The following is a 128,140-nucleotide window of genomic DNA, read 5'->3' as shown; positions in this document are numbered from 1 at the left end:
ATGAATGATTAGTCGATTTGCAGTTTTATATTTCATCAGAATGCTCTTAAGTTCCCTGTTTACATCAGAAACTGTTGCTTGTGGAAGGCAGCATGTAGTTGTATCCCTGCTGCTAATGTTTCTGATAATAGAGTCACCCACTATCAGAGTCCTGGGCTCGGCTGCTCTAAGAGCTGAGTGCCGCTGACTGTTCAACCTTGAGCAGCAGTTAGCATCGGTGTTAGCTGCTGGCTAATTTGATCTGTGTCCGATCATGCTTGGGGATTCCTCACCCACATTAGATTCCTCACCCACATTTATTAATACTTCAAATCTGTTCTCCAGATGTATTGGCGGTGGTAGGGAGCTAATGTGTGGGGTAGAGGATGCTACTGCATTAATATGTGATACTCGTGACAATCTGATGTCTCAAGTGCCTTTGGGTCTCGCTCCCTGTGTGTGCCATCGATTGATATGCTGATCAGTTCCGGCACTGAGTACGGTCTGTTTAGGGGCATTAGATTCATGGGACTCACCGACTGTGGGCTGAGGACGTCCATGATGAAGCTCTGTTGTGTGTTCCTTCTTTTTTGGTAGTCCCGCAAGTAACTTTGTTTCAAGAACTGCAATCCTTTGTAGAAGTCTGTGGCAGTTTGTGCAGCAGGTAGATTCTTCAATCAGAGGAGGCATATTATTTCTAATCCTTTTGGATGTAGGCAGCTGTGTTTTCCCTTCTCCGGAATGTAAGCTCATGGCTGCCGTCAGTGGGAGGCTGGTTGGATAAAAATTCCCCTTTTTTGTAGCAGTTCTTCCAGTTAAAAAGATTGTTGTTGCCAAGATTTTTCGTTTGAGCACTGTGTTGATTTGCTGAAGTTAAAATTAGGAGATAAAATATAAAGGCAATAGAGCAAAGCGCGGAGCTGTAAGCAAGAGCGTCCGAACAGTAGCGAAGCAGGAAACATGCAGAAAAGTTATGTAAAATCTTTCTCCATTTAACAAAATTAAAACTGTTAAATTACATAAATAATAAGGGTTGCATTTTGTGTTTTAGATTAGGGCTGACCGATAAATCGCATGCGATTGTCACGTGCATTTCGTTAGTAAAGCCGGTTCCCTGATTACCGCTAAATCGCCATCACCTGCTTTCAAATGGAGCAGCATTTAATAGACAGAACCGTAGTTCACTGACAAGCCATGCAATATTGCGTTCATATCGCAGATGAATCGCCTTCGATAAAGAAAGCAATATTAAAAAAAAATTTAAATGACATGATTTTTTAACTACAGTCACTAGATGGCTAAACAATTAATCAATGGTTCATGTTGTAAAATTATTATTATACAATATAAAATATGACTATAAAATTTTAGCATTTTTGCACTGAATTGGAAATAATATTTTTGAAAAATACAATTAATTACAAGGCCGTAGAGAACAGTGCACAATTTGCAGACTTATCTACTGAGGTTTTAATTATATTATTTTTATATAGTCAGTCAGGAATTAAAGTGGGCTGGTCTAAGGCATGAAACTCCAGGGCTGAAAATGAGTCCCACTCCAGCCATAGCTTATAACAAATCTGCCAATGTTTACTATGAATATTGTTGGTTCTGTGACAAATGCATATATAAATTGAAATGTAAATTGAAATTGAGGAAGAAATAAATTTAGCTGTGAGGATTTTAGTCTTTGGCTTTGACAAGTAAGTGCATATTATTACTGAAAGCCCCATTGAGCACACTGTAAAAAATGACCGTGATTTTAACAGTAAAAGACTGTAAAAATGCTGCGGTGAAAAACTGTTGATTGGTTTACAGAAAGTTTCCGTACTATATACGGTGAATAACTGTAATAGATCTAATGGTACATTTAATGTAATTTTACGGTAAAATACCGTTAAATTCACAGTTTTTGGAAGTGAAAAATAACAATTCATTGTAAAATTTACAGTAAAAAACCGTGTATTGACATTCCCACAATTCCCTGCGTGATACTTCACATTTGATATATTTTCGTTGAAATAACTCTGTTTCTTCTTAGTTTTTCTCATTTCATCAGTTATCATTAGGGTGTTATGTTACATCTAATGTTGTTAAATTAATGTTTATTGCATTTTTAAAATTTCATGCATGTTACCATGATGGTGTTTAGTGTGTGTGTGAATGACACTGTGTGCTCCTTCTATATATTAATATTGTCCTCCTCAGCTTGTGGAAAAGCTGCTTGTGATGAACTTTGATTCATCATGTGACTCTTATCACCACTGTGTTTGGTGACTGTCAGTATATTATAAACGTACAAAACAGATATTAGTACTTCATTAAGTTGGTAAATTAACATTATATCAGTTAATGAAATACGTTATTTTACCGTAAATTTAACAGATTTAAAATGTAAAATTCACATGTAACTCCGTAAGTTTGTTACGGTTTGATGTAATTTTGACAGTATTGTTCTGGTAACCACAGCTGCCAGTATTTTTCCGTAGAAACAACAGGATTTTTTTTACAGTGCAAGCCATGGCGAATGTTGCAATGTTGTATTTATAAAACCATATATTTGAAAGAAAGTGTCAGTTATCACAAAAATTCAATGACTAATGCAAACCATTATAAGTCTGTTATCATTTATTTCAGCACTGATTTTGTCACAGATGGACTATGACCTATTACTTTTATTGTGAAAGGGCTGCTGAAGTGCATGTACACATGAACAGTTTCCAAAATTATACACACACAATCTAGATGCCAGTGAAATAACATCAGTTAAAGATGTGTGATGGTTTATGTTGTGTAATATGCCATTTGTGACCTTATTTGCATTCGTTTGCATTGTTTTGTTTGTATGATTTTCTTTTGTTTTATATATATATATATATATATATATATATATATATATATATATATATTTGATTTATATAATTATTATACCCTTATACACACAAGCAGTTTTAGTTTATAAATGATTAAGCATTTAGTTTAAATGAATATTAATATATACAAATAATATGTAATAAGCTGTAGAAAAATAATGCCTTACATGTTCGAGTCTCTGTGTATATATTCAACTATATAAAGTGACTTCACAAGTTTCACTTTCACTGGTGGAACAAGATATTTTCCTTTATTTGTCCTCTTTCATGGAAAAGGTTTTTCTTCAGTGTAAATTTCCTAGCTTTTGAATCATATATTGTGTAAATGAATGTGGCTGACTCCCAGATCAGTGCCCTGACTACTGAACTAGTGTAGCTCATGTTTTGCCAGTTCGTGGTCCTCTGTGTTATCTAGTACTTTTCTTGTTGTGGTTACTGTATATATGTCTGTAGGTATTTATTGAAGTTACTGGTCTATCTATTTTGTTCATTCTAGTCTTGTCCAGCCTTTTGTCTTAGAGTATACTTGCTATTGTTTTGTGTTTTCAGGTTTTACTTTAGTTTTTAATTTACTTGAGTTGGTTTTCCTTTATCTTTAGTAATTAGTCTTTTTATTATTTTACTAGTTCTCTAATTTATTCCTGACTTTAGTTTTCTTTATTAAGCTTACTACTTAAGTATTATTTGTAGTCTTTGCTTTGCATTGGTTTCTGCTATCAGTTTTGTCGTGTTGTGTCTTGTCTGCTGTCATCTTGTCTAGTTCTGCAGGCTGAGGTTCACTGGCCACTCACTGTATCTACCTAGCAGCAAGACCGGTGCTGTGCCTGATTGTGCCCAGTGTGTCTAATATCCTCTTGAGTTGTGAGATTCTGCCCGGTCCATGCCGTTTCCCTCCGGTCTCACACAGCCTGCTCTCCAACGCTCTGTCATCCTGGGCTGGACTCAGTGGCCTCTCTGTCTGCCTGTCTTTGTGCCTCCAACCTCATATTGTTTGGACTGTTATCCCCACCTCTCCCTCAAGATCTTGTCTGAAGTCATTTGTCCTGTCAATAAACATGTTAACACTCATTCTGCGATTGAGTCTTCGTTTACAGATTTACGCCTTCATGTCACGTCTCCCTTAAATCTGTCAATAAGACATCAAATTCGCTTATTAGTTTATGAGAGAACCAGTTCTTGTAATTTGTGTTCTTGTAACTCCTCACTACCCCTAAACTCCACTTCAAAGTATTATTGTATCATATCTATAAATGTAAAGGGAGACAGAATTGTCACACTTTTTATTTTAATGAATATTTGTGAATGCAGACGGTTTGTAACAGATATATTTGTATTTATAAATAAATACTCCATGGGAAAAAATTATTGTTATAACAATTCTTTTTACTAATTTTGCTGAGGTATTTCATTTGGTTTTGCAATCCCATTGACTGTGTATTTCTATTAACATTAAAGGGGTAGTTCACCCAAAAATTACATTTCAGAAATAGTTTTACATTTACTCAACCTCATTTCATCTATGAAATAGGAAAGCAGACATCTTACATAAATCAAATACTCATATTGTAACTCAATTGTATTATACTCAAATGTTATTTTGTGAGCCCTGCAGACAGCATGAATGTGCAAAGTCATGTTAAATTTAGCCTTTACTTAAATTACTTTCAGTTTCTATTTCAAGGAAATGCAGCTGGTTTCTATAAACTTATGAACATTTTCTGTTTCTATTTCAAATGTATCTAATGTTTGAAAAATATGCATGTCAATGGGTGACTGATAGCTTGGACTTAAAGAGTGTGTGTGTGTGTGTGTGTGTGTGTGTGTGTGTGTGGTTCACATGAAAAACCTTTAACATATGGGACCATTCCATTGCACAAAAGGTTCTGAAACATATTATTTTTTTATTTTCTCAAAATTTTGCAATAATATGCCAATTAGTCAATAAGGGAAACCAGGGCAAAAACCAGCAAATCCAAGTGAGAGAGTCACACAACTATTTAATATATGTATACAGTATACGGACTGACATATTACACAATAAGACAGAACATACCAAGATAACAAATACAAGAAGAAGATCAGAGGGGGAGTTATATCTCAAACTTCATTTGATTAAGAGGTGTATAATATTTAAAGACATTAAAGACATTAATTGCTTTAGTATGTTTTTCCCCTTTTACTTCTCCTTCACCACCCCCCTCCTCAAATTCATCACGATCCTATACACCAGCAACTGCTCCCTGCTATTCCAGCATCCCAACCCACACCAACCTGTAGAGGTTGAGATTCGTTATAGTCATTATAGTCACCCTGCAAGCCACAGAGTGCACGCTCAGCTCCTCGCTTTTCCTGTTCTTATTATTCCTTCCTCCATTTTCCTGTCCTCTAATCATCCTTTCACATCCCACCGTCGACCAGTGGTGGCAATGACCAAAATGTTTTTTGTTTGTTTTTTGTCAGTCCCTCTGCTCCTCCTCAGTCCCTTTTCCAGTCCTCAGACACACCTGCTAATATCCCTCGCTGTCTCGCGTCAGTCCCTCATCAGCCTCCTCTCAGTGGCACGGCTACACCTGGGGCCCACTGTGAGCCAGCTTCTCCTGGGCTCCCGTAGCTCTGTCCCCAGCTTCAAATCCGGTTGGGCCACCTCGGCCCATCACCCTCCTCTGCCTTCGTTCCTTCTTCCCTCATCTCCAACAGTGACCATTGATCTTTCAGCTCCACTGGACTCCCTCTGACCATCGGCTCCATCTGGCTCAGACATCGCCATCACTTCATCATTCTGATATTATAGTGCATCCTGACTGACTCCTGACACCGGAGAATGAGCTCTTGAAGCTCCGCCGTCTTAGGCTGAGCGCAGCAGCTCATTTGCATTTAGAGGGCACACACTGAAACAGGCGTTTTTGCTCAACCCCAAAAAGCAGCAATTTTAACATGCTGTCAAAAATTATCTGTGGGGTATTTTGAGCTAAAATACCACACTTTTTCCTTCCAGTCAACTTTCCTTGAATATGCTTTGGCACAGCACTCTGAGAAAGGCCAGCTCTTTCAGCAATGACCCTCTGTGGCTTACCAAGATGTCAATCGATAAAGGGTGTCACGATGTTCAAATGATGTTGAAATAAGCAAACGATGACGTAAATCTGACTTTTGCAAAGAAGAAATTAAACGTTCAGACATCAGTTAAAGTGGGATTGTAGTAATCAGAAGAAAACCTTCAGGAGCCGTTACAAAAAAAGGAACATTAATATTCCCAGTTATATAATCCATATGAAACAGGCTAGGCGCGTCCACTGCTGCGGAGATGACGAATCAGCATCGTCTACAGAAAACATATTAAAATGTTTAGACAGTCTCCTTGCTGTTCTTTCACTACACACTCATAATCATTTCATTTGCCGGTGCGCTGTGGCAAACTTTATCCGATTAGGCTATGTAAGCCTATATATAGGCAATCAAAGGCTCATTATTTATTATGATTTTCAGTTTCTCATTTTTCCTATGTGGTGTGGTGGTAATTTACTTACTGTGGTGGTCCACCATTTGAAGAAATGTAGCGGAAACACTTCTTATTGGCTGTCTCAATGTGTACGGGTATGCCATTATACCTTTGTGTATAGATATTTTTTATATATAGAAAAAATGCATTTAGTGCTATACTAAATACTTTAATTGTTTTTTTTTTCTTTGCTTTGTCATTATGGTTTCTGATGTGAAAAGAACAAGGATGGGTGTGGGCAGATTTAATATGCATGAAAGCTAAAATGAAACTGAAACTGTAGCCCATATATAGCCTATACACGTTGTTCCGATTTCACTTTCTTAAACCGAGACACGTCAACTGTGTTCCAGGACGGAGCTGATATAAATATATCAAAGGGGGAAAAATAAACAAATAATGGGAACATCAAACTCACAACCAGAGCAACACCCAAATCCAGGTGAGAGGGTCTTTCTTCCATGATTTATATATAGAATGCATATGTACACGCCATAGATATATTCTCAGAGAGATACCAAATTATTGTTATTGCAACTTAATTGTTATGTTTTCTCTTAGAACTGGAAAAACCGTGGAGGAAATTTGACCGGGGGTAAGCTATACATGTACATAAGCTATTCTGTCTAAGTACTTTCTGTTTTTACGTGCAGACTGTGTCGTATCTGTGTGCATAGCAGTGCAAACACGGAACTAAGATAAAAGTGCAAATATTGTGTAAGATAAGAATTGCATTTCCCGGTAAAATATACTGGAATCTCTCCCCTATACAGTTTACAAACGAGAATTAGTGGTTGTTGTTGTTGTTGTTTTTGAAGGACCACAGTCTTGGCAATGACACCATATCTGAAGTAATTCTGCTCGTCTTCCGTTGTAGATTTTATAGGGGACTCGAGCACTCAGAAGTGCAAAATTATGCCATGATCATGTGTGGTGTAACTTTTTAACATGTGATATTATAAACGTTCATAATTTTATTATTTTAGCATGAAAATGTATCACAACATTTTACTGAAAATATTTTGAAAATTAACCATTTTATCCCTTAGAAGTTGATATCAATAATGACAATATTGGCATTGATGTGGTAACAATAATTGATATCAGTCCTTTTATTCAGTTGGCCATACCTTACGTTTTGAGTTCAACAGTTATTTTTTATGTTTTTTTTTTTTTTTTTTTTTTTTTTTTTTTTTAATAAATGAATGATTGCACTTCTGCCATCTACTGGTCATTGTTGTCATAGCATGATTTTGACCTGACGTGAAGTTATTTCTCTTTTTCACCAGATGGCAGCAGTTTGGCCCACAAACATGATAAATTCTCATATTTTCTTTGTTTTAACTTGTTTCACCAAGTGCAGATTTTTATTTTAAGGTCAAAATGACCTAAAATCCTAAAAGAATTACATAATTTGGTTCTAAAAGGAAATTAGCATTATATATTTTCATTTTAAAAAGTGTAGTGTGGTAATTCTACTCCAAATATAGCCAGTAGATTCTGTTTTGCCACATTTAACAAATCTGCTTTAAGTGAAGTTCTGTAGGGCACAAAATTGTATTTTGTTTTCACAGACAGAAAGAAGCTCTGAAACAGAAGCTGCAAAACTTCTCTCCGAGTGATCCAAATGTAAAGGACATCAAGATCCTGGTAGCTGGACAAGTTGGAGCAGGAAAGTCCAGCTTTATTAACTCCATCGAAAGTGTCTTTCAAGGACGGATCTGCTCTAGAGCGCTAGTTAATTCATCTGCTGTTGGTCATAGTTTCACACAAAAAGTAGGTATTCCTTAATTTTTTTTTTTTTTTTTTTTGAAATTATTCACACATATTTGTGCTTCTATATTTTGGTATTTGTTTGTAGCTCAAAGGATTCACCATCAGAAGTGGGGACAGAACTTTGCCCTTCGTCTTCAAGGATATAATGGGCTTAGAACCTGAAGCATTGGCTGGGTCACAACCAGAGGAAATCATCAATGCTGTGTTTGGACATGTGAAGGATGGCTATAAAGTAATAAACCACTACATTATTATTATATTTGAACAAAGTTTGAATGTGTGCAGTAGGTTTGATGTTTTACATATTTTGCTGAATTTCCAATCTTAGTTCAACCAGGGGCAGGCACTCGTTAATCAGGATCAACATTACATCAGTGACCCTACCCTCTCCGATCAGGCTTTCTGCCTGGTTTACGTCATAGATGGGAATACAGTCCAGTTCACAGATGATAAACTTATTGACAAGTTGAAGATCATCCGCCACAGAATCAGTGATCGGGGTAAAACTGACCGCTGAATATTTATGATTTTTATTCATGAGTTCACATGCATTATATTACATGGGAGAGAGAAGTGGGCATAAAGCGGGTTGGGTTTGTGTGTGTTTTTCAGTGTGTAGGTGCACAAAATCCAGATATACAGGCTGCAAGTGCATGGGCATTGTCAGGCTCAATAATTCTGCTTAATTATTTATATAACCAGACAATGTATGCGGGTCAGTTATGTAGATATGTAAATACCTTTAAGCAAACTGACACAAATGTGCTCAATTTTGTTGAAGAAAAAATAACTTATATAAAACCTTTACATTACCTTTGCATTTGCTGTAGGGATTCCTCAAGTGGTTATCATGACCAAAGTGGATGAAGCATGTCCGCTGGTCAAAAATGATCTAGGGAAGATCTACACTAGCAAGAGGATCAAAGAGAAGGTGTGTGATATCATCCAAAGACATACACGTGTTTCAGTTTTACATATTGCAAGGACATATTTCCAGTGTTGAACAGCCACATCTAGTTTTCTGATCTAACATTCTGCTCCTGTCCAGATGGAGATGTGCAGCACCACAACAGGTGTGCCAATGACAAACATCTTCCCGGTGAAGAACTACCATGAGGAGATTGACACAGAGGATAACATTGATGCTCTGATACTGAAGGCACTTGAACAGATTGTTCAGATTGCCAATGATAGATTGTTGGACTGTGAAAGCTACTGATAAAATCACATATATACAGTTATTAATGCATATAAATCACATCACAAAATCACATATAATGCATTTGGAGTAGGTCATTCTTTAAATTTCTTTCAGAGGAACATCATTTTAGGAAGATTGTGGATTAAAATGACTATAAAAAGGATTATGTTTTGTGTTTACTTTTATAAATATATGTATAGTAGGGTTCAAAGTCTGGGACTCAAAAACAAATGTAAACCTGGAAATTTGTTTAAGAACAGTTATGTAAAATCTTTCTCCATTTAACAACATTAAAACTATTAAATTACATAAATATGTAATATGGGAATAATGCAGTGATGCTACATTTTGTGTTGTAGATTCTTGAAAACATTTATGAACAAAATAAATTTGGCTTATTGAGATCTGCTGTATAAATCCTATATAATCTTGAATTGTTCATTTTTCTTGACAATACATGTATTCAGGCTGTACTAAAACAGTGAATTTGGGTATCTGGACCAATGGGTACATTCAGATTGAGAGAAAGCACAATTTTCTTGAAGTGAATGTTGAAATATATTGTCTTCTTGGCATTTTACCTCTGTTCTAGCTTGTTTCTCAATCTGCCAATGTTTACTACAAATATTGTTGGTGTAACAAATTGCTTATATGCTCCTCTGAGATAATGTGGAAAAAAGTGCATGCTAAATGCATTCGTTTTTTTTTACGATTACTTGCACACTAAAGTTAAAAACACAGTTACTGAAACTCTACACTCAAGGAGCAAAACCTTAGCCCAGATCTGCACAACTAGAAGCACATTCTCAGCCTCACACTTTTTGCAAAACACAACACACATTGTTTTGCACAACACTAAACACACGACACAGAAATCTAACATAATGTCACTTCTTTGCCATTTCAAGACACTGCTTTCCAAAATACCACCCCTATAAACCAATTGATCAAATACAGCCGTCAGGTGTGTAGACACTTAGGTGCTGAACTGTAAACTCAACAATCAGATGCAAGTTGTCAGGTGAGCCTAGAAGACCCAGAGGTGAAAAGAGTTTGCAAATAGTTTATTAGAGTTCCAGAAATAACAGAAACAGACTGCCAGATGTGAAGAAGCAGGCACGTTGCAGCTGGAGATCAAAAGAACAAACAGCGGCTTCCCGAGTCACAGCTCCTCAACTGTAGTCCCACTGGAGTGAAGTACAAACAGATGGAAATGGTCCGTGCTGGCAGATAGAAGCGACCACGCCAGACGACAGGCTCACAGTTCGACTGAACCGACAACAGGAAACAAGTTCGGGTCTCTGGACTGGGGCTGGAACTCAGACTCAGAAAACTGACTAATAAGACACACACGAATAAAGTTTAGCGAGACAACGAGGAGCACGTCACACTCACATCAATTCCTGGACACAGACAAGGATGAAGAACAGAGAAGGAGGTCTCTGCGGAACAAAAAGGGGCGGTTCCCAACTTTGGGGTGTTGTCACACGGGAATAGGTGTTTTTCAACCTCTTTACCTGATTTGCTCAAATCGAGTGGGAGATTTCCGAAAAAACAATAAGAGATATGCATTGTATATGAATGTAAGTGTATTGTTTAAGTTCTTTAACAGTTGTTTAATGTTTCTTTTGCGTGAATATGCTTGCTAGCCCGTTGTAAAAAGCGCCAAACAATCTTTCACTCACTTCTAGCAACAACTATTATTAGCTAACATTCGCTATTCTAATGATGTATTTGTTAGTCAATTGATTTGTTCTAGTTTTGCTATCAGGTTGTGGATACAGTGTCTGTGGTCAATCAAATGATTATAAAGTTTAAAGTGAGTCATCATTTCAGGTTAACACATTTTCTTTATTTTAAAGCTTACACAAGGTCATAGCTAGTCTTATTAATGCATATAAAGCTTGTACTAATACAATATACACTGAGACAGTCGTGTTTCTGTGTGGTTGATAGCCTATAAAAAACAATTACACTTAGCCTAAATTTAGTTAATTATAAATCGCAAGCCCATATGTATTAGTCTCTCTCGTCTGTTATAGTGCAGCAGTTATGGCACTTTAATAGCTTTTATGACGAAGGTTTACATTATGCACGTGAAATTTGGCATGTGAGAAATTTAAATAAAATAGGCTGTTGATCGCGTGCCTGTGTTCTTCTGCGTTATTCATATTGAAGAGCATCAATTAGCCTATTATACAAGACGTGTAGCACAAGAAGGAGAAATATCTAGCCTTAAGAAACTCTGAGGTGAAAAAAGGTTAAGAGGTGAAAAAATACCGTAGTAATTTATAGTAAATACTATAGTGTTTTTGAATCATACTTGAATTAATTTGGTAATTCTATAGGCTATTACTGTGGTAATATAACAACTATAGTAAACAAATTACATAATATGTAGCTACTAAGTTTTCTTTAAACTATATTATACTACAATACACGCAGTTTACTGTAGTAAAAACTAAAGTAGCTATACTACAGCCTATGCTGTAGCATTCATTAACAAAGTGTTGTATACAGTATACTACAATTTACTATAGTATGGTTCAAAAACACTATTTACTATAGATTTTTTTCACCATGTCCAACCACAAATGACGCCGATTGGATTCAGACAAATGACTTTGTCTATATAAAATATAGACTATAGCCGTATTGTGACAAAATTACATCCCGTGTCATTCGTAGTTTATGCAAAATAATAATAAATAAATAGCAATTAAAAAAACGTAGTAGGCTAAAACTTGCATAAATCATATATTTCGCCTTCTCGTGCTATAAGCTACAGGTCCTGTAAAATAGTTCATACTCTTCAAAATAAATTAATGTATTATAGTAAAATGTTTCCATATATCTAGGCAGGCACTCGGGAAAAACGCATAGTTTCCCTGTTAACGGAAGTCAAGCATGCAGCAAAATGTTATTTATTTATTTTTCATTATCTCGTTTCTCGTGATCTAAACATTAAAAAAGTAGTTGTGATCATAAGAAAAAAAGAAAAAAAAAATTATGAATGGCCTTTCAGGCTTCCGTACTTTAAAAAAACGCCTATCCCGGCTTCCATAGGCCTACTTTTTTGGTTGGATTGTTAAATACACCCCATAGAAAGAAGACACATATAAATATATAAATAGCCCTTAAATAGCCAAAACGTTCAGGTTTGTGACTACCCTACCTGAAAGAAATGCACGGGATGGATCCATCTAGTGCCTTTTTCTCTCTCGCTTCTCATCGCCAGACAGCAGTTGCATTTTCGCGGGAATAATTGTCACAAGTTTTCAGCCAGCAGCAAACTCGAGGTGAGGTGAGGTGAGATGAGGATCGTGCCATCAATGGGACTTCGCTGGGCAGGATCAGAGAAGAAAAATAGTGCATCCACCATTGCAACATAGTTCTGAAGTTACACCAAGAGAACAAAGATCAAAATCGATGGAGATAGATTGCTTCTAAGTTTACTCTTGTTTTAGAATTGCTCTTTCCACACACTTCTTCGACAACTGCACACTGTGCTGTGCATCTTGCCACCTAGTGGACTCTTCTGTACAGCTTGCGCATGCGCTGTTGCACATGCACCGTCCGCACAGTCTCGAAATTTGGCCTGCACACGGACGAGGTATGCAGACGTCCGTGAGCCCTCCAGATGACGAACATTACGTCATGCAGACGGTGCACGAATGCGGCTTTAGTTTCAGTGAGACTGTCCTTATTTCAGAAAAACATGCCATTAAAAAGTATTTAAAATATACTCTTTATGTTGTTTCTTTATGTTGTTTTTAATTTAGAGATTAACTGTGACATTATTACATAATAATATGTATTATTAAAAACTTGATTATAACATTACATTTAGATCTATTTCATTATATTTAGATAGTGGCATGAAAGGTTGCAACTTTGAATGAGCATTGTAGCTGATCACAGTCATGTTGAGTGTATGTAAGCAGTGATCTCATCATTGAAACTCGAATTCTGCTCACTAACAAATACGTTCATCGTAACTAACAGTGCAAACACAATGTAAATAAGAGGTTTTTGATTATAATGGAAGTTTTGGTGTGAGTTCAAAACTCAGTCAACATTTTGTCTGTCTCTTCCTTATCCCGAGGTTACCATAGTCAGATGGATCCCCTCCAAATCCAGATCAGATGCTGGACCTGCATCTTGGCATGACCACAACGCAAGCCTAAATGTCAAAGAAGACCATGTCAACTAGACGAGCCAGACAGATCCCCTGTGAGGACTTCGTTGACAGCCATCGGCAAAGATCCTCAGCAAAGACCGCAAGAACCAGACAAGTCCTCTGCACAGACCCCTACGGCCAGCTTCAACTCTATGCCGGCGTGTTGTATTTTGATCTTTTGATGGCCAGAGGATAATTGGTCCCTGACTGAGCCTGGTTTCTCCCAAGGGTTTTTTTTTTCTTCTCCATTTTTGTTACCTGATGGATTTTGGGTTCCTTATCCCTGTTGCCTTTGGCTTGCTAAGTTTGGGACACTTAATATTCAGCAATGATGTTGATTTGATTGCACTGACACTATCATATGAGAACTGAACTGAGCTGGACGATGACATCACTGTTTTCTGCAGAGCTGCTTTGTAACGAATTGAACTGATTTCATAATTGATTAACTATATACAGCTATTGAACAGAACTGAATTAAAACTATACTGACTTCAGCTGAACAATGACAGTATTTTTTAGAGCTGCTTTACAGCAGAATTGAACTGGAATAATTGAATCATTCTCCTGTTTATACCTGTAAAGCTGCTTTGAAACAGTCTATAAAGTGTTAAATTAAAGGTGACTTGACTTTTGAAATAGCCTGATCTGGTAAACAGTAATGCGTTGCCAAAATGTCACCATTCTAGGCAGCATGTGGACCACATGAGAATTTTTATTTTAATTCACTAGGATTAAAATAAAAATCTACTGTGGCCCACATTAGGGTCAGTTCTGCTTGATTGTGGCCCAGATCTTGAAAACAGGAGTGGACCGCTATGTTGGCCAGAGCAAGGTGTTGGATCTGGGCCAGAATTAAAATGAACTGTTGCCCAGATTAGGGCCAGTTATACTTTATTCGTATTGCTTATGGATGACATGCGGCATTGGTATGGATTGCTTGTGGCACTTGGGCGGTCAACTCCTGTTGGCCAGATTTGGGCCACAAGCAATCCATACCAATGACGCTTGTCAGCCATAAACAAATCGAATAAAGCAGAATTGGCCCACATCTGGGCAACAGCAAGGTGTTGGATCTGGGCCAGAATCAAAATGAACTGTTGCCCAGATGTGGGCCAGTTCTGCTTCATTCGTTTTGTTTATGGCTGACATGCGGCATTACTGTGGCTTGCTTGTGGCCCTAATCTGGAAAACGGGAGCAGACCGCCCAACTGCCATCATTCCTGCCAAAAGTGGGCCAAAGGAAAGTGTCAAATTTGCGCCAGATCTGGGCCATATCAATTTTGCTATCTGGTATCCCACCGTCGACCAGTGGTGGCAATGACCAAAATGTTTTTTGTTTGTTTTTTGCCAGTCCCTCTGCTCCTCCTCAGTCCCTTTTCCAGTCCTCAGACACACCTGCTAATATCCCTCGCTGTCTCGCGTCAGTCCCTCATCAGCCTCCTCTCAGTGGCACGGCTACACCTGGGGCCCACTGTGAGCCAGCTTCTCCTGGGCTCCCATAGCTCTGTCCCCAGCCTCAAATCCGGTTGGGCCACCTCGGCCCATCACCCTCCACTGCCTTCGCTCCTTCTTCCCTCATCTCCAACAGTGACCATTGATCTTTCAGCTCCACTGGACTCCCTCTGACCATCGGCTCCATCTGGCTCAGACATCGCCATCACTTCATCATTCTGACATTATAGTGCATCCTGACTGACTCCTGACACCGGAGAATGAGCTCTTGAAGCTCCGCCGTCTTAGGCTGAGCGCAGCAGCTCATTTGCATTTAGAGGGCACACACTGAAACAGGCGTTTTTACTCAACCCCAAAAAGCAGCAATTTTAACATGCTGTCAAAAATTATCTGTGGGGTATTTTGAGCTAAAATACCACACTTTTTCCTTCCAGTCAACTTTCCTTGAATATGCTTTGGCACAGCACTCTGAGAACAGCCAGCTCTTTCAGCAATGACCCTCTGTGGCTTACCAAGATGTCAATCGATAAAGGGTGTCACGATGTTCAAATGATGTTGAAATAAGCAAACGATGACGTAAATCTGACTTTTGCAAAGAAGAAATTAAACGTTCAGACATCAGTTAAAGTGGGATTGTAGTAATCAGAAGAAAACCTTCAGGAGCCGTTACAAAAAAAGGAACATTAATATTCCCAGTTATATAATCCATATGAAACAGGCTAGGCGCGTCCACTGCTGCGGAGATGACGAATCAGCATCGTCTACAGAAAACATATTAAAATGTTTAGACAGTCTCCTTGCTGTTCTTTCACTACACACTCATAATCATTTCATTTGCCGGTGCGCTGTGGCAAACTTTATCCGATTAGGCTATGTAAGCCTATATATAGGCAATCAAAGGCTCATTATTTATTATGATTTTCAGTTTCTCATTTTTCCTATGTGGTGTGGTGGTAATTTACTTACTGTGGTGGTCCACCACTTGAAGAAATGTAGCGGAAACACTTCTTATTGGCTGTCTCAATGTGTACGGGTATGCCATTATACCTTTGTGTATAGATATTTTTTATATATAGAAAAAATGCATTTAGTGCTATACTAAATACTTTAATTGTTTTTTTTTCTTTGCTTTGTCATTATGGTTTCTGATGTGAAAAGAACAAGGATGGGTGTGGGCAGATTTAATATGCATGAAAGCTAAAATGAAACTGAAACTGTAGCCCATATATAGCCTATACACGTTGTTCCGATTTCACTTTCTTAAACCGAGACACGTCAACTGTGTTCCAGGACGGAGCTGATATAAATATATCAAAGGGGGAAAAATAAACAAATAATGGGAACATCAAACTCACAACCAGAGCAACACCCAAATCCAGGTGAGAGGGTCTTTCTTCCATGATTTATATATAGAATGCATATGTACACGCCATAGATATATTCTCAGAGAGATACCAAATTATTGTTATTGCAACTTAATTGTTATGTTTTCTCTTAGAACTGGAAAAACCGTGGAGGAAATTTGACCGGGGGTAAGCTATACATGTACATAAGCTATTCTGTCTAAGTACTTTCTGTTTTTACGTGCAGACTGTGTCGTATCTGTGTGCATAGCAGTGCAAACACGGAACTAAGATAAAAGTGCAAATATTGTGTAAGATAAGAATTGCATTTCCCGGTAAAATATACTGGAATCTCTCCCCTATACAGTTTACAAACGAGAATTAGTGGTTGTTGTTGTTGTTGTTTTTGAAGGACCACAGTCTTGGCAATGACACCATATCTGAAGTAATTCTGCTCGTCTTCCGTTGTAGATTTTATAGGGGACTCGAGCACTCAGAAGTGCAAAATTATGCCATGATCATGTGTGGTGTAACTTTTTAACATGTGATATTATAAACGTTCATAATTTTATTATTTTAGCATGAAAATGTATCACAACATTTTACTGAAAATATTTTGAAAATTAACCATTTTATCCCTTAGAAGTTGATATCAATAATGACAATATTGGCATTGATGTGGTAACAATAATTGATATCAGTCCTTTTATTCAGTTGGCCATACCTTACGTTTTGAGTTCAACAGTTATTTTTTATTTTTTTTTTTTTTTTTTTTTTTTTTTAATAAATGAATGATTGCACTTCTGCCATCTACTGGTCATTGTTGTCATAGCATGATTTTGACCTGACGTGAAGTTATTTCTCTTTTTCACCAGATGGCAGCAGTTTGGCCCACAAACATGATAAATTCTCATATTTTCTTTGTTTTAACTTGTTTCACCAAGTGCAGATTTTTATTTTAAGGTCAAAATGACCTAAAATCCTAAAAGAATTACATAATTTGGTTCTAAAAGGAAATTAGCATTATATATTTTCATTTTAAAAAGTGTAGTGTGGTAATTCTACTCCAAATATAGCCAGTAGATTCTGTTTTGCCACATTTAACAAATCTGCTTTAAGTGAAGTTCTGTAGGGCACAAAATTGTATTTTGTTTTCACAGACAGAAAGAAGCTCTGAAACAGAAGCTGCAAAACTTCTCTCCGAGTGATCCAAATGTAAAGGACATCAAGATCCTGGTAGCTGGACAAGTTGGAGCAGGAAAGTCCAGCTTTATTAACTCCATCGAAAGTGTCTTTCAAGGACGGATCTGCTCTAGAGCGCTAGTTAATTCATCTGCTGTTGGTCATAGTTTCACACAAAAAGTAGGTATTCCTTAATTTTTTTTTTTTTTTTTTTTTGAAATTATTCACACATATTTGTGCTTCTATATTTTGGTATTTGTTTGTAGCTCAAAGGATTCACCATCAGAAGTGGGGACAGAACTTTGCCCTTCGTCTTCAAGGATATAATGGGCTTAGAACCTGAAGCATTGGCTGGGTCACAACCAGAGGAAATCATCAATGCTGTGTTTGGACATGTGAAGGATGGCTATAAAGTAATAAACCACTACATTATTATTATATTTGAACAAAGTTTGAATGTGTGCAGTAGGTTTGATGTTTTACATATTTTGCTGAATTTCCAATCTTAGTTCAACCAGGGGCAGGCACTCGTTAATCAGGATCAACATTACATCAGTGACCCTACCCTCTCCGATCAGGCTTTCTGCCTGGTTTACGTCATAGATGGGAATACAGTCCAGTTCACAGATGATAAACTTATTGACAAGTTGAAGATCATCCGCCACAGAATCAGTGATCGGGGTAAAACTGACCGCTGAATATTTATGATTTTTATTCATGAGTTCACATGCATTATATTACATGGGAGAGAGAAGTGGGCATAAAGCGGGTTGGGTTTGTGTGTGTTTTTCAGTGTGTAGGTGCACAAAATCCAGATATACAGGCTGCAAGTGCATGGGCATTGTCAGGCTCAATAATTCTGCTTAATTATTTATATAACCAGACAATGTATGCGGGTCAGTTATGTAGATATGTAAATACCTTTAAGCAAACTGACACAAATGTGCTCAATTTTGTTGAAGAAAAAATAACTTATATAAAACCTTTACATTACCTTTGCATTTGCTGTAGGGATTCCTCAAGTGGTTATCATGACCAAAGTGGATGAAGCATGTCCGCTGGTCAAAAATGATCTAGGGAAGATCTACACTAGCAAGAGGATCAAAGAGAAGGTGTGTGATATCATCCAAAGACATACACGTGTTTCAGTTTTACATATTGCAAGGACATATTTCCAGTGTTGAACAGCCACATCTAGTTTTCTGATCTAACATTCTGCTCCTGTCCAGATGGAGATGTGCAGCACCACAACAGGTGTGCCAATGACAAACATCTTCCCGGTGAAGAACTACCATGAGGAGATTGACACAGAGGATAACATTGATGCTCTGATACTGAAGGCACTTGAACAGATTGTTCAGATTGCCAATGATAGATTGTTGGACTGTGAAAGCTACTGATAAAATCACATATATACAGTTATTAATGCATATAAATCACATCACAAAATCACATATAATGCATTTGGAGTAGGTCATTCTTTACATTTCTTTCAGAGGAACATCATTTTAGAAAGATTGTGGATTAAAATGACTATAAAAAGGATTATGTTTTGTGTTTACTTTTATAAATATATGTATAGTAGGGTTCAAAGTCAATGCAAATCTGGGACTCAAAAACAAATGTAAACCTGGAAATTTGTTTAAGAACAGTTATGTAAAATCTTTCTCCATTTAACAACATTAAAACTATTAAATTACATAAATATGTAATAAGGGAATAATGCAGTGATGCTACATTTTGTGTTGTAGATTCTTGAAAACATTTATGAACAAAATAAATTTGGCTTATTGAGATCTGCTGTATAAATCCTATATAATCTTGAATTGTTCATTTTTCTTGACAATACATGTATTCAGGCTGTACTAAAACAGTGAATTTGGGTATCTGGACCAATGGGTACATTCAGATTGAGAGAAAGCACAATTTTCTTGAAGTGAATGTTGAAATATATTGTCTTCTTGGCATTTTACCTCTGTTCTAGCTTGTTTCTCAATCTGCCAATGTTTACTACAAATATTGTTGGTGTAACAAATTGCTTATATGCTCCTCTGAGATAATGTGGAAAAAAGTGCATGCTAAATGCATTCGTTTTTTTTTACGATTACTTGCACACTAAAGTTAAAAACACAGTTACTGAAACTCTACACTCAAGGAGCAAAACCTTAGCCCAGATCTGCACAACTAGAAGCACATTCTCAGCCTCACACTTTTTGCAAAACACAACACACATTGTTTTGCACAACACTAAACACACGACACAGAAATCTAACATAATGTCACTTCTTTGCCATTTCAAGACACTGCTTTCCAAAATACCACCCCTATAAACCAATTGATCAAATACAGCCGTCAGGTGTGTAGACACTTAGGTGCTGAACTGTAAACTCAACAATCAGATGCAAGTTGTCAGGTGAGCCTAGAAGACCCAGAGGTGAAAGGAGTTTGCAAATAGTTTATTAGAGTTCCAGAAATAACAGAAACAGACTGCCAGATGTGAAGAAGCAGGCACGTTGCAGCTGGAGATCAAAAGAACAAACAGCGGCTTCCCGAGTCACAGCTCCTCAACTGTAGTCCCACTGGAGTGAAGTACAAACAGATGGAAATGGTCCGTGCTGGCAGATAGAAGCGACCACGCCAGACGACAGGCTCACAGTTCGACTGAACCGACAACAGGAAACAAGTTCGGGTCTCTGGACTGGGGCTGGAACTCAGACTCAGAAAACTGACTACTAAGACACACACGAATAAAGTTTAGCGAGACAACGAGGAGCACGTCACACTCACATCAATTCCTGGACACAGACAAGGATGAAGAACAGAGAAGGAGGTCTCTGCGGAACAAAAAGGGGCGGTTCCCAACTTTGGGGTGTTGTCACACGGGAATAGGTGTTTTTCAACCTCTTTACCTGATTTGCTCAAATCGAGTGGGAGATTTCCGGTGTTACGGATCAACTGGGGATCATGTCAACTGGGGACATGCGTGTGCACGCAGATAGTTTTACCTGACTTTTCAGCAGATGTTGGACAAGGCTAGATTCGTCACAGGGACTTTTCTACGGATGAGATTTAAAGGCTTTCCACATTATTTGTGAATGTTTGTATAATTATTGGACTTTGATGTTCCCCCTGTCGCGCTTCGAATGTATCAGACGCCGTTTAAGGGAAGTTCTATGCGTTTTCATGTTTCTTCTCACAGACCACGCCCAGATTATTTTGTTCATTTGAGTTCATTTCTGACAACAGTTTTGTAGGTGCCTTACAGTTTTTTCCAATTGCTAACACACTAAAATGACATGCACAGCACAATTATTTAAACTGACACAGAGAGAGCAAAATTTCTTCACAAGTCTCCAAAAGTCTAAACACCTTTTCTGTTTTACACACATTTTGCATTTCAAAATAGCACTTTTTAAATTCACTAAATACAGTTCTCTGCATAAGACACAACAATCTGACATAAAGTCACATGTTTGCCATTTCAAAACACTGCCATTCAAAATGACACTACATGAGCTAATTGGCCAATTACATGTGCCACCTGGCCAAACACCTCAGTGGTTAATTGTTAACACTTCAATCAGGATGTAAGCACTATGAAAAGACCACAGGTGAGAACCTTTTTTTTTTTTTTTTTACAACAACAATGGAAGACATTGCAGAGAGAGGAAGAGGAAGAGGAAGAGGGAGGTTGAGAATAAGAGGGGGAGGAAGAGTGAGAGGTAGGGGTAGAGCAGGTAGAGGAGTTCATGGCCAAAGAAGACAAACACTTTCAAATGAAATCAGAGCAACCTTAGTAGATCATGTCATCAACCATGGGTTGACAATGCGTGAGGCTGGACAGAGAGTGCAGCCAAACTTGAGCCGTTTTACTGTCGCCTCTGTCATCCGGACCTTTAGACTGGAGAACAGGTATGTAACCAAAATTTCATGTAGTACACATGTAGTATACCCCATGTCATAGTGTATCAGTTGGGTGACACCTGTTTACTTAGTGTATGACATCAGCCATTCATGAACTGTACAAGTTTCCTGTACAATGTACTCTACTGTGGGGGAAAATATTTAGGCTGCATTGTCCAAGCCCTATATATATTTTTATTTTATTTTTTCTAAAGGACTGAGAGACGACACCATGGTGGAGGCAGGGGCCAAATGTTCACCGGGGTACAGGAAGCTGCCATTGTAAACTTGGTTTTGGAAAATAATGAAATCAGATTACGAGAAATTCAAAGCCACATCATCCAAGACAACACCTTATTCAACAACATTCAACGAGTTAGTCTGTCCACATTGGCTCGCATTCTCAAGCGAAACCAAATCAGAATGAAACAACTTTATAAGGTGCCGTTTGAGAGAAACTCTCAAAGAAACAAAGAGTTCAGACGAGCATATGTGGATGTAAGTACTATATTGACTGCAGTACACTACACACAACATTGTTTCCCAGTGTACTGGATAACACCATATTGAGTGATTTTTTTGTTCTTTGTTTTCAGGGAGTACTGGAAATGGATGCTCATGCAATCCCACATGAATTCATCTTTATAGATGAGGCTGGGTTCAACCTAGCAAAGACCAGAAGAAGAGGGAGAAACCTCATTGGCCACAGAGCCATTATAGATGTTCCTGGCCAACGTGGTGGGAACATCACAATGTGCGCTGCCATCTCCAATATGCATGGTGTCCTCCACCGTCATGCCAAACTTGGACCATACAACACAGCCCATATTCTCACATTTCTGGACAGACTTCACAACATTCTCATACCACCAGAGCGTATGAATGATGCAGACCATCAAAGAAACCGGTACGTTGTAGTATGGGACAACGTGAGCTTTCATCGTGCAGCCCCAGTCCAAAACTGGTTTGCTGACCACCCAACATTTCTCGTGCAATACCTCCCACCATACTCCCCATTTCTGAACCCCATAGAAGAACTCTTTTCGGCATGGCGGTGGAAGGTATACGACCGGCAGCCCTTTGTGCGCATGCCTCTTGTGCAGGCCATGGAAGAGGCATGTGATGAGATTGATGTGGGTGCAATTCAGGGATGGATAAGGCACTCAAGGCGCTTCTTCCCTCGATGTCTGGCAAGGGAAGATATTGCCTGTGATGTTGACGAGGCGTTGTGGCCAGACCCGGCTGTGCGGCAAGATGCTGCCTAATTATTTTTCTTGCCTTTTTTTTTTTTTTTTTTTTACTGTAATATATTTTTTTTTTCAGAAATTTTCTTTTTCAGTTTACTTTTTTTGTAAGAATATTTTTGTTCAGTCCCATGTAAATATATCTGCTGTGCTTATGTTGTACTGACTTGTTTACTGTAGTGAAGGAAAAAAAATAAAAATGTTGCAACAGCATGTGTGTGTATCTGCAAATATTTCTGTGCATGTGAACAATCTGATACATATTTTAGTATTATGGCAAAGCATACTAAAGATGGGGGTGCTTTTCATTATGCCCAACAGTGTGTAGGTGGTTAGGCAAAAATCTGGTAATATGAATGAAGTGTGTGCCATTTCATGCAAAAGTTTGATTTTGATAATGCTCTGTGTAGTTTCGGTTGCAGTGCTTCATTTTGCAGGATATATGAGGTATTTTGCAGTTTGGGTGTGTGGTTTTGTGAATTGTGTTAAGTGTTTTGATAAAACCAGACTAGTTTGAGAAATTGTGTGTTAGCAATTGGAAAAAACTGTAAACATGCCAGAGTTCAAAGAATAACAGGTTAACTGAATGTACAATACATACACACTTACTTTAAGCATTAAATTTGGTTATTTTAATTGATTAGGCTGTGATTCTAAGAAACTTCAGTGTTAAATACAGAATTGTTATAAACAGATTTCTGTTCTGCTATTTGAATCGTTTAGAAAAAAAAAAAAGAAAAAAAATTAAACAATGTGTTATAATTCCTAAGCCAAAGCAAATGTTGAGTTTAAATCAGTCATGAATCCAGAGTGAAACATTGTTGTTTTAGGATGCAGAGGTTGTACTTGAAACCTAAGCAAGAGATCTCAAAATATAAAATCAACAAAATCAATAAAATCACCTAGAACAAACACAAGTCAAAGTGTCTGTTTTTCCCCCTTAATATATGTAATCGCTCATAACATAAATAATTTGATTATGAACAATAGTAAGCAACATATCAATTAACAAGACTTGTTAATAAAAACATTAAGGACTTTGCAATTCATGTTTGCTTTAGGTAGCCTACTGCTAACTTTAACTTAATATGTCTTGTAATTTGTGTTTAGAAAACATGACACCACACTACTGACACAATATGATACACTAATGTTGAAAATAAATACTTATACTTTACTTAATTTCGTTGACAAGTTTGACATTCATTGAGACTAGTGTCCCATGTTAACGTGGGCGTGGTTTGTGAGCGTGACGTGAGAGCATGATAAACTTTCTTAAAACTGCTCCAAAAACGCAGGAACGAAAACCGTGAAATCGAGGCGCTTTATTACACATCGCAATGTATACAACTGGTGAAACATACGTTTTTAAATCTATAATCCGTGGAATATCGCATCTGTCGCCGTCTAACATCTGCTGGAAATCCAGGTAAAACCTATATGTATTAGTCTCTCTCGTCTGTTATAGTGCAGCAGTTATGGCACTTTAATAGCTTTTATGACGAAGGATTACATTATGCATGTGAAATTTGGCATGTGAGGAATTTAAATAAAATAGGCTGTTGATCGCGTGCCTGTGTTCTTCTGCGTTATTCATATTGAAGAGCATCAATTAGCCTATTATACAAGACGTGTAGCACAAGAAGGAGAAATATCTAGCCTTAAAAAACTCTGAGGTGAAAAAAGGTGAAGAGGTGAAAAAATACCGTAGTAATTTATAGTAAATACTATAGTATAGTAATTTGGTAATTCTATAGGCTATTGCTGTGGTAATATAACAACTATAGTAATATAAACAAATTACGCAATATGTAGCTACTAAGTTTTCTTTAAACTATATTATCCTACAATACACGCAGTTTACTGTAGTAAAAACTAAAGTAGCTATACTACAGCCTATGCTGTAGCATTCATTAACAAAGTGTTGTATACAGTATACTACAATTTACTATAGTATGGTTCAAAAACACTATTTACTATAGAATTTTTTCACCCCATGTCCAACCACAAATGACGCCGATTGGATTCAGACAAATTTGTCTATATAAAATATAGACTATAGCCATATTGTGACAAAATTACATCCCGTGTCATTCGTAGTTTATGCAAAATAATAATAATAATAATTAATAAATAAATAAATAAATAGCGATTAAAAAAACGTAGTAGGCTAAAACTTGCATAAATAATATATTTCGCCTTCTCGAGCTATAAGCTACAGGTCCTGTAAAATAGTTCTCTTCAAAATAAATGAATGTATTATAGTAAAATGTTTCCATATATCTAGGCAGGCACTCGGGAAAAACGCATAGTTTCCCTGTTAATGGAAGTCAAGCATGCAGCAAAATGTTATTTATTTATTTTTCATTATCTCGACATAATTGTTTCTCGTGATGTAACATTAAAGAAGTAGTTGAGATCATGAGAAAACAAGAAAAAAAAAAAAAAAATCATGAATGGCCTTTCAGGCTTCCGTACTTAAAAAAAAAAAACGCCTATCCCAGCTTCCATAGGCCTACTTTTTTGGTTGGATTGTTAAATACACTCCATAGAAAGAAGACACATATAAATATATAAATAACCCTTAAATAGCCAAAACGTTCAGGTTTGTGACTACCCTACCTGAAATAAATGCACGGGATGGATCCATCTAGTGCTTTTTTCTCTTCCGCTTCTCATCGCCAGACAGCAGTTGCATTTTCGCGGGAATAATTGTGACAAGTTTTCAGCCAGCAGCAAACTCGAGGTGAGGTGAGGTGACAAAAAAGGGACTTGAGCCCCTGCCCTTTTTCTTCCTCGAGAGAAAGTGCCCTTTTTTCTGGGGTGCTTTTTTAAAAATAAATTAATATATATTCCTGTTTTAGCACAGCTTCCCTGTCAAACAAATTGTTTTGTCGAGTTCAGATGCCCTCACTCCGCGACGCGCCATTTATGCCCGCCCGACCCCACCTGACCCCACCTCACCTCACCTCGAGTTTGCTGCTGGCTGAAAACTTGTCACAATTATTCCCGCGAAAATGCAACTGCTGTCTGGCGATGAGAAGCGAGAGAGAAAAAGGCACTAGATGGATCCATCCCGTGCATTTCACAAACCTGAACGTTTTGGCTATTTAAGGGTTATTTATATATTTAACGCTGCATTAATAGTTTGACCACAATCAACACATCTGCCTGATTTGATACTAATGAAATGTATATCATATTATAATTTCAAATGCGTTTTGAACCATGGTAAAGAAATCGGTTGGGCTGTCAATATCAGAAGAGGAGCATCCATGATGAACTACATTATTAGACAGTTATCTAAGGATGCATGCTTTATTAAAACTATTTAAAAATCACAATACAGCATTACATAATGCTATTCTTAAATCTACGCTTACACAGGGTAATACAAAAGTTTAAACCCTCACTCTGTCTTTGCATGTTTGATGTCCACATATTCTTGTTGAAGAAATTACAGTGGCTGTAGCATTTCTATCACAAAGAAGTGGGCGAATATTATTATTTAACTAATAATATATTTTTAATCATGGTTGGCTTTGATCATGGATTTGATTGTGCTGTGCTGTCTAACAACAAAAATCAGCAGGCTTTTGGCGTCCTCTGCAGGCATTTGTTATATAATGTATTAAAATGTAAAAATCTTAATGTGTTTAAATATGCAGATTAGCTTATTTTGGTTAATTTAGAAGAAATCTACAGATGCAAACAGATGGGGGTTAAGTTTACTTTCCATTAGAGTAAAAGACATGGCAGCAAAAATGGACCATAAAATTGTAAAATCTTAAAATTGTCCACTTCATGAAAGAAGTATTCCAATAACACCAAAAAAATAAAAATTTATTGATTTGTGCAAAATAAAAATTATTATTGAAACTATGTCTCTCTCCTTGATCGAGTTATTTATTCAAAATATATATATAGATAGGCTACTTGAAAATAGTTTCTGTTGACTTCTCTTGTGATAAACCTACTAAAGAAGACCATGGTCTGTGTGTGAACTAATTATTTTGTAGAAATTTGTGGAGTATAAAACAATTGCGTGACTGTAAGGGAAGTCAAAGTTGTCTTTATATATTTAAGGGTTGTTATAGGGATAATTATGAGAAGTGCCCTTTTTTCCACTTGAGCCCCTGCCCCCCAAAATGTCTGTGCACGTCCCTGCTGACACCACTTGTTAGCGGCAGCTTGGGATGTTTAATATAGCTGCGTATACTGCTCATATATTACAATAAGCTCTGGTTTACTGTTAGATTATATAATTTTAATTTATCAGTGTATAGATATACAGTTATAATCTCTGTATTTTCAGTCATGTTATATTATCCTGTATATTTACTATCCTCATTTTATTTTCTCACAGAAACCACATTGATGTGCATATCCACACAATAAATATAAGATCAACCACATTCACTCTGGAGTGGCTGCAGTTCTTTCTGACCGAAGAATTAGGCCATTGGTTTCCCAACCATTTACCTGCACACAGAATATCTCACAGTGATCATCTATTGGCCCTTTAAGGACATCAATTTTTGCCATTGGGTTGATGACTCTGCTGCAGACAGACTTTATGAGCCTCATTAAACAGTCAAGCAGCTTGAGCGGATCTGACCGTTCCCCCTCAAAAGCCTTAACTGCAGACTGTACCTCACCAAGGATAGATTTTAAGAAGTGAGATACAGGAGGTTCAGTGAGTCACTGTACATGGAATGTAGAACATCTGCCATGTAACAGTGTTCACTTGACATGGTAAGGCTGAAATGCAATTTTAACTCCTCCCACTGATCCAGAATTATGGACACAACTGGCTCTATGGAAAGCCAGCGTGTGGCACAGACCTTTGTTATCAGTAAAGGCTTCTCCCCACAGTTTATTGTCCGATAGACAGCCTTGTACGCCTCTCTGTGCTTTGCAGAAATAGAAAAACAATTATATGTTTCTCTAACAAGAAATTCCACACTACGTGGAAGAGTGTTTTTGGAGGCAGAGCTTACAGCTAACTGTGGTGAGTGACACACACAGCGGATGAGGACTAGATGTTTTAAGCCATTCTCCTCCCTCAGAATTTTGTGCACACCATTGTACACTCCTGTCATTAAAGATGCATTATCTGTGCCAATGCCAAGCAAGTTCTCCTTCTTGAGGCCACACTTCCCAAGAAAATCTAGAACTGCTCTGGCTATCGATCTAGCATCCCCTCCCTCCAGCTCAACAAGGCCTAGGTGGCCACCACATTTGCTTTGTCCTCACTAAAATACAACTACAATCCCAAGGTACTTTGAGACACTTACATCAGTGCTTTCATCAAGGAGGAGGCTATATTTGCTGTCACCAATATCAGTTACCATATCAGTCTTTTAACGAAATATGGTGCCAACAGCCCATTGATCATTTCGGTACACTTGGTACAGTGCATCCGAAAATGTGTGGCTGCACTGGAATCTGAAAAAGCAGCTTTGCATGCCTTACCAATGTGGTCACAAGACAGAATGGATCAGTGCTCTGCAGTAGCCATTGCCATTGTTGCATCTGCCTGTTTCGAAGAGTCCGTGTTTTTTGGAGCAAATGACAATGTAGATTGCTTTGCTTGATTATAGGGGTTGGACTTCTCATTGTGCTTCTGAGTTGATGCATGCTTTTTAATGTCAGACAACTTGGCACAAAATTCTGTCTTGCAATACAGACAGTAAGCCCTTGTGTCATTGCCCACAGGGCTTCAGCCACCCTTTAAAGCTGCAGTCCGCAACTTTTTTTGTGTAATGAGAATGATACAACATGAATCCATTTTCCAAACCGTGTTGTTGTCTTATCCTGAATCATTACGGTACATAATAAGTGTTTATATTCGGACTATTTCAGACCAGACTGGTAGGACTCGCCGCAGAGTATAACAGTAACTGCGCGACTCGCCATAGACATACTAGGAGAAAAGTAGCTCCGGCTAGAATGTTCTTCTTGCAAGACACGTGCAGTTCTGTTTATTAACCGCTAGAGGGCCAGAAATCGCGGACAGCTCCACACCCCAAGAGCTCGCACTTGCCTTAAACACCATAAACAAATTTCACACAGCTAATATAACCCTCAAAATGGATATTTACAAAGTGTTCATCATGCAACATGTCTAATCGCGTAAGTATATCCTGTTCTTCGGAGGTCGTTTAAACAAATGAGATTTATATAAGAAGGAGGAAGTTTGAGACTCACTGTATGTCATTTCCATGTACTGAACTCTTGTTATTCAACTATGCCGAGGTAAATTCAATTTTTTAATCTAGGGCACCTTTAAATTCAGGGATTAACTCCCATTCTTTTCTGTACTTTTGGGAATATATTTTAGAGTTTGACATGTTTGCTATTTTGTGTGTAATGTACTGTGTGTATTTGTATTGTGTATATATATGAACTTTTTATATTTATATTATGTGTATATGTTTATTAAAGTTGTATTTATATTGGTATTGTGTATATATTAAGTTTTTATATTATGTGTATATGTTTATTAAAGTTGTATTTATATTGGTATTGTGTATATATGAAGTTTTTATATTATGTGTATATGTTTAATAAATTTGTATTTATATTTGTATTGTGTTTAAGTTTTTGTATGTGTATATGAGTTCAATGAAGTTCATTGTTGTGTTTGAATAAGTACAATGTACGGTCTCTAAATAAACAATCTGTCAAGAGATTCAGAAACTGGAATGAACTAAAGCCCTTTGATAATGAGTAATATACACGAGCGCATCACAAGAATAAACTGTGAAATTTAAATTCAATAGTTTGAATTGAAAACAATGGAGAAGCTCATAAAGTCATCACTCCCAGCAAGCAATTTTATGTCTAATAGACGTCTAATAGCCGTCAAAACATAGCCCGGCCGTCTAGGCTAAAACAAAGCAAAATCTGGGTTGTCAGTGAAAATCTAATAGACGTCTAACCATAACCCAAAAATAGACTATAGTCATCAATTAGACGACTATTAGACGACTACATATTTATGTCTAATAGACGGTGAATATGGATCTAGGCTAAAATAAGGCAAAATTTGGGCTGTCAGTGAAAATCTGATGTCTAACCACAACCCAGAAATAGACTAGTCATCAATTAGACAACTATTAGACGACTACATATTTATGTCTAATAGACACTGAATATGGATCTAGGCTAAAATAAGGCAAAATTTGGGCTGTCAGTGAAAATCTGATGTCTAACCACAACCCAGAAATAGACTAGTCATCAATTAGACAACTATTAGACGACTACATATTTATGTCTAATAGACACTGAATATGGATCTAACCTAGGCTAAAATAAGGCTGAATTTGGGCTGTCAGAGAAAATCTAATAGACGTCTAACCATCACCCAAGAATAGACTAGTCATCAAATGCTAATGAATGATTACATCTACATGCAATAGACAACAAAATAATGGCTAAAGGATTATTTTCTCTTATATATTACAGGTTCTCATAAATGACAATCTGTCCAAACAAATTAAAGATAAAAAGGTTTTATTTAGAAAAAAGATAATACACAATAAGAAAATAATGAAACTTAAATTTTACAAATACAATACAAATAAACATAAATAAATTACAACTAAACATAATAAAAATATAAAACATTGACAAAAAAAGTTAAATAAAAAAGGTTAACAATATTTTTTTGGTTCATAAAAAAAAAAACTTGATTAATTTTCAATTCCATAAATTCCATGTTTTATGTAAAGCTCTTTTAATTACCTTGAACATTGTTGTTGAAATGTGCTATACAAAATAAACTTGCCTTGTCAAATCAAAAACTCATATTTTCATATCATAATGATCAAAAGATTAAAAGATATATGAGGCTTCTGTAACAAATCATAATAGGGTGCACAGGTTCCATGTTTACCCCCTTGTATTGAGATAATTAGAGAGTTTTAGGGCACAAGGAAACACTACATGTGCATGTAGCATGTTAATCTAACCACGAGTCTGCACTGTTACCCGCTAAAATGTCACAGTTCCTACACATGATAACACATGATGTACATAAATAATGAACGCATGTCAAAATGAAAACACAGATACTTACCAAAAGTAGGAAATCATTTGCTTTAACATTTGATGTTACTTGCTCTCCAACAGTTGTAAAATGCGGAAAAGTTTATCGCGAGTTCTGGCAACAGTGATCAAGAGCTAACAATAGATAACAACCATCTCAAGCACTTCCTGTCTAAAAACTACAATAAATCAGGACTGACTATATGCGGGCTACAAATAGCCGGTCTGACTACGAGCTAAATCACGGCTACGCACAGCCTAGGCAATATAACATGTAAAAGATGTGAAACCATACACCTTGTAATCACTGTTGACTTCACTACTTACATGATGCAATATCAAACATCTCGCAATTTATTTTGGCAAAAACGGCATGTAACCAAATGAAACATTATTTTGGCTAAAAGTGGGTTACACATAGCCGGACTATATCGGGTCTATAGTTAACCGAGACGTTGAAATGACGGCTATTGCTTGCTGGGCTGGTGCGTGGCAACACAGCATGCACATGCACAGCTCATTCACGTCTTTGTCAGCTGCAGTTTTTTTTGCTTTGTCATTATGGAGTCTGGTGTAAAAAAGAAGAATGGGTGGGGGCAGATTAGGCTATGTGAAACTGAAACTGAAACTGAAATAGAGATATAGCTAGCTATGCTATATAATGGTTCTTGCGCAGATCTGATTTCACTTGCTTAAAGTGAGAAGCCAACTGTGTTCCAGGACAGATAAATATATCGAAGGGGGAACAAAAAAAAAAAAAAAAAAAAATGGGAGCAGCAGACTCAAAGCCAGTGCAACAGGAAGCGCATCAACCAAAAACAAATTCAGGTGAGAGGGTCTTAAATTTCTTCCATATGATTTTCTATATTTATATACAGAACACATATGTACACACCATAGATATATTCTCAGAGAGATACTACCAAACTTAATTGCTTATGTTTTCTCTTAGAACTGGATAAACCATGGAGGAAATTTTACTGGGGGTAAGCTATACATGTACATAAGCATCTTTCTAAGTAAGCCTACTTTATTTCATTTTTATGTACATGTATTTTTAAAAAAAAAAACAAACAAACAAAAAAAAAACATGTGTTGTATAAAATGTATATATCATCTGCAATGTTGAATACACACAGAAATGAAAGAGTGAGACTGAAACATCCAGAGTACATTTTCTCACACCCACCCACACACACACTCTTACAGAGACAGAGAAAGTGAAATTAATGTTTATGGCTGTAGCTGCAAAGATGATGCTTCAAAACTATTATTATTATTATTATTATTATTATTACTATATACACCAAACTTTGATAAATAATAGTTGGATAATTTCAAAATAAATATTCCACATAGCAACCATTCCACACTGGCCATTATTTTCATAACATGATTTTGACCTGACATGAAGTTCTTTTTCTTTTTCCTCTAGATGGCAGCAGTTTGGCCCACAGACATAATAAATTCATATATTTTCTGTTAATAAAAAGAGAAAAAGTGTAGTGTGGTAATTCTATTCCAAATATAGCCAGTAAGACTCCATTTTGCCACATTTAACAAATCTGCTTTAAGTAAAGTTCTGTAGGGCACAAAATTGTAGTTTGTTTTCACAGACAGAAAGAAGCTCTGAAACAGAAGCTGCAAAACTTCTCTCCGAGTGATCCAAATGTAAAGGACATCAAGATCCTGGTAGCTGGACAAGTTGGAGCAGGAAAGTCCAGCTTTATCAATTCCATCGATAGTGCCTTTCAAGGACGGATCTCCGCTAGAGCGCTAGTTAGTTCATCGGCTGGTGGTTTCACAAGAGAAGTAGGTATTTGTCACCTATACAGTAGTTGCATGTTTTTTTTTTTTTTTTAAAAATACACATAAATAACAGCTGGCCCACTGTATTAAGCATTTTAACTAATCATATGAGGATTTCTTGGAAATTGTTCAAATATTTGTGCTTCTATATTTTGGTATTCATTTGCAGCTCAAAGAATTCACCATCAGAAGTGGGAGAAAATCTTTGCCCCTCATCTTCATGGACACAATGGGCTTACAACCTCCTGTGTTGCATGGGCCACAAATAGATGACATCATCAATGCTGTGTTTGGCCACGTGAAGGACGGCTATAAAGTAATAAACCACTACATTATCATTTTAACATAAAATTAGTGTGTGTGCAATAGGTACAACATTTAACATATTTGCTGAATTTCCCATCTTTTAGTTCAACCAGGAGCAGGCACTCACTTATAAGGATGAACATTAAATCTGTGACCCTACTCTCTCCGATCAGGCTTTCTGCCTGGTTTACGTCATAGATGGAAATACAGTCCAATTCACAGATGATAAACTTGTTGACAAGTTGAAGATCATCCGCCTGAGAATCCGTGATATGGGTAAAACTGACACTGAATGTCTGATTATGATTTTCATTCATAAGCTCACATACATTACATTACATTACATTACATGGGAGAGAGAAGTGGGCATAAAGTGGATTGGGTTTGTGTGTTGTTTTTTTGTTGTTGTTTTTTTCAGTGTGTAGGTGGACAAAATTTATACAGGCTGCAAGTGCATGGGCATTGTCAAGCTCAAAATTTCTTATTAATTATTTATATGACCAGACAATGTATGTGGGTCAGTTATGTAGATATGTAAATACCTTTTAGCAAAATGACACAAATGTGCTCAATTTTGTTGAGGAAAAAACTTTAAAACTTATAAAACCTTTACATTGCCTCTGCATTTGCTGTAGGGATTCCTCAAGTGGTTGTCATGACCAAAGTGGATGAAGCATGTCCGCTGGTCAAAAATGATCTAAGGAAGATCTACACTAGCAAGAAGATCAAAGAGAAGGTATGTGATATCATCCAAAGACAATTTTATAAGTACAGTGGTGTGAAAAAGTGCTTGCCCCCTTCCTGATTATTTTTTTTATTTTTTATTTTTTACATGTTTGTCATACTTTAATGTTTCAGATCATCAAACAAATTTAAATATGAATCAAAGATAACACAAGTAAATGAATGAAGGTTTTTATTATGAAGGGGGAAAAAAATCCAAACCCACATGGCCCTGTGTGAAAAAGTGCTTTCCCCCTAAACCCAACAACTGGTTGGACAACCCTTAGCAGCAACAATTGCAATCAAGCGTTTGCGATAACTTGCAATAAGTCTGTTACAGCGCTGTGGAGAAATTTTGGCCCCCTCATCTTTGCAGAATTGTTGTAATTGGAGGGGTTTCGAGCATGAACCGCCTTTTTAAGGTCATGCCACAGCATCTCAATAGGACTGAGGTCAGAACTTTGACTAGGCCACTCCAAAGTCTTCATTTTGTTTTTCTTCAGCCATTCAGAGGTGAACTTGCTGGTGTATTTTGAATCATCGTCCTGCTGCAGAACCCAAGTTCAGCTTGAGGTCACGAACAGATGGCCAGACATTGTCCTTCAGGATTTTTTGGTAGACAGCAGAATTCATGGTTCCATTTATCACAGCAAGTTTTCCAGGTCCTGAAGCAGCAAAACAGCCCCAGACCATCACACTACCACCACCATATTTTACTGTTGGTATGATGTTCTTTTTCTGAAATGCTGTGTTACTTTTACGCCAGACGTAATGGGACACACACCTTCCAAAAAGTTCAACTTTTGTCTCGTCAGTCCACAGAGTATTTTCCCAAAAGTCTTGGGGATCATCAAGATGTTTTCTGGCAAAACTGAGACGAGCCTTTATGTTCTTTTTGTTCAGCAGTGGTTTTCATCTTGGAACTCTGCCATGCAGGCCATTTTTGCCCAGTCTCTTTCTTATGGTGGAGTCATGAACACTGATCTAACTGAGGCAAGTGAGGCCTGCAGTTCTTTGGATGTTGTTGTGGGGTCTTTTGTGACCTCTTGGATGAGTCGTCGCTGTGCTCTTGGGGTAATTTTGGTCAGCCGGCCACTCCTGGGAAGGTTACCCAGTCAACAATTTGATCTCACAATGATGTCACTATGAGCTCACAATATTCTCATGATGCGGTCATAATGTGAGAGTCACAGTGAACTAAAGTGTAACCACACAGAGCTCTCACTGTGTGCTCATACTTTGTTCACAACATGAGGTCACTGCACAATCACAGTGCACTCATACTGTGGTGGAAATATGAGGTCACATCACACTCACTGTGTGCTTATACTGTGATCACTGTGTGCTCATACTCTGGTCACTGTGATGTCACTGCGCACTCACTGTGTGCTCATACTGTAAGATCACCATATAACACCACAATAATTGTGTTAGTTCACTGTTATCTAAAATGATTCAGTTAACTCAAACTTTTACACCCACATTCTTTATTTCCATCAATAAAAACAATCAAACAAAAAGTCAGCTTTTTCCTTGGTTTCCTTTTCAGCCTGGTGCTGGCGTTGGCCAAAAAAATTTCTGCGAATACATTCCGCGTCTGGTGTTGTTCTGGTGGTTACTTTTAGCTTCTTCACCTCTATTTCATTTTGTTTGTGAAAAGACCTGACACATTCTAAAAACACAAAGAGCAAGGTGTTAACATTACAATTTCTATAGCAGCATCCAGATGCACAAACCAAAACTTAAACACTTACTTTTCAAACATGTCAGGAGCACAGGTGGCAACACCTTCTTCCCATCTTTCCCAGTTCTGTTATACAGACAGAGAACATTGTCTGATGCTATAAGAAGTCTTCTTTGGACAATTGTTGTGTATCCTAAAGAAAGTGTGTATCATAAAGTACTTTAAACTACACTTATGTAGATCTACACTTTACATTCTTAATGATGTAGTGTTGCATCTGATGTCTGGGTAAAGTTGCTTGTTATGTTAATAAGAGGATGAATGTCAGTCACTTTGAGTTTTGGTAAATGGGAAGTGACGTTGAAGCTTTTAACATAAAACAGCTACAGTTCCGCAGATAGAAGTTGTTGTTAAAAAACTAGTCATATAGTGTGGTGAAATAAGGCTTTTTATCTTTAATATGAGTGTCTAAGAGTAGGCGTACTTCATCTTTTTATCCAAAGAGCAATGATAGTTTACGCTATTCCACCAGTGCAGCATTCTTGCTTACTGTTGTTTTACAGCGCTTGTTAATTATTGAAATATAAGTATAAATAAAAACAAATAATATATTGAAATATAAAGTTAGTAATGTTGTAATGATCTGACATAACAGGCCTAACAATTCACAAATACTGATATGCAAACTGGCTGCAGCTAGCAAATTTGGTGTGATTACTGAAGGTAAAATTGCTGGTGCACATGTAGCATGTGTGAGCAGTACTCTGCTAAAAAAAAAAAAAGACCAGACCACATTGCACATCTAAAAGTATGTAAATAGGCCACTCACCATTTCTGCGGTGTAACAATACCATGCACAACTTTTTCTTCTTCTTTACATGTTTTATGGTGGTTGGAAGACCAGCTTAGATGGTGCATTTACCACCGCCAACTGGACCGGAGTGTGAAGCATTCACAATGAGCTCACGCTTTACACACATGTTGAGGATCACAGTATAATGATCAGATGAACTCACGTTGAGCTCACGCTTTACACACATGTTGAGGATCACAGTATGAGGATCAGATGGACTCATGTTGAGCTCACGCTTTACACACATGTTGAGGATCACAGTATGAGGATTGTGTGATGTCACTGTGATCATCGCATGATCTCACGTGTTGACTGGGATGTTTTCGCCATTTGTGGATAATGGCTCTCACTGTGGTTCACTGGAGTCCAAAAGCATTAGAAATGGCTTTATAACCTTTTCCAGACTGATAGATCTCAATTACTTTCTTTCTCATTTGTTCCTAAATTTCTTTGGATCTCAACATGATGTGTAGCATTTGAGGATCTTTTGGTCTACTTCACTTTGTCAGGCAGGTCCTATTTAAGTGATTTCTTGATTGTGAAGAGGTGTGGCAGTAATCAGGCCTGGGTGTGGCTAGAGAAACTGAACTCAGGTGTGATAAACCACAGTGGGCCCTATCTTGCACCCAGCGCAACTGACTTTGTACACCGACGCATGTGTCATTCCTATTTTGCAGCCGCGCAAAGCGCGCTTTTCCCTCCACAGAAGCACGTCGCTAAACTAGTGAATGAACTTGTGCTCCCTGGGCAGTTCAGCGCAAAAAAGGAGGCGTGTTCCGGCGCAAACAATCCCTGGTGCTATTTTGCTGTTCCATTAAACACTTGCGCCACTGACCAGAAAAAACCTAGTCTAAAGTCAGTGGCGCGTTGCGCGTTGTTCATTATGCTATTTTAAGGGCGCATGCTTGACCATAATGTATAGCGTGCACAACGCGCATACACTTTGCTCATGTAATCTACACAGATGCAACAGTTATTTTTGCAAATCATATGTTACACTAAAAAAATATTAACACATGAGATGACGGAAATCATTGTGGTGTGCCACGAAGATGTGAAAAAACCTGTTTAACCGACGCTATTTTGGGTGGGTTTCTCCCATCCCCATACAACACAACTTCTCTGTCTTTCACTGCTCTTACAAGAACATCAGTCTCCTCAGCTGTGAACCGCTCCTGGCGTGCGCCTGGTAAATACGCCATAATAATAGCAATCCATAATGGAACTTGCGCACCTGCTTTTAAAGGGAATGTTGGATGAAGCTCTGATTGGTTTATTTCACGTTACGCCCAAACCACACCTATGAATAATGAAGCTACTTCAGACCAACCCATTTTAGATTTGCGCCGGGCGCAAGAGCCATTTATCCCGCCGGGAAAATAGCAACAGCGCCAAGACCTGCCCACAAAGTTACTTGCGCTTTGCGCTTTGACACTTGCATTTCAGATCGTTAAAATAGGGCCCAGTATGTTTTAACAGTGGGGGGCAAGCACTTTTTCACACAGGGACATGTGGGTTTCGATTTTGTTTCCCCTTCATAATAAAAACCTTCATATAAAAACTGCATGTTGTGTTTACTTGTGTTATCTTTGATTCATATTTAAATTTGTTTGATGATCTAAAACATTAAAGTGTGACAAACATGCAAAAAAAATAAAAAATCAGGAAGGGGGCAAGCACTTTTTCACACTACTGTATATATTGCCCATGTTGATCTGATTTTGTCTAACAGCCACATCTTATTTTCCGATCTAACATTCTTCTCCTGTCCAGGTGGATTTGTGCAGTGCCAAAACAGGTGTGCCATTGCCAAACATCTTCCCAGTGAAGAACTACCATGATGAGACTGACACAAAGGATGACATTGATGTTCTGATACTGAAGGCACTTGAACAGATTGTTCAGATTGCCGATGATAGATTGTTGGACTGTGAAAGCTACTGACAAAATCACATATATACAGTTATTAATGCATGTAAATCACATCACAAAATCACATATAATGCATTTAGAGTGTTCTTTGAATTTCTTCATCAGAGGAACATCATTTGATCATGGATTTAAATGACTATAAAGAGGATTATGTTTTGTGTTTAGTTTTACAAATATATTTACAGTTGGGTTCAAAGTTGATGAAAATCTGGGACTCAAAATCTATTGTAAACCTGATAATTAAAAGAATTTGAAAATTGTTTAAGAAAAATTATGGTGTAAAATCTTCATTTTACGACATTAAAACTATTAAATCACATAAATAAATAATATGGGAATAATGCAGTGACACTGCATTTTGTGTTTTAGATTCTTCAAAACATTTATGAACAAAACAACTTTTGCTCATTGAGATCTGATGAATAAATCCCATTTAATCTTAAATTGTTCATTGTTTCTTAACAATATGTATTCAGGCTGTACTAAAACAGTGAACTGGGGTGTCTGGAGCAACGGGTACATTCAGATTGAGAGAAAGCATAACTTTTTGGAAATTCAAGTTGAAATATATTCTCTTCTTGGCCTTTCACCTCTGTTTTAGCTTGTTTCCCATAGCTTCCTAATAAATCTGACACTGTTTACTATATTGTTGGTTCTGTGACAAATGCATAAATGTAAATTGAAATTGAGGAAGAAATACATTTAGCTGACGAGCAAGTGCATCTTATTATTTGCTTTTCACAATCCAAGTTGTTTCAAAGCAACTTTACAGAAAATTGTGCCTTAACATATACCGTTAATGTCTGAAAACCTTAATGAGAAAGCAAATGGCGACCATATATTTGGAAGAATGTGGCAGTTACCACAAAAATTCCATTACTAATGTAAACTATTATAAGTCTGTTACTATTTATTTCAGCACTGATTTTGTCACAGAAAGACTGTGACCTCTGACTTTTATTTTGAACAGGCTACTGAAGTGCATGTACACACATGAATAGTTTCCACCATTATACACACTCAATCTAGATGCCAGTGCAGTAACATCCATTAGAGATGTGTGGTTACTGTTTGGGACATTGGGACAGACTTGGGACATTTTGTAAAATGTGATAAAAAACAATCTGTGATTTGTTAATTCTCTTGTACTTTTTTTTTAACAGTAAAAGTACAAAGAAAAGATTCCAATTTTTTCAATGACCAACATAATTGTATTTTGTGAATTTAAACAAAATTTTAATTTGGATTGCTGCAACACTCCAAAAAAAGTTGGGACAGAAGCAAAATAAAAATGAAAATATTGTATCCAAGTTACACTGTTTTTAAACAGTCCACAATTAGCAGGTGAATTGGTAATAGGCTCACCACTTTGTGCCAAATGTCATGAATGAATTGTCATACAATTCAAAAATCGCATTTCTCAAAGCAAGATTGCAAAGTATTTAGTTTTCACTTAAAGGGATAGTTCACCCAAAAATGAAAATTTGATGTTTATCTGCTTACCCCCAGCGCATCCAAGATGTAGGTGTCTTTGTTTCTTCAGTAGAACACAAATGATGATTTTTAACTCCGTCTGTCAGTGGTATAATGCAAGTCAGCGGGAACTTGGACTATAAGAGTAAATAAAACTTGCTTAGACAAATCCAAATTAAACCCTGTGGCTCGTGACGACACATTGATGTCCTAAGACACGAAACGCTGTCAGAGCGCGATAAGACCAAACGAATCGAGTGATGAATGCAGTTGGACATAGTGGTGTATTAAGAGGTAAAAAATTATATAAATACTGTTCGGTTTCTCACGCAAACCGATCGTTTCGTGTCTTAGGACATCAATGTGTCGTCACGAGCCGCAGGGTTTAATTTGGACTTGTCTAAGCAAGTTTTATTTACTCTTATTGTAGAAGTTCCCATCCATTAGCATTATTTGGGTGACTTGCATTTGTGTGAAGGTACCATTGACATAGAGGCATATATTTGGATTGGCAACGGTTGGAGTTAAAAATCATCATTTGTGTTCTAGTGAAGAAACAAAGACACCTACATCTTGGATGCTCTGGGGATAAGCAGATAAACATCAAATTTTCATTTTTGGGTGAACTATCCCTTTAACAGTCTGGCTCTGCATCAAAAAATGCAGCTTGAATCTTTGTTACACAAGGAGAAAGCTACTCATCAATTATATGCTGAGTTCTTTGGGCCCGAGCTCATCTCAAATGGTCTGAAAGACAGTGGAAATGTTTGCAGTGGTCAGACGAGTCCATGTTTAAGCTTGTTTTTGGAAAAAACTGACATCAATTTCTCAGTCCCAAAGACGAAAGGGACCATACAGACTTTCATCAGTAACAAGTGCAAACAAAAAAAAAAAAACATCTGTCATGGTATGGGGGCACATCAGTGAAAACGGCTTGGGTGACTTGCATTTGTGTGAAGGTACCATTGACATAGAGGCATATATTTGGATTGTACAGAGACATAAACTGCCATCAAGATGGCATCTTTCCTGGGTAGCAAGATAATGCCAGGCCTCATTCTGCACATGATTCATCAGAGTGGTTTCTAGACACTCTCTACACCGTAGAGTGGATGTGTCTGACTGTCTGCTTGCAGTCCAGATCTGACTCTTATTGACAACGTATGGCTCATCATGAAAAGGAGAATCAGACAATGATGACCACAGACTGTTGTGCAGATGTCTTGTATTGGGTAAAAATTCCACTAGCAAAATTGCAACAATTAGTATCCTCAATTACCAAATGATTAAAAATTGTAATTAAAAGGAAAAATGATGTGACACAGTGGTAAACATGCCTTTGTCCCAACTTTTCTGAAGTGTGTTGCAGCCATCAAAATCAAAATGTGATTATACTAACAAGATACAATAAAGTTGTTTAGTGAAAACTTTTCTTTGTACTTTTGTCAGTTTAATAGAGGTTTGAGAGACTTAACAAATCACAGATTCTTAATTTTATTGCATTTTAAAAACAATTTCCATGTAGCATCTGGACCCATCAGACAAAATGATTCATTATATTTAATGAATTATCCAGAAATACTCTCTCAACAAAGTTCTGTGAACCCTCCCCCAAAAACGAACAAATGCAGTTTTTAACGAGACTCAGGTTACAGGACAGGAAAACTGACAAGGAATTTTTACAATCAGAATATAATCAATTTCAGCGCAGAGCTCCGCGATGAATTTAACAACACTAGCCACATGGCTCATAGCTCATATACAGAATAAAGTATCAGTGTTTTTAAGTTTTTATAGATGTATTTCACACATTCTCCTGCACCAAACATGAACCAGCACATGAACACATATTTCATGAGGTCTTCTTCAAACTGGACACTGATACAATGGTGTGAACGTGATGACACGATTATTCTAATAGACGAAAGACTTATTTCGAAAATTCAAAGAAAAATTCTGTTGAATTTCTTAATTGAAATTAAGCTGAAATATAATATAAATAAAATCAATATAAATATTAGTTGAAATACATTAAATGAAAATTTAAGAAATGTTGCTTTTGCAATAAATTGAAATAAGTTTCATTTGAAGCACTAAAATTATTAACTGAAAAAACTAAAACTAAAATTAAAATAAATGAAACCTAAATAGTCATATAAAAAAATAATAACATGACAAAAGGACAAAATGAAATTACTAAAAATTAAACTAAAATTAACATCAAAACTAAAATTATAAAAAAAAAAAAAAAAAACATAATTTCTTTTAGTTCACATAAAGATAAAATAAAATGAAACATAAATGTTAGTTTAAATGTTAGTCAAAATGTTGCCTTGGCAATAAACTGAAATATTTTTAAGTTGAAGCACTAAATTATTAACTGGAAAACTAAAATAAAAACTTAAATAACACTGCTGTATTGTTATTCATCAATATTGTTATTTCAATATGAAAAAAAAAAATGTGTTCGTTAATGTTTAAATATATTTTTTTATTATAAATATTACCCAGGACCAATACATTAGCTACCAAATTATTTCTAACAAAGCTGTAATATAGGCTATGTAAACAATTATGATGACTGATAATGAAATGTGAAAGTATAGTTTTCATCTAGGCTACATTAACTTTTCTTTGCTCTTCACTGTTGATGTCGACGGTAACTCAAGTGTGTTTGAGCTTCAAATAACTTTTAAGTGAGTTCTCCGGTGCGTTTGTCCAGGTTTGCGCGGGATTTGAATTTGGTGTTGGGAATTTCAGTGCTGCCATCCTCCCGGTCCAATTCAGTGATCTTCACAACAACTCCAGCATTGTCTCTGTGTTTCCATATAATGTTGGTGGTGCTGGTGCTAGTAGTGATGGCCGATTTCGAAACACTGCTTCATGAAGCTCCGAAGCTTCATGAATCTTTTTGTTTCGAATTAGTGATTCGGAGCGTGTATCAAACTGCCAAAGTCACGTGATTTTAGTAAACGAGGCTTCAGGGCTTCATCACGTCATCACTGTTTCGAAACAGTTCGAAATTTCAATATTTCACCAACAGAGGGCGATGATAAAGTGAGCCCATGAATCATGCAGATTCACTGAGAACTATTGAACAAGTGTCTAGGGCTTTACCCTATGGTTTTACCTGATCTCCGATCAGTTTTATACAGTTGTACATGTTTTAATTATACATTAGAATAATTAAAATGAATAATGGTAGTTATTAATCTCTTATTGGCCTGTTTAGCTTGAGCCATGGAACAGAGAAACAAGCCTTTAAAATTGATAAAAGAACACAAATTATACAGACACTCTATATTTAATCTTATTAGATGATTAGTTAATTCCATTTAATTGATTTACTTTAAATAAAACTTTTGCAATACATTTGTTAAAGTGTATTTTTAATGCATGTTTGGCCTGAGTTTTGTTGCATTTGCACTGCTCTGACCACTAGGGGTCACCGTGGAGACGGGTGTCAGATTGTTTCGAAGCCTCGAATCATTACGGCACATTTGATTCAGCTGCTTCAGTGTTTCATGAAGCATCAAGTCGATGACATCCCTTGGTGGGAGCTGTGGTGAATGATTGGTGGGGCCCGCTGAACACGATTTCATGACTCCACCCCAATGTCAAAACAATGCCATGAAGTGAAACGCACAGAATGATAGATTAGTAGATCACGTGACCATGGAAAATCTTTTGCAAAATCATTGCTGCAAAAAAATCTGTTGCAGAGATAATATAGGATCAAAATTTTTGCTTCTTTTACAGCTCTCAGATTTTGTAATTAATTATATCTTTATTTTTTGCACTACTTTTCTTTTGCAATTCTTTATTTTTTTGCTCAATACTTTATTTTTTTCTGCAAAACTTTATTTTCTTTTGCAAATATATGTGGCATGGATTTGACTCCACACTCTACCTCCTCCTAGAGCTTTAAAGCTACAATGACCAAAATTGGCTCAGACCTTCAGTGTGAAATAACTTGGAAAAACAAAAAACTTGAAATCAAAACTTGAAAAAAATCCCATAGACTTATACTGACAGAATGTTCAAAAGAACTAATAAATGTTCAGCTTCACTATGCTGAATAAACCGCTTTTGTGAAGAAATAGTTTCATTTGATGAATCGACTAAACAATACTTTTAATGTGTAGATTTCACCTTGATAATATTTTTTAAGAGAAGACAATGGGAAAGTTACAACAGGTAGGACTCATTTACGGCATTACCTCCAGCAAATGTGTAATATTTAATAAGGCATTGAGTAATGTTGAGTGATATTGTATATTGTCTAAAGAAAATAAAAAATATTGATGTTTTCTTTGGCTTTTTTTTACCAATTATATGGAGAAGACTTACAGAAAACTATTAAAGTCCTATTAAAGTGTAGTCAATAATTTTATCTCTTAAAACTCATCTTTGATTAAAAAAATGATATTGTGAAATAATATAATTGTGTGAAAATAATTTATTCATAAAATAGCTTGAATGTTGCCTACTTGCTTCATTTAGTATATGTGGAAATTATGCTGCCTTCATGTGCTCTCGGAATTATGAGTTTCCTATAGGTGAAAAATTGAACATGAATGCCCTTTCATGTCGAAACTTGAACGTGATAAGTTCATAATCATGACTTAGGAAGTGGGAATGATCAAATTTCCTGAAGCAAAGATGATTGATTTAAAACCATCATTAAAGACATGCAAATCTCTCTGTCATACAGTACAATGATACAATGAATCCAGGTCTTGGCAAAAGATGTAGCATAATAATGTTTGTTAATGTTGCTCATTGCTAATTGTATATTAGGGAGTCCCTGGGTTGAAAACATCTAATCTAAAACAGAATAGATACAGATCATTCACATGGCTTAAAGAGGACCTGTTGTGCTTTTTTCCATGTTTAACTCTCTTTAGTGTGTAATGTTGCTGTTTGAGCATGAAAAAAGGTCTGCAAAGTTCTAAAGCACAAAGTCACTCCAAAAGGAGTTATTAAGGGCACACTTTTTCCCTGAAATGACTCCATTGTAGTCTTGACTTTTTCTTCTAGGAACAAACACATCACAATATTCCTCATTTAAATAATTCCTGCCCAATGCATTTTGCAAAATAAAGGGGTGGGGCCTGGTTGAGTTAGTAAGGAGGGGCAGACAGGAAATGAAGCTCTAGCGCAAGTTCTGCCGGGAAGACTCAAGTGTTACGTCACTTATTAATTCAGATCTAACCAATCATTATCTAACACATGGAGTATAAAAGATTGGTACTTACACTTGTCTGAGTTCGCAGATGCTGACGCAAACTTTCACCTCCATCCTCCCTACCACCACCAGGATGGTCCCTGTCCATACTCCCCGGGGGTTGGCTACGCCCCTGCCTTCAGCTTCAGGCAGGAAATGCAAAGTCTCCAACCCTCAGGACGTGAGCTACGGACGGGGCCTACGCCAAAGATCATTAACCTTATATATTCTGCTTGCTGTTTCAGTGTTCCGTTATCTTGCCTCCCGAGTCTTTCTGGTAGAACTAAACAGATATGGGAAATATCATGTATTTTTCGATATTCAGGCATGAAACCATATTCTAAAAAAGCCTCAAGACTTTGTAAAAGGGCATAACAGGTCCTCTTTAATGCACATATCATTTCTATATTTGTATTTAGAACAAAATTAAGGTGTTTCAATAGAAAAGTTGCTCACAAGATGGCAGCATTGTATGCATTTAAATTGTCACACAATTATGTATTTAAGCCACCAGGTCACTGGTACAGACATGCAAACCATTTTTGGGTCGTGATCCACCAGTTGAGAACCACTGTCCTAGATCCAGTATAAGATAATGTGCAAAGCATCCAGAGAAAACCTTTCTATCTATTAATTATTTAAAAATATATAAATATATATTTACTTTAAATCAGTGCTTGACAGCTTTCTAGTCCGCAGGATCAAGATAAAAATAGCTGGCCAACATCTCAAAACATCAGATGCATTCTATATTTGTTAGACAGACAGAAACACCTGCTTCATACCGCAGCACATTAGATGACATTCTTCCACACCTGTGAAGCACCGAGTCAATTTCTGCACAACTGACATCTTCAGTTCATGATTCTGTCTGCATAACCGCCAACTCTCACAAACAGGAAATTCTTTCTGTTTCCTCCAGTTGATTGTGAAAAGGTTCTGGAACATTTGCTGTGTTCAGAAGAGCAATGAGCTGCCAACACAATCTGTTATTTTTACTCCTCTGTGGCTTCGCTGCACTCTCTGGTAGGTTGTGACTTCATTTTGTATATAAATGTTAGAAGTGGAAAAGCTGTTTTTATTATCTATTTTGTGTATATATATATATATATATATATATATATATATATATATATATATATATATATATATATATATATATATTTTAGTTGAGATCAAAAGTTACAATATGATTAAAAGATATTAAGAATAGTAATGCATATTAAAAAAAAGTTTCTCATGCATACTGCGTTATTTTATGTCAACTCAATATTATAAGTTACCATAAATCATGTTGTTTTGTCAGTTAACTTAATGTAGGAACATCTGAATTCACTTTTGCCACCATCAAAGAAATGCTAGTGAAGGCCATTTTTAAGTGTCAGATCAGTAAAATATCTCCTTAAGGCAATTAATGCAATAAATGCTACTATCTACTATCCTTTTCGGTCACTTTTAAATGCAAATTTAGTGATGTGTACTTGTAAACTACTGCAGTTTGTTCATGCGTCAATTTAATAGAAGAGACTCACAGAAAGTACAATATTTAGATATGCAGTCAAATTATAGGGAAGGCCAGTGTTATACTCTTAAAATTAAAGGTTCTTTATTGGCATTTATGGTTCTGTGAAACGTTCTTTGTAGTGGAAAAAGTAAGAAATAAGAAAATAAGAAAGAAATTCTCAAAAGTTCTTTTAAGAACTTTTGACTGAAAGATTTTTTGGGGACCCAACATTTTTTTGTTTTTCTTTCCTATCGCTGCTAAAGCTCTCTTTTGAAACATTTATTATTATAGTTATCTCACAGAGACCTCAACAGAATGTCTGTAACAAATGCCTATTTTATCAAGCACTTTTTTGTTGGTTTCAGACATTTATTTCAAAGTGGTCTTAAATTATAATAGTTTTTGTGAAGTTCCTGTATCATATTATTTTTGTATTATCAGTTGGATAAACAGGGAAACACAAAAGAAACACACATAAAAACTATAAAAAGATTATAACAAGTCACTGTATAACAAAGAAAAATCTTAACTCGGAACAGTTTTCTTCATAGATGTCAGGTCAGGTCATATATGTTGTAATTTTACACAACTTTAAGTTCTGTTGGCCAAAACAATGGTTTGGTATTTTAACGCTACATTTTTGCTGTTTTTAATAATAGGTTTACTGTTTAAATTATGGTTTAATAGGCTGTTTGTGACAACTTACCCCGTACAGTGTGACGACAGATCCTGTTGTTGTTATATTGAGTCAGTGTGTGTTAAATGAACTGTATAATTTTTTTAATGGTGGGAATAGAATATTGAACTGTGTTCAATAATTTTGTCTAAGGTTTGTGTCCAAACTAAAATTTATTTTAAAAAGAAACCCATACTGAGAATTATTCATTCTCCATTTTTACACTTTTTTGTCAAAGTGAACCACATATAAGCAGTTGAACCCTGTTGAGTTTTATTAAATACTAACATAATTTAATTTATTATAGTCTCAGTAAAGATATGTGAGAAAGAACTACTAGTGGAAACATCCTGCATCATAAAGCTGACATCAGAAAACAATGGGAAACCTGCTGAGATAAAATGGACCCATGACAGAAATGGCAAAATTCTTGCCTGGAGAGATGGGGATATCAAAACAAAAGTTAAAGGTGTTTCTAAGGAAGAAGATGGATCATTAAGAATTGAAAGTGTTAGTCTGAAGGACACAGGCACATATACTTACATCGTTTCTAGTTCTGATGGTACAGAGATTGGTAAAGGAAATTGGGAAATTAAAGTATATGGTAAGATGACAATATTTCTACCCTTCAAACACAACAAAAATAATAACAAAATAAGACAGTATATTTCTATAGTAGCTACAGTAGTAGAAAATAACCACCATGTTTCTGTTACAGAAAAGGCCCCTAAACCTGTTGTGAAGATTGAGAACTGCAACACCACCGCTACTCTCACCTGTAACACGGGAAACAGAAAAGATCTGACTGTATCCTGGTTTGAAGAAGACAAACCCATCCTGAAGGATAAAAACACACTGTTATTAACACCTACTCAATTACAGGGGAATAAACGGTACTCATGCGAGGCACGCAATCCTGTCAGCAAAGATAAAAGTGAGAGTATTCCAGTATCATGTAAGTTATTTTTATTTCACATGCTTTTCATTCCTGAATGTACCGATTGAATGTTATAATTAATTATTCAATCTTTATCTTTGTTAAAACTGCTCTTGTGTTGTCTCTAAGGAAACATAAAACAAAATCTAGCCCTTTTGGGGTTTTGAACAGACCTGAACTTAAATATTGATGTAAGAAAAAATTAAGATGTCCAGCTCTGGCAGCTCTGGCACTTTTCACAGTTTCACTTTTGCTTCATAAAGTTTATGCACTGGTTTTGTCTGTTTCCTGTTTTTTTCTGTTGACGTACAATTGTGAAACAACGACCGTAAAAACAACAGTACTTTTCAAGTGCGCATTGACTCAGCAGAATGATATTAAACTGTGTACTAACTGAAGAGAAGTTAAAAGTTTGGACACCCTGTTAAAAAGCTACTGTAATTAGGTATCGTAACTTTAGAATAACTTCCCTAGACTGAATTTGCTGAGAAAACTCAAAAATCCAAGTCACTTAATGTAGTTTCACATTTCAAGTTAAATATAGCTTAAAATTAAGGCAGCACAAACACTTACTTTTTAAAAAATTTAAACAAAATTTTTTCCCCCCAGTGTTCTTTATTCAATGTCAAAGTTAATCAAAACTATGAAATGACACAAGTTTAGGAATTATGTATTGATGAAAAAAAGTTAAGATAAAATAAACAGGAGAAACTTCTTCCTTTATGTTGATGTCAAAGGTGGTGTTAATTACTTTTCGCCCATGTCTATTAAACCTTTGACAAACTCATAGCTGCTGTTGCGCTGAGCCAGAGAGAGCAGTTTCGAACCACACAGTAGTTATTTCTATTTTACAAATATTCGTAATATCACAGAAGTACTGAGAGAAAAGTTTAAAGTTAGGATAAAAACACTGAGACAATAGCGATCAAAATAGAGCAAACCATCTTTTGAAACAAACTTAACTTTGAAATAATGGTTGTTTAAATTACATCTTATGCCACTAAGTGGCGACAAGTGACTGTTGTATATGTATTTGTCATTGAATCATTCATTCAAAAGATTTGTTCAAAAACACAGTTTCATCTTCATCCAATAATGAAACAAGTCATTATTAATGAGTTATTGAATTCATTCAAAATAATGTTTTTAATAATTTATTCAAATTAATGAAACATTTTTCCACCAATTAATATTTTGTCTAGTAAATTACATGTTATTTTGTTTAGTTTTAGGCCTATATTCAGAATCATCTGAAAATATCGATCTCTATTTGAAATCAAAATATCATGATTCTCATTTTATCCAGAATTGTGCGGCTCTAGTTGATTCCATTCAGACTCAGAGGTATTTAAATTTGCCAACATGCTTGACAATTCCTCCACTTTGCAAGCAACAAAACAATGCAAAGTATGAGAAAATATAACCCAGACTAAATTAAAAATGGTTCACTTGGTCCTGTATTAGGTCGTACTGTAGATTCCGGCCTTTTAAGCATAACTGAAGGAGGAACATGCATGCTGCACACTTGTTGATGCTTTTACTTCACTGTCCAATCCAAATCATCAAGCAGTGGACATTAAAATGAAACTAATCCTAAGCATTTAAATGGTAGTTTTCAGATCAAATCATTTCACGGTAATTAAGAGCAAATTCAGTAAAGTGTGTCCAAACATTTGACTCTCTCATGAAATAACACTGGATTGTACAGTATTACGCATCATGCAGTTTGTAGGGTTTAAAACAGATGTTTTTTAATGATCCATGTGTCTGTTAATTGATTTTATGACATCTGTTCCTGTCTTACAGGTGCTGGCCCAGGTCTTACTAAACTCTTTGGCTTTGATTTCTGGCTCATGGTGGGCATCCTAGCCGGCGGAGGAGCTCTTCTACTGCTGCTGATCTGTGTTCTCGTCATCTGTGCATGTCGAAGCTGTCATCAACGCACAAAGCGCATACAAGGTGAGCGACATCTTCATTGCCTCTAAAATAAATCAACGAGCATCTGTATTTTCAACAAAAGATCAAACTGAAGCTGTGTCGTTTTCCTTGTTGAGCTGAAAGATTTCTGCCACAATACGCAATGCCAAATATTAAATACAGTCATTAAAATAAAATTATACAATTTTGAACGAAACATATAATTCTTACCTTCTTTAAAAAACTGGCTATTCGTCATAATTAACCAGTTTAAAACAGGAACACAAAGCCTTTTACAACAGTTCTATTCTCATTTGTATTAGATTCAACATGAATAAAAAAAAGTTTAATGCTTAATATTTGTACTTTTTGAATATGTTAGGACACTGTATTGAAAACTACTGAGACATTTTCCAGATCTCTTTGTTTAGGCAGCACCAGACAGATCTAAAAAACAGATACAACCAAGCTCCGCTTAATATCCTGTATACAAACGTCTTTATGTGGTTTTCTGAGACATTCAGCACTAAAAAAAAAAAAAAAAACAGGTTTTCTAAGAATCCACACTTTCAAATTTGAGTAGAATAGCTTATCGGCAAATGTATCATATGTACTGTTTGCTAGTATGTATAATTAGCATTACTTGGTATTAATTTTAGAAAATTACTAGGATTAGATTAATAAGCGATCTGTTGGTTGCAGTGTTTACTTGGTTTCATGTTTTTAACAATTTCTTTATTTATGAAGATTAACTACAACAGGATTACACAGTCAATAAGTTGCTATTAGTAGTTGCTATATAATTTAGTAAATATTATGTAAATAATTATTCATCTCTGACATTGGTCATCGTGCTCTCTAAAAAATCCCCAGCAGTCCACTTCATATAACAGATCAGCTTTACCATCTAGTACAGTCTAGATCACAACATGCAACTTGTAAAAAAAAAAAAAAAAAAAAAAAATGTAAAATGTAAAATTGAAACTATCTTCCAGATGAAGAAGAGTTCAGGCTAGCAGATCTTACCCCAGCACCTACCGGTACAAACAGATCCAAACAGACCGCTAGGGGGCAACCAGCGCCCCCCATCCCACAAGAAGACCCCATGCCCTGCAACCCATCTCCGGAAACCCCACCTCGAACCCAAAATCAACCCAAAGCCCAGATCCGTGCTAGACCCCCACCACCGCCTCAGGACGACGATGAGGAAGATCCGCCTCCTTTACCTCGCCCGAGGAACAAACAGCACCGAACCAAGAGAAATCAAGAGCCGTACCGACCAATGGAATGAGATGCCTGAATGTTCACTGAAGGATAGTAATATGGGACTTTCTTAGAGTGATTTTTATTGACTTAAAGCCATATTTTGATGGTAAGGGTGTCATTAAAGAAATAGTTTTCTAAAAATGACAATTTCGATCATATACTCACCCTCATATTGTTTCAAACTATTAGCTATTAGCTATTATTACTAAACTATTATTTTCTTTTTTCATCTTAGGCAGAATGTCCAAGCTGTTCTTGTCCATATATAAGGAAAGTAGATGGTGATTTATAAGCTTACTATATAAAAAAACGATTGTGCGATATATAGTCTTCTGAAATCAATTTATGTCATGATTTACAATGCAAAATATTGACTTTTTTTGTTAGCAATTAACAAAATTGAATCTTCCAAACCATGTTTTGTCTTACCTTAAATCATTATAAATATATATTTTTTTTTCTCTTTATTTAGATTAAAACTAAAAAACATTTTAGAGTTTTTGGAATTTCACGTAAACTGCATACTTTCAACATTCGTCTGTGTGTGTTTACGTCAAATCCATAAATAAAGGAAAGAATGTTTAATATATATACTAACCAAAAAGAGTTTGCAAGCAAAAAGAGAAAGCTACAGTACCAGTAATAAAACAAGAATCAACATAGTTTGCATAGCATCCATTTGCTGTGCACTAAGTTCATAAAACAATGTGTATGTTGATAGGTGTAATACATCTCTTAACCAGTGATTTCTTTGGTCTATTTGCCTATAAATAGTCTTGCCAAGTAGCTTCCACCATTATCTGATATGAATAGCATTTATTAAAATAATTAAAATAATTGATTTCAGTAGGTCAAAACAACAGTGGGATATAAGCTACTTACCTGCTCATATGACAGTTTCTTGGGATTTTCCGTCTGTCTTATGTTACTTGGGAGAGTTTTGATGAGCTTTGCACTGAAAATGTGATCATCTGTAGACAACATGTCCAAACATGACCAAAACAATGTTCCTCCGCAAGTAGTTTTATACTTCAACCACTAGAGGGCCAAAAGTTAGAGAGATTTAGAGAGTGGCGGAGAAAATTATAAATGAAAAACAACTTCAAATTTCAGTTTGTTTGTAAGGTGAGTGTGAGTAAATGATGGCAGAATTTTTATTTTTATATGAATTATTCCTTTCAAGGTAATTTCACCCATGTTTTTATTTGTCGCTTTAAAAGTCTAATACAAAAGAGGTACTGAACATTATACTAACTCCTGTTACTGTGGATGCGTCATGTTTGTATTTATTATCTAGACAGTTATGTGATCGTTACGGTTGTGATAATTACGGTTATGTGATCTCAACATGGTTTTGAGAGAGAACCATACTTAGGTACAATTAACCAGATTTTTTCAGCTAATCTTCATATCATTCTTAGGAGTAAAACTTACTTAGTGCAAAACAAAAGTGTATAGTTTGTCTATGAGCTGGTTGGTGCGTGATGTGTGATAAAACATTTTATTTTATATAGTAATTATTGTATTTTGTGTGTGTGTGTTTTGTGAGACCATAAAAGAGGAAAATAAATGCATTTATATATTTAAGTGCAGTTTTCAGTTCCTTATTTTGCATTATTTTTGCTTTAAGGTCTCAGAATGTAGATACAATAGAAACTGGTAAATATAGTCTTCTGACAATGCTATGACAATTGCAACGAATTCATGGTGCAAATGCAAAGTATGCTTCTGTAATGCAAAACACGTTTCATTTCTTGTGCTCTGTGGTGACGTTTTCACACTTAAAATCTACTCATCTAACCAGCATGTGAAGGCCTCAGGGATGTGGTTAACTGCATCTCATTTCACCCACAGTCTTGTCAGCTTTTTTTCTATTGTTTGCTGTTTTCCTGTGCGTGGGAGATGATATGGTGTCTGAAGATGAAGACTGCACAAGGCACTTAATGCAGGAGTTCAAGACAATACATCAACTTATTTCCCTATATATTTTTTTAAAGATTATTAATCCCAGTCACATAATGAATATTACTCATAGCTTGTTCAAAAATAGTAAAAAGTAATAATGCAGGAGAAAAATATTAATTTTGGGGCCTGCAGTCATGTGGTAAACAGATTTTTTTTTTTTTTTTTTTTTTGTTAAAAAAAACATTTTGTTCATTTAGCACTTAACACAAATATATTTAAGTGACATGCATGCATAAATATTCCATACACATTTAGAAAAATTGTATTACGTTTCTATGTCAGCATCCTATTGTGTTATGATAAATGTGCAAACCATGGTTTAGTATGTAATGAGTCAAATGTAAGTAAAAATGCCAGTCTGAGTGAGGTTGGAAAAAAATGTTGCAAAAGAATTTGAAACTTTCAACTTTTTCCGTCGTGCAAAAAAAGCAAGTTATTAATAAATATAAGAAGTAATAATTAAATTTTAGGAAATAAGTGAGCTAGATGCGTTTACACAATGTAGACAAAAAGGTTTTGAAAATTTGTTTTTCAAAAATGTCTGAATGGATGGAATGCATTAAAATTGAATGTGTAATTAATAAATGAAACATACTCGGTTCTGTTTCACAGTATTTAGACTAGGCGGGTTCAGTTTGTTGATGCACACCATGACACTTTTTCCAGGTAATCATCATCATAAGATCTTTTTTTCCGCGGGCATAATAAATCGAGAAGTGCGTGCTAATCTTGGTTTTGGTCAGAAATTTGTCATCATGGAAATAAGAAACACTTTAATCTCATTTGCATGAGATTAAAACGCCTGTAATGAAGTCACAAAGCACATTATGTGTGACCTTTTTTTTTTTTTCAGGTAAATATGTGAAACTGACATCAAAAAATGAAAAACAATGGAATGGAAATAGAGAAAAAAAATTATAAGATTGTGGCATAGATTTTTGATGAAAACAAGTTCACAGTAAAGGCTCCCCATCTCTAACATTTTCTATTCTAAATGTGGGTGTTTCCTGTTTTAGGTTGTCCACACAGGAAGTGGCTAAAATAAGTTTATCGCCATATTTGACATCAGAAGCACAAACACGAAACTGTTGGGGACAGCTATTGAAGTAACTTTGTATGCATCAAGGTTAAGTGTCTGCATGCTTTACTGTGTGCAGCACTTGCATTCCTAGTAGTTATTAAACAGATAAACTGAGAAATGCCAACCACTGAGTGTTGCAAATGGCTTTTAATCTTTAAAGACTATACTCTTGCCTTACAATCAGCATTTTATGCTGCATTCTTGAACAAAACACAGTAGTCCATTTTGATTTTAGAAGCAGAAGAAAATACAGAATCGATTAACCTTTTATTCTCAGTTCTCTCTGAACTGAAACCGCACTGACCTGAACCCTGATAGCAGCAAATTAACACTGATTCTTACTAATAAAGGTGCACCACAAACTCCAATGACCAAGCATTCTCAAAATTGCAGTGTAATAATCAAAGCTTATATGCTAAATGAATGAACCCTTCCATTAGCAGGTATATAGGCTATTGGTGCGGTGCAATGACCCTGAGCTGACAACCAGAATGTTGCTGATTTGAGCCCAACAAGAAGTGAACCATAATCAAGAAGTGAGTGTACTCCAGGTTAATCTGGTAGAGTTCCCATGAAGGTTACTGAAAGTCACATATAGGAAGTGTGTCTACTGAATGTCTGTAGATTTCTCAACACTAGATGGCATACAAGGCTTATACGCCTCTGATTTGCTGTGCTGAGAGAATAATAACTCAATTTAAAAGTCATTTTTTACAAAACGGATTATAGTTATGACTGCAGAATGGAGTTGAAACTCATCTATCTATCTGTCTGATTGGGTATACAAGTAAGAATACAAGATTTTACATATGCATTCATATTTTGCTGTCAAAAACATCTTACACTAATCTATATGGAGGTTTGGTGGTTTTAACTGATTGAACTGCTGGTTAAGATGGTTAGCAGTGGGGTCTCTCAGGCTCAGCAGCTTCTTTCTTTCTTTCTTTCTTTCTTTTTTACCTATCTATCTATCTATCTATCTATCTATCTATCTATCTATCTATCTATCTATCTATCTATCTATCTATCTATCTATCTATCTATCTATCTATCTATCTATCTGTCTGTCTGTCTGTCTGTCTATCTATCTGTTTGTCTGTCTGTCTATCTATCTATCTATCTATCTGTCTGTCTGTCTGTCTGTCTGTCTGTCTGTCTATCTATCTATCTATCTATCTATCTATCTATCTATCTGTCTGTCTGTCTGTCTGTCTGTCTGTCTGTCTATCTATCTATCTGTTTGTCTGTCTATCTATCTATCTATCTATCTATCTATCTATCTATCTATCTATCTATCTATCTATCTATCTATCTGTCTGTCTATCTATCTGTTTGTCTATCTATCTATCTATCTATCTATCTATCTACCTGTCTGTCTATCTATCTATCTATCTATCTATCTATCTATCTATCTATCTATCTATCTATCTATCTATCTATCTGTCTGTTTGTCTGTTTGTCTGTTTGTCTGTCTATCTATCTATCTATCTATCTATCTATCTATCTATCTATCTATCTATCTATCTATCTATCTATCTATCTGTCTATGTGTCTGTCTGTTTATCTATCTATCTATCTATCTATCTATCTATCTATCTATCTATCTATCTATCTATCTATCTATCTATCTATCTATCTATCTATCTATCTATCTATCTATCTATCTATCTATCTATCTATCTATCTATCTGTCTGTCTGTTTGTATGTCTGTCTGTCGATCTGCCTGCCCACTGTCGTTTATCTATTCGTCTCTCTATCTACGAGAGAGAGAGAGAGAGAGAGAGAGAGAGAGAGAGAGAGAGAGAGAGAGACGTTCCTCCAGTCTCGTTGGGAATCCCGCTTCACTTCCGTCATTCGGCTGTTAAACCTCCACGAGCGTGAATCAATCACGGGCGCGTGCGCGCGCGGTAGAAGAGTCCAGTCAGTCATCTCACGTTCGCGCACAAACTGCGATCCTGACGTCATCACAGCGAGGGTCTCCTGATCATCGCAGGTGAATCCCGAACCTGTCCGTCTTTCCTGCAGTCTGTCTTCAGCTCATATCAGGAATAAAGCGTTGGACCGCGCGTCTCCAGCGACATGGGAAAAACGCGAGCTCTGATCCTGCTGTTCGCCGCTGTCGGTGAGTTTCCTGCGGGAACAAATCAACTACAAATGTAGCAAACAAATGACAAACCCTCAGCGTACAGCTGTTGTTTTGACAGGTATTCCTGTCAAGGTAAATAGTTAGAAACTGTAAATGTGTTTTATCAGGTGACTGAACGTGGTGACATCTGAATTAGCTCCTTTTATAAATGTCAGTTTGATTTAATATGAAACTCATTACATTAGGTTAGTGATTTTAAGAGTCATGTTAGGTAGTGAATTCACTACACATACATTTCTTTCCACATAATTAGATCTAATTAAACCTCTCTTAATCATTATAAAATTGTTCTGCTGCCTATTTCTTACTAGATTTACATTGTCGAAATGTAAGTATAACTCAAAGGTAGTATATCAAATTCATTTATATATATAGGCTACTGTAAAAACAGTGATATTGTGAAATATTACTACAATTTAAAATAACTGTTTTCTATTTGAATATATTTCACAAAGTAATTTATTCCTGTGATGCAAAGCTGAATTTTCAGCATCGTTACTCCAGTCTTCAGTGTCACATGATCCTTCAGAAATCATTCTAATATGCTGATCTGCTGCTCAAGAAACATTTAACGTGTTTAACATTTAAAGTTAAAAAGAACCGTGTTTATCTGAAATCTACTTTTTTGTAACATTATAAATGTCTTTACTGCCACTGCCATACTACTTTTGATTGATTTAATGCATCCTTGCTGAATAAAAGTATTCATTTCTTTAATTTCTTTTCAAAAAAATAAAAATAAAAATTCTTACTGACCCCAAACTTTTGAACGGTAGTGTATAATGCTACAGAAGCTTTGTATTTCTGATAAATGCTGTTCTTTTGAACTTTCTATTCATCAAGGAATCCTGAAAAAAAAGTACACAACTGTTTTCAACATTGAAAATAATCATAAATGTTTATTGAGCAGCAGATCAGCATATTAGAATGATTTCTGAAGGATCATGTGACACTGAAGACTGGAGTAACGATGCTGAAAATTCAGCTTTGCATCACAGGAATAAATTACTTTGTCAAATATATTTAAATAGTACACGGTTATTTTAAATTGTAATAATATTTCACAATTTTTACTGTATTTTTAATTAAATAAATGTAGCCTTGGTGAGCAGACGAAACTTCTTTTAAAAACATTAAAAATCTTAGTGGTTCCAAACTTTTGGACTGTACTGTATATATAATATTTGCATATTAATTTGAATTGAAAAGAGTTTCATGTAATAGATAAAATCATTGTAAGTTCCTCAAAGAACTTCTTACTCTGTAGTTCTGTAGAAAACCTGGGGTTTAAATAAACCAGAATACAAAACACTAATCTGAAGAGCCTGTAACGAAACACCAAGAACTTTTTAATCTTCAGAGAGCCATAATCACGAACACTGCACAGACAAAACTGTCTGTTTTTGAAAATAGATTTGAAAAAACTGCAAAGAACCCTTGAAGGACAGTTAGTTTTTACGCGGACAAAGCCAAAGAGAAAAGAAGGGCAACAGCATCTACTTCTGTTGCTTTGCATGTTACATGAGACCTAAATAAACCTCTTATTATAGAAATGATCTGTCTTGATTTCTTACCGGTTTTAGATTTACATGGTGAACATGTAGTGTATAAATTGCATGCATTTGCATAAGCACATATTCTCATGTGCACCTGTGCATGTAAACAAACCTCAAACTCAAAAAAAAATTTTTTTTACTTCAAATAGGGTATATATCACCTCTACTCTTCTTCTTCTTCTTCTTGCTGTTGTGTATTAATTTATACTATGGAAAGGTCACTTAAGCACAGCTGTATTGACTTCAAAGCTGAAAATTAAGAATTTGTGATATCCTCATGCTGACAAGAATCCCAATGGACGTTTAATAAGCACAAAGGAGAATAATGTATATGGTGAAAATAACAATGTTTTACAAACACACAATTCTCCTGTGTCTTCCCGTTTGTTTTCCCAGAGTTTTGAAGTTTCTCAGTAGGTGCCTTCAGCTGAAAGCATGCCAGGCTGTGTTACAGGAGCTTTCCTGTAAGAAAAGAATATTTTAGGATAGTCTTTTTTCATTTAGTGTCATTTGCAAGTCTAGTGGGGTGAGAGAGTGACAGAGTTATCATTAGCATGGTGCTTCATTTGCATTTGGGGTCTTTTAATGAAGTGCCATCATGTGCTTTGAAGCCAGTCCTCATAATCCCATTGTAAAGTGCCATATGCCAAACTATAGTCAGGACTTGTGTGCTTATGAAACTCAGAAATCAGGTTAAATATGCAGATGTCATAATGAAGTTAGATTATATGTTATTAATGATGCTTCCTCAGTTACACATGCACTGAAAAAAATGGTATCCTAAATACATCAAAATAACTCAAGTCAAAAATATTATTTACTTTTTTTTTTTTTTTTTTTTTTTTGGTATTTATAATTAATGGGTTCAATCAGATAGAAATCATAATAAAAGGGTTTGACCCAATGTTCATTTACATTTCTCCAGTCAAAAGTTTTGAATGATTATAAACAAATGATTTTGAAAGATGTCTCTTATGCTTACCAAGGCTATATTTATTTGATCAAAAATACAGTAAAAATAGTAATATTGTGAACTATTATTAGAAAATATTTCAAGATTGTATGCTGATCTGCTAAAAGCCTGTCTGAATGAACTGGCTTAATTCAAGCCAAACATATTTAATATAGCTAAATCACCTAAATACATGAAAGGTGCCCAAGAATGCTTTTTCACAAGATGTAATATAAGTCTAAGGTGTGTCCTGAATGTGTCTGTGAAGTTTCAGCTCAAAATACCCCATAGATTTTTTTAAATTATTTTTTTTTTAACTGCCTACTTTGGGGCATCATTAACTATACACTGATTTTGGCAGCGCCGCCCCTTTAAATGGCGTGCTCCCTGCCACACGAGCTCTCGACTATATTACAGTGCATTTACAAAGTTCACACAGCTAATATAATCCTCAAATGGATCTTTACAAGATGTTCGTCATGCATGCTGTATGCATGCTTCGAATTATGTGAGTGAAGTATTTGTTTTGATGTTTACGTTTGATTCCGTATGAGTTTGAGGCTATGCTCTGTGGCTAACGGCTAATTCTACACTGTTGGAGAGATTTATAAAGAAGTTGTGTTTATGCATTAAACAGACTGCACGTGTTTAAAAATGAAAATAGCGACGGCTCTTGTCTCCGTGAATACAGTAAGAAACGATGGTAACTTTAACCACATTTAACAGTACATTAGCAAAATGCTAATGAAACATTTAGAAAGATAATTTACAAATATCACTAAAAATATCATGATATCATGGATCATGTCAGTTATTGTTGCTCCATCTGCCATTTTTTGCTGTTGCTCTTGCTGGCTTACCTTGTCTGTGCACAGATCCAGACGTTAATACTGCCTTTCCTTGTCTAATGCCTTGAACATGGGCTGACATATGCAAATATTGGGGTCATACATATTAATGATCCCGACTGTTACGTAACAGTCGGTGTTATGTTGAGATCCGCATGTTTTCCGGAAGTCTTTTAAACAAATGAGATTTATATAAGAAGGAGGAAGCAATGGGGTTTGAAACTCAATGTATGTCTTTTCCATGTACTGAACTCTTTTTATTTAACTATGCCGATATAAATTCAATTTTTGATTCTAGGACACCTTTAATTTATACCAACAAAACTAGTGGAATGGGTTCAATCAAGTAGAAATTGCTCTTTTAGGAAACAATTGCAGGTTACCACTTTTTACAGTGTAGATTAAATCATAATAAATCACAATGAAAGTCCCATCTGCGGCTGGTTGTTTCACTTGGAAATATGCATTAATTAAATGATCTTCCAACACCACTTCATGGTGACATAATTGAAAGTAAATATGATATAAAGAGCAATCAATAAACTCTGTTGTGTTTGTGTTTTAAAGGCTTATGCCACTGCAGGTCGGTGACGGTGTCTCAGGGCCCTTTGCTCCGGGTCGAGGGCCAGCCGCTGTCTATTCGCTGTAATGTATCGGACTACGAGGGCCCCATGGAGCAGGACTTCGATTGGACGATAACGCGAGGAACAGAATCCATCAAAGTGATCTCAACATTGGATGAAAAATTTTCAGATCGCTCTTTTCAGGACCGCATAAGGAGCGGCGACATTAGTGTTTCACGACTAGCGGACTACGCAGTGGAACTGAGAATTCAAGAGGCTCGAGTTAGTGACAGCGCCACCTATCGCTGCAGTACTCCAAGCACAGATTCGGTTATACGTGGAAACTATGATGCAGATGTCCAGCTGCAAGGTGAGTATGTGCAACCATCATATGGCATGTAAATTATGTTTTAAATGGTTTTAAAACTCATCTGGCATAAAATATTGCAGTGCAAATACATAATGAATTAGAAAAGGAGGTTTCATAATATGCTGATTACACTCTTGAGATAAAAGGACAAAAATGTACTATTCCAAAATTGTAGCAAATACAAACACACATTTAAAAGATCATTATTAATAAGAGTTGCAATGCATTAATTGCTGTTTTGTTTGATGTGTTCAAAACCACTTTTGCAGTATAAACTGTTCTGTTCTTTTTGTCTGTGGACTAGCAAGCAGCTCTGAATGCCAGCAGCTTTCATTATGCAAAATATACTGGGTTAATGATATTATCATTATCTTTGGTTCATGAGCACTGACTGAACATGTTGAAAATTAGTGTAATCACTGTAGATTTGTGTAAGAACCCACAGGACATGTAAAACATCTTAATTGTTTCTCCTGACAGCAATGGGATTAAATGCAAATGGAGATTTTTCAGATGTTTCTCCTGAGAAAAAGAGTCCAGCAATCTCAAAACTGTGCTCAGATTGCAACCTGAAGTCAGAGATCCCAATATCTAATCGAACAAACATTAACTTAATATTGAAAATATATATTTTTTAAGATGTATGCTGATACACTAAAAGTCTGTCTAATGATGCTGACTTCATGTATCCACTCCTTGTTACAGCATTTCAGAGGTCTGTTGGGTTTGTCTTCTTATTTCCTTTCTCAGCGGGACAAACTGTAGATAAGCAGCGTTCCTGGGTTGCACACAAGCTGATGAACACTAGTACTCACTCTAACTACCTACTGTCAGGTGCTGCGTTCCCTCCTGTCCGCTTGTTTGAGGAGTAACACGCTAACTGTAGCAGGTGGAGAGTTCTGGCAGACTCCATCAGCACCAGCAGAGCATTCACAAGAACTGGCTGATTTAGACAAGCTCAGATCTGTGGGATCCTCCCTGATAACCTTATCCATCCATCCATCCATCCATCCATCCATCCATCCATCCATCCATCCATCCACTTGTCTATCTACCTATCCATCTGTCCATCCATCTATCCGTCTCTAACATCCATCCATCTAATTTTGTCCATCCATCCATCCATCCATCCATCCATCCATCCATCCATCCATCCATCCATCCATCCATCCATCCATCCATCCATCCATCCATCCGCTTGTCTATCTACCTATCCATCTGTCCATCCATCTATCCATCTCTCTAACATCCATCCATCTACTTTTGTCCATCCATCCATCCATCCATCCATCCATCCATCCATCCATCCATCCATCCACTTGTCTATCTACCTATCCATCTGTCCATCCATCCATCCGACTCTCTGACATCCATCCATCTACTTTTGACTATCTATCTATCCATCTGTCCATCATCCATCCATCCATTCATCCATCCACTTGTCTAAATATCTATTCATTTGTCCGTCCATCTGTCCGTCCATCTATCCATCCATTTGTCTGTCTGTCCATTATCCATACATCCATCCATTCGTCCATCTGTCTGTCTGTCCATCCATCCATCCATCCATCCATCCATTTGTGTCTGTTCATCATCCATCCATCCATCCATCCATCCATTTGTGTCTGTTCATCATCCATCCATCCATTTGTCTGTCTGTCTGTCCATCCATCCATCCATCCGTCCGTCCGTCTCTCTAACATCCATCCATCCACTTGTCTATATATCCATCTGTCCATTATCCATCCATTTGTCCATCCATCCATCCATTCATCCATTCACTTGTCTATCTATTCATTTGTCCGCCCGTTCATCTGTCTGTCCGTCCATCTATCCAGCCATTTGTCTGTCTGTCCATCATCCATCCATCCTTCCATCCATCCATTTGTCTGTCCATCGTCCGTCTGTCTGTCTGTCTGTCTGTCTGTCCATCCATCCATCCATCCATCCATCCATCCATCCATCCATCCATCCATCCATCCATCCATCTGTCTTTCCACCCACCCATCCATCCATCTGTCCGTCCGTCCATCCATCCATCTATCCGTCCATCCGTCTGTCCATCCATCCACCTGTATGCACTTACAATGGAAGACTATGAGAGAAAAAATACACACTGTTTTGAAACATGAGACTAGTATACTAACAAGTATACTAGATGCATACAATAATAATTATAGATTCTGCAAAGTTATTTTTGTGTGTTGATCATTTTGCATTCCAGTCTCTACCTTTCTAAGCAGTTGGTTTTGGGACAGCAATTCATTTTTAATTGTGGTATAGCCAGTAAATCATTGTGTGGAAGGAGTTAACTTATTGTTTTCTTGCAGAACATTGATTACATCTGTTTTCACATGATTGGTTAAACTTGTTGGTCTGGTTCTGTCACAGGTGAACGATGTTCATGTGGTTAGACCTTGCAGACACAAAGTCGGTTTTGATTGTGTCAGACTAACAATGAATCTTTACAGAAATGTTCTGTGTTTTGTTTCATTATTATGTGTGTCTATATATAAGCTTAGTTCAATGGTTGAATGAAGTGTACAATGACATTTCCTGCTGTATTATTACTGTAATTCATTGATAGTAAGGTGTGTTAAAGCAAACACAGTTTCCCTACATGCCTTTTTTTTTACTTATTTATGTCCATGTCATTCAAACCAGTTATAAATACTGGTTGCATTTGACTTAGAATTTAACTGGATTTTTTCCCAGACTTTAATTGCTTATAATGTTTTGAAACTTTGTTTCATGTAAAATTAAAAAGAGCAAAGACCTGATAATACCTCTGCCTTCTCTAAAAGTTTTATCTCTTCTATTTCAGTTGTTCCTAACAGTCTTATTGTGGCACCCGACACCCCAAACCCTGTCGTTCCCGAGGGAGGATCCATTAGACTCCTGTGCAACGTCTCCCGCAACTTCATCGAAGGAATTTACCTGTCTTTAACCTGGTCAGTCAAGAAGGGCTCGTCTCTACTAGAAGACCTGCTGACCTTTGGCCCAGATTTGAGTATGACGGTTGGCAACAACTTCACATGGCGCTACACAGATGGCGGGATGCGTCTAGAAATGGGAAACGGAGTCTCGCACAATCTAGTGCTCTCCAGAGCGATGCCGGAAGATCAAGGGATGTACGTGTGCTCGGCCAGACTGTGGACGAGAGAGCAGGGAGTCTGGAACCGGATTCAGGAGAAGACAATGGAGATGGGCGAAGTGACTGTCATTCCAACAGGTTAGTTACTTTCTGCAACAGAAGAGGTGCAACAACATGATTAACATAGACTGTAGCACAAGAGAATAAAGCCACAACACAATGCAATTAATTCAGTTGAAATATTTGTAAAAAGTATACAAGACTCACTTATGTTTATTTACATTTCTTATATTTTAAGAGAAACATCTGACGCAAAATGCATCTATATTTTTATATTTTCAGCAACTAGATTTTCATATTTTACTATTATTTATATACTATTATAGTATTTTGAATTAGCTTAATTTTACATTTTCCATTTTCATTTTAGTTTTTGTGCTTTTGTCATTTTTATTCATTTTTGTTTTGTTAATTATAGAAATTAAATTATGCATTATATTGAATTGTAAATATATCAGTTTTCTGTTTGTTAAAATTATGTAAATTAAATTATGCATTAAATTATAAATTATATTCGTTTTTGTTTTTTTAATGATGTAAATTAAATTATACATTGCATTAAATTATAAATTGTTAGGTTTTTGTTTTCTAAATTGTGTAAATTAAATTATGCATTCAATGAAATTAAATTATAAACGATTATGCTTTATATTAAATTATACATTACATTTAAATTATGTAAAAAGTATGTATTGTCAAGTCTTGGAAAACAAATTCTATTAAAATCCATTATATTGTAGTTTAAAGTTAAATCTAGTGAAAATGAGTCAACTATTCCTTTAATTCTGTTACATTTTAGCTTTATTCTGTTGTGTTTTTAATAAATGTTGTGAACTTTATCAGTTTAGTTGTGTTGTTGTTCCCTCCTGGGAAGCAAAGAATATGCCATGAAATAATCTGATTTCATTGGATAAACATACTGTCATGTAATTTGCTCAGATGATCTTTAAGTGTGATAAAACAAATCAATAAGTTGCCTTTTGGAGGAAAAGAGAATGAAAGCGTTTTGATTATGGTTGTTTGATTCATGCTACGCCTCCCTTGAGAAGAGTAGATATGCTCTTTTGTCCGGTTTTATCTTGTTTAATGTCTTCAGACCTTTCTCACAAACCAGGCTGTTTGAATTTTCATTGCTGGTGGAATTCCTGCCTGGTTACCATATATACTGTCAATGTTACTGCAGAGTTTTTAATTAAAATCAGGACGACTGCGGGTGTCGGGTGTCTAGAGAACCATCCAACAGATGTTACACAAACTCTCAGGCTTTGCTTGAGTTTGTAACCAAAAGATCTTAAGAGAATACAAAGCAGCCTGTGCAATCTAAGTGTGATGTACTGAATATCACATTGTTCCCCGGAGAAATGTTTGAGAGTTTGCTTGGAGAAATTAAAGAAATATTTCACTCGTAAATGATGATTCAGTCATAATTTACTCACTCATGTTATTGCAAACCCAAATTACTTTCTTTCTTTTGTGGAACTCAAAAGTAGATGTTTTGCAGTTTGTTCCTGCTGTTCTTTTCCATATAATAAAATATATATTAAAAACAGCAAAAAGTGCCTTAAAAAAAGTCCTGTGGGCTGCAAGTCCATATCATAGACCAATGAGTTTGAAGCTCAAGAAAGTGCATCCATCCATCATAAATGTACTCCACACAGCATAATAAAGGCCTTGTGAAGAGATGCGTTTGTACAAGAAATATATACTGAATTATTTTTATTCCAACTCTGAAATTTCCGTTTTTTCCCCACTGCTTCTTTTTCTTTTGAAATCATCAGCGAACTCCCTGACTGTTCACGTTCAGGACGGCAGCACATTATCCACAGGAGAAACGCTGCTCCTCACCTGTTCAGTCTCTGCTGACTCTGCGGCCTCCATTGACCTGGAGGTGACGTGGCTGTTGAACGGCAGCCGTACTCTGGCCCACCTGAGTCGTGACGGCGTGCTGACCAACACATCTGATGTGGTGGACGTGAGACGCTTGGGGAAGTGGGATTTCCAAATCAAGGTTCACGGTGTGGAGATGTCTGACGCTGGACTCTATTCATGTAAAGTGAGCATGTGGGTTCAGCACGATAGTGGACGATGGTACAAGGCTGCGGAGAAGATTTCTGACCCTGTACGAGTTCATGTTATTAAGCAAAGTAAGTACACCAAAAAAAATTTCACTGACATGACCAAATTAATCATTTCATATCATTTATGACTCTTGACAATCATAAACACCCCATTGCATCTCACATTTTTGTGGCAAAGTGTGACATTTCAAGAAAATGCCATCTGAAGCTCTTTACCATTGCGTATAAATGCATTCTGCTTCACTCAGAGCTGCTACCCTCATCCATAAAATATTAATTTGATGTTGACTGGTATTTAAATGACATTAAAAGCATGATATATCGTTTATATTTGGGGCACTGGAAAATATCTTTCTATATGGCAGCTCAGTATTTCGGGCGATGGCCTTGGGTTGTCTATTAAAAGATGATTCGCAGATCATGGATGAGACAATTAGGGCTGGATGATACAGCTAAAATATATTTTTCAGCTTTTTGATGATAAGCATATATCTATTTTTGATGTTTTCTCTATGAAACTACTTTTTTATTATAAATAAATTCAATGAACCATTCATTCAGTTGTTGTTGGTAAGATTTTCCACACTTTTTCAGTGATGATCAGAAGTGACAGTAAAGACATTTATAGTGCTACAAAATATTTCTATTTCAAATAAATGCTTTTAAACTTTCTGTTCATCAAATAATCCTTGAAAATAAAAATGTATCAGCAATATGAAGCGGCACAACTGTTTGCAACATTAATAATAATCAGAAATGTTTCTTGATAAGCAAATCAGCATATTAGAATGATTTCTGAAGGATCATGTGACACTGAAGACTAGGGATGGGTACCGACAAAGCCACTGGAAGGCAAGCCTGCAACCTTTAGCCAAAAAAGCGTAACGGCTAAAGCTAACACTCCGCCCCCCGCGGTATGCTGGGAATGAGTCAAGCTTCAGAATGTTTTACACTAAACAATACTTTCGTTGGGAACTATATGTATATTTTAGCTTGATAAAAATGTATTTTTAAGAGAAGGCAGACTAGGGAATGTTGCGACTGACGTCACTGCCATTACATGATCGGCTGAGAGGTGCCACACGTGATTAAGTTAGCCGTTAGTTATGCTTTCTCCAATGGTAAGAGATACAGACCCTCTTATCTCCCCATATACAATCGCTGGTACCGAAACCCAGTATTAAAATGACCCTGGGGCTAAAGAAAGACCGGTGTATCGATAAGCTCTGACGTTAACGGTTCTGCTATCGGTACTGGAGAAATTATGAAGAAAATACACATATTTTCTACGATTTTGGCTTCCAAGTATCATCAGAAATAAGATATCTGAGGTACAACTATTAAAAACTAGCCGCGTTTCGTCTAGCACACCCCCATTCTCTTCACAGCTGTGCGCGTTCGTACCTCCCTAAACCCAAACTTAGTTTATATCGGAAGTGTACATGAACAGCTAGGAGAAAATCAGATGTGTGTTAATATCTATTGTCTTAAAGTGACAGCAGTCACCTTCTGACGATTGTGCCATCAATGTTAATCAAACAACAAAATGCAAAGAGAAAATCACTCACAGCGCTTCTTCTGAATATAGTTAGCTTTAATAAGCATTAATCTATTAATTCATACTGTGAAAACCATGCAGTGTTATTTTACATTTGGTTACTTTACTTAGATTTCTTTTATAGGTTAGGCCTATATTACCTGAACACATGAACAAATGAAAGCACTTTATTTCATTTGTATCTTTGTTTTAATGTATTTGTCAGTTTGTTTTACTTTTTTGCTTACTTTTTACATTTTTTCTTTGTTCATGTTCTTACTGTTTCTTATATAAAACACCAAAAATGCCGGACACTATATAATATAATGTAATGTTAACATTATATTATATACATATTATATGTCAAATCGATAAGCAGTACTGGTAAGAGTAGTAATACTGTTAAAACCTTAACGATACCCATCCCTACTGAAGGCTGGAGTAATGATGCTGAAAATTCAGCTTTGATCACAGGAATAAATTACATTTCAAAACATACTACCATAGAAAACAGCTATTTTAAAATTGAATTTTTACCGTATTTTGATCAAATAAATGCAGCCTTGGTGAGCATATCATTTAAATTATCTTACCAGTGTATTTTAAAACAATATTTTACTTACTTGGAAACAATACTTTACTTTAAATATCTTAATATCTGAAAAGTGACTTTTGTGAACATGTTTTATGTTTTGAAATGATTCACGCAATCCCCATTTTTGCTTTTTTATGTATCTGAGAAGTCATTATGAAATATTTAGTGAAATAATAAAACAATCATACTCTGCATTTTTATGTTGCCAAATGATCACAAATGTGTGTGAATATTCAGAATATCGCCCAGCCCTAATAACCATACAAGTATAAAATCTCAGCTAGATTTAGCATACTATTGTACTGTCACAACTAGACTGGTTAGTTCTTTACCTGTCCATCAGCTTCAGTTGTCTAGAAGTGAAAGTAATGTTGCGTTCAATAGGGAGGCCGTTAGTTTGTGGTAGTTTAGTGCTGTTGTGTTAATAAGTAAGCTTCAGTCATGAGATGTGTGTGTTAGTGTCTTGTTTAACTCTGCGGGAAGTCGTTACAAAGATTTGCGTTGTCACCGAGTAATGCATCAAAGAACTGTGGGTGGTCATTCTGATGGAGAACTGCTGTCTAGATCTACAGGCTAAAAGCCAGTTGCTCATGTTAAAAGTCAGTGTTTGGGATCTCGTTGTCAGCATGACTTAACAGGGAAGAGCCTCAACCTGTTTATTCTGTTAGGAGCAACAGAGAAAGAGAAGGAATAGTTTACCTTAAAAGGAAAGCTCTGGTGTTGTTTACTCACTGATTTTCGAAACACACAGGATTTGACAGAAAAATTGACAGAAAACATCATAAAAGTCACCAAACTTGGCCTGATGCATCTTCATGCGTCATTTTTGACTTGTACGTTATGTGAGGAAAATACAAACATTTAAGTTATTATTTGCTGAAAATCTTCCCTCGAAAAGCAGATGCATGGTGCCAAGTTTGATATGATCTGTATTGATATACGTCAGAGTTGTTATTGGTAACTAAAAGTAAAATTAAAACTATTTAAAATCTATTTTGTTAATTTAAATAACTTGAAAATAAATTATAAATATTAAATGAAACACTTTAAAAAATTAGAAATGCTGTCTTGGCACTAACTGAAATAAATTGAGTACTATGAATACTAAAACAAAAACTGAAATGAAAACAACTGTATCAAAATATAAAAAACTAAAATGACAAAAGCACATAACAAAATGACTAAAATCTAAACTAATATTCAAATGAAACCTGAAAATATATCAATTTTTTTTTTTAAATAAAAGCTAATTCATAATAGTATATGAATAATACTAACTGCTTGTTGTCTGATGTTTATTAATATAGTTTCTCTATACACTAAACTTTTTCCAGTCATTTTGAATCACAGGATGAAGATGTGCACAAAACAAATGCTGTTTATTTCCTTACTATTCAAGTATTTTCCTAGAGAAAAAAGCATGGTATGGCATAGTGAATTGCACTGTTTAATATATAGGAAACCAGCACTGCACACCAACAACTTTCAGAGCCATAAAAAGACTCAAGTATTGTCTGTGACTTCCTCAAGTGGCCTTGGTAGGTGTTGTCAAAGCCAGATGTGATGATAAACATCTTTGTCGGTACATGTATGGAAAGTAGACGATCTTTATACTCACTAGAGTGCAACAGCAGGTTTTCACAAGTTGAATCTATAGAGAAATTGCCTCTATTAAAAATAATAGTTTGAAGAGCATTAGTTTTTGCTGGTTAGATGGTTTATTTGTACAACTTTAGCCAATGAAGACATTTAATCTGTGTGGTAAATCCACACCCACTCACACACATACTATACTTGCGCAAGCTTCTCAACCTCTGTGAATTTAATGCTATTATTCATTTTCTAGTATGCAAGCACCACTCCTGAAAGAAAGTTAAAGAGAATCTCATTATGTTTCCAAGAGGCCATGGTATGCCCTTTTACAAAGTCTTGATTTAGTTGTTGGACTCTACTAGTATAGGTGTTCATGCTTGAATGTTCAAAAAACACATTATTTTTCACATATTTGTCAATGTTGCAGCTCTTCTCTTCCCAGTCTGTAATGCTCTGTTTAGTTCCTGTCTCTATGAAGCCCCTTCTAAAAACCTCAATGTGCTTCGATTGGTCGGCTGGATCAGTGTGTTGTGATTGGTCAAGCTCTTCAAGTGAGTTTGGGAAATGTCCCGCCCCTTACCATAACTGCGAGTTTCAACACAATATTTACTAACTCAACCAGGCCCCGTCCCTTTATTTTGCGTATACCTTAGGCGGGAGTGATTTAAATGAGGAATATTGTGACGTGTTCATTCCTGGAAGAAAACTCAAGAATGAAGGTGTTTCAGGGAGTTTAGAAAATGCACATTGATATGGAGAATAACTATCTTTTGGAGGGACCTTTTTCATACTCATACAGCAACATTACACACTAAAGAAAGATGAACATGTAAAAATGCATAATGGTGCTCTTTAAAAGAGCAAGTTTTACACTCATACTCATTTCTGTAGAACAGCTTTGAAGATTTGGCTCTTGTTCCTCACATGCGGTTCCAAGAAACAGGTCTCATGCTGTTCAACACCCGACCTGTAGAACCGCTAATGTTTGAACTAGAGAACGTGTTTTTGTGTGGGATGATGAAAAGTATTATTTTTCTTTCCTTTGTATTCTCACTTCCTTTGCTTTGGATGCTTTGGTTAAAAGGCAGCATGATTACAATGTAAACCCGAATAAGTTGGGCTTAAAAAACTGCTATCAAAGTGTATGAGTTAGCAAACTCAGTACTTCAAGTTAAGAGCAATTATCATGCATGAGTACTACAAACTCAAAACTTGATAGTTCTGCTTAAAATTGGGAACATCATAACTCAAAAAATTTGAGGTAATCAATTAGTTATGTTCCCAATTTTAAGCAGAACTATCAAGTTTTGAGTTTGTAGTACTTATGCATGATAATTGCTCTTAACTTGAAGTACTGAGTTAGCTAACTCATACACTTTGATAGCAGTTTTTTTGAGGTCTTCCAAATCAAATGAGTTATTTACTTCACTGTAAACCCTAATAAGAAAATTCAGAAAATGCCAACTTGTTAATTTGTTAAGTATAACACTTACTGAATGAGTACAGCAGCTTAAAACATGTAACTTACCTGCTCTCAAACCAAGCCGCATGCGCCACTTGTCACCATAATGGTAACTCTCCAAAAACCCACATTAACAGAAACTCTTTTAAATTAGCATAACAAAATAAATAAATAAATAAATCACTAAATCTCCTTTATCCATTAATTTTGCACAAAAAATTATATATAATTATTATATACATTATATAACATTAAATTTTAGCATTTACTCTCCCTTTCAAGTGCCATGGGCAAAGCATGCTGGGAAATAGAAATCCCAGCCCAGTTCCAGTTTCAAATGAGTTCATACAACTCAAAACAATAAAACAGTTCAGTTTACTTAAAATATATCAGTTCTGTGAACTCAAAAGAAAAAGAAAGTTCTAAATACTCATAACAGTTAATTTAACTGTACTAATTTGTTAAATTTAAGTTTGTCCTACTCAAAACAATTAAGTATTTTGAGCATTATGGTTTGCAGTGTACGCTTGCTTCTGAGATGCTCAAATTCTAAAGCAGCATCACATTTACACACTGAAAAAAAAAAAAAAAATTGGTGTAGGATTTACAATTTGATGGAGAAATGTCTAGTAAATTGGTAATAAAAACTGAAATATGTATTTTCTTGAAAAGGCAAAAATTTGTTTTATTTACACCTTTGAAATAACCTGTTCTGCTCACCAAAGCTGCATTTATTTATTCAAAAACACAGACAAAACAGTAATATTGTGAAATATTATTACAATTTAAAATAGCTTTTTTTCTATGTAAATATTTTTTAGAAAGATCAAAGCTGAATTTTCAGCATCATTACTCCAGTCTTCAGTGTCACATGATCCTTCATAAATCATTCTAATATGCTGATTTGCTGCTCAAGAAACATTTCTGATTATTATCATTGTTGAAAACTATTGTGCTACTTCATATTGTTCTGGAAACTGTGATATGTTTATTTATTTATATATATATTTTTTTCAGGATTTTTTATGAATAGAAAGTTCGAAAGAACAGCATTTTTTTTTTTTTTTTTTTTTTTTTGTAAAATTATAAATGTCTTTACTGTCACTTTTGGTCAATTTAATACAAAGTGTAATTTATTTAAAATAAAATCATTTGAACAGTAGTGTATCATTAGGAAAGAAGGTAATTGCAGAATGATTGTGATGGCCCCACAATGAGTTTTTGAAAGTATTGACTATAAATATACTTAAAAGGTATTAATGAAAGGTTCTTTAATGGTCTTAAATTTGGCAATTTGACCAGTGTGAAAAAAAATTGGTGTAGGATTTGAAAATTTAAAATTTCCGCTCAGAAATTACTAGGAAATTTCACAAATAATTGCAATGAAACGACAAGCCAAACACTGAATAAAATGTGACATTTTTAAGCAAAAAAAAGGTAATATTTTCTTTTAAAGGTAATATTTTCTTTTAAAATGTGCTCCGATAATCTTTGTTTTATTTATAACTTAGAAAAATCATTTTTATAATGTATTTTGTGTTAATCAGAATATCCCGCTGTTAGTTAGCTTACAATCTTAAAGGCACAATATGTAACTTTTTGCCGCTAGAGGTCGCCTATTCAAAACAAAAGCGTAGCTTGATGTCGCCGAGATTGAGCATGGAGTCATGGGAGATGAATCCGACTGGACTCGGGCAGAAATCATGTTCATGGATGAGATTATTAATGTTACTGTAGAATGAAGCAGAGAACGGTCGAGTGCTGTGGGAGTGGAATGAGGCCACTGGAGCGATTGCTAATGACACACACACCTTGCATGCAGTGGAACTTTTATTATGCCACAGTCGCTGCTTCCACTTCTTCTGGTCAATCGTATGAGTGTGTTGAAAATTATGTTATAACATTACTCTGTGCGTTTGAAAATGAGATTCAAACAATAAGACTAAATGTGTTGAGCTATATAACAATGATTAGTTTTCTCTCTGTTAATGTATCCAAACAGTTGTTCCCTTGTCTTACAAAACATATAATATATTAAAGCGTCTTTTTTTGTTTCCATGGTTTCTACAAAATAAAAACGGAAATCGATGGTAACGCAGGTATGATGTTGTTGATAGGCAACACACAGACATGGTCTGTGTCCTGGTTAAAATAGCTTATTTCTCTGGATTTAAACATTCTTGGAAACAATTTGGGATAATGTAAGTACTCAAGTCAGCAAAATATATAACATTTCTTGTGGGTTTTGGATATTTTAATTCATACTGTGCCTTTAAAAATGAAGGTTCCAAAGGGAGGTTTCAAAGCGATGCCATAGAAGAACCATTTTTGGTTCTCCAAAGAACCTTTCAGCCAACATCCATTTTTTTTCTCAGTTTGAAGAACTTTTAAAAAATCTAAAGAACCTTTTGCACTAAGAAGAATCTTTTGTAGAATGAAAAGGTTCCATGGATGTTGAAGATTCTTCATGGAACCATCAATGCCAATAAAGAGCCTTTATGTTTTGGGTTAAGCAACATGATCAATAATTAGTGATGCTTGACTTTGCAAACGCCACTAATAAAGACGATTTGTCAAATTAAGGCAATTGACACCTTGACAGAATAGACAATGAAGGCAATTCCTATAGTGTGAAATATCCATTCCACAGCTTTTGACGTTTGTTTCACTCCTGCCAACATTGTTTTGAGATGTGTGCCAAATGGATCATTTAGCGCTCTTGTATATTTGTCTTGTTGTGTTTTGTCTTAGTCGTATCATTGAGCTCTTTAATACACGGTGATCCACATATCTTTATTTTGTCTCCTTGGAGAAACACGCCGCTGTGTGTGAGTGTAGCATGATTATGTGTGGCCTATTTTTGCATTGTGAGATCAAAGTCAGCGCCTGTGGTGTCTTGATAGTGAAGTCGTGTTGAAGGTCGTGCCGTCATATCGTGGTTTGTGATAAGTGCAATAAGTGGTGTAGCACACTTTGTAGTATGCAGCATTATAATCCAGTTTTGAAGAACAGAGTGTTTGTGGACGGCGTCTGCACGGTGCTCGATCAAAGCAGTCAAGTGCACTAACATCACGCTGACATACTGTACTGCCTGAACCCATGCCATATGCTCAGAGATCTTACCAAAGGACTCGGGGTGAATTGTTGTGGAAACAGCTGAATTCTCTGTCAAGATTGCAGAAGCCATTTTTTTATGTTGTCATACACTGATGGATGACTTGTGCTACTTAAACTCATTAGTGTTAATGATTTTAAGACCCGGAGAGCCCAGCAAGATCCATGCTAGTTCTATATGTGTTAAGTGTGTGTGTGGCCTGTTTGTACATAATAATGAGTTGCTTGGTTTTGAATTATTTTAACTGAAAAAAAAACAATATATATATATTGTTCTATTGTTATTTCTATTCTGATTAATAAAACCATTTATTATTATTATTGAATCTTTTCATTTATTTTGTTATTTTTTCATTCTGTATTTTATTCTGATTTCTAAAATTATATTGATTATATAATTATAAAGATAATTAAAATATTATAAAAGATATATTGATTATTCAATTTAATTATTAAATTCTTTTTTTATTAAAAAATAATTAAATTAATAAACAATAAGTTAAATTAATAAAATTGTAATATTAGTGTTTCTTTATTCCAATTCATAAAATTATTATTATTATTACATTTGGGATATTTTTGTTTTATTAAATGATTCTGTATTTTATTCTGACGTCTAAATTTGATTATGCAATTTATATTTTAATTATTCCAGTTGAATAATTATTCTATTGTGTTTTTTTTAATATAATTTTTTAAAATATTTTTTATTTTATATTAAATTATTAAAATAGTAATATTCCATTTGAATAATTATTCTATTGTGTTATTTTTTTATATAAAATATTTCAGATTGTTTTATTTTATATTTTATATTAAATTATTAAAATTGTAATATTAGTCTTTCTTTAATCAGTTTTATTTTATTCTGGTTCATAAAATTATTATTATTATTATTATTATTATTATTATTATTATTACTTTTTAAAATATTTGAATTTATTAATTTAATGATTCTCTTTTTAAAACATTTATTTAATGTATTCTGATTAATTTGTTTTCTTATAAAATTATTCTAATTTTCTTTAGTCAGTTAGCTATATATCTAATTCTCTATTCTATTCTATTCTATTCTATTCTATTCTATTCTATTCCCAATAAATGATAGATTATCAGGTGTCATTCAATATCTTAGTGTTGTTTTCCATTGGTTACTAATCTACAGTTTAGTGCTGATGTCAAAAGACCCGGATCAGGTGACCTGTAATCTAAACTCTACTTTCACACGTCAGCATCAGTCTCTGTGTTTAGCTAACAATTACACCAAACAGACAAGGACTAACATGGTGCTCCAACAAGCAGTGCAGCTCATTCTTTGGACAGGTGTGCAGCAAGCCGGAAGAAAGTATGAGAGAACGGAATAGAGAGAGGAAGACGGAGACAAAAGCATGCTGAAAGGCAAGAGAACGCAGTGAGAGAGAGAGCTAGCGTGAGATAAAGTCTGATAATGCAGATTGAATGTCTGGAGTGGAGAGACTCTTAATGAAGGTGATTGACAGTCACTTTGAGAGCCTCATTTCGTTCCCAGGACACTTGGTTCCCGTCCATAGCGACCGGCTATAGAGCTTCTCTCAGACATTCATCTTGTCTGCTCTGTTTGTCCGGGTAAAGAAACACATTGTAGACCTGCTCTCATCCTGTCTTTATTTATCTTTCTTTAACTAGAACTCCCTCTTGCTTGCTAACCGTCTCTTTCACTGCCTGCTTCTCCTCACTTGATCCCTAAAAGTTCATAACCAAAATGTGCTCAGAATAATAAAAGTCTTCCACAAAACTAAAAAAGTAACTAACTTTATTAGTTAAGAAAAAAATTGAATTGGCTTTTGTTTTTACATTATCAGTTTTTAATTTAATCTTCAATTTTGTTATATGCCTGTGTTTTTTTTATTTTATTTTTATTTATCTTTTACATTTTTTTATATATATTTATCTTTATTTTATTTCAGTTTTAGTTTTAGTATTTTTTTTTTAACTTCAACTTCCACTTCATCTATTTCTAAAAAATTAATTTTAAATGGTTTCTTCTCATTTTTATTTTATTTTATTTTAATAGTTTAGTTTAGTTTAGTTTAGTTTAATTACCGAAATTAATTTTTAATAGTTTTAATAGTTTTAATATTAGTTAACAATGACAGTACTGGGTTGAACCATCTAAAATGTCCATGACTAGTTTTAGATGGGAAACGCTGGTTTTTACTTCCACAAGCAGGTTAAACAGGCTATTGTGAACTATTACTGACTTTAATATCTCAGCTGTTTCTCCTATTCAGATCTCCTATTAAAACCCATTTTAGCACTGTTTTTGTGCAGTAGTCTACCAGAGCCAATATGATGTTTCCCAAAGTAAATAATCCCTTAGTGCATGTGAAGAATATTATTATTCTATAAGTGGGAGGGGCTTAACAAACAGGAAGTGATGCGGATAAGAGCCATACCGCACAGATGGTCCCAGTGATTCAATCGGCGTGACGTCCAAAAGCTTAACGCAAAACCCACCACCACATGTGGGGCTCAGTCAGTTGTATATGCGAATGAGAGTCTTCATTTGTCTCTGTTCCTGTCCTTCTCTCATGCGTTTTTCTGAGCTATTTACGTAGTGTGATTATGTCGAGGTTGTACGTGTGGGAGAATAGCACTGTCTTTGGCCCACTGTATGTCTTTGTGTGTCTCTAGTACTGCTCACCCGAGCATGAAGGTCCCAGCTGTATAGGAAGCGATGCAGGGAGTCCTTCACTAACCGGGCACGCTGCCCACAAACACTTGACACTGGTGTACTGAGAGCCTAGAAACAGGGTCAGTGTGCTGCTTTAATGAGTGTGTGATTGTGCACGTGAGTGGATGTTTGGAGGTGTGTGAGGACCACCTGTCTCACATGTCAAAGTCATTTACAGTTTCATTTCGCTACTGAAGAATCAGTTATCATCAACATTTAATCAATAATCCTGCTTTTCTTAAACAAACATTGAATCACTTTGGGTTTTTTAATTTACATTAAAGTAATAGTTCACCCAAAAATGAAAATTTTGTTATCATTTACTCACCCTCAAGTGACTTGAACATGAAATAAAATATTTTGAAGAATATGGGTACATGGTCCCTATATGCAATTCTGAGGCCAAAACAATCCGTTAGAGAAAATTAGAGAACAGGGATTAGATTAAATACAATATGAGTACGAAATGTTTTACACTTACGCCGATTTTGATGTTTAGGACTTGGCTTTTCGATAACAGCGTGTTGCAAAAGCTCTGGCAAGTTTATCCTTATCCAGCGATCTCATAACGTCATGTTCAATTGACATCTGGGCAAGTGCGCACAGTCTTTCTTGCATTGCATAACATTAACTTCTTGTTCATTGAACTGTTGTGTAAAATCAATAGGCTATCACATTTGCAATCATGCTGATATTCGGGAAAACAGCGCTCTATATCCTGTTATAAAGATTAAAAACAAGAACTCAAACAAGGACATTTTTTTACACAGATGTCTTAATTTTGGGGGACATTTTTGCCCCAAGCTCCTGTTAATCTTCTCTTTTTCGAGCACAAGCGGACGGAGACCCCTTCTGTTGTGAGACCCGTTTCAAGTGGAAATGGGTGAAACATAGCTGAAAATGGGGGAAACATGGTGTTTTTCCATAGTATGGGGGGAAAAAAACACTCTGAAAGTCAATAAGGACCAGAAACTGTTTGGTTACCCACATTCTTCAAAATATCTTCTTTTCTGTTCAATTTTGCAATTTTGAATACTTCAATGTGGGTACATTTCATAAAAACATGTTGAACAAAAAGCTGAGAATCGCGTTTTTGTCAAAGACTTTGTCCGAGTGAGATTCAGAATTAATATCAAAACATAGATGGAAGTAGATCGAATCCATCAACACCCCCAAAGCTTCACAGTCGTTTCCTCTTCATGGGTTCAACATTTCATTTGGTAATGTTAGGCAGTTTTGATTTTATATGATGTCTAATGTTTGATGATCACGTTACATTACATGTGCGTAAGCAATGCTTCTATAGTTTGTTTCTGCTTCTTTGCCTGTGTTTTGAGCCTGGGATTCTCTACTCTTTCAGAAGATGTGTAATAGCGCCCCCCTACTGTGTAATAGTGAACACATGGATTGCCAGAAAATTCTGTTAATGATGGGACAAAAGTTTTGTTGTTTGTGTGTTTGTTTTGTCGTGTTTTGTTTGTTTGTTTTTTTCCTCCTCAAACTTCGTTTTAAGATGTTTTGCCAGTCAAAAATGGGCTTAATCTTCAAGTCTCAAGTGATTGTTCAGTTGCATGTGTAACCACTAGAGACTGCGATATTTAGTCTCCTTGTTAGAGTGCTCGACTCCCATGCCTGCAGACCCAGAGTATTTTGTACATGTTGTCCTATGTTTTAAGGCAAGAATCACATTTTGCTTGAACCATTGAGCAACCACCCATAACACTCATCCTAACACCATATAGAAACATTAAAACACTTTAGCAACTGCAATGCAACACCCTGACGAGCAATGTGCTAAAACAACATCCTGTCATGCATGGCATGCTTTAAAAATGTGCAAATCTACTATGTATCATTGTTTAATGTGTGTTTTATTTATTCTGAAATAGGAAACACTTTAGTTTTATTTTTTTACTATTGTCTCTTTGTATTTCAGTTCCAGAATACACCGTTGTTCTAAATTCATCTGTGAACGCAAAATTCTTCGGTGACCCAACGGAGTTGGAATGCAAAGTTACAAATGTGTCCAACCTTCATAGCGGACGGCTGGGAGTGTCGTGGCTGTACAGAGACGCTCTGCCCGGTAACGTTCCAGTATCTACTCAGACTATCGCGTCATTAGATGAGAACGGAACCCTTGTGCCAGGCAAGATGTACAAGAGCCGCATACAGGCAGGGCTTATTACAGCGATCCGAATGGAACCTTCCACATTTAAGCTCCGCCTCCTTCAGACAACTGACGCAGACGCTGGAGAATATGCATGTGCCGTAATGGCGTGGATCCCGACCCATCATGGGAACTGGAAAAAGGTAGCGGAGTATCTGACCCCAGCGCTTAAAGTCAGCTTTGCTAACAAACGTAAGTGTGCATGCTTTTAAATGGTTATGTAATCTTCTAGGTTTGTTTGTTTTTGTTTTTTTTGCATTTTCATTATTATTATTATTATTATTTAACTTTTTTATTTTATTGTGTGTTAAAATTGAACGTTTATTCTAAACGTTTAGTTTAAAAAAAGTGCTTTTTACAAATAAAATTTTGAAAAATTAAAACAATTAGAATTGTATTATTGTCATATTGCTTGTTGTAGCACTTAAGTGGTTTATTATTGTTTTTATTATTATATTTAATAATCATTATGATTATTATTATCAATAATAATCATATATTATTATTATTATTAATAAAATACTATATTAAAAAATACCCCAAAGATTAAAAGACAAAAATGAAGTACATTGTATCATGATGTAAGTATGCATTTGCATGGTTATTTAATCTAAAAATCTTAGTTGACAGTTCACACAAAAAAGAAAATGAGAAGACCAGCCCATTTTAGTAAGATCAACAAACAGTCTTTCCTTGTTTAGTTAGATCTGCCTCGGTATATGAAATATCAAACATATACGGTGTCTAGTTTGGCTCAGACAACAGTAAATGTTGCAGCTCAAATGTTCACACTTCTATTCTGGTCTGACATATGACATCTCAGCTCATTGATTTCCTGCATCATTTCTATAATTACCTGAACAGAATACATATATGGACGGGGGCATTTACACTGGTTGACTTCAGCCAGCAACGTCTCTGTGTCTTCTGTAATGGAGAATTCTCTGTTTCATGGGGAAGTACAAATGATGTCATTTGTATTATATTCTGATGTGTTTTGTGAGCTGCTGGACTGATGCAATTCTCCACAGGGTGCAGTTTATTCTGACATGCTGTATGGTTATGTTCAAAATTGTGGCTGCTCAAAGTTATACAGCTGCAATTGCAGCTATAATGACCTCTAAGAACATTTGGCATAATTTTGCCATTATCTAATAATGTCGCTCTTATATTGGGACACTTTTTCATATTCAAAGATACATTGTCTTATGTAATACAAGAACAATAACTTTCTTTTACTGAGAAGACATGTTTCGCTATAGCTGCATAAAAAGCAAATGTGTTGCATCATGAATAAATCTCTGCATCTTGTTCAGATGTCATTCATTCAGAGCTCAGAGTTCTCAGCTCTCAGTTTCAAGTTTCAGCTTTGTCTCAGATGTTTCTCCTTAAATGCTTTAGGAGAAATAAACACAGAGCCAAAAGAGTTCTGAATAAAAGCTTGTAGCACTTTGGGTTGGAGAAAAGTGTTATATAATATTATAATTATATTATTATTATTATTATTATTATTATTATTATTATTATTATTATTATTATTATTATTAATAATAATAAATATTTTAATACTTTATTATTATTATTTACATATTTATCATTATTTATATTATATGAATAATAATACTAATAAATATGGAATTAATAATCAATTATTATTAAAATAATAATAATTATTATTATTATTTATATAAATTATTATATATAATATAAGAATATATAAGAATATATATTTACACATTTATCATTAATAATAATAATATAAATGATAAATATGTAAATAATAATAATCACATCAATTTGTTAATTATTATATTTGTTATTATGTTTGTATTAATGTATTATTATTATTATTGTTATTATTAAAATGTGATGATTATTATTATTATTATTATTTAATAATAATATATTTAAATAATGATTTACATATTTATTATTTATTTGATTATAATATAAATAATCACATCATTAATAATAATAATAATAATAATACTAATTATGATGTGATGTGATTATTGTGATTATTATTTATATAATAAAAAATAACACATTTAAATAAGAATTAATATGTATTATTTATTTTATTAACATTTTAATATAAATAATCACATAATTAATAATAAAATAAAATAATAATAATAATTATTATTATTATTAGTGCTTGTGATGATGATGATTATTATTATATCAAATTTTATTACAAAAAGGAAAAAAAGTGAAGCAAATCGTATCATGAGGTACTGTAGCATAAGTATGCATTTGGATGGTAACAAAGACATTAAAATCTCCATTTAATCTCATTCCTGCCTTGGAGAAACAGTTGCGATATTTATGAGATCTGTTTGTTGTTCTCATTTGGCTCACTCAGGTCCCGTTCTTGGTGTTGTAGCCCGTCGTCTCCGTGAAGCTACGGCTACTGGCTCCACGTTTGAGATGAGCTGCCAGGCCAATGTCCAAAACCTCCCGCCGGGAACCGCCTTTTCCATCCTCATCCTGTCCGAGGAGGCCATCGGGTCTCCCAGCCGCAAACTCGCCTCGCTGGGCCCTGAAATGGTTCTTCAGCTGGAAGACTGGGGAGAGCCAGGCCGACGGGACGGCCTGATGCTGGTGAAGACCGGGAAGAGGGAGTTTCAATTTCGTATCCAAGCGGTGCAGGTGACCGATCGCGGGTTCTACTCATGTGAAATGAAAGCCTGGACGAAGCCGGCCGGGGAAGACTGGGTCGAGATGGCCAAAGCAGTGTCCAATAAGGTTCAGATCACTTTTGCACACAAAGGTAGAGAATTTGAGATTAATCTCATGAAAACGTCCATTTGTAACACTTTATTTCTTCTTGTTACACATCAAAATACATGTATAAATACTAATACTTTTACTCCAAACAGGACAAATTGAAAGGGCATAATGAAATATACTAGGGCTGTCAAATGATTAATCGCGATTAATCGTATACAAAATAAAAGTTTGAGTTTGCCTAATATATGTGGGTGTACTGTGTGTAATTAATATGTATATAGAAATACACACAAATTAATGTATACATTTAAGAGAAATATGTTATTTATATACAAAATATTTTTATTCATATATAATATAAATTACATAAAAATATAAATAAATAAATATTCTTGTAAATATTTCTCAAATATATACTTGAACGTGTTTTTATTTATATATACATAATAATTACACACAGTACACCCACAAATATTAGGCAAACTCAAACTTTTATTTTGTATGCGATTAATCGCGATTAATCGTTTGACAGCCCTAAAATATACATAGGCAAGGCAAGTTAACCCTACAAATGTTAAAACCGTTAATATTATTATCATGTCAAATTTTACCAATTATGTTCAGATGTTACAATTTTTGTTAACCTAAAAATAATAAGATTAGATCAGTGAATAGATTATTGTAAAATATAAATTCAGATATTTACTGCATACCAAGACTACTATGCTGAAGCCAGGCATCACTGTTTCAACCCAGCTAAAAACTTTATGTGGGCAGGGCCTCATCTTATAGTTTCTAGTCTTCAGTAACTCTGACAGGAGGATGAATGTATCATTAATGAATCAACCAGCTGAAAGCGAGATTCTGATCTATAAGAAACACAAAGTGATAATGAAGAACGAACGAGTGAGTCAACTATATAATGATCGAACACAGGAGAATGTGTCTTCTGCAAATGTGTGAAACACTGAATCACATTTAAGTTTCATGCCCTGTGATTCATTATATATAAGTGTGTATATAGGTGTATGTATAAATATTCAGTATGCTCAATATGTAGTATACTTTAATATATCAATCTTATAAGACTGGAGCGATGCTATTTTTGTCCTGTTTTATAGGTCCCACATTTGATGTGTCCATCAATTCAGACACGACGAGTGTTTACCCCTGGGAAACTGCTAAGATGGTGTGTGATGTCAGTGTTAGCGGCACGTCTCCCACTACAGGCGAGTACACACAAATAGACATAAAACAACATAAATTAGTGCTAATTATGAATTAATTTACACTGCAAGTGTAAAATAAATTCAGTTTGACCTAAATCTACATAAACTAAATAAATACAAAATCTACATAAACTAAATCTTGTTAGATTAATGTATAAACATAAGAAAATAAACAATTCAAGATAGATTCTTCATATTTTGTGCAGTTTCATTCTCAATTAAATAGATCTTATTTTAAAGGGGACCTATTATGCCCATTTTCACAAGATGTTATATAAGTCTATATATGTCTCTTTAAATGCAAATGAGCTGCTGCTCCCGGATTCCTTTCCAGAAGAGGGCGAAGCTTTAACAGCCCCTGCTTCGGTTGCTCAACATCAACAAAGCTGGAGAATCTCACGCAGCCAAAATGATGATTGTCAGTAACGGTGTTCAGCCTTACATTATTCAAACTGGAGTCGAACATTGATAGAGAGATTTAGGAAGAAGTTACAACTTTTAAAATGAAACTGGATGTTTCTGAATGGTTAGTGGATAAATTTATGTAGTTGCTGTGGAGTTGATTCAACTCATCGACTAGCATGTGTCGTCATGTTAATCTTTTGTGCAAATCCAGCGTTGAATTGACCCTCGTTTGTGAAGCAGTCCGACATAAAATGAAATGGTAACAACTCTCTACTACAACAACTCTTCCTCTTCTCTAAAGCAGCCCAACATGGCCTCGCCCCCTTTGTTGTGTGTTCTCGGGGGCAGGGTTTATGTAAATTTTGGGGTTTGTGCCACTCAACCCAGGAAGAAGCTCATTGTAGTCCCTACCAGCCGTTTGTTGTAGTCCTTAAACAGAGAATTCTTTAAAAGGAAATATTTCCCTTTTCATTGTACTTTGAGCGTCGTAACTTTACAGATGTTGTTTATGCTCAACATTACACACTAACTAAAGTTAAAAAAGTGAAATCATAATCAAGGACCCCTTTAATGATTTAGATATTTTTTATTGGAAAACAGCAGTTGTTTTTACCGGATAGTGCTATCATGATAGTCATGGGATGGGTTTTTTTTTTTCTTTATCTAAGAAAGATCCTTATAAAAATACATTATTAAAGACATATATGGTTTCTCTGACCTTTAAAACTATGAGTTCAATTTTCACTTTTTCTTCTACTGTATACATCTCATTCATGTTTCATGCATTTATTGATGCTAAAACTATGGAAGCTTGATTCCGCCATGGAATAAAAGGGAAGCGCAGCAGCACAGAAACATGCCAAATATTAAAAATAAAAGGATTAGGCAAAGCAATTTTATTTTTATAGCACATTTCATACACAATGGTAATTCAAAGTGCTTTACATAAAGAAGAACCAAATATATAATAATAATGGAACACATAAGAAATAGATATAACAGTAAAAACAGAGAATTTCGCTATCTAGATGGAAGAGTTAGGAAATTTCAGGGAGTTTTTTGTTGTCCGTCAGAGCGGATCTAAATGGATCTATCCATCAGAGCGGATCTAAATGAATCTTCCTCACGCAGAGGGATAACTTTTTATTTTTCAGGTAGCTGTGCGTTTAAACATTACCCTTACAGACAAATCTTCCTGGACTAACTCTATACAGAGCTGCATCCAGAGATAACAAAAATAAATAAATATTTGTCACAATTACAATGTAAATGATTATTATTGTGTGCATAAAGATAAAAATGTTTTGGTGGAATCTGGCTCGTTCTGTAGATGGTCTGCTCGCGTGTTTTAACCTTGTGCACGAGCAGATCCATTTCCTCGCGTTCAGTTTTTCCACTTGCAAATTCCGCCATGTAAATAATGAATCCACCATGGCTTTTAAAGGGAATGGGAGATGAGACTCTGATTGGTTTATTGCATGTTGTGCCCAAAACACATCCATTACTCATTAAGAGAATAGGGACAACACTTTTAGACCACGTGCCAGGCGTGCAGACCATTCTTCCTGTCGTTAAACTAGCAAAAGTGGATTCGGAAGTGCACTTGCGCCATGCGCTTTAGATCATGCACTTAGGTCGTTAAAATAGGGCCCCTAAAGTCTGAATTGTGAGATAAAAATTCACAATTAAATATTTTATTCTTAATTCTGTGGCTTCCGTATAAAACTAATCAAAAGGAAGCATTACAGTGAAAACATTAAATTGACAAGACATCAGAGTATTATTTCAAGGTTAAGTCTATTCATCTCATGCCATATTACAGTTGTTTTACAAAGCTTGGCTCATGCGCACAAAACACTCAGATGCTCCGGCACAACTGAGAAAAATCATGCAAATCCTGTTCCTGAGATGTTCCACACACCAGCCAAAATCAGCAGGTTCACAGCGAGACACAGATGAGATTTGTGCAATAATAACAGAACAGCTAACAGCAGATGCGCTTGTGTTTGCATGTTGCATTTGGATCTTTGTTCCAAAAACAAGCACTACAAATGAGAAACTTGAGCTCTGTTTGTGTGACCACGTGCTGCATGTTCAAACCGGTTTGTTGACATTGAGCAGGAGTTTCTAGAACACAATCGTCACTTCTGTTCTGTATAGTGTTTTATTTTTGACAAGCCCTAATGATCAAGCAGTTTTGCGGCTGTGAGTCATATGACACGCATAGTGGGAGTGTGCGGGCAGGAACACTTTACTGTTGATTTATCACTCATTTTCGTATTTTACTTCCTTTAGCTGTTACTGTGAAACTGTTTGAAGCATCATTACACAATGAAAGTTTATAATGTTCACATGGTAGAGTAAATTTGCTCAAGTGAGGTTAGCAGAAACATGATATCACCACAGTAAAGTTTTTGTCCACCTAACATATATCCCTATTCAGATATTTTGGCTCATGTGTGCTGTGAAATGAAAAAAAAGAGAGGTAAATAGAGAAATACAGATGGTTTACTTTCACCGTTACAAAAAACTTTGTTTTTTATTCTGTTTTGTGTCAGTGTCACAGTCAGGACCTCTTATATCCACAATATGTTTAATGTGTTTTTATAATGAACAAAGTGAACAATTAAACTAGATGGACAATATCATGTACTTGTTTTTTGTAATGCACAAATCATTTAGCATGATCTTTTACTGTTTTAATATAGGCTATAGTCTGTGAGATACTAATATAGTTTTTATTAATGGGTTAGTTCACTCATATATGAAAATGATTAATTACTCACCCTCATGTCGTTCCGTAAGACCTTCGTTCATCTTCAGAACACAAACTAATATATATATATATATATAAGGGGGGATATATATACCTCCCGATATATGTATCCGGGAGGTATATGACTCGTCCATAGACAGCAATTTAACCAAAACTTTCAAGGTCCAGAATGGTACTAAAGACATTGTTAAAACAGTTGACGTGACTACAGTGGTTCAACCTTAGTTTTATGAAGCGACGAGAATACTTTTTGTGTGTAAAAACAAAACAAAAATAATGACATATGATCAGCTTTGGCCAATACTGAGCCAGCATTTTGACTACAGTGGTTCAACCTTAAAGGTGCCATCGAAAGTTTTTTTTACAAGATGTAATATAAGTCTAAGGTGTCCCCTGAATGTGTCTGTGAAGTTTCAGCTCAAAATACCCCATAGATTTTTTTTTTATTAATTTTTTTTAACTGCCTATTTTGAGGCATAATTAGAAATGCGCCGATTCAGGCTGCGGCCCCTTTAATTGCTCGTGCTCTCCGCCCCCCCAGAGCTCTCGACTCTATCACTGCATAAACAAAGTTCACACAGCTAATATAACCCTCAAAATGGATGTTCGCCATGCATGCTGCATGCATACATCGGATTATGTGAGTATAGTGTTTATTTGGATGGTTACATTTGATTCTGAATGAGTTTGAGGCTGTGCTCCGTGGCTAACGGCTAATGCTACACTGTTGGAGAGATTTATAAAGAAGTTGTGTTTATGAATTATACAGACTGCAAGTGTTTAATAATGAAAATAACGACGGCTCTTGTCTCCGTGAATACAATAAGAAACGATGGTAACTTTAACCACATTTAACAGTACATTAGCAACATGCTAACGAAACAAATATCACTAAAAATATCATGTTATCATGGATCATGTCAGTTATTATTGCTTCATCTGCCATTTTTCGCTATTGTTCTTGCTTGCTTACCTAGTCTGATGATTCAGCTGTGCAGATTCAGACGTCCTGCCCTTGTGTAATGCCTTGAACATGGGCTGGCATATGCAAATATTGGGGGCGTGCATATTAATGATCCCGACTGTTACGTAACAGTCGGTGTTATGTTGAGATTCGCCTGTTCTTCGGAGGTCTTTTAAACAAATGAGATTTATATAAGAAGGAGGAAACAATGGAGTTTGAGACTCACTATATGTCATTTCCATGTACTGAACACTTGTTATTCAGCTATGCCAAGGTAAATTCAGTTTTTAATTCTAGGGCACCTTTAATGTTATGAAGCGACAAGAATACTTTTTGTGTGCCAAAATAAACAAAATAACGACTTTATTCAGCAGTATCCAGTGATAGGCGATTTCAATACACTGCTTCATGAAGCTTCGAAGCTTTACAAACCTTTTGTTTCTAATCAGTGGTTCGAAGCGTGCATCAACTGCCAAAGTCAGTGTATTGAATGTTTTGAAATTTCAATGATTCACGTGACTTTGGCTGAGTTTGAGTTTGATGAGTTTCAAACTACTGATTCGAAAGAAAAAAATCTGTAAAGCTTTGAAGATTCATGAAGCAGTGTTTTGAAATCGCCCATCACTAGATACACTAGATACCCATCACACTAGATAAAATTAGATACTTGAATAAAGTTGTTATTTTGGGGGTTTTTTTTGGGCGCACAAAAAGTATTCTCGTCATGTCAAAACATTAAGGTTGAACCACTGTAGTCACATGAACTGTTTTAAATATATCTTTAGAAACTTTCTGGACATCTGAAAGTGTTAATTGTGTTGCTGTCAATGGAGTCCTCACTGAGCCATCGGATTTTATCAAAAAATATCTTAATTTGTGTTCCGAATATGAGCAAAGATCTTACGGGTGTGTAACAACATGAGGGTGAGTAATTAATGACAGAATGTTCATTTTTGGGTGAACTAACTTTAATTATTGTAGTACTTCAAGTTAAACTAAATTAAAATGAACACTCAGTCAGTATTTATTTTGCAATAATGATTGACTGGCTACACAATATCATTTACATTCTATTGAGCTGTTCAGTTTGTAATCCCTTTTTTGAGTAGTTGTTTTAGATTTAGATTTGTTTTATGTTTTCACATTTTATAGTAAAAGTACACATGCTTGAGACTTTCAGTTTTATTTTAGTCAGCTTGCTTTCTGAAACAACATATGCAGGTCCTTTCAACATGAAAGAATATATATAATTAAAGTGAAAGTCTAATAGTTTCTTGAAGGTGAACTATGTGTGACTAATACAAAACAATGCAAACATGTAGGACAATGGACAGAGCATCATTTTGAAACCAGAGACTTGCAGTGATTTCATTAAAATGGAATATGAGAAAGTATTTTAACATCCAAAAAATTCCAGATTTCACCTTCATGATGACAGCTTGTTCTGGAAATATTTTAACCTGTTGAAGGTTAGATGTTGGTCAGAATGAGGCAATAAATGACGTTTATGAGAATCTTATTGGAATCAGGTTCGGACGTGTCTGCTCTTGTTCTTTGTTGCAGAACAAACGTGGAAATTAATGTGTAATGTTGGGAAAAATACTTCATTAACTGATGTCATGTGAAACTGGGTCACCCAGTTTGTTTTTCAGCATGCACTAACATGTCACACCGTGTGAAGATCAAGACATCATCATCATATATTATGGATTTATAGTGTAGATGCAGTTCAAAGAATTATTAATACAAATACATGTAGTATCAAATCAGGTATTGTTATGTGATGTTTGTTGTCTGAGCTGAACTGTTCCAAATTCACAAACGCACAAGCCATTTCGCCTCAGGTGTGTTTACACTCCTGCACAGCCTGTTATTTATTTGAGTTTTAGTTCAGATCGCATCATACAGTTCCTCAGTATGAAGGCAGTTTCAAAATGTTTGTATCTTTAAAGGCCTACTGAGGTGCCTTGTAACACTCAGGATTATTCAGTGTGTTGACGTAGTTTCCACTGAAACAGGAAGACAGGGCGGAACATATCGAACAGCTCCTCCCCTTTTTTAAAATATCCAATAGCATTTTGTTTATATCACAGCTCGGCCAGAGCCGTTGAGCTCGGTAAAACCTCGTTTTCCTTCTAATCTCTAATAATTTCTCCTCCTCATCTCCTTCATCTCGCTTTAAAATATAGCATTCTGTGCAGAATTCAGATGGGTCTGATATGTTTTGTGGTCTGTGCCGACTCACAGATATGATCCGCAGACATAATGGAGACAAAAGTCTCCATTTGCACTTTATTTTATTAATGTTTTTTTTTATTGTTACTTTAGAATTATTTATATATTATTATAGTATTTATGCATATTTAAAATAAGCTTTTAAGTTTTTGTAATTGGTGTGTGCTTTTGTCATTTTTATTAGGCTTTGTATTTGTTTTTAAATATTTATTTAGATTTAATGTATATTTATTTCAGTCTTAGTCATTTCCTATGTGTGTGTTTATGAGTCTGTATGCGTTTTGTTATGAGTTTGTGTGTATATATAACAGTATTCATGTCTTGTTGAGATCAGAGTGTGGCAGCTGAAATCTGAACAACTTTTTTCCTCGAGACACATCCTGCCGTGATGTTTTATCTGTAAGGATGCTTTAACTCATTGTAATCTATCATTCCTCTAATAGTTCTCATTCTCTGCTGCTTTATTTTCTCCTAAGGCCAAAGTCTTGCCGCATCAGTAACACTGTAATCTCAGGGGATGAACAGCATGTACTTCCCCTCGGCTGTGGGTCTTCATAACCATCTTTTGTCTCTTATGTAAGGCTCTGCATGTCTGCTGCCCCAGAAAAGAGCAGGTCCTAGTCACTCTTCTGTGTCTCTATCACCTTGACGTGCCTTTGCTCCTTTCTCCAGACATGCTTATGATATAGAGTGTAGTTCAGTTGTCTGAAACCACATTGAAAATTTGGGATGCAAAATCTTTTAATTTGTACGGTTGGTCAGATTTTCCTGCCTCCATTGAAGCTCAAGATACTCTTTGGAGCATCTCAGATCATGCTGGAGAACATGATCATCATGTTTTAAATAATAGGAGAAAATATACAGGTGCTGGTCATATAATTAGAATATCATCAAAAAGTTGATTTATTTCACTAATTCCATTCAAAAAGTGAAACTTGTATATTATATTCATTTATTACACACAGGCTGATATATTTCAAATGTTTATTTCTTTTAATTTTGATGATTATAACTGACAACTAAGGAAAATCCCAAATTTAGTATCTCAGATAATTAGAATATTACTTAAGACCAATACAAAGAAAGGATTTTTAGAAATCTTGGCCAACTGAAAAGTATGAACATGAAAAGTATGAGCATGTACAGCACTCAATACTTAGTTGGGGCTCCTTTTGCCTGAATTACTGCAGCAATGCGACGTGGCATGGAGTCGATCAGTCTGTGGCACTGCTCAGGTGTTATGAGAGCCCAGGTTGCTCTGATAGTGGCCTTCAGCTCTTCTGCATTGTTGGGTCTGGCATATTGCATCTTCCTCTTCACAATATCCCATAGATTTTCTATGCGGTTAAGGTCAGGCGAGTTTGCTGGCCAATTAAGAACAGGTACTGGTAGCTAACCAGGTACTGGCAGCTTTGGCACTGTGTGCAGGTTGAAAAATGAAATCTGCATCTCCATAAAGTTGGTCAGCAGCAGGAAGCATGAAGTGCTCTAAAACTTCCTGCTATACGGCTGCGTTGACCTTGTGGACCTTGTGGACTTGTCTCTCCTCTCTTCCTCCAGACTCTGATTTCCAAAGGAAATGCAAAATTTACTTTCATCAGAGAACATAACTTTGGACCACTCAGCAGCAGTCCAGTCCTTTTTGTCTTTAGCCCAGGCAAGACGCTTCTGATGCTGTCTGTTGTTCAAGAGTGGCTTAACACAAGAAATGTGACAGCTGAAACCCATGTCTTGCATACGTCTGTGCGTAGTGGTTCTTGAAGTACTGACTCCAGCTGCAGTCCACTCTTTGTGAATCTCCCCCGCATTTTTGAATGGGTTTTGTTTCACAATTCTCTCCAGGGTGCAGTTATCCCTATTGCTTGTGCACTTTTTTCTACCACATCTTTTCCTTCCCTTTGCCTCTCTATTAATGTGCTTGGACACAGAGTTCTGTGAACAGCCAGCCTCTTTTGCAATGACGTTTTGTGTCTTGCCCTCCTTGTGCAAGGTGTCAATGGTCGTCTTTTGGACAACTGTCAAGTCAGCAGTCTTCCCCATGATTGTGTAGCCTACAGAACTAGACTGAGAGACCATTTAAAGGTGTTTTGAGTTAATTAGCTGATTAGAGTGTGGAGTGTAGAGTGATATTGAACCTTTTCACAATATACTGAATTTTCACAAGATACTGAATTTGGGATTTTCCTTAGTTGTCAGTTATAATCATCAAATTAAAAGAAATAAACATTTGAAATATATCTGTCTGTGTGTAATGAATCAATATAATACAAAAGTTTCATTTTTTTAATGGAATTAGTGAAATAAATAAATTTTTTGATGATATTCTAATTATATTATCAGCATCTGTATATATATGAAATTTATCTATTTTTCAGTTACATTTTTGCTCATTGTCAAAATATTTTTTTATTTAATATTATATATATATATATATATATATATATATATATATATATATATATATATATATATATATATATATATATATATATATATAAAATAACATATATTTCATTTTGATTTTGTCACAGCAAAAATGTGTTTGAATATGCCTTAACATTCAGAGGTCTGCCATGTGCATTTAGAGGATTCACAAAAATCTGTGACCCCTGTGCAAATCATTTGGGTTGAGCACATTAAATTGAATGGCTTTTCGCTATTCATAAGTCCCTCAGGCCAGATGTGTGCGCGTATTCGTCAGCTCATATCCCGCAATGCCTAGCAGTGACCTCGTCCGCTCCTTCCCCACAGACTCTATCAACTGCACTCTAGCCGCTGACCCTTTCCTCATTATTGTAAGTCAAGTTCCAAACACATTAGTTCAGAATGGACATGGGATGGAGATCGTAGGAGGGATAATGGAGCCTTAGCATTTCTGCTTGAGAGCGTGTCGCTATATAAAATGCAAGGGAATGACTCGATACGTCATGAAGATAAAATGTTGCCATTACTGGAAGAGTAGATTGTCCACCGATTAGATGCACATCAGTCCTCAAAAATGTGTTTTCTAAGATGAGCATCACTGTTACTAGTGCTCATACTCAAACAAAACCCTGTTAGATTTATGATTTTTACCTGCTGGAATTAAAACAGTGTGATAAAATCCCACAGATGTACACTAAAGGAGGGAAATCAACAAGATTTTTTTTTCATTTTACATAACCCTTAAACAGTCACATAACCCTCAAACAGTCATCACTTTAAATGGGACAGTTTGACGTCCAAGGATTTCTGGTAGCACAATAGCAGCCTGGTCAAATATGAGTGCAGGGCTTATAATTAACCACATTACCCATAATTCTCTGACGAATCCACAGAATAACTGTAATTAGCAGGATATCGAATATGACTCAAATCTATTGCGCTCCAGGTCAGTGCACTTTTCTACAGTTCTCTGTACATCTTTATATCTTCCCATCGGGAATGAAAAATCACCAATGATATCCTTAGTAACTCAGTTGTTTCTCATAGATGGCACTGAGATTAAATGGAGTCTCCTTCTTCTCAGGTGTTTCTCCTGAACAAAATCTCACATGCATCTCATCCTCAATGTGCTCACATTATTATTTTTTTTCTCTTATTTTTATCTTTTTTTCAGTTATTGACTAATTTGTCTGTTTTTATTTTTCTGAAGGAACATTTTAGGAGAAATATCTGAGATATGTTGATATGTTGAAATATATGTTGATTCTTAAAAGAAGTATTTCCATCTCACTCAGTCACTCATTAATTCAGTCACTCACTCAGTTACTCACCCATTCATTCACTCAGTCTCTCAGTCACTCCCTCATTCACTCCCTCATCCACTCACTCACTCATTCACTCACTCATTCACTCACTTACTCACTCAGTCAGTGTCTCAATCACTCACTCGCTCAGTCACTTACTCAATTGCTCAGTCACTCACTCACTCACTCATTCACTCACTTACTCACTCAGTCAGTGTCTCAATCACTCACTCGCTCAGTCACTTACTCAATTGCTCAGTCACTCACTCACTCACTCATTCACTCACTTACTCACTCAGTCAGTGTCTCAATCACTCACTCGCTCAGTCACTTACTCAATTGCTCAGTCACTCACTCACTCACTCATTCACTCACTTACTCACTCAGTCAGTGTCTCAATCACTCACTCGCTCAGTCACTTACTCAATTGCTCAGTCACTCACTCACTCACTCACTCACTCACTCATTCAGTTACTCACACAGTCACTTATTCACTAAGTCATTTAGTGAGTCACTCAGTCCACTCACTCCTTTGCTCAGTCACTTACTCAATTACTCATTCACTCACTCACTCACTCAATTCAATTTTCAATTCAATTCAATTCAGTTGAGCTTACTCATGACTGTGGTATGGCACAATGTTGCCAAAGCAATACACATGTAAGGGGTTATACAGGTATAGATTGATAAATAAATAAAAGGAAGAAAAGAAAAAAAGAAAAAAATATATATACATGGCTATATTGTATATGTTATCATATAACTTACTCATTCAGTTACTCACTCAGTCGGTTAGTCAATCACTCAGCTCCTCAGTCACTAATTCACTCACAAATTCAGTCCATCACTCAGTCACTCACTCATTCATTCAGTTACTCACTCAGTCATATTCATTCAGTCCATCAGTCACTCATTCATTCAGTTACTCACTCAGTCACTCACTCATTCACTCAGCCAGTCTCCGTCACTCATTTACTCAGTCGCTCAGTCAATCACTCACTCATTCACTCCTTCACTCAGTCACTCACTCCGTCATTCAGTCACTCACTTACTCAGTCCATCACTAAGTCACTCACTCATTCGGTTACTCACTCAGTCACTCATTCATTCATTAACTCACTCCTTCGCTCAGTCACTCACTCATTCACTCAGTCTCTCAGTTACTCACTCATTCACTCAGTCTCTCAGTTACTCACTCAGTCAATCACTCACTCACTCATTCACTCAGTCACTCACTCATTCAGTTACTCACTCCGTCACTCAGTCACTCACTTACTCAGTCCATCACTAAGTCACTCACTCATTCGGTTACTCACTCACTCAGTCACTCATTCATTCATTAACTCACTCCTTCACTCAGTCACTCACTCATTCATTTACTCACTCGTTCACTCAGTCTCTCAGTTACTCACTCCGTCACTCAGTCACTCACTCATTCTGTTACTCACTCAGGCACTCATTCATTCATTAACTCACTCATTAACTCACTCAGTCACTCACTCATTCAGTTACTCACTCAGTCACTTACTCACTCATTTATTCATTAACTCACTCCTTCACTGTCACTCACTCATTCACTCCTTCACTCAGTCACTCACTCATTCAGTTACTCACTCCGTCACTCAATCATTCACTCCTTCACTCAGTCACTCACTCATTCAGTTACTCACTCCGTCACTCAATCATTCACTCCTTCACTCAGTCACTCACTCATTCAGTTACTCACTCCGTCACTCATTAATTCATTAACTCACTCCTTCACTCAGTCACTCACTCATTCACTCAGTCTCTCAGTTACTCACTCAGTTGCTCAGTCCTTTTTATTTTTATTTATTTTTGGTCTGTGTATTTTAAGCACACTATATTTGATCTATATTTGAAGCTGCAGTTTAGTGTGCTTACGCAACAGTGTCAACATTTTATCATATCTGTTGTGTCGCATGCATGAAGAATCACAGCAAAACCAGTTTGTTTACATCTCTTAACCTTCTTAACCCTTAACTGTCTCAAATGACGTGACAGCTCTCTTCGTTCCATTGATCCCTTTCTTTATTTCTTTCATTCTCCCTTGTTATTTACCTTGTTCTCTCTCTCTCTCTCTCTCTCTCTCTCAATTCAAAGTGTGCTTTATTGGGATAACAATTGTTACAATATACGAGAGCATGCGATTGCTCAGTCTGTACCCCGTCATTCTTCGTCTTAATTTACAGTCTTTCACTGCACTCAGATATTCTGCTGTTGTGTTGTCTCTATTTCGGGCCAAATAACATTCAAGTTTACTGTGTTTTTCTGTTGTTTCAGTCCAATAGGTCAGGTAATTTTCTTTTTGTACTTTTATAATTTGGTTGGACCTAATTGGTTGAGGGTGGCTGTTGTTAGTTGTGTTAATTTGGTTTTGCAGCCTCAGGACCATCTGAATCAGGGGGCTTTTTTCAATGTTCACTTCATGGTCTTTAAGGGCTTTAAAATGATTGAAATCACTGGTTTAAAAGAGTTGGGAGCATTCGTTTTTAGATGTTTCCAACATTTGACGGCTCGTTTCTCAATGCGGAGTAATAGAGGGTATTGGCCTAATTCTGCCCTGCATGCGTTGTTCGGTGTGTTCCTCTGTACTCTCAGGATACTCTTACAGAACTTGGCACGCAGGGCTTCTGTTGGGGTTTTGTCCCATTTGTCAAATTTGTGGTTTAGTGCAATAGGTTCTATGACTGATTGGAATATTTTGAGCCAGATTCTGATTGGTATTTCAATTTTGGATTGATTTTTTGATAGCATAGAAGGCCCTTCTTGCGTTCTCTTTCAGTTCATTCACTGCCAAATTTAGCTTTCCAGTTGCACTTATTTTCAGCCCAAGGTATGTGTAGTTTGTGGCATGATCAATTTTGGTCATACCAAGGGTGAAATTTTGTATCTTTCCCTAACATCTAGGTCTTTTCTTTAATATTAGTACTCTACTTTTGTTACGGTCAATAGTCAGGGCCCAGGTCTGACAGAACTGATGCAGGATGTCCATGTTCTGCTGTAGACCCTCTTCTGTTGGAGATAGCAGGACCAGATCATCTGCATACAGGAGGAACTTTATGTTGGAGTCGTAGTGTGAGGCCAGGTGCTGCTGATTGTTCTAGTTGTTTTGCCAATTCATTAATGTAAAGTCACTCACTCACTCAGTCGCTCACTCACTCACTCGCTCCTTCACTGTCAAGGTCTTTGCACACTGAGTCTGAAATTTGCGTCCGAAACTTTCGCACATTAAAAAATAAATACAACCTCACGTTGTGTCAATCACATTTACACACTGCCTCCGTGTTTTTCACATCTGTGGCATGCATTTCGAGAGACATTTTGACAATTCAGAGCCACAAGCGAACGCCAAAATCCAGAATGCCATCTGACAAGTTGATCCACCGTCGTCTACAGCACAAAGCAGTAGCACTGTATGACAAACTGTGGAATACAAAGAGACAGAATATAAATTCAGATTGTGCCAGTATCGCTAGCAAAGCATCAAACCGAACCACTGACATCCTGAAGTAAACTTTGAAACTCTCAGGGATAATCACGCAGCTCCTTGATGAGGTGGAACTCTCCTTCCTCTCTACGCAATCTCGGGATTGGATGGACCCAATATTTCCTCTTTCTTTTTCTCTTTTTCAGAATAGAGAGGACAACTGAATCATGCTCACTGCTTGAAGACTCCATTTTGTATTGTTTTGCGAATTTTTTCGCAACGGATTCATTAATACGCATCAGACTCAGTGTGCAAGGTCTCTGTGTGTGACAAATTTCAAGGATCACGAATACGAAAAAATGCATACAAAAATGTTGGACTCTGTGCAAAGGCCTTCACTCATGCACTCATGCATTTATTTATGCATTTATGCATGCATTTATTTATATATTTTATTTGTTTTTATGCATTTATTTATTATTTGTGCATTTACAGATTTGTGTTTTTTGTGTTTATGCTTTTGTTTATTTATTTACACGTATTAATTTATGCATTTATTTTTATTTATACTTTTATTTATTCATTTCTGCATTTATTTAATAATTTGATTTGTACATTTATCTAGTAATGCATTTACATGAATTCTTCTATTAAAACATATGTATTTTATTAGCTGTCCAGCTGTTTAAATTATACATTTTATAGTAGTTTTAGGGTTTACAGCATTCTGTTGTCATGACAAAGATGTTGTAAAATTAGATATAACTTTCCTGAGCTATAAAAGGGCGATAACATTTTATTCTAGACAAATGTCCTGTAATGTTTTGGTCATTTTTTTTCTTTTTCTCATTTTCTCTGTTTTCCTCCTCCTCTTCCCCACTTTCTTTGTCTCCCTCATCTGTGTAATACCGGGGAGGGGGCCGTTCTAAAGGACGCCGCTGTTCAGGTCTTTGAGTCAGCGCGTGGGTTTGACAGCAGTGGGCCGTCGTACAGTCAGTCTAATTGCTAGTTTGGGACCATCATGGCTTTATAGTCATCTCTTTCACTCTTTCTTTCAACAGCGCCAGCCACATCTGCACATAGATGTGCATTTCATTGCCATTCCATCGATTGGAGACAGAAAGAGTTATTTCTATTGGACATGCCACATCGTCTAATTGATCTTTAGCTTTTGAACTAGTATGTGTTAGTGAGGGGGAAAGACTTTTGCAAGAAATGGAGCCAAAAGATTTGCAATTTGATGAGATCTTGGCACGACCTCCATAATAATAAGCTATGCTAGAAGAAAACGTAGTGGAGGATCCTTAAATAAATGCATCTCAAAGGAAAGGATTTTGCAGATTTGCAGTCCTAAAAATATATCCTCGTTGGTAATATTTTTGAATCCAGAGGCATTTTTTTTTTGTGCTTTTTATGCTCCACATGGAGGTAGATTAGAAACTTAATATCTTCTTATGACACAAGGTTATCGTATTATATTGTGAGGGGAAAAAACATGGCACAGTTTTTTTTTTTTTTTTTTTTATTTGATGGAGCTTTGTAACTAAATTCACAGGGTCCCTAAGCAGTGTTCACTATGAGCAGAGGATGAACACATCTTAAAAGTATATTCCAGGTTAAATACAAGTAAGGCTGCTTTATGTACAGCATGTACATTTTTTTTTTAAATGCATTTATTCACACATTTTTGTAAATGCATTTACTTACGCATTTTTAAATGCATTTATTTACACATTTACATTTAATTCTATTAAAGCTTGTGTATTATGTTAGTTGTAAAGCTTTTTAAATCATCATTTTTACAGTCAATTTAGGGTTTAAAGCATTCTGTTGTCATTGCAGTGATGTTGTAAAATTTGATATAACTTAGTAAGCAATGTTTTCACACTAAAATCATATTAACTCTTATATAGTTTACGTCTACATCTTAACGTTTGCAGATCGCCCCCCATTCACTTCCATTGTAAATCCTTTACTGTCATTCAGATTTTAGCTGATTTGAAACAAAAGGAGGGGAAAAGGGAAATACAATTTTCACCAATCACCAAATGCTGTTGATCGAGCTTAACTTCCTTTAACCATGGTAAAACAGCCTCGCATGACTTACTGCTTTAATTTGCAGTGCATATTAATCCTAATTTTGGGATTTCTTCTCCATCAGATGATGTAGCATACGAGATGAAGTGGTTTCTGAGTCGTCTGAGGGGTTCCAGCAGCCTGTCCCTGCTAGCCAGTATGGACCGCTGGGGTGTCGTTCACAAAACACCTCGCAATGACAGCAGCGACTGTAGCCTTGAGCGTCTGGGACCCAGAAGATTCGCCCTAAACATTCACAGCACACAGGACAGCGACGCCGGCGACTATCACTGCACCACCACACCCTGGATTCGCTCAACGGCCACCGGGCTCTGGAGCAAAGCACAGGAGGTCTCCTCAAAGAGAGTGTTCCTCAACGTGAAATTTGCATGTGAGTGGACTGAACAAATTCTAAGATGAGTAACAGAGAGCTGCACACAATTGCTAAATGTAACTCTCATACACAGTCATGCAAGTTTAACAAGTTTTTATACGCTAATGGGAGGCTACCAGCATTTGACACTAATTCCCACGATAATATTACATTCATCCAAAACTTCTCAGTGCATGTTGGAGCATGCATGTGTAATATTAAAAGATTAGTTCACTTTCAAATGAAAATTACACCAAGCTTTACTCACCCTCAAGCCATCCTAGGTGTATAGGATGATTAACACATTCAGAGAAATATTAATAAATATACTGACGCATCTGAGCTTATAATGGTAGTGAGCGAGTATCAGCGAGTATTAGCTAAAGAAAGTGCCTCTATCCACATCCATCCATCATAAGCATATTCCACATGGCTCTGAGGGGGTTAATAAAGGCCTTCTGAAGCGAAGCGATGCATTTGTGTAAAAAAAATACATAATTAACAAGTTTAAAAAGTAAAATATCTAGCTTCCGCCTGACCGCCTTCCATATTCAAGCTACGAAGAAAGTGTAAACTGGCATCGTGTAAGTTACGGTTTTTTCGTAAGTTGAGTAAGGAAAGCGTAGGACGTAGCGTAAGAGAGTTTTACACTTTCTTCGTAAGTAGAATACGGAAGACTGCGTGGGGGAAGCTAGATATTTTACTTCTCGTTAAATATGGATATTTTTTTACACGAACGCAATGCTTCGCTTCAGAAGGCTTTTATTAACCCCTCGGAGCCATGTGGAATATGTTTATGATAGATGGATGTGGATGGATGCACTCGTTGATCCTCGCTCACTGCCATTATAAAGCTCGAATGCATCAGGATATTTATTAATATATCTCAGACTGTGTTTATCACTAAGAAGAAAGTCATATACACCTAGGATGGCTTGAGGGTGAGTAAAGCTTGGGCTAATTTTCATTTGAAAGTGAACTAATCCTTTAAGACAGCTTGTGAATTTGCTTAGTAGAGGAATAGTCCAGAAAAAAATGTGTAACTGTCATCCTTTTAGTCTTCAGGAAGTCTTTCAAAAACCTGTATGATATTCGTCCATAGAAGATAAATAGGAGAAATAACTCAGATTGTTCACGCAGCTCTTTACCATACAATAATTCATGGTGAAGCTCTCAAGCTCCAAAAAAAAAAAAAACACCATAAAAGTCCATGTGACTTTTTCCAAGTCTTATGAAGTCATACAATAGAAGGCCCAAAGACATGTTTCATTGAAAAACATCTATTAAATCTATCAAAGCTCTGATATCTTGCTTTTATGACTTATTTTGTATGCAAAAGTTTTATTTATGCATTTATTTGTGCAAGCATTTATTGATGCATGCATGCATTTACATTATAGTAATTCTTTAATTAGATTTAAAACTTGTCTTTTATATTAGCTGTAAAGCTGTTTAAATCATAATTAATAAGTATTTTTATAATTATTCTTGATGATCATACACTAACTTCTTTGTGTACGTATGTATATTTTTGGTCTCTTTTCAGTGTGGGACTCAATGAAGCTGCCTTTACTGTATGGGATCTGTGCTTCAGTAACTGTAGGCGTCTTTTCTCTCGTCCTGGGCCTGGTCTGTGCTCACTGCTGCTGTAAAACCACTACACCTACTCCACGCTCTCGCAACAAACTCTTGGAGCTGGAGATGGATTGACAAAGACAGTACAGTTGTCCCCTTCCGACCTGGAAGCCATGGTGACAACTGATAAACTCTGGGACGCGTCCCGTCACGTTATGCACCGCCTGAAGGGAGCAACTACACTCTCAGAGGAAATAACTACTGAATCAGAGTCAACGACCAGGGCAAATTACTCAAACATTGCACTAAGCACATTCTTATATCAGCCGGGAACACTTTTTGTTGGATTTATGAACGTTTTGTCAGTCTACATTGAAACAAGAAATGTTAAAGAAGACTTTTTTACACTCTGATGAGATACCTGCCAAGATCCAAGCAGGTTTTGACAAACTGAAGGATTATTACACTACATCAAGCTCCAAAGAGACCTTTTGCTTCCAGATCAGGGTTTAAAGATACTAGTTTATACCATGATTCTTCTGAATATGGTGCTACTCTCCTTTTGCAAGACATGGGAGGAGCTGAACCCATGTCACATTGTGAAAGATGATATTTTATCTGTGATTTTGTGACATTGTTCATTGTCGTACTATATGCACTGTTCAGTTTTGTTTTCTAACCCATCCAGAGTTGACCAGCTCTGACTAACCGATCCCTCTAAAAGCTAACTAACCAACCATTGTCAACTGGTTAACTGTAATGCGACAGGGGCGGTCACACTAGATTTTAAGAATATAAAATTCATTTGGACTTGAAAGAATATGTAATGTTTGAAGATATAATGTTTTGTTTGTTGTTGTTGTTTTTTTATTAATATTTTTAGATACATAATGAATTCACAATGTTAAAATATATATTCTGTTTCCAGTGACAATACAACTCATGTTGCTTTACATGTCTAGCTAGCAACACTCTAGCAACCATCCAGAACACCTTAGCAACTGTTTAGATACACCTTAGGAGCTGATAAGCAACTCTGCAGTGAAAAAACTCTGTTACAACCTAGCAACAGCATAGGAAACACCCAGAGCACCATGACAACTGGATAGAAACACCCTAGCAACTACCCACAACACTTTAAGAACTAATAGCATCACAGCACTTTAACAATCCTAGCAACCACCCCGAACACCATAGCAACTGTATAGAAACACCCTAGCAACTACCTACAACACTAACAAACACTAAGGCAATCCCAGCAACGGTGTGGAAACCACTTTGAGCACCATAGCAACTGCACAGATACACCCTAGCAACTACCTACAACATTCTACTGTAGCATAGACCAAGAACATCTAAGAAACAGCCAAGAAACCACTTTGAACATCATATCAACCACCCAGAACACCATAGCAACTGCTTACAATAATTTACCTACAACACTAACAAACACCAAGAGCATCCTAGCAACAGTTTGGAAACCACTTTGAACACTGTAGCAACTGCATAGAAATACCCTAGCAACTCTACAACAGTCTAAGCATCATAGCAACCCACTTAAACCACCATAGCCACTGCTTAGAAATGTCCTAGCAACTACCAAAACAATCTACTGTAGCAAAGAACAATAACATCTTAGAAACTTAGAACTTAGAAGCTTTGAAACTTAGCAACCACAAAGAACACCATAGCAACTGCATAGAAATGCCATAGCAACTACAACATTCTAGCAGTCACCAAGAGCATACTTGCAACAGTCTTAGACCACTTTTAAGACCATAGCAACTGCATAGATACACCATAGCAACTACCTACAACAATCTACTGTAGCAAAGACCAAAAACATCCTAGAAACAGCTTAGAAACCACTTTGAACAACATAGCAACCACCTAGAACACCATAGCAATTGCATAGAAACACCCTAGCAACTACAACAATCTACTGTAGCAAAGACCAAAAACATCCTAGAAACAACTTAGAAACCACTTTGAACAACATAGCAACCACCTAGAACACCATAGAAATTGCATAGAAATACCCTAGCAACTACCAAAACAATTTTCTGTAGCAAACACCAGGAACATCTTAGAAACAGCTTAGAAACAACTTTGAGCACCGTCGCAACAACCCAAAACAAAATAGAAATGACTTAGAATCGCTCTAGCAACTACATACAATAATTTGCTATAGTAAAGACCAAGAAAATCATAGCAACACCATAGAAATGCCCTAGCAACTACCTACAACACTAACAAACACCAGTAGCATCCTAGCAGCAATCTGGAAACCAATTTGAACACCATAGCAACTGCATAGAAGTGCCTTAGCAACTCTACGACACTCTGAGAATCATAGCAACTGCATAGAAACGCCCTAGCAACTACCAAAACAATCTTCTGTAGCAAAGAAAGGGGGAAGTCGTGGCCTAATAGTTAGAGAGTCAAACTGGTAACCCGAAGGTTGCGGGTTTGATTCTCAATACTGACAGGAAATGACTGGGACAGCTTAAAAACCACTTTGAGCACCATAGCGACCACTCAGAACACCATATCAACTGCAACACCCTAGTAACTACATACAACTTCAGGGCAAACTTAGTTTGTCTGTAACATCCTTTGTCAAGCTAACATCAAAGTTTCTCTATTCTTCAGTAGTGTAAGTTCATGTTCTTGTAAACCAGTGCTGATGTCAAAATGAGCGTTTGATGTTCAGCCAGGAGGTGAATCAGTGATGTTAATGTTCCAAATTGGCCAAGCATCTTTTTTTACAAATGCAGATTTGCAGGTCAGAAAGTCCTACGCACATTCTCGCATACCCCATGTTTACATGAGCAGAGGCGGCCTTTGCAGTTCAGAAGCCCTTTTCAGAGAAAAAAAAAAGGATAACCTGACAATATTTTGACTAAAATGTAAGTCACCTAGCCTATTAACTTATTGCTTTTTTGAACTGTTGTATAAAAATCAATATCATTTTTGTAAACATGCTGCTGATTTTTAGGAAAACAGCACTTTTGCTTCTGTGATATTGTTAATAAATAATAAAAACAAGAACTTATACAGAGACTTTTTTGCACCATATCTTGGTTTTTGGAAGCATTTTTATTAATTTTAGTGGCCTTTTTGCCCCACGCCCCTATTAATTTCTGACCCTGGTGTATGCAATGTGTGTTTGTTGGGGGTGGGGCTCTTTTTCGAACACAAGCGGAGGCCCCTTCTGTTGCGATGCCTGTTTCAAGTGAACCAGGAAAACGTAGCAAAGGCCGCCACTGTGCATGAGTATGAATGAACGCGATTGGAAGGAGGTCTAGTGTGGTCGCCCCTCGAGCTGGTGAAAAGTTGACTCATTGACTGCTACAGATGGGTTAGTTGGAGTCACATAAAGGTCATGATTTGCTTAGGTTGAATCTGTGCCTTGGCCCTGGTGGTTTTGAAGCTCCACAGACAGCTTGGCCGACATCCTGCACTTCCGCTGCTGCATCACGGAGCAAGTGGACCTGAAACTCAATGCCATGCATTAAGGCCAAAAGACCACCATAACAAGCACTCTTCTCTTCAGTGATGCCTCAAGGGCATCGATCGACCCTTTTCTGCTTTGTCTGCTTCTGAGGGTCTTTGTCTTCACTCCTGAAGCTATCGACTAACAGTGCGGCCCCCTGTGAATCTCCCCGTGTTCTCGATCTCTTTTCCTCAGTATTAAACTTCTGCCATTAATTCAGCCCTAAACGTATACAGACTCCAATCAAACTTTATTTTCTACATCATTTCAGTCTAAAGTGTGCTTCTTGGGTTTTGTAAACTTTATACTTTTTAAGATAATGAAGAAACTGTCCCTTTGACAGCATGTTCACCATTGAAAATGAAGTGACTGTGTTGATGTCATCATGCAAACTGAATAGCGACTGGTCTTAGTTCTTGAATTTATTTGCATACTGAACTGTGATTGGTGAAAGAGTGTGATATTGAGATGGTTATTGAATGAAAGATTCAGTGAGTGACATGGTTAACCAACTGATCAAAGGATGGACACACTATAATAAGCATGTAAGATTAATACAGAATTATTTTAGAAGGAACAGGATATGACGTCCAGTGCTTTTGTTTTCAAAAAGTAATAAATTATAAATAATAATAATAATAAATTCAAAATGTTATAATATCATCTGCTTCATCTTGCATATGTACATAACAAACTATGAATTGTTTTGTGTTTAATGCATTTCTGAGTATCTGTAATCCTGTTGACTCACACGCTGTTTAAACATTTTGAAAAAGTCTCTTCTGCTCACCAAGGCTGCATTTATTTGATCAAAAATACAGTAAAAACAGGAATATTGTGAACTATTTTTACAATTTAAAAGAAATATATTCTATGTAAATATATTGCAAAATGTTATTTATTCCTGTGATTACTCCAGTCTTCAGTGTCACATGATCCTTCAGAAATCATTATAATATGATGATTTGCTGCATTTCAGATTATTATCAGTGTTGAAAACCTTAATTTTTAATTTTTGTTCAGGATTCTTTGATGAATAGAAATTGCAAAAGAACAGCATTTATTTGAAATAGAAATCTTTTGAATTGTAGTATGGAGTTCTAAAACCTAAACTTATCTAAAACTCAATTATTTTTGCTGCCTTGCAAATTATTTTGTTCCCTTGTGGAATTGCAAATGGAGTTGTAACATGCCATAGGCATCCACTTGCACATTTGCACAATTTACTTGGTAAAATCATTTCGCATTGGGGTTGTAGGTAAATCTGAAAAAAGCACATTATTTATGATAATTGTGCTGTTCCTCTATATTAATGTTATTTGTTTTCTATTAAAAAAAAAAAAATCTGTCATATCTTAATGACCATACATCATTTGTGCTGAATTCTATATGATAGCATCATATATTTTTGTGCGTGCCAGTAAGGTTTTGTCAAATACCTCCGCAGCGCTCGAAGGAAATGACAGTAAACATTTTCTGTGTCTCTTCATTCACCTGCTTGTTTTTGATCTTTTTCCTTTCACTGGGAAACTATTCAGCTGTAATTGCTGCTGATTGGCTGTGTGGGATTGAAAAGACGTTTGTCACATGTGTGATGGGCAATTTTTGTGCACTCTGTGTTGCAGCATGTTCCAATTTTTCTCTTCTTTTCTTTTTTTAGCTTCAGTCTGTCTGCACATCTCAAATTCACTCTAATTTGTCACTCGCACTTACAGTATATTTGCAGTTCTGCTCTTGAGGCAACTCTGAACCTCATTTTGAAACATGTATATCCTCCTTCCAAACCATCGCAAAAACTGTGCAATGGTACAGCAAATGTATGGTACTTTTATATGAAAATCATACAGCATGTTACAGAATTACAAAAAGTGTCAGTGTTAGGAGGGGAAAAGCGTAATCTTGGTGCATGTTCAAAGAACCATGGGAATACCATGGTACATATCCAAAACAATATTGCATTACTATGGTACCATGTCCAAAATAGTATGGTGGTAAATTTTAGTGTCATGTCAAATATTAGGTCTTGGATGTTTTCACTCGATCTTTGTAAACACGTATACAGTTGCAAACTCATAAACATTTCCAGTATGGCCTCCAGAAGCCTGTAAAGTCTCTGGGTCGAGTGCTGAAATGCAGTCAGGAGCGTAATGAGAACATCACTCTCTGCTCCTCAGTGTAAATGTTAAACCACAGTGCTCAAAGAGAACGAGGAATCCTTTGGTGTCTCTTTAATGTTATGGCAACAATGTAAACTGACCACAGTGAGAAACATTGGAGAGGAACTGAGTTCTTAGTCACTGTGCCAACACATATTGTGCATGTTTATGAATATATTTGAAAACTTCAGATGCAAAAGTCTCTAAGTGCCATCTGAAATTTTCTTATAAAATGAGCATTTTTATCAAGCTTGTATGTGTATGTTCAGTTATTTCACTTTAATGGCAATGAAAAGGACCTACTAATTGCCATTAAAGTGAAATTACTGAACCTAAACATATGAGCTTGATAATTGAAATTAAAAAATGCTTATTTTAGAATTTTTCAGATGGCACTTATAGGCTTTTGCATCTGAACTCTTCATTTGCACAATATGTGCATTTATAAAAATGAAAAAAGGTATATATTTCACTAAAATAAAAAAGTGCAAAAATTGAGACGTCATAAAATAAGTTTTGAACATTCTATTCATCAAAGAATCTGGAAAAATAAAATGTTTCCACACACAAAAAAAATAAATGGCGCAGCAGATTTCAACATTGATAATAATGAAATGTTTCTTGAGCATCAAATCAGCATATTAGAATGATTTCTGATGGATCATGTGACACTGAAGACTGGAGTAATGATTCTGAAAATTCAGCTTTGATCACAGGAATAAATTACATTTTACAATAAATTCACATAGAAATCAACTATTTTAAATTGTAAAAATATTTCACAATATTACTGTTTTTACTGTATTTTAGATCAAATAAATGCAGCCTTTGTGAGCATAAGAGACTTCTTTCAAAAACATAAAAAAATATGTATATATATTACCAACCCCAAATATATCAATTTATATCTAATTTATAAGCCTGCACTGCAAAGAAGAATTTTTGGTTTAACTTAAAAAAAAAAAAATTACAGTGTGGAAATGTTCTTGACATGGAGACTGGTTGATATTACTGGAGAAATACCTTCAAGTTCATTGACATAACTCTACACTGACAATGCTGTATCGATATGCCTGTGTTCAAACAGGTCCAGTCCTCCTTGTAAGGCCGTATGTTGCACAGGGCACACATCCATCCATCACTGAGCGTGTGATGCCATCATCTCAGACGTGGGCTGGGCTCATCATGTGCTCAGAGTCTCTGCAGATGCTCTGATTCATATGACGCTTTCCATTCCAAACAGAAAAAGCTTTGTTTAACCATTAAAGTTTCTGATTTCCACACTAAGATACCTACTATATGAAAGCCCACAGTAAAAATGCACATTACACAAGACGTTTGCTGCATTCACACCATGTTGTAATTACAGTAGGCTAATAACGAAATGACATTGCCGAGACTCAAAATGATGCATCAGAGCTGAGCTCACAGAAATTTCCGAGTTCTATGAGGACATGAATGCTGTGAATACAACACAAATACAAGTCGGAATCTCGTAGTTACGGTAATTCCGACATTGCGTGAACGCACTTATTATTTCAAACAGTTATGTTGTAATTATCGTAATCTTGAGATGACAACATTCTCAGCGCCTAAATGTGCATTTACATGCACCCTCAAAATGCGATTATAATTTACAAACCTGATTCCAAAAAAGTTGGGACAAATTGTGAATAAAAACAGAATGCAATGTGGAAGTTTCAAATTTCAATATTTTATTCAGAATACAACATAGATGACATATCAAATGTTTAAACTGAGAAAATGTATCATTTTAAGGGAAAAATAAGTTGATTTTAAATTTCATGGCATCAACACATGTAATGTAAATGTAAACATCTTAGTGTGATTAAGACCTTACTCTGTTTATGAGAAATAATCGCATTATTGGTGCACATGTAAACTTAGACAATATAACCAACTGTAGAAATGCAGAACCATACGTCACAGAAATCTGCAGCGGTCAGGTGGTACAGCGGTCACATGGTACAGGTAGCTCTCCTTCCCATCTTAAAAGCTGTAATTATGATCTCTACGAGGGCGTGAATGCTTTTTACAAGTTGAAATCTCGTAATTACAGTAATTACAACAGCGTGAACGGACCTAGTAGCATACAGATGTCACATTACCCTTTTTACATGCATATTTAATTCATCAAGTGACATTAAGCTATCAACTCAGAAATACATGTTTTGTACTTCATTTTTGCATGATTTCAGAACACCTATTTCTGTCAGAAAGTTACATATTTATACAAAATTGGATTTAAAATGGTAAGATATTGCAGATGGTATTTACAAAATCAGTTTATGTTAAAATATTGAAGTTGACATTCGTTATTGGAAATGGAAGATGCATTGTGGGCTACACACAGTATTTGATACAGGTTATATATAGCGCACATTTCTGCAAATGCAGAAGGTCATGAGCTGCACTATACTGCAGAAGTATTAACATTTAGGTTTTTAATCTAAAAGAATACACTGCACAACCTACACCTCCTTCAAATTGAATATATAAAGCTAGTGAAACACTCATAACAGATGAGCGAAATATCATGCAGATTGTGTAGTGGAGTATAGAGTGAGTTTTGGGATCCATTCAAGACAGCAGAAGGATCCTCCGCAGCGCACCTCATGTTCACAAAACCAATCTAAACATCCTTCCTGATAACAGCACTCAGCACACAGTAAACTAAATGGACAGGACGTCCTGCACATTGAACCAAACTATAAACTATTTTCTGGTTGGGCGGAGAATGTTAAAGACCAACTGCAACATCATCAGTTAGTTACAATCAATTTTCAGACTAAGTTTCTATGGCGGATTCAGGTTTCTTGTAAAGCTACAAAGCCATCTGTCTCCTTCTGTTTAATACAAATCAGTTTCATGGCCTGTCTAAGAATAGTGAAGTGCATTTTGAGAAACACTTGCTTTGATATTCTGCTCTCTAATGCAGTGACATTCAGACATATTTAAGTCTGTCGTTTCGGGGGAGCTGTAACTGTCTTTTAGTCTGTGAACGTTTGATACAAATAATGTCAGCAGCAATTCTTTATTCTAAGCTGTTCATATAAAGATTAAAGTGACTGATGGTTAAAAAGTCCAACTTTAAACATCAAAGGCATCAACTGTACATTTTATTTGTGGACCCACATATACTTTAAATAAAATGTATCTTGCATGTTTCGTAATCATTTCACAGGAAAAAAAAATTACAGTTGTTTCTCCTAGACTGCAATGAGATTAAATAGAGAGACAATGCTTGCTGCTTGACTTTTTTTTTTTTTTTTTTGAGAAAAGTCTCAATGCAAAAGTCTTTTACCCAGCTCCTGTGTCATACGTGTCGAATCTGCTATTTGGAGCGCCAAAGTCACATGATTTCAGCCCTTGGCAGTTTGACCCGCGATCCGAATCATGATTCGATACACTGATTCATTATGCTCCAAATCTTCCTGAAGCATTGTTTTGAAATCGGACATCACTATATAAGTCGTTATTTTGCTTTTTTTTGGCGCACCAAAAATATTCTCGTCACTTTATAATATTAATATTGAACCACTGTACTCACATGAACTGATTTAAACATGTTTTTAGTACCTTTATGGATCTTGAGAGAGGAAGTTTCATTGCTCCCTATGAAGGCCTCACGGAGCCATCGGATTTCAACTAAAATATCTTAATTTGTGTTCCGAAGATTAGCGAAGGTCTTACGTGTGTGGAACGGCATGAGGGTAACTAATAAATGACAGAATTTTCATTTTTGGGTGAACAAACCCTTTAAAATATGTTCTCAGAATTGTACACTGATTATTTATGGACAGGTTATGGAGTCAGTCATAGCATTTTTGGAGTGAAACGCAGGACAGCAGTCAAGTTAGCAGTTCCCCCGCCGAACGCAAGCCATCTCCAGCACGTGATCCAGCTCTGTTATGGTGGAAATAGGACAACAAAGACTGGATTGATTACACTTGAATTAATTAAATTCCCCCGATGAGAGATGTTGATGCAGTGACTTAAAAGGTGCCGATTCTATCCTGTGTGTTGATGGACTTTAACAAGCATCAGTATAAATGTCAATTTTTGCCTTTTTTGTCATTTATTATAATATGAAATATGTTGACAGAAAGCAAAATTTGAGAGAGAAGGCTTACAGGATCCGGAAAAGTCCACGAGCCTGGACTCAAACTCAGGATTCTTGGTACACAGTTGCACCAGATGTCAACACACTATCCACACAGCCATCGGGAAGTGTGAGACACCCCCCGCCCAGTGCAGTGACTTAAAGTACAACGTCTGGAAAAGGCAAAAACTGCAAAAATTTTGCACAGAAAATTCAAAATAACTTACTTCATGCTGGGTTTTTCGATTTTGCTCACTTGGACTTTTTTGTAGGTATTGGGCTGTTACACATGTCTACAAAATTTCATACTTGTACGTGAAACATAGTGTGAAGGGCGCTTGATTGAAATATTGTAGATGGTGCTATCATATCAGACGTAAATTTTCACCACTTCGCATACGTGTGCCAAGTTTCGTGAGTTTTTGAGGACGTTTAGGGCCTCAAAAATACGATTCATTTCGGAGAAGAAGAAGAATTGACCGAGCAATTACAATAGGGTCCTTAGGGTCCAGCCCTAAATATGCTATACTATAAAATAAGATTGAAAATAAAGGAATTATCATGCAAACCAGTGGTAGTGTGGAGTATTTTAAAAAAAAGTTTAGAGGATTTAAGTTAATCCATAAACATTAATTCATGTATGAAGTTAAAAAAAAACCTAAAAAAAATGTGTTCTGTCCATAGATTGTAAAAAAAAAGGATCTGTCCTATATTTACACAGCCACTGGGTTGTTTTTAATCCAATCTAACATGACACCTCAATAAACAGTGCTGTCATTGTTAGCTAAATCTATTAAAAATAGTTGAAATAAGGCTGAAAAATAAAATATATTAGATAAAAATATATTAGAAAAAAATAGAAATGTTGGCTTGGCAGCTAAATGGAAAATGTTTAAGGTGAAGTACTAAAATAGCTAAAACTAAAATATTAATAAACACTTTACTAAAATGATGACTATTGGTTTCCTAAAATAGTCTGATGAGTTCAATTTGTGTCTGTGGTTATCAGAAGCATGTCCTTCTTTTGTCATAGAAACATGACCACTGCTGTCCTATCATTAACGTTTAAGATAAGTGACTTCTGGTGCCGCGTCTACTCAGCATGTTTAGCACAGAAACTCTGTCATCATAGTAAAGCAGCGACTCAGGCACTGGTGAGGCATTCTACATGCTTTCATCATTGGTTGTGTGACAAAAATAGCACGTCCTCATTATTATAACGTGTGAAGTTTTGTTGCACGCACCACATGAAGCAAACGCTCTCATTCTCTAACAGCTCAACACCAGTGCAGCACCGCTTTGAAGAGGAAGTGCTCTTTCATGTGACGGTGTTTGTATGTTCAGCCTGTCGAGCTCCAGTGGTTGTCATTGACCTACAAAGAGTGAAAGTCATTGTGTGTCCAGCACTTGCAGCTGAATGAATCCATTTCTTTAAACTAGACTGTACACAAAATTGCGTACTGAGTAGGTACTACATTTGATTTGAATTTACTTCACAACCAATTAAAAGTATGCTCTATATAGTATGAATATGGGTAGCACGGAGAGGTTGAATTGTAAAAAAAAAAACTCAAGGGGGATGGTTTGGTCATTGGGACGGGGGTTGGGGCTACTATACCTTAAACAGTTTTATTTATTGGTTGTAAAGAGTAGTAAAATAGGTATTATTCATTAAATTATTTATAACATTGTAGTATTGGAGTGACCACCAGACTCTCTCTCTCACATACACAATCCATCCTTTTATATAGACTACCTAAAATGGTGCCTTTGGAGGGCACTGAAGTGTTTAATCATTATCAACATATAATTGAGTTGGCACTTGGGTGGACTGCTCCTGTTTGCCAGATCTGAGCCACAAGCAGGCCATACACTCTAAAAAATGTTTGGTTAAAAACAACCCAAGTTGGGTTGAAAATGGACAAACCCAGCAATTGGGTTGTTTTAACCCTGTGGTTGGGTTAAATGTTTGCCCAACGTGCTGGGTAGTTTTATTTAACCCAACTACTGATTAAAAATGACTATATGGCTGGCTTAAAATGAATCCAAAATAGGTGAGAAATTAAAAATCAGACACATAATTACTAGAGGCAACAATAATAATCAAAAGGTGTACATTTATTAATAAGCAATTTAATAAATGTTTATTGTTTATTATTCGTTATCTTATTAATAAATGCTCATTTATTAAACATATCAATAAATGTTAATTTCCAGCATATTTTGGGTTCATTTTAATCAAGCAATACAGTAATTTTTATACAACAGTTGAGTTAAATAAAACTACCCAGCACGTTGGGCAACCATTTAACCCAACCACTGGGTTAAAACAACCCAATTGCTGGGTTTGTCCATTTTCAACCCAACTTGGGTTGTTTTTAACCCAGCATTTTTTAGAGTGTAGAAATGCCACATGTCAGCCAAGAGCAAAGAAATAAATCATAACTGGAACTTACCTGAGCCACGAAATCTTTATATATTATTTATAGAATCATCGTAGCATTAACAATCCTGTTAACAAGCAGATCACTGAAGGAAAGAACTGAACAGAAAAAAAGAGACAAACAGAAACACAAGAACAACTGACTTCAGCCACAGCCGTAGATGAAGTCAACTGAAGATAAAAGAAGACTTTAAATCTCTCCAGGTCTCAGCAAAAGAGGATTAAACAACTCAAAAAACAAACAAAAAAAAAAAACATTATAGATTCACATATTGCTCACCAGATTGACTTTATTTCTGTTACTCATCTACAGAAGTTCTTATTGAGAATGAACAGAAGCTTAACGCTTGTCTCATTCATAATGGTGATCGTGTTTCCATCAGTTGGGCTCTTAATTCTTATAATATTTTTGTGCTCTCTGCCTACTGTCAAACACGTTTGCGGTAGCAAAAAAAGCTGAACTGAGATGAGACTTTAAAATAATGGTTATGGTTTTCCATTAACACATTTAAATTACAAACCCTGTGTTACTGCAACATGAGACCACACTGTATTGCAGAAAGTAGTTAAAAAAAGAAAGTGGGAAGAGATGTTAGAGAGGTCAGTGGGTCTGATCAACCTGTGGCTTGAGGGGGTCCTAATGCCCCAGTACAGTTGCTATAAGCTGTACTATAAAGGGTGTGACCCTGGTGTAAAATAGTCCATAGATCACATACTGTCCAATGCGTCAGTACAGTCGCTATAAACTGTACTGAATAAAGGGTGTGACCCTGGTGAAAAAATATTTCCTACATTACACATACCATACCATGCAGTTAGTTAGTTTCACATCACAAATGATATAGATCTTTTTTAGTTTTTACAACTTACATGGAAGTATTCTACTCTGTTTTTATGTTTTTGAAATAAGTCTCTTCTGCTCATCAACCTGCATTTATTTGATCAAAAATACAGAAAAATTGTAATATTGTGAAATATTATTAAAATTAAAATAATGTTTTTTTATTTTAATACTCTTTAAAATATTCTTTATTTCTGTGAGAAAAGCTGGATTTTAATCAGCCATTACTCCTGCAGTGTCACATGATCCTTCAGAAATCATTCTAATATGCTGATTTATTATCAGTGTTGGAAACAGTTGTGCTGCTTAAAGGTGCTAAAGAGGATCTTTTCGTTGACTGAGAAACCAAAGACTGTTACTGAGTTTTTGAAATGAGCGCATGCGTAAGAACAACCCCCCCTGCTTTCATGGGAACGCCTCCCAAATATCGTGCACGAGTATTGGAACACGAGTGTTTACCACCGGCATTCTGTTAGTGGATTCATTATGTCGGACTCACCGCAGGTAACTCATAATCTGCAGTTGTTACTCCTGAGAAAAACATTGCACGCGGTGCCTGTGGAGTGTGGAAAGCTACTGGAACGCGCACGTCTCTCACAAGGAGCGTAATGGCAGTGATTGACAAGCCAGAGGGCCAATTGGCGGATGTTTTTAAGGCCCTACCTCGTGCACAGATGATGTATATTAATATTATTCCTTTCAGTGCACCTAATAAATAGTCTTTTATCAGTTAGTAAAGACAGTTTCAAGTAATATTGCAAAAATGTATAAAACAAAACATCCCCTTTAGCACCTTTAATATTTTTTGGAACCTGTGATACATTTTCCAGGATTCATTGATGGATAAAAGGTTTAAAAGAACAGAATTTATTCAAAATATAAATATTTTCTAACAATATAAGCCTTTACTATTACTTGTAATCAGGTTAACACATCCTTGCTAAATAAAATTATTAATTTGGACCAAAATCAACCATCTTTGAAATTTCGTAAAGGAACAAAGGTACAAAACCCACCATCATTGACATCTCATAAAGAAAAAAAAGCCCATCATTGAACTCTCGTAATGAATCAAAATTGACCGTCTTTGAAATCTCTTAACAGAAGAACACAGAGCATCATTGAAAATTGACAGTCATTGAAATCTCGTAACCGAACAAATCTGACCATCACTAAAATCTTGTAAAGGAACAAAATTGACAGTCATTGATCTCGTAAAGGAATGAAACTGACAAAAGGAACAAAGTGACCATCATTAGGGGTTCAAGCGCATAGCGCTGAAACCCTATTGTAATTGTTAAATTTTCCAAGGATCAGCATTCTATCCCTAAAAGTGATCGGGCAGACAAAACCGTAAGTCGTAGAGACTTAAAACTTTGAGGACTAGTAGTATTGGTAGTGAATGAGATGTTTGCACCAAACTTGGTTCACATGTGTGTGGGCTCAATCTTTGGTCATGATAAAATTATTCCGTCGATTGGACACTAAGTGACGCTATAACAAAAAAAAACAAAAACAAAAAAAAAACATGAAAACAGCTGTAACTATGCAACCGTTAGCCAGATTGACTTAAAAGTTGGCATGCAGTGTCTTGGTCCAAGGGGGCATGATGGTCTATGAGGACATTGGTGTATCTCAAAAAACATGGCCACCATCAACCAATGAAATTTGAGCACCTATTAGATAACTCGGTGGACATGTTCGACTCATGGTCCTAGAGGTCTGTAAGAATTTTGAAAGAAATTGGCCACAAGTTAGCGCTAACAAGTTTTATGCCTCAGCAATCACATGGTGTTTCACAGATCCACAAAATATGCATATCATTTGATAGATCTCTACATGTTGAACAACTTTGCCTCAATAATCAATGCTGTCAATCAAATCGTTTGTTAATTATTAACACAGTAGTGAAAAACCTACTTTTGTGAACTAGTCCTAGGTTTTGTGACCGATCGGAATGAAATCAGTGCAGGATAATTCTATGGACTCTCTAGATCAATAATTATCAAAAAAAAATTGAACTTTATCCTTTGGGTCGCTATAATAAACAAAATGGGCAAGGCAAAATATACTCAAAAGCCTATAATTCCTAAATGCAAACTTAGAACTTCACGAAAAAAAGTGAGAACATGCAGTATATGACTCTAAAGAAGCATGCCAATATTTATGGAGATCAGACCATAGGTGGCACTATAACTGTTAAAAAGCTTTAAAATCCATATATTTTCAATGGTACATTGCCTGTTTTGGCTGAAAATGGTCAGTTCCTTCTATGATTCAGGTGGTTACATGCTTGCTAAATAAAACCTAATATCTTTATATGTGTGTGCTTAAAGGCGTTAAATGCTTGAATCCCAGTAAATGCTGCTTTAATCGAAATTGAGATTTCACAATAAGCAAAAATCACTGAAATGTTATAACTGATTTCTGCAATACAGTGTGATTTCATATTGCAATAAAACTTTTTGTTTGTAACATTCTATTTTGCAATGATTATGAAATCATAGTCTGATCTCATTTCAGCTTTATTTGCTACCAGAAACATGTCTGACAAACACACTGTCACAGCAGCCATATTATGTTTGTTGTGAGCACAACTAATGGAAACACCAATCACCATTACGGTGACTTAATATGAAAGAAACATGAGCGTTAAACTTCTGTTAATGAATGAGAGAAATAAAGTCAATCTGGTTAATAATTTGTGAGGCTGTTATGCTGTTTATGGAGTTGTTTAATCCTCCTTTGCTGAGATCTCAAGAGATTAGAAGTCTTCTTTTATCTTCAGTTGATTTCATCTAAGGCTGTGGTTGAAGTCAGTTTTTCTCTTGTGTTTTTTTTTTTTTTTCTGTTCTCTTCTTTCTTTCTTTTTTTGTTAACAGGCTTGTTAATGCTAAGATGATTCTATAAATAATATAAAGATTTTCAGGCTCCAGAGCTCTAACATTGGATAGTTTGGACAAAAAGAATAGAGTTATTTCTGAATTTAATGCAACTCTTGAGTTCTTATAACGGACAATTAGTGGTAGTCTTTGTTCGTTGTGTCTTGAATGGATGGTTCATGCAGTTTTAAACAGCAGAGTATGAACAGAGCCCATAGTTTGTTATTAAATAATTAATTAATTAAATAAACACACAATCAAAGATATATCACACCTTCTGTTCTCTTCTTTTCAAAGAACATCAAAAGATGTGCTTGTATCATTTTCCCGATAAGCGCGAAAAAATGCAAAAGATTGAATCTGAGATCTGGAGTGACTGTGTGCAGCACGTTAAAATACTGAGTTCTGATTGGTGAATCACTGTTATTTATAGTTTAATAATTATCATACAGAAATTGTAAAATTTCGTTTACATGATACGATTTACATAATACATAACACTGTTAATCTAGAGGAGATGGTAGGGGGGATGGTGGCTTTACAGAGGGGATGAAATTTGGACGTATTACATCTGCCATGTTGTTACTGTCATGTGACAGCTTTACTTCCATTCATGAATCCCCTCCAGTGGCCTCACGGCATAGTAAAGTGTCCATCAAATACTTAAGAATCTCAGGGGAAATAATAGTCATCCTCCAGGTACTTTCCATCTACTGTTTTTCGAATACTATGGCTGTACTTTCTAGAGAAGGTACTTATTAATTTGAATAAGTAATTAATTTATTTCTTATTCAAAATTACAACTGCTTAAAAATGTTGTCGTCATTATCACGTGACCTAGGTCTTCCATTGCCAGTTGTATTGCTTCACTATCATTCACAAATCCTCTCATGTGGCCTCATGGGACTGTAAATATACACACATTTCAGAATCTAGAAGTAGTAGGTCTTCCGGGTACTTTTTGCCTACTCTTTTATGAGTACTGTGAATTTGGACATACTTCTTTTGTCACATTCTTTTCCCCTACTATAGTAGGGAAGTATTTGATTTCGGATGCAGCCTGTATTTGGACATACTACTCTTTTGGTGTACTGTTTTTGCATTCTTTATAGTAGGGACTACTATAGTTGACTTCGGACGCAACGCTAGTCTGAAGAAAATATGAGTTCTGCAAACTACTGTAGCTGCCACTATGTAAGGGTGATGAGGCTGGTTGCCAGGGCATTGCTATGCAGTTGCTAGGGCATGTGTGGTTGCCAATGTGTTGCTGGCTTGGTGCTAGAATGTTCTGGATCATTTCCATGGTATTGCTATGAGGTTGCTAGGCTGTTCTGTGTGATTGATATTGATAATGCATTGCTGGGTAATTTATAAAGTATTCTGGATGGTTGCCAGGGTGTTGATGTGTGGTTAGTATGTAAGTTTTCTGAGTTGTTTATACATTATATAAAATTGTTAGGGCATTCTGTGTGGTTGCCAGTATGTTTCTAGGTATGTGCTAGAATGTTTGGGATGGTTGCCAGGTTGTTGCTCTGTGAAGATTTTCTGAGTGATTGATCGTGCATTACCATGCAGTTGCTAGAGCATTCCGTGGGGTTGCCAGTATGTTGCTGAGTGGGTGCTAAAATGTTCCAGATGGTTGCCAGGGTGTTACTATGCGTTTGCTAAGATGTTCTAAATGGTGTATAGTGAGTTGCTATGTGGCTGCTAGGGTGTTCTTTGTGGTTGGTAATGTGTTGCTGGGTAGGGGATAAAATGTTCTGTATGGTTGCCAGGGTGTTGCTATTCAGTTGCTTGGGTGTTCTCTGTGGTTGGTAATATGTTGCTGGGTAGTTGCTAGAGTGTTGTGGATTGTTTTCAGGGTGTTGACATGTTCTGTGTGGTCAATAATGTGTTGTTGGGTAGTTGCTAGGGTGTTCTGGATGGTTGTCAGGGTGTTGTTATGCAGTTGCTGAGGTGTGTTTAATAATGTGTTTCTGGGTAGTTGCCAAAGTGTTCTTGATAGTTGCCAGGTTGTTGCTATGTGGCTGCTAGGGTGTTCTGTGTAGTTTTTAGCACATTGCTGGGGTGTTGTGGGTGATTGCCAGGATGTTGTTAGGACTTTCAGAGTTGTGGCCAGGCTATGATGTGGTTGTTTTCTGGGTGGCTGTCATAGTGAGGTTTTCTGGGTGATTGTTGTTAGTGTTGTGGCTGGTTGCCAGAATGTTATTCTGTGGTTGCTAGGGTCTTCTAAAGCAGTGTTTCTTAACCTTGGTCCTGAAGGACCCCCAACACTGCACATTTTGAAAGTCTCCTCTGTCTGACACACTCATTTCAGGTTGTGGAGTTTCTTCTAATTGGCTGATGAGTTGAATCAGGTGTATTTAATTAGGGAGAAAGACAAAACCTGCAGTGTTGGGGGTCCTCCAAGATCAGGGTTGAGAAACACTGTTCTAGAGGGTTGTCAAAGCATATTATGTGGTTTCTAAGGTGTTGCTAGAGTGTTCTTGGTGAATGTCAGGGCAGTGATATGTGGTTGCTATGGAATTTTGGCTGGTTTCTATGGTGTCCTGAATGGTTGCCAGGGCACTGCTGTATCATTTCTAATGCTATAGTGTTTTTTTACGGATGGTTGCCAGGGTGTTGTTATGTGGCTGTAAGGGTATCTTTAGTTGTTGCACTCCTATCTCTAAATGGTGCTGGTAACCACTAATAGAAAGAAAATATATTTCGCTATATATGAATGATCAATATATTACATGATTTAACGGTATATTTGAAAATATTCAAAAAAATATATTACATAAACATATTACAATATATTGAATAATACATAAGGAATTGCCGCTTTTCATATATTGAAAAATTTGTTATAATATATTTAGGCTACTAATATATCATAATTTATCACATTTCTTACATTTTACAATTATTTACATTTTAAATGTTTCATATTTTTAAGCAAACCTGCACGTTCTAAAGTTTCTACTAATTAAACTACTACTGTGCTATAGCATGCTTAAACACTAACAGATCTCCCCCTCTGTCAATATTGAGCAAAATACATGAAATAGCACTTAATTTTAACATTTACTCTAATGTAATATATCGCATTATTTTTTGCAGTATATTCCCATATTTTTGTTCCATCATGGGTTTGATTCGCATGGACTGATGATAAATGTTCATGTCTGTAGCACAAATTGTGCTAATTGTTGGGATCTCTATCCCTAAATATTTACATATACATTTATTCATTTAGCAGATATAAAGCTACTTACAATAGAGCAATTTATCACAGAGCCAACAATGTTCATAGTGTACAATGCCATGTACAATGAGGGATCTCCTGTCGTCCTCTACTACACACTGCTCTCAGAGCCAGTGTTAAGACAACCCAAGGGTTTGACTAACCTATTTTTCTCTTCATTCTATTTGTGTTCAATGGCTGCTGGGGCCTGAAGCTGTGGTCAAAGGCAGTGTCAATAGTAGCAAAACTATTCTGGAAAATTAAGATGAAGAACACCACGAAATAAGATTTTGTAGTTTTTATGTTGAAGTAATTGTGTCTGTGTCATCATTTCTCCACTCTCACGTCTTTTGAAATCCATATGATTTTGCATATTCAAGCAAAATGCATTTACAAGCTGATCGTTTTCATACAACAAAAGTGAATGGTGAAATTTGCTGGGAAAAGTCCATACTATATATTGTCCAAACAGTAAGAGTAATATGTTAGTATGCTATTGCAAATATAGCCAGAGGATTTGTACTCATCCTTAGACGGTTGCTTTGGTGTTCACTACATGTTTGAACACTAGTCAGCTTTGAGCACTTCTGCCCCCTAGTGCATACTGAAAGAGCGCTGTCAATCACGGAACTTTACTCCAGAGAGGAAGGAGGAGGGGTAATGTATTCAAAAGCTGTCATGCTAGAAATTTCTTCCATTTAAAAAAAAAAAAAAAAAAAAAAAAAAAAAGTACGGACTACCACATCACGGTCTTTGTCTGAAAGAAAAAAAGTTAGACCTACATGTCCAATGATCTATGAAATTGCCATGGCACCTTACATATCCAAAAAACTGACATATTACTCTTTTGGGTCAATTTTGGTTATTGTACAGGGCTGGGCTCTACTGTTTAGTTTTATGTATAATTTATGTTATGATAGACTACACAGCACAGCACTAAACAAACTGTGTTTTTACACTAGTGTTGTAATGTGTTTATATTGCCGCAGCCTTGACCTACATAGTCACACCTGGCCTCTTTTACACACAGACACAAAAAGATCTTTATCTTTGTACCAACTACTACTCTTATCACCCATGTGATTTTAAAGTGCCTGGTTTGTGCTCTTTTCTTGTCTTCACGGAAACTTCTGTACTGAAAGACAATGCTGCCACCATTTGATGATTATTTGTAGTTGCAGTCATTCCACCTTCACTCGCACACATATATTCACACATATTATCAAATATATTACAATCTAATAATTGTGATACAATAAATATTGTGTTGAAACATCATTCATAATCAAGACAAATACAGACATATAGGCAGAATAACCTCAAAACTAACACCAAAATAACACTTTCCATGTCAAAACATTTTCCCCACAGTTTTTTGCATTTTTAAAGATGAAATCGTAAGTTTAATCTTGTGTATTTCCTGTTGATATGATGTAATAGTTCGTGGTCTAGGATATCTCTACTGGTTATCTTGTTCATGTTAGCACTCACAGAGTGTCATGCTAATAATGTGGTGAGTGCAAACGAAGAAATCTTGAAGAAAACAGTTTGTTGCAGTAAACCATGGGGAAATTTGAGCTGTGGTGCATGGTTAAGATATCTCTGGATTAGAGTCAGGACACTTCAAAAGGGGAAATTTCCAAAGGGGAAATTTGAACTGCGTTGCATATATAAGATATCTCCGGAAGAGGGATTAGGGCTGTGTGGTGCAGTTTGAGGTGTCTTGGCAAAAGGGAAGATTGAAACTTTGTTTATCAGTTTGAAGTGTCCTGTCATGTGATGAAGATCCATTTAGATCTGCTCTGACGGACAACAACAACAAAAATACTCCCTAAGACTTCCTAGCTCATCCATCCAGATAGCACAATTCTCTGTTTTTACTGTTATTTCTATTCCTTTTGTTCTATTTTTATTATTCTTCTTTATGTAAAGCACTTTGAATTACCATTGTGTATGAAATGTGCTATACAAATAAAATTGCCTTGCCTTGCCTTGCCAGTAGATGCTGTTGTCTCTAAAAACAATCCCATTAAAAAGCTTTACTATGGTAATAAATACCATTGTGACTACTAGAAGCCTACCTGCTACTGCTGTAAATAAAAATAAATTGATATGGGATCTTGTTTAAACAGCGTTCAAACAATCTTCTTTGTTATTAAATTAATAGTGATTTGATTGTATCAGAATAAATGCATTAACCTATAGTTTGTCTGATCAGTTTATAAACAATCCAGAACAAAATAAAGCGCTCTATATCAGAAAAGCCTGATTGTCTTTGAGTACCACAATATGTGACATGTCATATGATAACATATTATCATTATATATTATAATAAACAATACAGTAAAAAGTCCTGCTCTGTACACTAACAAAAAAGTTACATTTTTTGGACATGTACCACATTAATCATGTTAATCATTCAGTATTAAGATATTTATCAGTAAGTAATTATCCTTGTTTATGCCAAAACGCCAAAGTTTAGTTAAAATTAATACCGCTATTTAACATGGTCTTTTTTTTTTTCTTTTTTTTTTTAAATTAGCATACATAGTAGTACCCTAGTAAAGTACCTTGGAGAACTATGGCAGACTACGACCATCAGATGCCATCACTGTACCACCTTGCATCACTTCACGCGCTAGCCGCAGGTGGGCTGAACGGATGCGCGGGTTCGATGACGTCACGGGAGAGCACAGGGGGAGTAAATGTAGGCGGTAATGTTTCATCACACACCGGTTCAAGTGCACTTCATCTCTGCTTTTAAAAGACATCGGTAAGTATGGATGAGTTTTTAACCGTTTAGAAATCACATCGATCTCTGTGAGACTGTTCATGTACTGTGACGCGAAACTTCTGTCTGAAAGCGCTCATTTCAGTTAGTTTTCCAGGTGTGTGTGTGTGTGTGTGTGTGTTTAATATTCTGCGTGGTGTTGCTTGCCTATAAAGTATTTATAACGGGTTTATCCTTAAATTGTGGACCTGCATAACGATGGTAAACCTGAATGAAACTTTTAAAATACAAACATTTGGTTTGATGATAGATGACAGTTGACATGGATATTACCTTTTTTCCTTTTTTTTTTTTTTTTTTTTTTTAAATTACTTTAAAACATTACGATTTTAACTTTAACGTATATAAGTGTACACATACGTAGGCTATAAGGGAAAATGTTTAAATAGTGTCACCATTTAATTTTTTATTTTATTATTATTGCATTTATTATTTTTTTTTTAGTATTCAATGAAACAGTACTGTGTTGTGACGAATTAATGTTTAAGCATACAAAGTTCCATGTAGTCTGAGAATTAATATAAGGTAATGAAACTGGTTGCATAACAATTATGCATGGTTTAGACAAAGTAGTTTTAAATTAATATTATACTCAAGAACACCGCTTCACATGTCACATCAACAACCATTGAGAGAAATGCAGACAATTCTTTCTGCAGTGGCACCAACAACAATTTGGACTCACACTTAAAATATCTGAATGTCTGTATTTCAATCATGGAAGCAGTTTTAGCATGTTATTGAATATGGCAATGCTAATGTGGTCTTGGCGGACTAGATCTCCCACGCTGATACTGCTGTTGATTATTGCTGCTGCAGAGTAAGTATGGACTTGCTACTGCTAATATATACACATACACGCTGCTATTAGCATGTAAGATATGCTGCTGCTGCATAAATGGACACGTATAAATCCCGTATCAGATCTAGGCAGGTGGAGCTGGGGGAGGTAGAGGGTTTCAAACAACTCTGAGTGCGCTGCAGGATTAGCATACAGCAGTGGTTCCCAAACTGGAGTACTTTAAGGTAGAATAGAATTAAGTGAACTACTCAGCATTTTGTTCATGTACCCCCTTTTGTCACTTCACGTACCCCAGGGGTACGCGAACAAAATACTGAGTAGAACATTTAATTCTACCTTAAAATAAGATTAAAATTGAGCATGTATTTCTAACTGCCAAACTGTCGTAAATCCAGTACATTTAATCAAATTACTGCTGCTCTGGACAATGCACCTTTGTAAAAGTGGGGATTTAGCACTTATTCGCATGAAGAACAAATATAGACACAGATAGTGGATTCATTTCGATTTAAGACTCAAACTTACCTTGTGTGATACCTTCATGTATTTAATGATGATGACGAGCAAGAATGCAATTGTTTTCCAAATATCCACATGACTGCAAACGTGACATTATTTCACAATTTAAACACATTTTATACACAGTACTGTCAGTATTTACTCTATTTTGCAATGAAATAATAGTTCTAACGAAAACCACAGCAGAACTACAACACACATCGTGTTTCGCGAACAATTATGTGGCTTTGAACAAATCGTGAGAGTCAATGATTCAATGATTCATTCACAGCCACTTGCTTCATTACTGAATGAATGACTCGATGACTAACTCATAAAAACATTGACTTGCTGCCACCTACTGGCGGTTTTAGTTTAATATTTAAAAGTTTTACTTAGTTTTTTACCATCATTGCATATTTCTCTATATAACATTTTTATATAAACATTATTTATTTTATAAAGTTATATTAATAAAGGTAAAAATATGCACTGGAAAATCAGTTTAGGGGGCAAATGTTGTCCCTTAATGGTAAAGGTGTGATTGCAGTCAAAGTGGAAGAGAGGGGGTACGCAGAAGGATGGTAATCCCTTCAGGGGGTACTCCAAGCTAAAAAGTTTGGGAACCACTGGCATACAGCAACCAATGAAACAGATTCATTAAATGTCGAGCAAGCAATCTATTTGTCTGCTGGATCAGCAAAGGCCAATCAGCTTGTGCCATGTAGTAATGATGTGACTGAATGCATGTAAAGGAACTATCGGCCAGCGCCCCCTAGAGTTTTATGACTGAACTAGATATTTGTTTCATTTTTGCTCAATGTCCTACAGCGTTTGGTGATTTTAAAATGGATGCATGATGTCAGTTCTCCTCAAGTAGTCCTAGCAGAAAAACTTTAGGTGTAGTTCATATCATTAACATCAACATCATCCACTAACCACAAACAAACACAAAAAAAATATGTCATTATTTGCTAATTTCTCAAATCCAAATGCTGATGTTTTTAATATTTAAATTTCTTCAGAAAATAGTTTTGTGTTCCATGCGGAAAAAAAACGGTTTACTGTTAAGTAAATAATGACTGAATTTTAATTTTAAATTATTCTTTTATTTTTAAAAAAAAAATTTTCTTCCGAAAACACACAAAAAAAATTAATTTATCAAGAATATATTAGCTGTAGTTAATGTTAGCTCACAAAAAAAAAACTTGTAAAGGGAAAAATGTAAGTACAGTAACAAATGAAAAGGATAGTATTGTAACATAAAATTGTCTGTAGACATTCGACCAAAATATTTGTACTTTTCTTTCGTGATCGGTACCATGTTTGCTACAGTAAATGTCCCTTTTGCCACATTTAAATGAGTTTAATATTTTTTTAAATCAATTTTTTGTCTCTCTTTCAGAATTCTTTGCTATATGAGGCCCACCGAATTGTATGGCTTGATCCATCAACAAATAAAAAATGGCATCAACAATGGAAGCAGCAGATATCGTTGTCGTTGCCATGTACTTCGTTCTTGTCCTGTGCTTTGGCTTTTTTGCAATGTGGAGGGCAAATCGAGGTACCGTGAGTGGATACTTCCTGGCCGGACGTTCCATGAACTGGATAATGATCGGTGCATCACTGTTCGTCAGTAACATCGGCAGCGAGCACTTCATTGGCCTCGCTGGCTCAGGTGCAGCAAGCGGTTTCGCCGTGGCTGCTTGGGAATTCAATGCGATTCTACTGCTGCAGCTCCTGGGCTGGGTCTTCATTCCCGTTTACATCCACTCAGGTGTGTACACCATGCCGGAGTACCTCTCCAAAAGATTCGGTGGTAAGCGGCTGAAGGTTTTCTTCGCTGCCCTAACCCTGCTCCTCTACATTTTCACCAAGCTCTCTGTGGATCTGTATTCCGGAGCGCTCTTCATCCAGGAATCTCTGGGCTGGAACCTCTATGTGTCCATAATCCTGCTTATCACCATGACTGCCCTTCTTACAGTCACTGGCGGCCTAGCGGCGGTCATCTACACGGACACTCTGCAGGCTTTCCTCATGATATCGGGAGCTTTGTGCCTGATGGCTATCAGTTTAGTTAAGGTAGGAGGTCTCGAGAGCTTGCACACCAAGTACATGAATGCCGTTCCCAACATCACTGCCATTGTGCTAAAGAGTAACATCACCTACTCGAATTCCTGCCATGTGGATCCCAAACCAGATTCATTCAAGATCTTGAGAGGTCCGTTGGACAAAGAACTGCCGTGGCCTGCTTTTCTTCTGGGCCAGACTCCAGCCTCGATCTGGTATTGGTGCGCAGATCAGGTCATAGTCCAGAGAGTCCTGGCAGCTCGTAATATTGCCCACGCCAAAGGGTCGACCTTGATGGCCGGCGTCCTAAAAGTCTTACCGATGTTTATCATTGTAATTCCAGGGATGATCTCGCGTGTGCTCTTTGCTGATGAGCTTGCGTGCATTGGTCCAGAGCACTGCATGCAAGTCTGCAACAGCAAAGCTGGTTGCACTAACATTGCCTATCCTCGCCTCGTCATGAACGTTATGCCCGTAGGATTACGAGGTTTGATGATGGCCGTGATGCTCGCCGCTCTCATGAGCGATCTAGACTCAATCTTTAACAGCGCCAGTACTATCTTTACCCTTGATATCTATAAGATGGTACGTCATCAAACTTCCTCCAAAGAGCTCATGGTGGTGGGACGCTTGTTTGTGATCTTCATAGTGGCCATTAGCATAGCTTGGGTCCCATTTGTCATTGAGTTGCAAGGTGGTCAGATGTTCCTCTACATTCAGGAGGTGTCTGATTACCTTACGCCACCCATTGCTGCTCTGTTCCTGCTTGGCGTCCTCTGGAAACGTTGCAATGAGACCGGTGCATTCTGGGGTGGCATTGTGGGCTTCTTGCTAGGAGCCATAAGACTGATTCTCGCCTTTGTATATAGAGAGCCTGACTGTGACACAACAGATGATCGTCCTGCCTTCATCAAGGATATTCATTTCATGTATGTGGCAGCTGTATTGTTTTGGGTTTCAGGGCTCGTGACAGTCGTCGTCAGTCTTTGCACGGATCCACCAAGCAAGGAACAAATTGCTACAACTACTTTTTGGGGACTGCACAACAGGAATCAACCCGCAGATGCACACACAAAAGAGATAGGAGGCAATGGCAAACTTCATCAGCTTTCAGCAGAAACAAAAAAAGAGAAGACATTGGATGAAGTGGAAATGAAACCATCATCTCAGGTTGTTCAAACAGGCCCTGAAATACTTTCAAATGGCCACATGGAGTCTCAACATACCCACAAATATGCAGGGAGAGATAAGAGACAATGTGTGAAATGTTTGGAGTGGTTCTGTGGCTATAGTAAAAATTCAGAGGAAACAGATTCCCCTTTTGGAGATGAGGCCAGGAGTGTTACTGAGATGCTCAAAGAACCTCCAAAAACCAAAATTGTCCTCAATCTCGGCCTCTTGTTAGTGTGTACACTTGGAATTTTCTTGTTTGTATACTTCTCTTTGTAATGCTCATGATTCTATCTAATGTACAACTCAAAATGTAATGTTATAATGCCATTGCCAAGTATTACTGATACTCTTTAGTGCTGGTTACCAGTGCACTGCCAATAATGTACATTTGTTTAAAGACTCATATTTAAACATGTCAGACATTCACATTATGTGTGATTAGTACACTGACTGACAGAGCAATCAAAAGAATTGATGTCATTGGATGTGACATTTGACAGGCAAATTTTACCATTGAAGCTGTTTTTTGTAAAGTCACGTCACCTACTGTACATATTTAGTGCTGATCATAATACCAAAGCTGCTTGAATTAACCATATGGTATTTCCTTAACCTCAAGGAATATTCAAGGTTCAGTACAAGTTTAGCTCCTCAATCAACAGCATTTGTGGCATAAAGTTGATACTACAAAATTAATTTCCACTTTTTACTTTTTCTCACTGTTAAGTCCCTCCTTAAAATATCTTGGGGTATTAAACAGTACAGCACAATGGAAGTGAATGGGGCCAATCAATAAATGTTGAAATACTCAATAATTCAATAGTATAGCCGCAACACATGCTTGCTAACACACATGTTTGTTACAGTACTGTAGAAATGATTACAGCTTTAAGGCTCAGAAAAAATACAGAATAATGTATTTTCTTGCCTTTTCCCCACAAAAATAAAGAAAAATAATTATATTTTATGGTAAACAACATTCTCACAAATGCTGTTGACCTTAACCCAAAAATTTGGTTTTATATATTTATTTTTTATATTTTATATATATATAATCTAGTGTAACCTTACTAGCAGAGTAAGGCAGGTGAAAGCAGTTTGTGAACTTGACAGAGTGTTCGTCAGTCTCACCACTGAAACATCACTGCCCACCACTGACCCCATTAAAAACCCATAGGATTTTTTTTGTGTGCTTGTTTGCTAC

At 36.1% G+C, this 128,140-nt stretch overlaps 6 protein-coding genes across 7 annotated transcripts; all 6 read left to right on the top strand.

The window, feature by feature from the left end:
- The first annotated feature begins 6,649 nt into the window (after positions 1 to 6,649).
- Positions 6,650 to 9,746, top strand: LOC137032598 (interferon-induced protein 44-like). Its single transcript, XM_067404419.1, has 7 exons — positions 6,650 to 6,793; positions 6,913 to 6,946; positions 7,926 to 8,127; positions 8,213 to 8,359; positions 8,456 to 8,627; positions 8,958 to 9,058; positions 9,176 to 9,746. Exons 1-7 carry the CDS (start codon positions 6,751 to 6,753, stop codon positions 9,344 to 9,346), a joined length of 870 nt encoding a protein of 289 aa, XP_067260520.1. The 5' UTR covers positions 6,650 to 6,750; the 3' UTR covers positions 9,347 to 9,746.
- Positions 9,747 to 16,198: 6,452 nt separating this feature from the next.
- On the top strand, positions 16,199 to 19,033 carry LOC137032621 (interferon-induced protein 44-like). The gene is made up of 7 exons (XM_067404456.1): positions 16,199 to 16,342; positions 16,462 to 16,495; positions 17,467 to 17,668; positions 17,755 to 17,901; positions 17,998 to 18,169; positions 18,500 to 18,600; positions 18,718 to 19,033. The coding sequence occupies exons 1-7, from the start codon at positions 16,300 to 16,302 to the stop codon at positions 18,886 to 18,888; spliced, it is 870 nt and encodes a 289-aa protein (XP_067260557.1). The 5' UTR covers positions 16,199 to 16,299; the 3' UTR covers positions 18,889 to 19,033.
- A 12,092-nt stretch (positions 19,034 to 31,125) lies between these two features.
- LOC137032512 (interferon-induced protein 44-like) lies at positions 31,126 to 39,037 on the top strand. The gene is made up of 7 exons (XM_067404275.1): positions 31,126 to 31,515; positions 31,640 to 31,673; positions 32,304 to 32,499; positions 32,666 to 32,812; positions 32,976 to 33,078; positions 33,438 to 33,538; positions 37,836 to 39,037. Exons 1-7 carry the CDS (start codon positions 31,455 to 31,457, stop codon positions 38,004 to 38,006), a joined length of 813 nt encoding a protein of 270 aa, XP_067260376.1. The 5' UTR covers positions 31,126 to 31,454; the 3' UTR covers positions 38,007 to 39,037.
- Positions 39,038 to 44,287: 5,250 nt separating this feature from the next.
- si:ch211-132g1.1 (T-cell surface antigen CD2) lies at positions 44,288 to 52,594 on the top strand. 2 transcript variants are annotated; one of them, XR_010896684.1, is made up of 6 exons: positions 44,288 to 45,720; positions 47,182 to 47,478; positions 47,593 to 47,829; positions 49,618 to 49,770; positions 50,724 to 51,100; positions 51,230 to 52,594. XR_010896684.1 is itself a non-coding variant. In XM_067404274.1 (5 exons), the coding sequence occupies exons 1-5, from the start codon at positions 45,663 to 45,665 to the stop codon at positions 51,017 to 51,019; spliced, it is 1,041 nt and encodes a 346-aa protein (XP_067260375.1). In that variant the 5' UTR covers positions 44,290 to 45,662; the 3' UTR covers positions 51,020 to 52,593. The 2 variants fall into 2 exon arrangements, 1 of the variants encoding a protein (XP_067260375.1); XM_067404274.1 differs by having other exon boundaries at positions 44,290 to 45,720; positions 50,724 to 52,593.
- A 3,324-nt stretch (positions 52,595 to 55,918) lies between these two features.
- On the top strand, positions 55,919 to 104,976 carry ptgfrnb (prostaglandin F2 receptor inhibitor b). The gene is made up of 9 exons (XM_067404790.1): positions 55,919 to 56,163; positions 60,111 to 60,476; positions 63,301 to 63,708; positions 65,409 to 65,774; positions 78,659 to 79,081; positions 81,255 to 81,662; positions 82,744 to 82,851; positions 98,569 to 98,874; positions 100,403 to 104,976. Exons 1-9 carry the CDS (start codon positions 56,121 to 56,123, stop codon positions 100,564 to 100,566), a joined length of 2,592 nt encoding a protein of 863 aa, XP_067260891.1. The 5' UTR covers positions 55,919 to 56,120; the 3' UTR covers positions 100,567 to 104,976.
- Positions 104,977 to 125,157: 20,181 nt separating this feature from the next.
- Positions 125,158 to 127,864, top strand: slc5a3a (solute carrier family 5 member 3a). Its single transcript, XM_067403520.1, has one exon. The coding sequence runs from the start codon at positions 125,158 to 125,160 to the stop codon at positions 127,210 to 127,212; it is 2,055 nt and encodes a 684-aa protein (XP_067259621.1). The 3' UTR covers positions 127,213 to 127,864.
- Positions 127,865 to 128,140: the final 276 nt, after the last annotated feature.

The sequence above is a fragment of the Chanodichthys erythropterus genome, chromosome 12 (assembly GCF_024489055.1).
Source record: "Chanodichthys erythropterus isolate Z2021 chromosome 12, ASM2448905v1, whole genome shotgun sequence".
Classification (NCBI taxonomy): Eukaryota; Metazoa; Chordata; class Actinopteri; order Cypriniformes; family Xenocyprididae; genus Chanodichthys; species Chanodichthys erythropterus.
This window is presented reverse-complemented; position numbering and strand designations above follow the sequence as displayed.

Coding starts and splice junctions, on each gene's coding strand:
- LOC137032598 (XM_067404419.1), top strand. CDS start 6,751: ATGGGAACATCAAACTCACAACCAGAGCAACACCCAAATCCAG. Junction 8,128..8,212: donor GTCATAGTTTCACACAAAAA/GTAGGTATTCCT, acceptor ATTTGTTTGTAG/CTCAAAGGATTCACCATCAG. Junction 8,360..8,455: donor ATGTGAAGGATGGCTATAAA/GTAATAAACCAC, acceptor TTCCAATCTTAG/TTCAACCAGGGGCAGGCACT.
- LOC137032621 (XM_067404456.1), top strand. CDS start 16,300: ATGGGAACATCAAACTCACAACCAGAGCAACACCCAAATCCAG. Junction 17,669..17,754: donor GTCATAGTTTCACACAAAAA/GTAGGTATTCCT, acceptor ATTTGTTTGTAG/CTCAAAGGATTCACCATCAG. Junction 18,170..18,499: donor CCACAGAATCAGTGATCGGG/GTAAAACTGACC, acceptor CATTTGCTGTAG/GGATTCCTCAAGTGGTTATC.
- LOC137032512 (XM_067404275.1), top strand. CDS start 31,455: ATGGGAGCAGCAGACTCAAAGCCAGTGCAACAGGAAGCGCATCAACCA. Junction 31,674..32,303: donor TGGAGGAAATTTTACTGGGG/GTAAGCTATACA, acceptor TTGTTTTCACAG/ACAGAAAGAAGCTCTGAAAC. Junction 32,813..32,975: donor ACGTGAAGGACGGCTATAAA/GTAATAAACCAC, acceptor CTCTCCGATCAG/GCTTTCTGCCTGGTTTACGT.
- si:ch211-132g1.1 (XM_067404274.1), top strand. CDS start 45,663: ATGAGCTGCCAACACAATCTGTTATTTTTACTCCTCTGTGGCTTCGCT. Junction 47,479..47,592: donor TTGGGAAATTAAAGTATATG/GTAAGATGACAA, acceptor TTTCTGTTACAG/AAAAGGCCCCTAAACCTGTT. Junction 47,830..49,617: donor TGAGAGTATTCCAGTATCAT/GTAAGTTATTTT, acceptor CCTGTCTTACAG/GTGCTGGCCCAGGTCTTACT.
- ptgfrnb (XM_067404790.1), top strand. CDS start 56,121: ATGGGAAAAACGCGAGCTCTGATCCTGCTGTTCGCCGCTGTCG. Junction 56,164..60,110: donor CCTGCTGTTCGCCGCTGTCG/GTGAGTTTCCTG, acceptor TGTGTTTTAAAG/GCTTATGCCACTGCAGGTCG. Junction 79,082..81,254: donor AGTCAGCTTTGCTAACAAAC/GTAAGTGTGCAT, acceptor TGGCTCACTCAG/GTCCCGTTCTTGGTGTTGTA.
- slc5a3a (XM_067403520.1), top strand. CDS start 125,158: ATGGCATCAACAATGGAAGCAGCAGATATCGTTGTCGTTGCCATGTAC.